The sequence below is a fragment of the Pinus tabuliformis genome, chromosome J (assembly GCF_031772625.1).
Source record: "Pinus tabuliformis cultivar Carrire ecotype Pingquan chromosome J, CPIR1, whole genome shotgun sequence".
NCBI lineage: Eukaryota > Viridiplantae > Streptophyta > Pinopsida > Pinales > Pinaceae > Pinus > Pinus tabuliformis.
Window position 1 is genome coordinate 34,504,857 of NC_142295.1, and position 144,179 is coordinate 34,649,035.

Consider the following 144,179-nt stretch of genomic DNA (forward strand, 5'->3'; position numbering starts at 1 on the left):
TCAGCACTGCTTCCTTATGCTGAGCTGCATCTACCTGCTCTTTCAAAGCCTTGGCCTCCTGCATCTTTTCCAGCCTCTACATGATGGCAACAGTGCGTGTCATCGCTTTAACTTCATTGTAGCGCTATTGCAGCTCCCATGCTTTTTTTCAAGCCTCTGCATAGTGGGGTCTTCTTGCAGGTTAGTGACCACCTCGAGCCACTGCTCGAAGAGTGTCATGCAATCCTTTATTGCATTGTCCACTGCTGCTATGGCATCTTTCACAGCTAAATCAGGTTGTTCTCTTATTTCTAGTGGAGTCGAAGGTTGGGCCTTCAATTGCAAATTTGTGATATTGAGGTTTAGTTCCAACTAGACCTTTGCCAATTCTGTGTGTGCGTTGCGTACTCTAGCAGCGAGTTTCTGAACCCACACATCTACTGGCTCAACCTCAGCAATGTCCAGTTTTGGGACAAATTTGCATGCCTCAGCCATGACCTTAGCCATGCGCTAACTCTTGTCCGCAAGGTCTTTCATGAGGTAAATGGCGAGTTTTGTTGTACAGCCATTTGGGCGTTGTTGATCTTCTGCTCATTGATTACCTATAACGCATGATGTTTGTGGGCCCGTAGTTCCGTGATCACGCCATCTTGCAAAAGGTGAAGTGCCTCACTGGGAAGCGCAGCCACGTTAAGTCCAACTCCCTTGAGGGTGCTGATAGTGGGCCTGTCAGCTTCTATCTCTGTAGTCAGTGCTTCATTCGACAAAACTATTGCTCAGGGATCCTGTGTACACAGCAGCCCTATGGCTTCAAAGGTGCCAGGTGCCAAATGGGTTGACGCCACACCATTCTATACCTGTGATGCCTGGATCTATAGCTCATGTAGAGCCATCTGGATAACACCCAAAGCCTACTATTGCCGCCTCTCAAACGGCTCCAAACTTTTCGCAGTGGCATCCCTCACCATATCACCTATGTCATTCAAGTCCCCCTCTGTTAGGGTGATCGAGTTCAAAGATGTCTTGCTAACCTTGGACTTCTTTTGTGGCCCTACTTTTTCTAGATCATTGTTGCACTTGGTGCGGAATGGAGTCATCTTTAGGCCCACTCCTCCCTGCTTTGTCTACTCGTCTTCTTCATCTATCTCCAGGGAAGGCGACTTCTGACTCTAGTCAGAGTCGCACTCCTCTTCCTCCACTTTCCCACCTGTCTGCTTCACGATAGCATTCTCTACATTGGCCTTATCCTTGACCTCCTTTTTTTTTCACGGCCAATTGTTCCATCTTCAGCTTGGCTTCTTCCTTCTTTCGCTTTGTGGTGGACTTGCTAAATACCGCTGTCAAGTCCATCGCAGTGCACCAATCTACTAGCTAGCGGTCGAGGACCATTGCAATCACGTCTTTTTTGGCCAAGTATGGCAGGTCATGCCACTTCTGTTCATGGTCCTTTCACACACGTATTGAGACATGGTGGAAGTCAGCCTTGAATTCCACGTACTCCTGTAGCTTATAAAAATTAGTTGGTGACAACCGCGGCTTGTGGTTGATGGCCATATGGATTCTCATCTCCATCAAGATCCAGAAGATCTTTCTATCCTTGATCCGCTGAGGATCCTTTGTAGCTCACAACGGGGGGGCTGTGCTACCACGCGGGTTGGCTGGAAAGTGACTGTTGTAGTCACAATTCACAATGTGATGCTTGACTTGAGACAAAATGGAGCGGGTGGCAGGCAATTAAGATGCGCTTTATGGGAAAGATTTGGGAAAATTTGTCACCAAGGGAGCATTAGTGATCTAGATTTTGGGGGAATATTCGAATTCAAATTCAAAAGGCACTATAAAATACAAAGGGCTGCCCCATAAACAACAATTGGTCATTTGCAAATTGAGCTATTGTGCGCCCTGAGTATCCCGAATCGAGACCTGTTTTCCCTATGCAGAGCATTGATTAAGGCCCTGAGTGAGTGATTGAGAGATTCCTAGATGAGCAAGATGGAAGAATCTAAGGAAGCTAGGGAAATTTCAAAGTTGACCACCGAAGAGGCCACGTAGGCCCAGACCGTGGAAGATTCCCTTGAAGGTGCTGGGATTTTTTTGGAAAGCCATAACTCTTCATGTACGCTGAGGCCAAATAAGATAAACAACCAATGATTCCGGTGCATGTGTCCCTGCGAAACCCGTTGCGCACCAGATTAACGATGGAGGAGAAAGGGAAAGCAGTTAACCTGGAAACTGATGAGGAGGAAGACCTTGAGGATTTCATAATTGAAGAAGATGAGGACGAACGCATGGAAGTATAAACCGAGGTTGTACACCCTCCAACCAAGCTGCCCGCATATATCCCCCCGCAGAAGGGGAAGTCAAAAGTGCCCAGGGACCTCTAAGAGAGCAAGAGCTCTCTACAAACTCCACTCCTCCCTGATGATATCATTTTTGAGGCCATGCACCTGGGACGGGTGCCAAGCTTCAATTTTGAAGATTGGGATCTCGCTAACGACGATAAATTCCCTCACCTAGAGACTGCACAGCTCATGAAGCCCAAGTAGAACACCACAGTGGGGGTTATAGAATTGGAGCCGCGAAAGTGGTTATGCTGAGTTGAAAAGGTAGGGTTATTAAACTTGCTCTCACTGCCGCACTACCACCATGCCACAGTGACAATATTTGTCATCAGGCAATTGGCCTGGTGCATGGTGGGTGTTTGCGGCTAGAGGAGCCCATCCGTATCACGGACCACTTAATCCACTGCATTACTTGGCTTCCATGTAAAGGGGAGGGCCCCATAGACATCTCAGAGGGGAAGAACATAGGTTTGGCCATCACAGAGGCCACAAAGAAGAAATACAAGATAGAGAAGAAGAAAAGGGGCTACACAATCTCTAGTATCAACAACAAAGCAGTCAAGGTGGCGACTCAGATACTGGCAGGTAAGTTCATGTAGAAGTGTTGCATGGACAAGGTACCTACACCGGTGGTGGCACTTACTGAACAGTGCACAGAAGGGGTCTGGTTCAACTGGTCCAAATTCTTGTGCAAAGAGTTCCTGGAGAATTGCCACAAGGCACATGAACAAGGAAAAACGTTCCACTGTGCATGGCTTCTACTGTCCATAGTGTTGGTGGCAAGGGAATTGCAGGAGGACAACTAATTCCCCACGATTGCAAGGGATCTTCCAGACACAAAAAATTACGCTTTGCTATGGGCCACTAAGGATGTGACCCGGATCTGTGATAGCAAGATATTTTGGGCGTTCATGGAGATGAACATTAGAATGGGGATTAACTGCAAGCCATGGTTATCACCCACTATCTACAATAGCTTGCAAAGTTTTGCAAAATTTAAAGCAAACTTTCACCACATATACCTCAGCACGAACAAGGACCCTGCAAAGAATTGGCGAGAGCTACCCTTGATAACTACAAATGACGTGATTTTCAATGTACTGGAGACGTGGCCACCATAATGGCATGCCCTAGACATCATTGTGGTGGAAAATTCTGTTGTGCAGAGGAAGAAAGAGGAGGCCAAACTGCACATGGCATAGTTGGAAGAAAAGAGAAGGCAAGAAGAAGTGGCAGAAAAAGCACAGGAGGCACAGGATGCTATGCAGATAGCAATAGAAAAAAAAAATGCCGCAGCAGTAGCAACATAGGAGGTAGCAAAGAAAGCGCGCCAGGGCCAGAAGTCACCTTTTCATGGGCAGGAGAAAGAGATGGAAACAGAGGAAGAGGAGGGTAGTGTAGACCCAAAAAGAGCATCAACATAGTTAAATCAACAGGGCCCAAGCGAGCAGACGGGGCCGTGAAAAAAGGTGAAAGCATCCAAGTTGTCAATCGACCAGATCACCCTTATTAAGGGTGATCTACATGATATAGGAGCGACAGTGCGTGACGTCACCATAGATGTTATAGACATTTTTGTGCCTTACAGCATTGAGCATGAAATGTCCATAATCTAAGGGATCCAAAGTCCCTAAACATGTTGTTCCTACCCCTAGAGGAACAAGGCTAACTAACCACAGCAATTCACAGAAGTTCTCCACCTGAAAACACTCAAAAACAAGCCAATTCTGGATCATGTCAACTGCTCCACTGAGCATCTGCGCTGAATGTCAACTACTCCACTGTCTACCTGCATTGAATGTCAACTCCAACAAAGGCTACCTGCGCTGAGTGAGTTTGGACAAGTGGCAGAGTCATTCCTCAAGGTGTCAATGCCCAGGAAGCTTCCAAAATGACACTTGGATCAGGGAATTCGACTGGTGATGAGTAAGAGGTTCCAAATCTCCAAGTGGAAGCAAGAACCTCCAAGTGGACTCAAGAACTGAGAGAGGGAGAGGACACTAGTCAGCTTCATACCAGCCTCAAGCTGACTCATCCTCTCTCCAAAAGATCTATATATAGATCTCTCCTCCATGGGAAGGGGGAGGCTGGAATTTTGTGAATGCAAAGAATTGCTGTTGGTTTGAGACTGGATCATTGGGTGCTTAATGCTTTGAAGGGAGCTGAAGAAGGAATTCCATTCTGCTGGGAAGGAGATGCTGGATTGGAGCCCTATGGGTTGTATCTCTTCCTGAACCCTGTTACTTATCAATAAAGCTATCTTGGTTTGCTCCTATATGCTGGTGTATTTGTATGATTGCATTAGTGTATTTGATTTACTTCTAATCCTGAATCATTTATGAATATGTATATTTGCCTTTGTGTTGTGTTCTTCTCTTGTCGCAAGTAGCTGTTCTCTTGTCACATGTAGCTGTTCTCTTGAGCAAGCGAGGAGGCAAGTAGCTGTGAACACCCAAAGAGAATAGGATCTAGATCGAGGGACAACCGGAAGACAGAGGTAAGTCTACCGATCTCCCCTCTTTCACATTTCATAAAGGAAGAAATCAAAGTAGCTGTATTCGTTTGTTGCTAAGGCACTGTCACACCTTAGGTGGATAGGATCGTCCTGCATAGGCATTTTTCCCCACAAAAAATTGGCGACTCCGCTGGGGAAGAACTTGTTTATTCATTTCATTTGTGTTTCCGTCATTTTGTTTACTTCATAGACTTGACAGTAACTATTGAACTGCATCTTTCCCGGATGCAAAGTAGAAAGTTGATGTTTTGATCCAGTTGCTGGACTTGTCTATGATATAAACTAGATCCAAAAATGATTTGATGATCCTTTGTGATAGTCTTTAGTACCCTCTCAAAGCATCCCTCTGTTTATACCTTTCTTGTGTTTCTGATTTGGCTTGAAACAGTTGATTTTTGAGCATTTTATGACCCAGAACCCAAGAGAAACGAGAGTTTCTCTTTCAGCGCAACTGCTGTGAAGGCAGTCTGCATTTCAACGCAGGTCCCGAAGGGGCTACCTACGCTGAATGTCAAGTCCTCAGTGTTGAGGTTGCGCTGAACCAGTTTGGCCTTGTGCAGCTGGGGTTCTCTGTTATCTGTTGCCCTGTTTTGATCTCTGTTTTTTGCAGCCTTTAACCAGCATAGGTACCAGTCTGATAAACCTTTTTCTTTGCTTAGATTCAGCCTCCTTTTGTACAAAAATATTGTGAATGTTTTTATGTGTTTGTAGCGTCATTTACAATCTTCCTTTGCATGAGTAAAGTAGTCATCCTGTAGCCTTTGATTCAGATCTGATTGATTGTGGTCTTAGAAGAGAGTTCATTGGCTGTTTGCAGATTGATTATAGATTTACTTTTGCTTAGTGGTTTGAATTTGTGTCTTTTAAGTGTCAAGACAAGTCTTTATTTCGAAAGTAGCAAAGTGATTGTAATCTCTTCTACCCTTGTTGATTTCGAAAGAGTGAACTTGTTTGTATTGACCATTTTAAAAGCAAATTCAAAGTTGTGCAAACAGCTTTCTTTGTAGGCATTTATACTAAGAAAGTGGAAAACAAACACCTGCATTGTGCATTTTGCATTTGATAGTTTGCATGTTGGATTTAGGGAAAGTGCATTAAAGTGTGCTGATTGCTCTTTGAGAAAAGATAGTATCTTTCTTTTCCCTTAGTAGCTAGGATTTTCAAAGTTGAAAAGATAATAAAGCTTGCTTATCATCTTAGACTGCATTTAGGAATTTGTATCATACATCTCGTGGTGAACCTTGAAAGGCAAACTTTAAAAAGATCAACCTAAAATAAACTGAATGAACCTAACAACGCTTTGTAACATAACGCACAACATAGAGGTCTAGGCTAGAGACGTGTTCCGGCGTCGTTAAGCCTAGTGACTGTCGATCTCGAAGAAGGTGGGTGATTCCTCCTGAGAGACGGTAGCACTAGTACGGATTTGTGCTCCCACGTACCGTCGCGTATATATTGGGAGACCCCTATAGGCATATATCTTTTATCCTTAGGAAGCCGTGTCGGTCGCCCTACTGATCGCAATGCAGTGAACACAGCATTCACGAAGATCGACCGCCCGTACCCTAAAAAGTATTCTGCGGTTTTGCGAAAAGTTTGGCACACCCTCTGCCTAGATCTCCAGAGCAGTTTCTTTTGGCCTTTTTCAGACTCTATAACAGAAAAAGTCCATCCGAGCATTTGTCACTTCGGGCTCGTTAAAACATCGAAGGAGACTAGAGTCATCTTTAGCTTTTTCTCGACCCTTTAAAAGTAAAAAAGCAAGTTGTGTCTAAAGCGTCTAATAAAATTCATTCAATTCGGAAACACCAATTTCCCCTTTTATATTTTGGTTGATCGAGTAATCCGCAATCGTGGAAGAAAGTCAATTGAAACCCCATCGTTCGCGGAGGCTTACGAGTCAACCGTCTTTGTCTCCGGAATCGAAAATAGTACGGACAAAGCGAACTCGTTTAACCGGTTCAAAATCTCCTATCAAAGTTAGAACAAGTGTTCCAACTACATCTGAGATTCCGGTTACTCCAAACATTTCTGGAAACCCTGCCTCTATAGAAGAAGTTCAATAGCCGCAGAAGGACAGTAATACTGATCCTAGTCTGGGGGCAAATACTTGCGTTACTGAACCAGTTCCATCTGTAACCGGTTTAGAGAGTCTTGCTCCCCAAACAACTGTCGCTGTCGATTCAACCCCTTCTTCGGCACCAGAAATATTTTACGGACCTGACGGTCTTCCTCTTCCACCGGGTTTGATTGCGATAGAGGAAATTGTAGAGGATCCGCAAGCAAATACTCCAACCCATTTTGGAGTCGGGGTCACTCTATTTCCTTCATCAGAAGTTAATCCGCCACAAGTGGAAGTTCCTGTAGAATCGCTAGGCAATCTATTAGATAGACTCAAAATGTCTGAACAACCGTCAACATCTAGGACTGTGTCGAACGACACAGCGACAGCAGAAGCCCCTGCCGTCACTCCAACAGTGTTTGTCGGCATACCATCTGTCCCGACTAGCTCACAACCGCTAGAAGGAGTCCACCAAGGGACTATTTCGACAGTGTGGTCTGTTCCAGTTTGTTCATCCGAAATAATATCCGGCAACTCTTATGTTGAGACTCGCCAGATTGATCCATTTGGAGGTCAATTTGGGCAATCCAGTCCACAAGGACAAACAATCCCCTTGAGTTCCGGATTGCTACCGTATGGGGGGCAGTATGCCCTTTCACTACCCCCTCCGGGAGGGTACCCATACGAGAGTTCACAACAGTATTCAGGTTATAATGGAATTACATCAAGTGGTTGGGTACCTATGCTACCTCAACAACCAAGGGTTGTATATTCTATGCAACAGTGTGTACCTATGACGAACATCCCAACCACATCGGCTATTGTAACAGTGTCACAAGTTCAAGCGATGCCTATTGCATGTCAACCTCAGATTTCTCAGGTTGTAATGCAACAGCCCCTTGACCCTGGATCACAACTGCAATCGCCGACTGGTGGGGCGACACAGGTCCAAACGGGTACAATTACCCCACACCTTGGTCCAACAGTTAGTATAGCGCAACAGAACATGGCTTCACAACCGTGGCTCGTGCAATACCAACAACCACAATTCCAGCAGGTGTACCAAGGCTCTGAACAATAGATATTTGCGAACAGTGGACAACCGTATATTCAAAACGGTCAAAACCAACCGCTTTACAGTGGTCAAGTCCACCAACCGTATCAGTCATACCAACATCAATTACATTATGCTGGTATGCAAAGACCCACTGCTCAAGCGATCCCATCATACCCTGGGTATGCTTCGCCTAACCTGAATCAACAGTTACCATTCGTGGCAACTTTAGAGTTACCCGATTTGCACCGGTTAACAAACGATCCGATTGCTTACGCCCCTTGGTGGCCAGCGATTCCTCACAAACTTCCATCTGACATTCCTAAATTCAATGGAAATCCAGGAGAAGACCCATCGAATCACGTGATGACTTTTCATTTGTGGTGTTCGTCGAACACCCTAAACGATGATTCGATAAGGCTTCGCCTTTTTCAGAGGACATTGACAGGTCCAGCGGCTAAATGGTATATTGAATTACCTAGAGCCTCTTTCGACAATTTCAGTTCCCTAGCCACGACTTTCTTAACCCATTTTCAATTACCGATAAGGTATGAAACGGGAACAGAAATATTAACCAACTTCAAACAGACAACTGCTACTCATATATCCGATCATATACATGAATGGCGTCATCGTCGTAGGATGGTTAAAACATACGTTCCCGATCAGTTGTTAGCTGAATGGTTTATAAAGTCGTTACTTCCTGCTATAACAGAAGATGTGGCAAAGGGGGGAGTCGTAACGGAGGAGCAAGTTATTGCTCGTGCACAATATCTAGACTTACTTTATACTCAGTCTGGCATGCTCTACGACAAAATACCTGACGCCCCTAGACCGGAATTTTCAATTCCTCCTCCTCCTAAATCCAATAGTGACTCTCATGCCGGCGATGGCGTGATTGGCATGGCAAACGCGAAATCGATAAAGGCTTCATCTAAGAAAGCCCGTAAGAATTCGGATCAAAATGCAAAAGAAGAAATTCTTGCTTCGGAAGTAAATGCCGTATCAGTAGATAAAGGCAAAGAAACCAATCAACCAGGAAGCAAGAAGAAGCAAAACAAAGGAAAGAAGAAGGAACAGGGTGAGTCATCTCCTGGAAAAACTTCTTCAAACCCTCCTGGGAAAGGGAAACAAATTTATCCATGTCAAATATGTGATGAAGAGGATCATTATACAAAGAATTGTCCATTCAAAGCTGAGTTGAAGAGGTTCGTTAAAAGTTCACAAACCTCAGCTGTGTTAACTGATCCATTTCCCAACCCAGGTCAAAATCTGGTTGATAGTGGAAATGCTTCCCCGTCGCAAGTGCTTATGTTGTCAGTTTCAAAACAGCAGATTGATGCTTTGATTTCGACAAGGAACAAAGATTACGGGAATCCGCAGCTGTCGAACGACAAAGGTAAAGATCAACCAAGTAATTCGACAACAACTTCATCAGAAGTTGTACCGCCCATCATTCCTGAATTAACAATAAAACCGCCAAAGGGAGTAGTACACAAGTCGACATTTAATCCTCGCGCCAGAGCGGCGCAACATTATAACATAGTGGAAAATTTGGCCCAATCCCCATCCGCTATGTCGACTCTTGAGGTACTACAAAATTGCCCATCCCAAAGGCAGGCTTTGTTATCGGCTATTGGTGGGGTTGATCCCAAGGATTCCAATCTTGTATCCTTTGATCAGAAAGGATACGATCCTCAATTACCAGCTCAACTAGCTTTCCTTATTCAAGTGAAAGCCCTCAAAAAAACTGTTCATCGAACAATTATTGATGAGGGGGCGTCTACATGTATTATGTCGATGAGTTGCTGGAAAACTTTAGGATCTCCAACCTTGTCACGATCTTCGACGACACTAAAAGCATTCGACGGAAGGACGTACACCCCGTACGGCATCCTAAATAACTTGAAGGTTGAACTAGGAGGAAAAACAGTGGAAATTGATGTTGAGGTCATCGATGGGAATCTTGACTATAACATCCTACTGGGAAGACCATGGATATATGCCATGGCAGCTGTTGTGTCGACTTATTTTAGGAAGATCGCATTCCCGTTTGAAGGAGGGATTACGGTCGTCGACCAACAGAACTTCCTCCCTAATGGTTCACAAGTTACAGGAAGCATTCCTATGATCCATGAGAGCAACCATTCGCTACAAGACATCGGAGTAGGCCTACTGAAAGACCCCACAATGATGGGAACTTTCGCGCTTCCACCTCCTATATATATAGGAAATATAGCGTTAGTAGCAACCTGCAACATGATATCTTCTACGAAGGTCGCAGGAGACGATGTCAACATGGATCATGCAATGGTTTTGCCCCCAAGCCCTATAGAAATATTGTAGCAATCAATGTTTCGGGCATGGGAGGCGAACCCAAATCAACGCTCGTCAAGCGTTTGGGTAGATAGGTCTAGAGAATATGGTACCCCATTAGATCCTTGGTCGAAAGTGCATGGGACTGACGAAGGAATCTTACAATCAATGTTGATTGAGGGGGCACCATGGAATGATCACCACCATCGTTCCCTTCTTCCGGAATATGAAGAAGATACTCAACAAGATCTTTATCACCCTTCAGTTTTTGAATTCCTATCAAATACTGTAAATACGGTGGATTTCGAGCGAAACTTATCCAATATCGAAGAGACTATAGTGTCACACGGAATCAGTCAAAAGTGCGGACACAACCGACCTTCCTAGAAGTCTAAGACATTCTAATGACAAACAAGACAAACTAGAACTATCCTTCTCTAAACATGCATTGTGATATGAGATATCAAGTGTTTCGTTCTTACCTTTGTCCAAACGCTGTTGTAGAAGTCCAAGCTTTGTTGACCTGGATGAGCTCCTCCTTTTCTCCAAAACCTGCAATCACCAACAGTCAAACAATTAAATAGCACCTGATTATAACATAAAACAAAGCATATTCAACATATAGACCAAGGAGTACATGAAATAACCCATAAACAACAAGTTATTGAGAAGAATGGACCAATTTGCATTAAAGGTAATCAAAAGGAACCATTACAACCTGAGCCTTGGTGTTGTGCAAGCTCCTTCCAGGGTCCACAAGAGTCTTCCTCTACTTTGACAAAGCTCACCCACTTCCAAATAGAACAAGCAAAGATGGCAATCTCTCCTCACAAGCTTCTAAATGGGAGTCCTAATTCCTGCAACATTTACCCTTAGAAATGTATAGCTTTCAACCTCTCCTCCTTCTGGCCCAATGCCTGTATTTATAGTGCTCAAGAGGAGGTTAATCAGGTCCACCATCAATGGGATAATCCCCTCTTTGGGTGGGATAGCTCCCTTATTGATGGGATAAGTTCCTCTTTGATAGGAGTGCATGAACCATCTGGAGGCGCCCAATACACGTCGAACAACCTTCTAGAATGCTCTAGAAATGACCACAAGTAACTTTTTAAAGATGAAACTTGCGCATTCTAACCTTTACAGGGGGACGCACCTGTCCCTTTACATACAGAGCGTCTTTGGACGCAGCTTTTGTGAACATTGGGAGCGTCCCCGCAGGTAAGGTTGAGAGAACCTGCGTCCCCAGAGATAAATACATTTATACAAGACTTTCTCTCTTTTTTGGAGTTTGACATGGAGAGCAGAGGCATAAGACTTGCCTAAGAGGGTAGCATGACTGTTGATTGAGCCATACTAACTGTAAATAGTCATGGTGACATTTTTTAGTGTAACAGATTGCCCCCTAAAGTGCGAAGCCTGGAATAGATTAGGGTTTGTAATATCTAGGAAGGGTGAAGTGCTTTATCATTTCAAGGATTATCCCATGGAGATCCTGGTCAGAACCTGCAATTTTCAACACAAAATACATGTATAAGATTATATCATCACTGAGGTAGGCATTCCCATACTCAGATCAAAACTTTAACTAACAGACTAACTACTCTGATACAGGAATGATCTTGCAGTACATCATAATCATAGACTTTTGTAGACACAGTATGGGCGCAGCCATCTGTTTATGATTAGTCTACTTAGATAATGAATACAAAACTCCTCGTAGCCTGGATGGTGGAAACTAGATCCAGGGTCTTCATTTCTACTTCTCGAATTGATACGATTCTAGCCATGCGAATAAATGAGTTGATGTCGAACATGGTAGAAACCACTTGATTACCAGTCAATGATGTAAACTGTTAACAAGCGTGAGAGATACCACCAGTAATGTCAATGGTTCTCAAAGTACCCAGTACAATCCATGAGATGTGAATGAATGAGTTGATGTCGAACATTTCACGGAATCCTTCGATCGAAAGTCAATGATGTAAACTGACGTCAAAGGCGAGAAACCTGCCATTGATGCATGCAGACTTCAAGGTACTGACGATTTCTAAGTCATCTCTCTAGATAATGTGCTGATGTCGATAGAAAGTGACCCGTTGCAGGCAAGCCCACAACACGAAATCATTGTTCAAGTTGAAGAAATATTGCTGTAAGGACTGACTCAGGGATGGTCAAATGGATGACAAGTATTTTGCAGATGAAAGTTTTGTTTGCAGACCTCTTGGACACATAACGACACGACAGATGGTTTGGTGCTTAATAACTCAAAGTTAATCCCCGGAACCCGGTTGAAGACTTTCAAAAGTGGTTTGATTGACTGTGAGGTAAAAGATTTCCCAACCCAGGTGAATGAAAAGTGTCGTGTCCAAGAGTGGTAATAAATTTTCTTCTGAGACAAAAGGTAACAAATAGGCTCATTCTTCTCTCTTTTCCCCCACCATTTCTGGCAAGTACCTCTTTATTTTTAACAAGCTTGAGGAGGATAACATATGCTTGATTATAAGCTCATCCTTCGGATGAGTCCAACCCAGTTTTGATTCGAACCCTAGGAAGGAGTGGTTCGTTCCTGTTTGTAATTGAACAGGTCCTTTACTGTGAAATGTTTAACGAGCCCAGTATAGGAGAAACTCGGCGTTTTTCAATTTTAGAGAGTCTGAAAAACTTAAGGAAACTCCAAGTTGAACTTTTTCGTAAATTTGTGTCCCTCAAGCCCGAAAAAGTATAAAATAATACCTGGGGGAACCGCTTGATCTTGCGACCAAGGAGTACTTTCATAATTAGTGCCACTGACCTGAAAAGTAAAAAGCCATCAAGGACACGTCGTTTTATTTCCAGTATCGAGTTTGAAACGACAAAAACCCGGCAACCTTTTCCTGTTTTTACGGTCAGAAAAGGGCTATAAGGGGACCGTCTTTTAATTCCATTTTAACGAGTGTAAAAGAAACGTTCGGCAATCTTTTCATGTTTTAGGAGTCTGAAAAGGGCTTAAAAGAGAACTCCAAGGTGTCACTTTTTCGTAAGTTTTAACGAGTTCGAAAAAATGATAAAAATGTACTCATGGCTTTCACTTTTTCGTATGTTTTAATGAGTTCGAAAAAATGATAAAAATGTACTCATAGTTTTCACTTTTTCGTATGTTTTAATGAGTTCGAAAAAATGATAAAAATGTACTCATATGGCCGACTTTCAATTTAATTTACGAGCAGGAAAAGACGGAAAGAACTCGGCATTTTCATTTGTTTTACGAGAATGAAAGATAGCAAAATAATCTCGGGATTTTCATGAGTTTAACGAGTCTTGAAAATAACTGAAATTGACTCGACATAGGTTTCATTTTTACAAAAGCTTGAAACAGAGAAAAAATATGCTTCAAAGTAGTTTCATTTTTACACAAGCTTGAAACAGAGATAAAACTGTGCTTGAAGCCCCCTAAGCATGATTGCTAGAGCGCATGCCCCTCAGCTTCATTTCATTCAACCAGTTGGATGAAATGAAGGTTCAAGACGAGATAATTTGAAAGACTCGACCTAAAACTATAAGAAAATTATGCAAAACACTGAAATAACTAACCTAAATACTTAACATTTATGAGATCTAGTCAATCTCTTGACTCAAGTAGAGGAGGATTTGTTTCATTTTTTAACGAGCTTGACACAGGAAAAGAACTATGCTCGGATCCGGTTTCATGTTTATGCAAGCTTGAAACGAAAAACTATGCTTGTTATAAGTTCACATGCCCCCAGCATAATGACGCAAAAATGAGGTACATGCCCCCCAAGCTTCATTTCATTCAATGAGGTGGATGGAATGAAGCTTTACTTTCAAGATCTTGGAAAGACTTGAAAAGGGAGTTGCTTCATTTTTTAACGAGCTTGACACAAGACAAGGAACTATGCTCTAAAATCCTTGATTCAATTTTTAATGAGCTTGACACAAGACAAGGAACTATGCTCATGACGACTCGCTACAATCTACCTACTTAACCTACCCTTGTTTCATTTTTTAACGAGCTTGACACAAGACAAGGAACTATGCTCAAGAAGTTCGCATGCCCCCAGTATAATGATGCAAAGTGAGGTACATGCCCCCCAAGCTTCATTGCATTCAACCAGATGAATGGAATGAAGGTTTACTTTCAATATTTAACTTGAAAAGGGAGTTGTTTCATTTTTAAGGAGGTTGACACAAGAAAAGAACTATCCTCATACCTGATTCATTTTTTAACGATGTTGACTCAGTAACAGGAACCGTCCTCATAATCCTACTTTCTACAATCTACCTACATATCCTAAAATCTACCTGATTCATTTTTTAATGAGGTTGACTCAGTAAAAGAACTATCCTCATACCTGATTCATTTTTTAACGAGGTTGACTCAGTAACAGGAACTATCCTCACTACAGCCTATTTCATTTTTTAACGAGGTTGATACAGGAAAAACTATCCTCGTACTCACTGATTCATTTTTTAACGAGGTCGACATAGTAAAAGGAACTTTCCTCGTACCATCCAGTTTCATTTTTTAACGAGGTTGAGAGAGGAACAAACTATCCTCGTACCATCCAATTTCATTTTTTAACGAGGTTGAGAGAGGAACAAACTATCCTCGTGGACACCTGTTTCATTTTTTAACGAGGTTGGCACAGGAAAAGGAACTGTCCTCGCACACACTGATTCATTTTTTAACGAGGTTGACACAGTAAAAGGAACTTTCCTCGTAACATCCACTGATCATGGCTTCCAACTGGAAGAAAGACATGTCAATGGACACACCTTGATCATGGCTTCCAAAAGGTCTTCATCAGAAGGAAGAATAGTTCTCTGGAAGGAACACATGTCAAGGGACTCAAAAGGGATAAGAACATCGTGTTCAAATAATCCCATAGAGTTTTCCATGTCAATTACCGGATCTAAATCATAGGAAGATGAGCAAACAGTGAGAGGCTCACTTACATCGGTAACTGAAAACATGGGACCGGTTGCCACATAATTAACCCGTGGCAGGGTAGATACCACTTTAGTATCAGGAACATTTAGGGCTGTCATATTATTGGTAGTTGAAACAAGACTAGGGAACGAAAGCTGGTCTACAGTCACAATACTGCCATTGTGAGGGAAAGACATCACGCGAAAGAGTGTCGATACGACAGCTTTCATTGCATAGACATAGTCTCGCCCAAGGAGTAAATTGAAATCCAAGGGACCTCGAACTACCATAAGATCAATACTGACAGTTTTACCTTCCAAGGTAATAGAAAACTTAGGAAGGATCCCTAAAGGTTCACTAATGGTTCTGTTAAAAGCTTTCAGATTCTGCGTAATAGGCGCAAGATGAGGGGAACCCAAAGCTTTCCAAACAGTTGAGGATAAAATACTGACAGAAGCACCTTCATCTACCTGAGTACGATGTATGTCCCTACTACCAGCCTTGACAATGATTTGGAAAGGGATGGAGGAAGGAAGACGAGGTTCTGTCAGTCTATTCCAATCAAAGGAAAAGACCTCAGTGCTTGGAGGGGGTTCTATAGAAACAGGTGAAATGCCCCCCGGCATAGAAGAATCTGATGTAACAAGAAGAACCTGAGCAGTATGAAGTTCACTTTCTAAAGGGAAAGTGGGATCGACTGAATGTGAAATTGAATCGACCACTTGATCAACTAACAGATCATCAACCTGAGTGACATGAGTTTCACTCTCCAATGGAAGAGTGTGATCGACTGTATTTGAATTTAGATCAATTACTCCGTCAGTTGACGGTAGGTTGGGAGAAAGTTTACGGTAACCAGTTGGAAATTCTTGTTGTGGAACAGTAAGTTTTTCCAATAATGTTGAGGCTTCATCCATGTGAGGGCAAATGTGAGTTTGATGACTCCCTTTGCATAACTTACAAGGAAACCTAACTTTACCCTTTTTCCCAGGAACCTGACTATCACTGGTTGACGGATCAACGGAAAGTTGATGAGATTTTTCTGACCATACTTCCAAGACCTTTGGAATACTAGGACAATTGACAAGGAAGTGGTCACCCTTACAAAGCCTGCAAGGGTATTTGGGTTTACGATGCATGTCGGAATTTTCTTCAACACAACTAACACTTACAACCATGGTTGGTTGGTTGACTTCTTTCTTATCTTGCTTCTTCTTCTTTTTCTTCTTCTTCCCTTTCTTCTTCTTCTTAACCTCCTGGTTACTAGCATCAAGGCTTTTACCAGGCGAAGAGGAAGAAATGGAGGAAGAAAAATTAGGCGAAGAAGGTAAAGGGTCAACAGAAGGTTGGTGATGTTGAGATGGTGAACTCTGTTGAGGTGAAGCATCCGGTTGAGATGGAATAATTGGAGTATTTTGGGCCAACGAAGTTGAAAATAACCATATCGGTAAACCTATTGTAAATCCAGGTAATGACAAAGTAGCCATATAAGGAGGACCAACATTTCCAAAGTAAGGAAAAGTACTAGGATTCTCATTAGGAGGGGTTCCTAGGTTGATAAATTCCGGAACATTTGCCATTATATTCAACTTCAGTGAATTTTATTAACAATTTTAAACTAAAATTAACAATTCACAATTTACACCTAACAATTAAAATTCACAATTCACACCTATGGTCTCTAAAAGTAAAAACAAACAAATTAACACGCGCTATCAAATCTAGGAGTCAAACCACACACAAACAGTAAGCTCTCCGGACCGAAAACACTAGTTGGTGATGAAGCCCAACCTCGCAGAATCCAGTACAGAAATAGTGGGTGGAACAGTTACCCCGACAACCTGCTTAATGAATAGACTGGACCAAGTTCCTCCACTTTAACCGTCTCGAGTGAAGTGAACCCCCCAGAAAATCCAAGTGAGTATAGCCGACGTCTGCTCCAGGTACAGTGGGACCTTCCCTCCACCGTCACCTTGGGTAGAACCCTAAAGATAATGGTCACTAAGGTTACCAACAGCAACAAATGCACCTGGGGGAATAGTCTACACTCCGACAGCACGCAAGGGCAGAGTATCAAGCTCAATCCCCTTGCCGGCTCCTTGACAATAATCCAAGGTTTACCGACAAGTGACCCCTGGCTCCTCGACAATGGTTAATCTGAGGTTTACCGTTTGTAATACGTGCGTGTCTGGCATCGTTCCCAACGAGGGAGGATTGATCCCCTCACTGGTTCGGACACGAGCTCGTGCTTCTCCTTTAAGAGGAGCTTTCCCAGAGTGTAAATGTAACAATTGGATTTGATTCTATCACAAGATCAACTACTTGTTTGGTTTTACTGTCTTGGAGAGTTAAGTACTCACCTACTCCAAGACACTAGCCTAAGCTATGTTGGTGTATCAGAGCCCTAGAAATGTAAAAATTACTAGATGAATTTTAATTAAGCGCTGTGTTATTAAGGCTGTTTTTACTCAAATGGGTAAATGGATACGAAACCAATGGTGTTATGACCCGACTCAACTGAATGCAATCGAATATGATAATGCAATCCTTTCAATTCGATGAATCCTAATTAAAGTAAGGAGAGAGTTTCTATTCACTTCCAACAATGCAAAAAATTGATCACTAAGAGAATATATGACAAATTCTCTAATGCACTAATTTTATCAAGAAAAACTAATGCAAATCAATTCCAAACCATTTTTTTATTTTTATTTTTGTGTAAATTCAAATCAAAGAAAGCTGATCTAAATCTACAATTGATTTTTCAGAATGTAAACTATGCAATTGTAATCTATGCACAATTCACTTGAAAAGTATGCAAATGTAATCTATGCACATTTTTCATTAATATTCTGAAAATGAGAATTCTAATTATGCAAATGTGATCTATGCAAGAGAATTCTCAAACACAAGATGATTCTAATGTGATCTAAGAACCAATCAAGTGCAAGTCGAGAAAATTGGGTGAGAGTTCCAAAGATCATAAAATAAAAACACTCAAAGGCGATTAACACTCATACACAATTTAGCCCCCCCCGGCGAATGAGGGGGAAATTTTTTTGCAAAAACAAAAGCAAAAAGATGCAAAATTGTGAAAGGACTGAGACAAACCTCCAAGTAATGACCAAAGGAAATCAAATCAAGAATTTCTCAAGAAAGAGACTCAAAACACCCAATTGATGAAAGCTTAGAGCAGGAATGCTAATGAAACAAGCTTAGGTGAAGATTTATGACAAGGGACTAATGAATCTGGGCAGTAAAAACTAAGAAAAAACAAAATCTAAGAGCAAAAATGCAAAAAATGGAATTTTCTCAAATTTTAACAGGGGACGCAGGCAACCCGTTAAGACAGGTGCGGGCCCGCACTGTGCACACAGCGACAGTGCGTCCAGGGACGCACTGTGCAATACTCAGAGGGTGCGTCCTACTGGAAAACTCAAGAAAAACCAAAATAAATCTAACCCTAAGCTAACCCACCCAAAAACAAAGTCACAGAGCCAAAAACCAGAAAATAAACCAATTTTCTCAGAGCAAAGTTCATACAAAGGAAAAGACTTTCACATTAATGGATTCCCCAGCGGAGTCGCCAATTTGTCACACGGAATCAGTCAAAAGTGCGGACACAACCGACCTTCCTAGAAGTCTAAGACATTCTAATGACAAACAAGACAAACTAGAACTATCCTTCTCTAAACATGCATTGTGATATGAGATATCAAGTGTTTCGTTCTTACCTTTGTCCAAATGCTGTTGTAGAAGTCCAAGCTTTGTTGACCTGGATGAGCTCCTCCTTTTCTCCAAAACCTGCAATCACCAACAGTCAAACAATTAAATAGCACCTGATTATAACATAAAACAAAGCATATTCAACATATAGACCAAGGAGTACATGAAATAACCCATAAACAACAAGTTATTGAGAAGAATGGACCAATTTGCATTAAAGGTAATCAAAAGGAACCATTACAACCTGAGCCTTGATGTTGTGCAAGCTCCTTCCAGGGTCCACAAGAGTCTTCCTCTACTTTGACAAAGCTCACCCACTTCCAAATAGAACAAGCAAAGATGGCAATCTCTCCTCACAAGCTTCTAAATGGGAGTCCTAATTCCTGCAGCATTTACCCTTAGAAATGTATAGCTTTCAACCTCTCCTCCTTCTGGCCCAATGCCTGTATTTATAGTGCTCAAGAGGAGGTTAATCAGCTCCACCATCAATGGGATAATCCCCTCTTTGGGTGGGATAACTCCCTTATTGATGGGATAAGTTCCTCTTTGATAGGAGTGCATGAACCATCTGGAGGCGCCCAATACACGTCGAACAACCTTCTAGAATGCTCTAGAAATGACCACAAGTAACTTTTTAAAGATGAAACTTGCACATTCTAACCTTTACAGGGGGACGCACCTGTCCCTTTACATACAGAGCGTATTTGGACGCAGCTTTTGTGAACATTGGGAGCGTCCCCGCAGGTAAGGTTGAGAGAACCTGCGTCCCCAGAGATAAATACATTTATACAAGACTTTCTCTCTTTTTTGGAGTTTGACATGGAGAGCAGAGGCATAAGACTTGCCTAAGAGGGTAGCATGACTGTTGATTGAGCCATACTAACTGTAAATAGGCATGGTGACATTTTTTAGTGTAACATATAGCCATAAATATCTCGACTAAAACAAATGTCGTAGAGAATATTTATGTCGGCAAAGGTTGTTCCCCTTCAGAACTGGAAATATATAACGCTCTTTTTCGCGAATTTAGAGATGTCTTTGCTTGGTCATATGATGAAATGCCAGGCATTGACTCGAGTATCGTTGAACATGAAATTAAAATGTATCCTGATGTCAAACCAGTAAGACAACGACTTCGGCAGGTGCACCCCAAGAAAGCTGCTGCCATTAAGGCGGAAGTTGAAAAACTTCTCCATGTTGGATTCATCTACCTGATTCCTCTAACCGATTGGGTCTCGAATATTGTCCCTGTTATGAAGAAACAAGGGACAATTAGAGTGTGTGTCGACTATAGGGATGTAAACCAAGCTTGTCCGAAGGACAACTACCCTACACCCTTCATCGACCAGATAATTGATGAATGCGCCGGATGTGAAATCTTTTCATTTATGGATGGATTTTCCGGGTATAATCAAATAAATATCCACCCACAGGACCAGTCAAAGACTGCATTTATTTGTCCGTGGGGCACATTCGCTTATCGAAAATTACCCTTTGGTTTAAAGAACGCAGGGGCGACGTTTCAGAGGGCAATGAATTATGCCTTCCATGACATCAAGAACATCGTTCAACCATATCTCGACGACCTTCCGGCTCATTCACGAAAGCGGGCTGATCACCCGTAGCATTTAAGAGCGATATTTCTACGTTGCCGACACTACAAGATAAGACTCAATCCGCACAAATGTGTGTTTTGCGTCGGTTCTGGTCGTTTACTTGTCTTTGTAGTCTCTAAAGATGGGATTCATCTCGATCCTTGCAAGGTTCAGGCAATCATTAATTTGCCTCCACCTTCAAATTTGCTTCAGATTCAGAAACTCCAAGGGAAAGCAAACTTTCTGAGGAGGTTCATTCCAAATTACGCAGAACTTGCTAAAGGTTATACTCGTCTTTTGAAAAAGGATGTACCTTTCGTCTGGGACCAGGTGGCGCAAGCTTCCTTTGATGCTCTGAAATATTGTCTAGTAAGAGCGTCATTAATGTATGCCCCGGACTATCAAAGAGATTTTAACCTGTATCTGTCTGCAGCGGATACGACCATTGCGATGGTTTTAGTTCAAGAAGTCGATGGAATTGAACATCCTATATATTATTTAAGTAAAAACTTGAATGATACAGAAAGTAAATATTCTTATGTTGAAAAGCTAGCACTCGCTGTTGTTCAAGCGATACAAAGATTTCGACATTATGTCCTCTTTCGGAAAACTACCATTTTATCAGATTGCAACCCCATGACTTATATACTGTCGCGACAGTTGCTGGGGGGCAAATATTCAAAATGGATAGCAATCCTTCAAGAGTTTGATATGGAATTTGTAAAATCCAAATCAAAGAAAGCTTTAGTTTTCGCAGAATTATTGTGCGATCTCCCATCGTCGTCCAACGATGAAACATCAGAAGAGTCAATCGTGGATGAAAGTTTGTTTCTGATATCTGCAAGCAATGAGTGGTATGGAGATATAATAATATATCTCCAAACCCAAAAATTCAGGCCTGACACCACTCACTCAGAACAAAAACGTATACGATACCAAGCAAAAGACTACATGATCGTCGGTGATACACTTTACCGTCGCGGTATCGATACAGTCCTGAGAAGGTGTCTCACCCATGAAGAGGCCGAAAAAGCCCTGAATGAATGTCATTCAGGCACGTGTGGGGGGCATCAATCTGGATATGCTACAACACAGAAAATCTTACGAGCAGGATACTTCTGTCCAACCATGTTCAAAGATTGCATAACCGCAGTCAGAAGTTGCCATGCTTGTCAAATTTTCGATAGCAAAACCAGAAGACCACCCGCACCTTTACAGCCAATAGTTGCTGTTGGGCCTTTCACCAAGTGGGGCATCGATTTCATGCAATGTAACCCCACCTCGACGGGGGGCATGGGTATATTATAGTCGCTGTTGACTATTTTACCAAATGGGCCGAGGCGATGCCTACATTAGATAACACTGGTGAAACAGCTGCCCTTTTCTTTTTCAATCATGTAGTCACCAGGTTCGGCGTACCATAGGCTATAGTTACAGATCATGGGTCGCATTTTTGCAATCACATGATGGTTGAATTAGCTGCCAAACTAGGGCTATCTCACGACAGCTCTACCCCGTACTATCCGCAAGCCAACGGACAAGTTGAAGCAATCAACAAGGTCCTGAAGCGTATGTTGCAAAGGATGATCGGGGTTCACAAAAGAAGGTGGCACCTAATCCTGTACTCAACTTTGTGGGCTTACTGAACATCGGTAAAGAACGCGACCGGGTTCACACCTTTTCAACTGGTGTATGGCCTGGAAGCAGTCTTGCCAGTCCAGTGTGAAATTTCATCGCTTAAACTCGCAATTGATCTCCTCCCCGGAACTTCGGAAGAAGAGGCTCGTTTCTTGGAATTAATCCAATTGGATGAAACCCGTCGTGATGCCGCTTTGGCTAACGAAGCCCATAAGAAACGAGTCAAGGCGCAGTTCGACAAAAATGTCAAACCCCGTGTCTTCTCAGAAGGTGACTTGGTCTTGCTTTATGACCAAGAATCCGATAAATTGGGAGCAGGTAAATTTAATTCCTTATGGATGGGCCCCTATATTGTTAAACGGGTGTTAGCAAAAGGAGCCTACGAGTTGATAGATTATGACGGAATCCCACTGGCGCAACCCCGTAATGGGTTGTACCTCAAGCGTTACTATGCTTAAATAGTAACCTATATGCTTTTGTTGTATTTTGTTTTCGCTAAAGTGTTTGTTTTGGTCGAATGATCCACCTTTTTATATTTATTGCAGATGTCAAACCTTCTGGAGACATGTGTTGGATATGCCGACGGAGCGAGTCGTAGTTCGCGGAATCTGTCCTCCGCAGCCTGGGCCATTTTTGATCCAAGCGGCGAGTTAGTAAGTTTCAGAGGTGTGTGTATTGGGCAATCAACGAATAACATCGCTGAGTATAGCGCGTTGATAGAACTACTCTCTGATGCCATCACCCGTGGCATACGCCGACTAATTGTCAGGCTAGACTCACAGCTCGTGATATTACAACTCAATGGTATATATTCCGTTCGCAATCCAGCTATTTATCACATGTTCCTAAGGGTTAAGATTTTGGAAAGACGATTTGATTCAATTCAATACCAGCATATTTCCAGAAACTTAAACACATTAACCGAATCATTAGCAAACTATGTGTTAGACAGACATTTGCGACATTTATAAAAAGAGACACATCATCAATCTTGTACATATGGATCATATAACTCAACCAAAATAAATCCCGAAAATCAAAATATACATAAGTTGTTTATCGTTCACACATAATGTTCTGTAACCAAGACAAAAATTGGTCATATGACCCAAAACTCAAAAATGCTAGGGGGGACCCTAGCCTAGTGATGCTCATGATAGCACGTCATGGCCTGTGCAATCATGCGCAAGAGACGAGTCCATCGTCTAGGCACACCAGTAGTATGGCGCTGCAGCTGTAAAGGTAGCTCATCAATCCTCACATCGGGAATGCCGAGAGTAAGGCTCTCAACCTACTCCTGCACAGCTGTAAGAATCTCTGCCACATCAAGGTCGCGGAGAATAACCCTCCCAGCAGTCTCCCCTGCTGGGGCGGCAACTGGCGCTTTCGGGCGAGCTGCTGGACGAACAGGACCAACATCTGCATGCACACATGAGTTTGAGTATAAGTCTTGATAGAATAAAGCACAGCAACATTATGAACAAGAACAGTAAACAGTAATATGGTCGAAGATTTTACCAATAGCGCCCCACTGTTCGCCGTCCGGCAGTACCAAGTCCGGGTCACCTCGGAAATCCATACCAACATATGGATACTCAGAATAGACCATCTCCTGGCACTCGAACCACCTGAAGAAGGTATCAGTGAAAGTAATCTGAGATTGACCAGCATGCCTAGACATGTGATCAACCCATCTCTGCATGCGTGGCTCGGTGGGAGAAGGCAAGTCGAGTGCGATATACTGAGGCTGCATCAGTGGTATTTTCTCCAAGGCAAAGGCAATCAGAATAGAACCATACCCAAAGTTCTTCAGCTTCCCATCCTTTACCTTGGTCAATTGACTTTTCATCTGAACAAGTACTGCATCACACCAGTTGAATACTTTCGGTTGGAGACACTCCAAGGCGTGCTGCACATAAGACCTGTTGGCAACATGTAGAGATGCACTACCGGCCATCCTACCAATAGTATACAGAATGGACCTGAGAGACCTGTCAGTGATCTCACGGATAACAACCTTGCCGTCTCTGCTCGGCTGGGAACCTTCCCTGCAATACTGGCGGACATAATCTCTCACGGAGTCATTCCCCCGGGCCGAACCTGACAAAGAAATGGGGGCACCCCGCCTTGACAACCCAGTCAAGAAGTAAATGTCCACTATGGTCAAGGGGATGGATTTTCCCCTAATCTGGAATACTTGGTTAATAGGATCCCAAGCATCAAGCATATACTGCAGTAAAGAGATCTGTGCTCTCATACTAGAGATACAGAAGAACTTCAGCAGGCCACAGTTCCGTAGCGCGTTCACCGTGACAGGGTCATGGAGGGCAATCATGTCCTCCTATTCATGTTCTCGTTCTCGCCATGTAAGGGACATTTTGCTCAAAGATCCCTGCAAAACAAACAAGAGGAAGAGTAAGTTCCTGAATTTGATGAGAAACTGGCAAAATTTCATCAAAAAACTGTGCATAGAACTGTTTTTCTGAGATCAGCGCAATTGGCAAGTGTCCTACCTGCGTTGAAGGTCAAACTGCCTTAAGGCAGCTTGACATTCAGTGCAGGTTTCGAATGGACTACCTGCGCTGATGTCAGAGCGCCCTAACAAAACCCCAGGGGCTCATGGGGGCAGGAAAACAGGCACAAAATGGAAAAAGGAAACCATGAAAAGAGAGAGCTAGGGTTTAGCTCCTACCTGGTCCAGACGGCGCCGAAAATTGTCTGCAGAATCTCCCGGAATCAGCTGGTGAAAATCAAGGGGGAAGAGGCACCTCCAGAGCTCCAACAAACTAAGTTCAAATGAAATGGTAAAATGAGAGGTAAAAACACCTTTTAATGGCTTTTTACGTAGTTCAAAGCGGAATATTAGGGTTATAATCTCATTTTCATGCAAATGTTATTCATTTCTAACTAAGTTTGATGCAGCAATTGAGAATGCAGTACTATCATTGAAAAGAGAAAAGCTAGTTATGGTAAAAAATCAGAATATTTGACCATATAAGATTCAAGCAGTTTTAGCATAAAGTTCATGCTCGTTAAAAAATAAACGCAAGATCCGAGCAGTTTTAACGCGGTCTTCATGCTCGTTAAAAAATAAATATAAGCAGTGAGCAATGTTTCCTCCAGTGTTTAAGCTCATTTTTAACTAAAAAATGAACCTATCCCGGTAAATAACCACTGTGATCGTAAATTTATCAGCCATAAAAGCCTTGGTCGTGTTTGCACCTACCACCTCCACTTTTCTTTTGGCCGATCGTTCACCCCCATATGATTGTTTACCCATTTTGAGGAACAGCTGCGAAGAGTGATTTCACCTAGCCATCCTTGTGACACTGCCGTGATTGGAAAATTCCAACCTGTACCTGGAATCTGCTGCTAACCCTGTTCATCACTCGTTCCTCAGAAGACGAGTCTTCTTTAAGCTCTTTACAATTGACTCGTAAAATATGAAAAGATTGCCGAGTCTTGGCCTTCCAGCTCGTTAAAGGACCGGAAGTGCTATCCCTCCTCTAGATTTTAATCTTTTTGGACCTGAGGGATTATTGCACAAAAAGATCGAGCGCTTGTTTTATTCGGCTCGTTAAAGATTATCGAAAACTCATCCCTTCTGTATTGTTTTATACTTTTTCGGACTTAAGGGATTAGATGACGAAAAAGGAATTTTGGAGTTGACTTTATGTACCTTTTCAGACTCTCTAAAAATGAAAAGGACCGAGTTATCCTTGTCGTTAGACTCGTTAAAATTATTTAATAGCGACAAACTTGTCTTTAGACGAGAACGAGTTTCCCTATCGCTAGGCTCGTTAAAACATAGCGATGGGCTTGCCTGAAGGGCAGGTTATAGAAAAAGCATATGTTATCCTCCTCAAGCTTGACAAAAATAAAGAGGTACTGGTCAGCAATGACTGGGGAAAAATTGGGAGAAAACTAAAGAAAACTTTGATGGTAGCAGGTCGCTCTTGAACATGACACTTTTCCTCCATATCACAATCGGGTTGGGTTGTCTCATTCACCGGTCACATCACCATGGTCTTGCCATACCATCCATATTTGGGGTAATGCTACTAATCCATCGCATCAGTGTCGCCATATGTTCAAGAGAAGTCGTTCAGAAAGAGTCAACTGGGTCCCATCCACTGCCATACATTATCCTTCATCCATTCATGACCGCCACCCTGAATCATATGTCACAGATCGTTTTCACCTCCATTAAAATCATTAGCTCCGTTCCGTGTCACTGATGTGGGATTCATTAAGGCCCTCCTGTGACGGATCGCTCCTTGTTGACATTAGCTCATTATCCAAGGAGTTGATCTAGGAACACCCCCTTCAGTACTTTGAAGCTTGCATGCCTCAATGGCAAGTTTCTCACTTCCGGCGACAGGTATACATCAATGACCTTTGACCAGAAGATTTTGCGTGGTGTTCGACGCCAAGTCCTTTATTCACACCACGTGAATTGTACTGCAGTACCTTGAGTATCATTATCATTATCGGTGATCCCTCTCACGCTTGTTAACGGTTTACGTCATTGACCGGTAATCAAGCGATGTCTTTCCATGTTCGACTTCAGCGCAATTCTCACATGGATCGACTTGTACTTAGAGTGAAGATCGAACGAGTTTGAAGACCCCGGATCTAGTTTCATCCATCTGGGCTGCGATATATATTCAGGAAAAATAAAGACATTTGACATGTACATCATTGCAGCAGATGATCATCCTACTCAAAGGATGATAATTTCGCCAAAATTATCAGTCTACCATCAGACGATCATTTGTTCTATGTACAAAAATGAATTTATAAAGCTGAGCATGGGAATGCCCGCCTCAGCTAGATCATGAAAGCAGTATGAATCATAATGTATTATATTGTATTTTATTACAGGTCTCCTCCCAGCAGAGGGATGAACTTCAGACCCTCCTGGATAAAGCGTTTCACCCGATAAACGACCTCATACTTTAGGGGGCAACTGTTATAGACATTTTTGTGCCTTACAGCATTGAGCATGAAATTTCCATAATCTAAGGGATCCAAAGTCCCTAAACATGTTTTTCCTACCCCTAGAGGAACAAGGCTAACTAACCACAGCAATTCACAGAAGTTCTCCACCTGAAAACACTCAAAAACAAGCCAATTCTGGATCATGTCAACTGCTCCACTGAGCATCTGTGCTGAATGTCAACTGCTCCACTATCTACCTGTGTTGAATGTCAACTCCAACAAAGGCTACCTGCGCTGAGCGAGTTTGGACAAGTGGCAGAGTCATTCCTCAAGGTGTCAATGCCCAGGAAGCTTCCAAAATGACACTTGGATCAGGGAATTCGACTGGTGATGAGTGAGAGGTTCCAAATCTCAAAGTGGAAGCAAGAACCTCCAAGTGGACTCAAGAACTGAGAGAGGGAGAGGACACTAGTCAGCTTCATACCAGCCTCAAGCTGACTCATCCTCTCTCCAAAAGATCTATATATAGATCTCTCCTCCATGGGAAGGGGGAGGCTGGAACTTTGTGAATGCAAAGAATTGCTGTTGGTTTGAGACTGGATCATTGGGTGCTTAATGCTTTGAAGGGAGCTGAAGAAGGAATTACATTCTGCTGGGAAGGAGATGCTGGATTGGAGCCCTATGGGTTGTATCTCTTCCTGAACCCTGTTACTTATCAATAAAGCTATCTTGGTTTGCTCCTATATGCTGGTGTATTTGTATGATTGCATTAGTGTATTTGATTTACTTCTAATCCTGAATCATTTATGAATATGTATATTTGCCTTTGTGTTGTGTTTTTCTCTTGTCGCAAGTAGCTGTTCTCTTGTCGCAAGTAGTTGTTCTCTTGTGATCTCATGGGAATCAAGTAGCTGTTCTCTTGAGAAAGCGAGGAGGAAAGTAGCTATGAACACCCAAAGAGAAGAGGATCTAGATCGAGGGACAACCGGAAGACAGAGGTAAGTCTACCGATCTCCCCTCTTTCATATTTCATAAAGGAAGAAATCAAAGTAGCTGTATTCGTTTGTTGCTAAGGCACTGTCACACCTTAGGTGGATAGGATCGTCCTGCATAGGCATTTTTCCCCACAACAATAGAGGCCCTCCAGAACTTCATGGAGGAGAATCAAATTGTGTTGGGGGGCCTCCGAGCATAGATTTAGGAGTTGCAGGTGCGCACTCCTTAGGCTGGTACTCTTTCGACCAGCCTCGCGGTAGGGGACAACTGTAGCTGAGAAAATGCTACGTGCTCTGACAACGAACACAATAGTGCTACAAGAAGGGGAATTGGTTACAGCCAATGAGGCCGACCGACCTACTATTAGTGCACTAAAATGGATAGGGATCAACATGGTTGCGCTCCCATGGGAGACACTTTATGTTTTGTAGGATGGGTTACTGCAGAACTGCGGGTTAGGGAGAGCCGCGTCTTGCAGGTGATGAGTGAGAAAAATATCAACATGGAGAAGTTGAGATTGTAGCGCGACGAGTTAATGTTGTAGAACCGACAGATGGTATAGGTACTAGAAGAAGCCTTCCAGATGGTCCCTGAGCTAGCCATCCCAACAAAAGCACCAGTAGAGGCACACATCCAAAGATTAGTAGCAGGGGTGCACAAGGCATGCGAAGAAATGGACAAGGTTTAGTTGGAGCTGAATCTTCAGATCGCGGAGCTACGGTTGAAGGCGCATCTATCCACTCCTCCAGAAGTAAGGGAACAGTGCACCAGTGCTAGTACATCAGGGACGGAGGAGATCAACAATACAATAAGGGACTGCACCAGAATTTTGGAAGAATCATTTGAGGTCCTCACCAATCTGCAGGAGGATCCTAACATCCAGCGCTTATACAAAGGCATGTGAGCTCCAACAGTAGTATGATAGTGTCAAAGGACTGCAAAGACAGTGGCCTCACTCAGAGGCTCGCGCGAATGCAATAGGCCAAAGCACTGAACGAGTAAGTGGATGCAGCACGACACAAAGAAGCAGTTTTGAAGGCACACGTTCAACCTTGGATTGATGAGGCCTTCGTAATCACAGCCACAATTGAAGTCAACCTCATATAAATGTAGGGGATGTAGGAACAAATGCATGGGAGCAGTTCCGTCACTGTGATCTCGGAGCAACGTGTACAAGAGATTCAACAGGAAATTGCTCAGTGCGTTGCCAATCTTATAGCCATCAGAGAAGAGTTGGAGGGACTCCATGTGAAAATCTCTGCATTGACAGAGTGACTTGAGGGAAAGTCACGATGTTTGTGTTGGGGCTCTGTTGGGCATGGAATCCCCCCCCCAAGGCATGTTTTGGGGCTTAAAGCCCAAACTTTGACTAAGTCTATTGTAAAGACTCCGCGAATTGTGGGCACGAAGCGCGAAGTTGTAATAGAGTCATAGGGTTGTCCACCCTTGTTTTTGTAATGTAATTTCGGTTTGAAAGATCCATCGATGGTCTGTGGACCATGGGATTGTATAAATAGAGTGAGGCTCTAAGTGTAAGAAAAAGGATAGAAATCTAATGGAAAGATGAATCTAAGTAATCGGTGAAGCATTGAGTCGAAGTGTAAGTCATGTCATTGGGTCATAGAGTAGGAGAAGGCTCTGTAGCTAAGTGCACAAAGGCCTAGTAGTCTGCAGCTGAGTACGTGGACCCCTGTAGCTATGTGCACAGGGAAGGTCGAGTCTGTAACCGTGGGAAGAATTAATAAAGGGGAAGTGTTACCATATTTTTGTGTATATTTTCTTGTTCTATGCATTATTGGGTATGAATAGGATGTTTACTGTTTATTTACGATGCAAACTCATATGGATGTGCTAAATAAGTAAATATAATATAAGGCATCTATTTATGCGAAGATAACTAACTGTTATAATAAGATAAGTAAGATCTCGAGTGTGACTTAGGGGAATAGTGCGGATCGTTGCTCCAATAGTGTGAAAGCCCCACAACCCCTAGTTAGGGTTGTGCGAAGGTGAATATATCAAGGCGTGAAATTCAAGGAAGTGCGTCGAGTAATCTGCGCGAAGGGACTCATAGTTGGACCAAATCAACCTGTCAGACATCTCAAGGGTGCAGAAACTTGGTCCAACACCCCCCCATACTACTTTAGGTGAGACCTCAGTCCATGCTCTGCGGACTGCTGCCAAAAGGGCTAGTAGTATAGGTATTTGTTTGGATAATTAACTCTAAACCTAGGCTAGGCCCCAACAAGCCAACAAATGGTTCCATTGCCAGGACCAGGATCTGCATAGAGATGTCTGATGTCGTATCACTCAAATCCAACTAAGAAAAAAATTGAAGGTTGGTTGGACAAAAGAATTTATGAGTTCACGTTGCAAGAGAACAAGAATTTGTGACTATCAAAGGAAAAGTGGTTAGACTGCTACTTGTACACAGAGATCCACAAAATTTTCTTCCCATCTTTCCCTATTGAGCTGTACGAGTGGATAGTGAAGCTAGAAGATAGCCAAGGAAGGTGGAAACTTGATAATCCTATTGTGTGGACCCCAGAGTTGGTGCGCAGATTGGAAGCATTAGAGGATAATATCATGTGCACTATTGATCTTTGGATCGATCAAATTATAGGAGGATTCATCACTGTGTTCATGGTAGATACTTCAGTCAGCTATAGTGAGGCAGAACACCACTTCCTCAAAGGACCGCGAGGTAATTACATTACGTCTCTAAACACTTGGATTAAAATGCTACTGTGTGAAAAGTGGATTATGTGAATACATTGATGTTTGGGGCTACATGAAGTGGAAGAATTTATAGAAATGAAGGAAGTACAAAACTAGAAACTAGCCCCTTGATTTCACCTCCGCGAGGGGGAGAGGGAGAGCTCGCGAAGGTCTCACCAAGAAGTGCAATCAATTTGATAAGGTAGAGTATTACGTGCATACCATCCCCACCCACACCACCACCAGTGTCACTGCCTGACCCCCATCTTCACCCATACCACCTCCGCCACCACCGCAATTCGATATGGCAAGCGCGATAAAGTTGCCAGTATTCAAGGGAATAGGAAATGAAGATCCATACCAGTTTTGGTTCATGATAATGGTTGTATGGGAAGAACAGGGAGTAACATATGATAATATAAAGAAAGCGATGCTATTCAGCACTCTGCAGGATCGCAAGCTGACCTGGTATATCAAGTATTCTAATGACAATCCAAATGAAGGGGTCGCGGATATCCAAATTGCGCTGAACAAAGAATTTAGCAGGCTAAAGTCAGAGGCATAGTTGATCATCGGATTCAAGGAGATCACAATGCTGGCATGCCAGACTCCTTGGGAGTTGGATCAGAGACTAAAGTGCACAAATCACAAAGCCAATATGACTTTGACAGATGGAAAACATCGTGAATGGTTTGTAGCATCGGTAACACTGCATTTAAGGAACACGTTGTCACAAAAAAGGCTAATGACTTAAGAAGAGGCCTTGGATATCGCAATGAGGCTACATGAAACCCTGATACAGGATACTAACCTGGGAGTTCAGCAAATCCACGCGTAGTGGAAAAACCTATGCCTTGAGATGCAAAGTCTGAAACAGGATAGGACAGCTTGCCCAGAGGTGTGCGAAGAGGTATGGTGTGTTAAATGTAAGGGTCAGGTTCATGACAAGGACCACTTGTTGTTGGGAAAAGTATCCAATACGGAATGACCCTATCCCACTCTAAGGGTGATAGTACCTCAGCAACAATCAAAGCAAAGCTATCTAAGATTTCTTCTTTATGAAAGTAAAATAGGGGAGAAAGAGATCCACTAACCGATGTCTTTCGCTAATGATTGATCCAATCTTCTCTCCTTGCTGCTTGCTCCCAGCTCCTTGCTCTTTTACTGGCCCAGCTACACCAAGATCCTGCAAAAAGGCAAGAGAGGGAAACTACAAGAAGCATACATTCATAATTGATTCAAGGATTAGAATAAACCAAATACACAAGTATAACAATACACCATTGAAACACATGCATATAGAAGAACCTCAAATGCTTTATTAATGGAAGAAGTAAAGTTCAGGAAGTGATACAACCATAAGAGGCCCAATCCAGCATCACCTTCCCAGCAGAAAGAAATCTCCTCTTCACCTCCTTCAAAGCAAATCACCCAATAGTTCTAAACTCAAACCAACAGCACTTCCTTACATTCACAAGATTCCAGCTCCCTTAGACCTCCTGAGAGAGATCTATATATAGGAGTTTTGGAGAAAGGATGAGTCAGCTTGAGGCTGGCATGAAGCTGACTAGTGTCCTCTCTCACTTCAGTTATTCTTCAGTTCTTGAGTCCACTTGGAGGTTCTTGCTTCCACTTGGAGATCTAGACCCTCTTACTCATCACCAGTCGAATTCCTTGATCCAAGTGTCATTTTGGAAGTTTCCTGGGCATTGACACCTTGAGGAATGACTGTGCCACATGTCCAAACTCGCCCAACGCAGGTAGCCTTCTTTGCAGTTGACATTCAGCGCAGGTAGACAGTGGAGCACTTGAAATTCAGCGCAGATGCTTAGTGGAGCAGTTGACATGATCCAGAATTGCCTTGTTTTTGAGTGTTTTCAGGTGGAGAACTTTTATTCAGTGCTGTGGTTTGCTGACCTTGTTCCTCTAGGGGTAGGAACAACATGTTTAGGGACTTTGGATCCCTTAAATTATGGACATTTCATGCTTCATGCTGTCAGGCACAAAAATGTCTATAACAGTTGCCCCCTAAAGTATGAGGTCGTTTATCGGGTGAAATGCTTTATCAGGAGGATCCGAAGTTCATTCAATCGCTGAGAGGTGACCTGTAATAAAATACAATACAATACATTATTTTTCATTCTGCTTTCATGATCTAGCTGAGGCGGGCATTCCCATGCTCAGCTTTATAAATTCATTTTGGTACATAGAACAGACGATCGTCTGATGGTAGACTGATAATTCTCTGCTGAAATTATCATCCTTTGAGTAGGATGATCATCTACTGAAATGATGTACATGTCAAATGTCTTTATATTTCCTGAATATTTATCGCAGCCCGGATGGATGAAACTAGATCCGGGGTCTTCAAACTCGTTCAATCTTCACTCTAAGTACAAGTCGATCCATGTGAGAATTGCGCTGAAGTCGAACATGGAAAGACATCGCTTGATTACCGGTCAATGATGTAAACCGTTAACAAGCGCGAGAGGAATCACCGATAATGACAATGACCCTCAAGGTACTGCAGTACAATTCACGTGGTGTGAATATAGGACTTGGCGTCGAACACCACGCAAAATCTTCTGGTCGAAGGTCATTGATGTATACCTGTCGCCGGAAGTGAGAAACTTGCCATTGAGGCATGCAAGCTTCAAAGTACTGGGGGGGGTGTTCCTAGATCAACTTCTTGGATAATGAGCTGAAGTCGACAAGAAGCGATCCGTCAAAGGAGGGCCTTAATGAATCCCACATCAGTGACACGGAACGGAGCTAATGATTTTAATGGAGGTGAAAACAGTCTGTGACATATGATTCAGGGTGGCGATCATGGATGGATGAAAGATGATGTATGGTAGTGGATGGGACACGGTTGACTCTTTCTGAACAACATCTCTTGAACATATAACGACACTGATGCGATGGATCGGTAGCATTACCCCAAATGTGGATGGTTTGGCGAGACAATGGTGATGAGACCGGTGAATGAAACAACCCAACCCGATGTGATACGGAGGAAAAGTGTCATGTTCAAGAGCGACTTGCTACCATTAAAGCTTTGAGGTTCTCCCAATTTTTCCCCAGTCATTTCTGACCAGTACCTCTTTATTTTTGTCAAGCTTGAGGAGGATAACATATGCTTGTTCTATAACCTACCCTTCGGGAAAGCCCATCGCTATGTTTTAACGAGCCTAGCGATAGGGAAACTCGTTCTCGTCTAAAGACAAGTTTGTCGCTATTTAATCATTTTAACGAGTCTAACGACAAGGAAAACTCGGTCCTTTTCATTTTTAGAGAGTCTGAAAAGGTACAGAATGTTAACTCCAAAATTCCTTTTTCGTCATCTAATCCCTTAAGTCCGAAAAAGTATAAAACAATACAGAAGGGATGAATTTTCGATAACTTTAACGAGCCGAATAAAACAAGCGCTCGACCTTTTTGTGCAATAATCCCTCAGGTCCAAAAAGATTAAAATATAGAGGAGGGATAGCTCTTCCGGTCACTTTAACGAGCTGGAAGGCCAAAACTCGGCAAACTTTTCATATTTTACGAGTCAGATGAAAAGAGCTTAAAGAAGACTCGTCTTTTGAGGAACGAGTGATAAACAGGGATAGCAACTGATTCCAGGTACAGGTTGGAATTTTCCAATCACGGCAGTGTCACAAGGATGGCTAGGTGAAATCACTCTTCGCAACTGTTCCTCAAAATGGGTAAACAATCATATGGGGGTGAACGATCGGCCAAATGAAAAGTGGAGGTGGCAGGTGCAAACACGACCAAGGCTTTTATGGCTGATAAATTTACGATCACAGTGGTTATTTACCGGGATAGGTTCATTTTTAATTTAAAAATGAGCTTAAACTCTGGAGGAAACATTGCTCATTGCTTTTATTTATTTTTTAACGAGCATGAAGACTGCATTAAAACTGCTCGGATCTTGCGTTTATTTTTTAACGAGCATGAACTTTATGCTAAAACTGCTCGATATACCAGTCATAAGATAAGAAATGTCCCCCGTGAGATCTCTATTTTTTAAGGAGTTTCATCTTCACTAAGCTTTACTCCATATCCTTTCTTTATGCAAGTTCGGAAATGGCTAACCCAAAAAATAGATAAATAACCGCTCTTAGCTTGCACTCCAAAAGGTTTGCATGCCCCCAGGTATAAAATACAATTTCAAGGCTGCCCCTACTTATCCATCAAAACATTTTTTTTAAAGGGTGAGGCTTGCCTCTTTCAGGTTACCCAAAGATTGTTCTGTTAATCTTTCAAACTGAACACTTCCTCGGCAATGTCTACCGAAATAGACAAGGGTGAATGACCTTTGTCAAACATGTAACTTTGACAAAAGAATCCTTTTCCAGAACAACCCCTCTTCCATCCACGGACGGGGTATGGACTAGTCATATTATCTCGCGGAAATTCTATCTCATACCCAAAGTTTCCTCTGCCCTAAGCAGACCAGGATGCATGCCCCCTGGGTTCCAGTCCCATCTTTCCGAATCACTCGCACTCATCGGGAAGGAGGACTAGGGGTGGAGACATTTCTTGATTGAATAGACCATTCAGGGTTGGTATGTGACTATTTGCAATGTGTGATCCCAAAAATGAAAGCTGGTCTACGAGCTTGACCATTCTTCCTTCGTGTGGAAAACACATTACTCTAAAGAGTGAGGAGACTACAACTCCCATGCAATATATATAGTCTCGTCCAAGGAGTAGGTTATAATCCAAGGGTCCTTGAACGACCATCATGTTCATTTGAACGGTCTTCCCTTTCAATGTAACAGGCACATTGGGGAGGATCCCTAATGGTCGACTGGTTTCTTTATTGAAACCCGAGAGATTTCTTATCTCAGGCAAAAGCGTCGGGGAACCCAGTGCTTTCCAAGCAACAGAGGAAAGGATACTCATAGATGCCCCTTCATCAATGATAGTTCCAGCCATTACCATTCTGTATATTTGGACAATGATTCTGAATGGTATACTGGCTGGCAACCGGGGTCTGCCTAGTTGGTTCCAATCAAAGGACACAACCAGGTTGCTTGGTGGTGGGACCGAATACACGGCCGGATATGACCCTGACGATGTTCCTTCCTGCGATAAAGGAATGGGCGCATTGCCCTGACGCTCGTCAAAGTCTGTGTTGATGAAAAGAATCTGGATGGTGTCATCCTTATTCTCTTCAGTGAGGGTGTCATTTGAAGGTGAATCTTCAGTGACGGTGTCATTTGAGGATGAAACCTCTGAAGGGAGAACCGGGTCAACTGCCGTTTCGACCTTTGGACTTTCGTCCGGTCTGGATTCAGTAGGTTCATTTTCAATGACTGACGCTTCAGCTGACCACTTGAGCGGGCCAGCTGTATTCTCAACCAACGAAGGACTTGGCACGAGTTTTTTGTATCCAGGAGGAAGTCTCAACGGTGAAACCGGGCGATCTTCCAAAACTCTCTTCGCTTCGTCTAAGAAGGGACAACGGTGGATAGCGTGATCGCCTTCACACAGTCTGCAGGGGGATCTTGCTCCCCCTCTTTGTCTTGAACCTTCACTTTCGCTGGTTGATGGTAAGCATTCAACATGGCTATCAGAGGTTGATGCTCCCGAACTGTGCAAACGAGGGGACCAGTCCCTTAGTATCCGGGGAATACAGGGACAATCTCTATGGAAGTGGTCTCCTCTACATATGACACATGGCGATTTAGGCCCGGTCCGTGCTGTGTGTGGATTTTTGTCAGATGTCTTTTGCTTGCCTCCAGTCGCCTTAGGCTCCTTCTTCTTCTTCTCTCTCTTCTTCTTCTCCTTCTTCTCCATGGGAGCTTGGCTTTTGCCGGCTCTACCTTGCGAAGATGAAGGATTGGAGGAAGAGTTATAGGAAGTAGAAGGCTAGTGGGTAGCTCTAGACTGATCTAACTGTTGACTCGACTGTTCAGGAACCATGGTGTTCTGAACTACATTTGTTGAGATTAGCCAAATTGGCAGGCCAATTGTCAGTCCTGGAAGCGACAATGTGGCCATGTGGGGCGCACCAACTTCTCCCCAAGAGGAGAAAGGACTAGGATTTCCATCATGGGGAATTCCTTGGTTGGTGTGTTCCATGTTCTCAACCTACAGATCAACGCAGGAATAGGAGGTGATTATGTTCCGTTTAAAATAAATTTTATAACGACGCTTTAGACACAACTTGCTTTTTCACTTTTTAAGAGTCGAGAAAAAGCTAAAGATGACTCTAGTCTCCTTCGATGTTTTAACGAGCCCGAAGTGACAAATGCTCGGATGGACTTTTTCAGTTATAGAGTTTGAAAAAGGCCAAAAGAAACTACTCTGGAGTTCTAGGCAGAGGGTGTGCCAAACTTTTCGCAAAACCACAGAATACGTTTTACGGTACGGGTGGTCGATCTTCGTGAATGCTGTGTTCACTGCATTGCGATCAGTAGGGCGGCCGACACGGCTTCCTATGGATAAAGGCTTTGTTCCTATAGGGGTCTCCCAATATATACGCGACGGTACGTGGGAGCACAAGTCCGTATTGATACTTATCTCTTCACCGTGGAGGAATCACCCAACCACTCAACGCTAAGATATCACGTTTAACGACGCCGGAACACATCTCTAGCTTAGACCTCTATGTGTTTGCGTGATGTTTCAATGCGTTGTTATGTAAATTCAATTTATTTTAAGGTTGATCTTGTTTAGCAGTTTGCCTTTATTGATCACCACGAGATGTATAATACAACTTCCTAAATGCAGTCTAAGATGATAAGCAAGCTTTTCAATCTTTCAACTTATGAAAATCTTAACTACTGAGGGAAAAGAAAGACATCATCTTTTCACACAGATCATAGAGCACACACTAATGCACTTTTTCCTAAATCAACATGCAAGCTGTCAAAATGCACATGCACAATGCAGGTATTTCTTTTCTCTTTCTTAATGTTGATGTATTACAAAAAGAAAGATGTTGTATAACTTTGAATTCAATTTCAAGTGAAAGCAAACAAGCTTTTGTTCAAAATCAAAAGACACCTTAAGATTTACTTGTTTCAACACTAGAAATACATAAATTCAAACCATATGATGAAAGCAAAAGCTCAATCAGCTATGAACAACAAACAAACTAACTCTTAAGATCAAAACGACACTTATCACAGGTCTAGATCTAAGAGGTCACAGCAAGACTAGTTCACTTTCGTTATGGGAAACTGCAAATGATATAAGAAATACACAAAGAACAAACACAGTTTCTTTATACAACCGAGGCGGAATAGTGGCAAAGAAAAGTGGCTTCAGATAGGTACATTGACTGATAACAGGCTGCACAAACAGGGATGAAAACAGGGCAACAAACAGCAGGGAACCCCAGTTGCACAAGGCAAAACTGGTTCAGCGCAGGTAGTACACTGTCAGTTTGACATTCAGCGCAGGTAGCCCCTTCGGGACCTGCGATGAAATGCAGACTACCTTCACAGTGCCTGCAATGAACAGAGAAACTCTCGTTTCTCTTGGTTTCCGGGTTACAGATTGCTCAAAAATCCACAGTTTTTGGCCAAATTAAAGCTATCAATCTAGTACACACTAAAGGGTAATTAGGAGGATGAAAAGCTATCACTAAGAGCTGTTCAGAGTCCTTGTGGATGAGCTCTTCAAATCATAAACATGCCCAGAAACTGAGCTAGAGTAGCTGCCCTCTACTTTGCATTTGAAAGATCCAAATGTAGTTCGATTCGGTACTCCCTGTGTTTATGAAATGAATAGCAAAAACACAAACAACCAACAAGATACGATCCCCAGCAGAGTCGCCAATTTGTTGTTGGGAAAAGTATCCAATACGGAATGACCCTATCCCACTCTAAGGGTGATAGTACCTCAAAAACAATCAAAGCAAAGCTATCTAAGATTTCTTCTTTATGAAAGTAAAATAGGGGAGAAAGAGATCCACTAACCGATGTCTTTCGCTAATGATTGATCCAATCTTCTCTTTTTGCTGCTTGCTCCCAGCTCCTTGCTCTTTTACTGGCCCAGCTACACCAAGATCCTGCAAAAAGGCAAGAGAGGGAAACTACAAGAAGCATACATTCATAATTGATTCAAGGATTAGAATAAACCAAATACACAAGTATAACAATACACCATTGAAACACATGCATATAGAAGAACCTCAAATGCTTTATTAATGGAAGAAGTAAAGTTCAGGAAGTGATACAACCATAAGAGGCCCAATCCAGCATCACCTTCACAGCAGAAAGAAATCTCCTCTTCACCTCCTTCAAAGCAAATCACCCAATAGTTCTAAACTCAAACCAACAGCACTTCCTTACATTCACAAGATTCCAGCCCCCTTAGACCTCCTGAGAGAGATCTATATATAGGAGTTTTGGAGAAAGGATGAGTCAGCTTGAGGCTGGCATGAAGCTGACTAGTGTCCTCTCTCACTTCAATTATTCTTCAATTCTTGAGTCCACTTGGAGGTTCTTGCTTCCACTTGGAGATCTAGACCCTCTTACTCATCACCAATCGAATTCCTTGATCCAAGTGTCATTTTGGAAGTTTCTTGGGCATTGACACCTTGAGGAATGACTGTGCCACATGTCCAAACTCACCCAGCGCAGGTAGCCTTCTTTGCAGTTGACATTCAGCGCAGGTAGACAGTGGAGCACTTGACATTCAGCGCAGATGCTCAGTGGAGCAGTTGACATGATCCAGAATTGCCTTGTTTTTGAGTGTTTTCAGGTGGAGAACTTTTATTCAGTGCTGTGGTTTGCTGACCTTGTTCCTCTAGGGGTAGGAACAACATGTTTAGGGACTTTGGATCCCTTAAATTATGGAAATTTCATGCTTCATGTTGTCAGGCACAAAAATGTCTATAACACCACTGACCAGTGTTCATGAATTACCTCGTAGGGGGAGGGTCGATGCCATTAAGACCGGAGGCATAAGCAGGACCTAGCGTGATGCTTACTTTGTGGTGCATAATTTGTCAAATATAACTGTCATCTATTGCAGAAGTACACGCAAAATTCACAGTAGTTTTTTTGTAATTTTTGTAGGTGAGTAGGAAATGATGAGCACACCTATAAAAGCTATGAGCTGATAATGGATAGGACTCCCACCTATAGAGTTCAGACTGAAACACGACCCCTTGACCAGAACACAGGGATGGAGTGAACTAGATTTTAGGGGCACGAGCGAGGCCGAGGTGGAGGAGGACCTAGAAGAGGTCGCTGATAGCTGATATGTTACAATTGCGAAGGGATAGGACATTATCCCCATGATTGTGTAAATCCAACACGGTTGTCATGTTTATATTGTACATTGTTTGACCATGAGATAGAGGATTTTCCCACACTGATAGCTAGGCCCATGACAAGGGAGCGCTCCAACCTCCCCTGACTCAGATTCTACAGATGATAAGGTCTGAGCCACACGAGGAAGACCCTAACGTGAACATTTTGCTCTGAAGTGGAATTATGATAGGGGATGATAAGGGCAAGTAGCCTGAAGATAGTACTTGGGTTTGCAAGGCCCCAATGAAAGAACCTGAGTTTGATTTGGAGCATGCTAAGGAAACCTTCATGGAACCTAGGAAGAGCTTAGCTGATGCCTCCACTTCAGGAAGCAGAGACAGACTAAAGCTGGAAATGGACCCATTGATGCTCACGACGTTCTTGGAAATATGCATTAAGCTACTATGTGAAAGCAAGGCTATAAAAGGATTGCAGGAAATCATTAATCGATGCATTGAGACCACGGTAGGAGAACCGCACTTAGTTCGGAAGATTGGAAATCATGTGATGAGGACGCGAATAGAAATGAGATTAACCGTGCAGATTGGAGAATATGAGATGGACCAAGTGATTCTGGACCTAGGATCGGACGCGAACGTTCTACTGAAGCAAACATGGGAGTGTATGGGGAGGCCTACACTACAATGGTCTCCTATCCAGCTGCAAATGGTGAACCACCAAAAGATAATACCTATGGGGAGATTACAGGGAACCACAGTGGATATTGAAGGAGCGAGTGTGCTAGCAGACTTCGAAGTCATAGAGATTGTTGATGATAGAAATCCCTACCCTGCACTATTAGGAATAAATTGGGCCACTAACATGAACAGGGTGATAAACCTGAAGGAGCGCAAGATGATTTTTGAGTAAAATCCCCTACGCGTAGCAGTACCTTTGGACCTTGCAGAAGGATTGCGCTACACAGAGCTAGTGCGCGACTATGAAAGCAACGATGACTTGGATTGCATCTACATGATAACCGTGTGAGAGCAAGAATGGGTAAATCCCACCACGGATGGGCAAATCTCATGGGAGTGTGAAAGCTCCTATACGTCGGATTCAGACAAAGAGATAGAGCGATGGCAGAATCAGTTACACGAGGTAACCATGCTAAACTGCAACATGATGATAAGATTGTTGGGCTACATTTCAATGAGATTAAGGTATTTTCCTACTTATGATGGGTTACGTGAGGTAGATTCTTTCCTAAATATATTTGAAAGGGAGGTGCCAGAACAGAAACGTTTCGAGGCTTTGACATGGGTACTACGCGCTACGTCTACGAGGTGGTGGGGTATGCACCAAGGACACTTTGAGGATTGGTGCGAATGTGGGAGAATGATGCACATGCATTTTGAAAAGCCTCAGATGTGATTAACTGACAAGATTTCCAGACGGAATGCTCCGTGCATGCACTTGTCTCTAGATGGATACAAGCATGTCTTAAAAAACCTGCGTAGATGCACACAGACTTCGCGTTAAGGGAAACAATCAATAAGCAGGTGTGGGTGAGGTAATTGCACGAATGACCCCTCCAGTTGGAACAACAAAGTATGGAAAGAATGAGCATGCAGAAGGTTATCCACGTAGAAGCCTTTAACGAAGTATGCGAAGTGATGAACAAGGTATATGATGCACAACAGACTGATTGGGACCTACGTGTACCAGCGGTTCTATGGGCTTTGTTACACTAAAATTTGTCACCATGACTATCTACAGTCAGTATGGCTCTATCAACTGTCATACTATCCTCCTTGGTAAGTCTCATACCTCTGCTCCTCATGTCAAACTCCAAGAAAGAGAGAAAGTCCTTAAAAAGTCAAATAACTCTGGTTACGCAGTTTCTCTTAGCCTTACCTGTGTGTACGCACCCCAAGTTCACAATACCTGCATACTTGGACGCTCTGTCTGTAAAGGGGTGGGTGCGTACTCCTGTAAAGGTCAAAAGGTGCAAGTTTCACTTCAAAAAAGTTACTTGTGGTCATTTATAGAGCATTCTAGAAGTTTGTTTGACGTGTATTGAGCGCCTCCAGATGGTTCATGTATCCCTATGAAAGAGGAACTTATCCCATCAAGAGGGGAGCTATCCCATTCAAAGAGGGGCTTATCCCATTGATGGTGGACCTGATTAACTTCCTCTAAAGCACTATAAATACAGGCATTGGGCCAGAGGGAGGAGAGGTTGAAAGCTGAACATTCCTAAGGGTAGATGCTGCTGGAATTAGGACTCCCTTATAGAGCTTGAGAGGAGAGATTCCCATCCTTTCTTAGCTTCATTTGGAAGTGGGTGAGCTGATCAAAGTAAAGGAGAACTCTTGCTGGACCCTGGGAGGGACCTGCACAACACCAAGGCTCAGGTTGTAATGGTTTCTTTTGTTTCCACTTAATACAATTAAACTCATTTTTCTCAACAGGTTGTTATACATGATTTGTTTCATATACTCCTTGGTCTGTATGATGAATATATTTTATTTTATGAGTTATTCAGGTGCTATGTAATCTTTTGCTTGTTAGTGAATGCAGGTTTCGAAGAGAAGGAGGAGCTCATCCGGATCGGCGAGGTTGGACTACTACAAAGCGTTGGACTAAAGGTATGTTATAAACACCTGATTACTTGTATTCTAAATGCATATTTAGAGAAAGGTAGTGTTTAATTGTCTTGTTTGTCACTAGAAAGCCTTAGCTTCTAGGGAGGTCGGTTTTGTCCACAAAATTGACTCTTTCCGCATGACAAAATGGCGACTCCACTGGGGAACTCCATTGATGTGAATGATTTTTCCTTTGTGTGAAACTTTGATTTGAGAAAAGTTGTTTGTTTTCTGATTTTTGGCTTTTTGATTGTGCATTTGGGTGGGATAGCTTAGGGTTAAATCAGATTTTAGTTTTTCTTGGTTTTGCTAGAAGTACCCAGCCTCTGCGTTGAGCACAGTGCGTACCTGTATGCACTGCAGCTTTGTACACAGAGCGTACACGCACCTGTGCAAACAGGTTTCCTGCGTACCCTGTCAAAATTGAGAGAATTTCAATTTTCTCCTTTTTGCCTCTTAGATTTTGTTTATAATTTGTTTTTACTACCCAAATCCACTGGTTACCTGCCAGAAGTCTTCATCTAAACTTGTTTCATCAGTGTCAAGAGTTTTAGTGAAATTCATAGAGGTTTTGCCCTAGGGTTTGATTTTTGCATTGGTCCTGTAGTGACTTTGGCTTTAGAAGTTGTAAAACCTTGGATATCCCTGGTTTTTTCAGTCTTCTTAGGAGTCGGACCTTTCATAGAATCTACCTTTGTGAGAAACCTTCCTTTGTGTTGTCTCTTTGCGGAACTTCGAAAAGTTTGCTGATTAAACTGTGAATTTCATTTTCGAGAAAAAGAACAAAAGATTTTGATTTTTGTTTTTGACTAGTTAATGATTCTGCATGAACTAGTCCTTGGTTAAATCATGACTGAGTAAAACATCCTGGAATCATACTTAGTAGGTTTTGGCCTCATTAGATTTGCTTTTAGGTGATTTTCTCTTAGATTTGCTTTTAGGAAAACTTGTTTTGATTGTCATAGATTTTTAAAATTTGATTTTTGATTTTTATATGCTTTGTTAAGTAGGAAAAAATCCAAAAAATCTCTTTTGAAGAAAAGTTTGCTTTAGTAGCATTTGAGTCTTTGAAAAGAAAAGGAATTTTCGTGAAGTAATTAGTGGTCATGTGTTGTATGCTTTGGAAAAGATAAAGAGATTGTTTCTTTGATTTTCATTGCCAAGAAAGTTGTCTTTATATCAATTTTGCATTCTCCAACTCTCTTAGCTAGGGAATTCATTGAAAAAGAAAATTAGTATAAATCATCCTAAGTGCATATTTTTAGTGGATTTGAGTCGAGTCTACACACCATCAGTTTCAGCTCCGCTACCTTTTGTCCTAAAGAAAAGCCATAAAAATTAACGCTTAAAGTAAAATCAACTTAGTAACTTTTTATTTACTAGGGCTCTGAAACACCAATATAGATCAGGCTAGTGTCTTGGATTAGGAGAGTAATTAACTCTCCAAGACAGCAAAACCAAACAAGTAGCTTATCTTGTGGTAGGATAAATCCAACTGTTTCATTTGTACTCTGGGAAAGCTCCTCTTAAAGGAGAAGCACGAGACCGTGTCCGAACCAGTGAGGGGATCAATCCTCCTTCATTGGGAAAGACGCCAGATACGCACGTACTACAAATGGTAAACCTCGGATTATTGTCGAGGAGCCTGGGGTCACTTGTCGGTAAACCTTGGATTATTGTCAAGGAGCCGGCAAGGGGATTGAGCTTGTTACTCTGCCCTTGCGTGCTATCGGGTCGTAGACTATTCCCCCAGGTATACTTGTTGTTGTTGGTAACCTTAGTGACCATTATCTTTAGGATTCTACCCGAGGTGATGGTGGAGGGAAGATCCCACTGTACCTGGAGCAGACGTCGGCTAGACTCACTTGGATTTTCCGGGGGGTTCACTTCACTCGAGACGGTTAAAGTGGAGGAACTTGTGCCAGTCTATTCATTAAGCAGGTTGCCGGGGTAACTGTTCCACCCACCACTTCTGTACTGAATTCGGCGATGTTGGGTTTCATCACCAACTAGTGTTTTCGGTCTGGAAGGCTACTGTTTGTGTATGGTTTGACGCCCTAGATTCTTTAGGCGTGTGATTCGAATTTGTTTGGTTCTTTAGAGACTTTAGGCGGTTTGCTTTGAGATTTTACTTTGTTTGCGTGTGCAGTAGTTAAAAGTTTTTAACTGTGGTTGAATTACCGAGACAGTCCCGTAGACTTTGGGGCCAGTCTCCTGAGATTGTTACCGTGGCCGATTTGTTGAGGAAGTCCCGTAGACTTCGAGGCGAACCTCCTGAAGACGTCCCGGGTTATTACGAAGGTTTGAAAGTCCTTGTAACTCCTAGTGGCAGTAAAGTAGGTTCACCTGAAGAAGGAGAGTCGTCGTTGGTAGTCCATCCAGATTACCAAGGTCTAGAAACAGGTTATAATCCTGAAGCTGTTGCAGTTTCCGAGCTTGTTGGTAGTTTTTCATCTACTAGTGATATAGGCGAAGAACCTGAAATATCTGAACCTGTTACTCCAACTTCTAGTGTTCCTAATTCACCTAGGGTAGAAAGAGTCATCACCGAAAATCTTCCTTCTGGTTTGATAGCTATTGAAGAACTTGCTCCAGAAGAAGAAATAGGCGTCCCTATCCCTGAAGATCAACCTACTATTGATCTAAGGGAGCGTGAATCCATTTTTCACAGTCCTCCTAGAAGTACTACTTGGTATCTTTCGTTAACCAATTATTTGGACAACTCAGGGTCAAGTTTTTCTCCACCTCGTACTCCTTATCCACTCGGAGGTATTTATACTCCTGTAAATATGTCTGGTCAGTCATCCGTGTTCACTCAATCTCCTGAATCTTTCTTGTATGGCGGTCCTTCTGTTCCCTCTGGGTATCAGTCACTTTCTGGTACTTTTGCGGGAGCATCTCCTCAACCCATTGAACATGGGTTATTAACTGGAAACAATGGTAATAAACCGTTGGGTGTAGGAGATATTTATATGATGTCAGGTTCAATTCCCGGTTCTCAACCTCAAGGTGGCCAGTTACCGCCTGGGGGGCAGCCTCAATTAACGCCTGGGGGGCAACCTCAAGGTACACAAATTGCATCTGGGGGGCAACCTCAAGGACAGTATGTACCCATAGTGCAATACATTCCTCAAGGTCAACACCAGCCTCAATATGTACTCCAAGGTCAACCTCAGTATCCATTTATACCTCAAGGTCAACCCCAGTATCAGTACTTACCTCAAGGGTATCTACCTCAAGGTTAGTACTCGAGTCAAGGTTATCAACCACCCCAAGGTCAATCGTATATTTAAGGTACGGGAAATGTACCTTTCAATTATCAATCCTACCCTCAATCCAGTTATGGATCTCAATATCCTCAACCTGTCATGGGTCAATACCCCGGAATGAACATAGTGTGGGATCCATCGCAAGTTCAACAGGTATTGCAGCCAAGTGTACAGTTGTCATCTCAAGCTGGACAACCCTTAGTTTCTGGTTCACCCCAACAACCAGTCCAGTCTAATGTTCAAACTTCTGTACCTTCGGTAGTTACTCAGTCGCCCATTGCACCTAGTACTCCATCTCAAACGACTGCTGCAACTACCGCAACATCTGTTCCATCCACCACACTTACTTCTGGAGTATCGACAGCTCTGGTTTCTACTGTCTCTGCCACTACTCCTCAGACATCTTTACCATTGTCTGGATCCACGATTCAAACTACGGTTCAGATGCCTGTAGGACAGCCTAGTTTAAGTACGGTTGTCACTAGTCAACCACAATTCGCTTATCAACCGTACCAGGGACAGTACCAATACGGGCCTGCTGTCCAACAACCAGTTTACCAGTATCAACCGTATCCTAGGTACACTTATCAACAACCTCAGCAACCCTAGTACGGTCTAGTTAATCCTGGTTTTCCGAGAGGATACAATATCCCGAATGCGATTCCTATTCCAAGTTATCCTGGATATCCTCCTCCTAGGACTGGTCTTGTGACCCAGAGTTTTAGGGATCCTAATCGGCAATTACCGTTTATCGCAACTTTGGATTTACCAGACTTGACGCGCCTAACGAACGATCCGATCAATTATCTTCCGTTTTGGCCGCCAATGCCGAATAAGTTTCCCAGTGACATTCCCAAGTTCGAGGGTAAGTCTGGAGAGGACCCGTCGAATCATGTGATGACTTACCACCTCTGGTGTGCCTCTAATTCCATCTCGGATGATTCGATCTGCTTACGTCTTTTCCAGCGTACTCTCATTGGTCTCGCGGCCAAGTGGTACATTGAGTTACGACGGGCCTCTTTTTATAATTTTAGCCAGTTAGCTACCTCGTTCTTAACTCATTTTCAGTTGCCGGTCAGATATGATAATGGCACGGAGTTACTAACTTCATTAAAACAATCGACATCCACTTATATTTCCGATCATATTCATGAATGGAGACGTCGAAGGCAATTAGTGAAAGTTTTTATCCCGGACCAAATCTTAGCTGAATGGTTTGTTAAATCATTATTACCGAAGATTACTGAAGACATAGCTAAGGCCGGAGTAGTTACTGAGGAGCAAGTGATTGCTCAAGCGCAGTACCTTGACTTAGTTTACACTTAGTCAGGTACGTTACACGAAAAGATCCCAGATCTTCCAAAGTCAAATCAAATCGTTGTTGCTCCTCCGGGATCTCATGCTGCTGATGGCATGATTGGTACGGTGAATACTAAAAGCAAGAATAAGTCTTCAAAGAATTCTTCACCCATTATAACCTTACCAGACTCCCCGACAGGAGAATCTTCTGCTGAAGTTTCCGCTGATATTCACGCTGTAGAGTCATCTACGGCTAAATCAAAAAACGGTGGGAAGAAGAAAGGCAAGAAGAAGAATAAAGCAGACAAAACTCCAAAGGAGAAAACAAAAAAGTCGGAAACCAATGACGGAAAGCGCAAACCTTGATATCCTTGTCTTATTTGTGAAGAGGATCATTTTACAAGAGATTGCCCTCATCGGGCCGAGGTTGTGAAAATCGTCAAGGGTTCCCCAACTCCTGTTGTTTTGAAAGATCCATTTCCAAAGTAGGAGAGTAAGATGATAGGTTCTTCCTCGAGTGCCAGTGAAGAACCCATATTAATGATGTCTCATGTAAGGATTGCGACTCGATCGCAAGATTATGGTAGTAAAAGTCCTATTGATGGCAAAGAAGCAGAATCTTCTCATTCTAATCCATCAACCTCAGCTCCCGGTTCCGATCCACTACAGATCGAGAAGCCTAACCCGGACTTAGTAATCAAACCGCCCGCCAAGGGTGTACTTCGAAGGTCTGCTTTCAATCCACATGCGAGAGCGGCCCAGAATTACAACATTGTTGAGGATTTAGCTGTTTCACCCTCAGCAATGTCGGCTTTGGAAGTGCTGCAATCATGCCCAGCACAACGCAAATTACTTTTGTCGGCTATAGGAGCTGTTGATGTTCAGGACCCGAACCTAATAATCTTTGATCTAGAAAATAGTACACCGCGTTTACCTCATCAAATGGCTTTCCAGATACCAGTGATAGTCAAAAACAGGCCTATTCATCGGACTGTAATTGATGAGGGAGCTTCCACGTGTATTATGTCGATACAGTGCTGGAGATCGCTTGGTTCTCCTTCACTAAATCAATCCTCGACCATTCTTAAGGCCTTTGATGGCCGTGGGTTCCATCCGTTTGGCATTCTATAGGATTTGCCTATAGGGGTTTAGGGAAAAACCGTTAGTCTAGATGTGGAGGTGGTTGATGCCCCTCTAGACTACAACCTTCTCTTGGGTCGAAGTTGGTCTTACGCTATGACAGCGGTCATTTCATCGGTCTTCAGAGTAATAAAGTTTCCACATAATGGCAAGATCGTAACCGTAGACCATCTGGCTTACTTTTCATCCGACCCGGCCTCTTCAGAGAGTATCCAGCATGTCGGTAAAACGACTATCCCTTATAAGGATGTTGGAGTAGGATTAGTTAAAGATGTCGGTTTACTGGGAACTTTTCCTTTTCCTCCAATCAACGCCGTGTCTTCATTTGCATCTATTCATATGATTACATCAAACACCATTGTTTATGATGATCCTTGGATCGTTCCTTCTGAATCTGAGATAGACTCATTTGGTGATGCAATGCCTTTGAGTCCATATGAAATTTCCTATGAAGCCGTGCAGTCTTTTACCGACCCGAGTTCAACCAAAATTGACCAAATGAATGTGGTCCGTGAGGAATCACTTTTCACGTCAACCTCGGAATTAATAGCGTTTCCCGAAGTTGTGTCATCTGACGAACAAATTTGCGAAGTCCTGTGCGTAGATGATTTACCATGGGAAGATCTCCATCATAGATCTTCATTTTTACCTTAGGATGATCGTTTTGAAAATGATTTCTCATCAATCTTTACAGCTGAATATGTCAAAGAAGCTCAGAGTCCAATGAAACATCCTGATTCAGAGCTGAATTTGGGAAACATTTCTCGCACTATTCCCATTGACATTTCAGTCAAGCCCGGAATTGTTGAGCACATTCATATAGGTGCCTCGTGTTCAGATGACGAAATTCAGACATACAAGGCTCTATTTCAAGAATTCCGCGACGTGTTTGCCTAGTCCTATGAGGAAATGCCAGGAATTGATCCCGCGATTGTTGTCCACGAGATCAAGACTTACTCGGATGCTAAATCCGTCCGGCAACGTTTGCGTCAGATTCACCCACGAAAAGCGGCTGCAATTAAAGCAGAAGTTGAGAAGCTGTTGAAAGCAGGTTTCATTTATCTGATCCCGTTAACGGATTGGGTATCGAATATTGTTCCGGTTAACAAAAAACAGGGAACAATAAGAATATGTATCGACTATAGGGATATTAATCGTGCTTGTCCCAAGGACAACTACCCAACACCCTATATCGATCAAATAATTGATGATTGTGCCGGCAGTGAAATATTTTCCTTTATGGACGGTTTTTCCGGTTACAACCAAATCAATATTCTACCTGCCAATCAACCAAAAACGGCTTTCATTTGTCCATGGGGGACATTTGCTTATTGAAAATTACCTTTTGGGCTTAAGAATGCCAGAGCCACTTTTCAAAGGGCGATGTCTTATGCATTACATGACATCAAACACATTGTGCAACCGTATCTCGATGACTTGCCCACTCACTCCTTACATCGAGCTGATCACCTTGTCCATTTACAAGCAATCTTTATGAGGTGTAGGCATTATCGGATTCAGTTGAACCCACACAAATGTGTCTTCTGTATAGAAGTGGGACGATTGCTGGGATTTGTAGTTTCAAAAGCCGGCATCCGCGTCGATCCCTCGAAGGTAGAATCTATCATCCAATTGCCTCCTCCTTTGAGTCTTCGCCAACTCCAAAGTTTACAGGGGAAGCAAACTTTTTATGCCGATTCATTCCTAACTACGCCTAGATTACAAAGGGTTTTACCCGGTTGTTGAAACAGAACGCTCAATTCTCTTGGGATGAGATCGCTCAGAAATCTTTTGATGCACTCAAGCACGCGTTAACCCATGCACCGTTGCTGCATCCTCCCAACTACAACCAGGATTACTTTTTGTACCTCACCGCCGCTCATTCCACCATTGGAATGGTCTTAGTACAGGAAGACGAATTCGGAATGGAATATGTGATATATTACCTTAGTCGGACCTTAAATCCAACTGAGCTCAAGTATTCACATGTGGAGAAATTGGCATTGGCAGCCGTTCAAGCTGTCCAACGTTTTCGTCACTACATTCTACTCCGTAAAACTACAGTTATTTCGGATTGCAACCCTATGATCTACATTTTGACTAAACAATTTCTAGGGGGCAAGTACTCCAAATGGATTGTTATCCTGTAGGAGTTCGACTTGGAATTTGAAAAATCTAAGTCTAAGAAATCTTTAGTTTTTTCCGAGTTAATGTGTGACTTCCCGCGTGCTGACACAGAAACTGTGGCAGAGGAACCCATTGCGGACGAATCTTTGTTTCTCATCAGCACTTTAGATCCGTGGTATGGGGATATAATCGTCTATCTCCAGACCCAATCCTTTCGGCCCGAAGTTTCAAAGTCGGAACGTCATAAAATTCGATTCCAGTCCCAACAATACAAAATTATTGGAGATACTCTTTATCGTCGTGGGGCGGACTTGGTTTTTCGCCGTTGCTTAACTCACGAGGAAGCTAAAAGGGTTTTGAATGACTGTCACTCTGGAGCGTGTGGCGGTCATATGTCTGGGTATGCCACAGCCCAAAAGATATTGCGCGCTGGCTACTTCTGGCTGTCCTTATTAAAGACTGTATTATTGCGGTCCGGAAATGCGACAACTGTCAAGTGTTTGATCGCAAGATGCGCGCTCCACCTGCTCCTCTCCACCCTATAATTGCCGTTGGTCCTTTTTCCAAATGGGGTGTCGATTTTATTACATGTAACCCTCACTCGGTCGGGGGGCATGCGTATATCATCCTTGCGGTTGATTATTTTACTAAGTGGGCCGAGGCGATGCCTACATTCAAGGCAGACGGCAAGACAGCTGCAATTTTCGTATTCAATCACATTATTGATAGGTTTGGTGTCCCACAAGCAATAATCACTGACCATGGGCGCCATTTTCGAAACGTTATTATGACAGAACTTACAGGCCAGCTTGGTTTGCGTCATGATAGCTCAACTCCTTATTATCCACAAGCGAATGGTCTGGTTGAGTCCATCAACAAAGTTTTAGTTATCATGATCCGACGAATCATTGGTATTCATTGGTCAAATTGGCACAACATGTTATTTTCCGCGCTTTGGGCGTACCGAACCTCAGTGAAAACATCAACAGGGTTCACTCCTTTCCAACTAGTTTATGGTTTGGAAGCTGTGCTGCCCATTGAATGCGAAATCTCGTCACTTCAAATGGCTGTCGAATTACTTCCAGCTACTTCCGAAGAGGAGAAGCGTTTATTATACTTAGCTCAATTAGATGAGACTCGACGTGACGCTGCATTGGCAATCGAGACTCACGCAAAACGTATGAAAGCTCAGTATGATCGAAATGTGACCCCTCAAAATTTTTCGGAAGGAGACCTAGTGCTATTATATGATCAAGCTAATGATAAATTAGGTGCTGGAAAATTCGTTCCTATGTGGCATGGGCCCTACATTGTCAAGCGAAAGCTAGCAAAAGGGGCCTATGAGCTGGTAGATTTTGACGGGGACTCTTTGGGTAAACCCAAAAATGGACTTTACCTAAAGAGGTATTATGCTTAAATGATGGGTGTGGAGATTTTAGTTAGGTTAGGTTTTTCTTTCTAGCTAGTGTGTTTGTCAGTTTAGACAGTGTGCTTAGCTTAGAAAGTGTGTTTTTCATCGTTATTCTGCTTATCTTGGTTTTACGCTTGATGTTTGCAGATGTCGATGCCTCTCCAAACATACATCGGATTTGCTGATGGTGCTTGTCGTAGTACACGGAATATCTCTTCCGCAGCTTGGGTTATTTATTCGCCCTCTGACGAGTTAGTTTCTATGCATGGGGTGAGCCTCGGTCAAACAACAAACAACATTGCAGAATACAGTGCAGTGATTGAGTTATTGTCTGAATCTATCTCGTTTGGGATTCGGAGTTTGATAGTGAGGTTAGATTCTGAACTCGTTGTATTACAGCTTAATAGAGTGTATGCCATTAGAAATCCAGTGTTATTAAGGTTATTTTTGAGAGTGCGTCTCTTGGAACGTGAATTTGATTACATTGAATATCAGCATATTCCAAGGTCTTTAAATACATTAGTAGATGCAATTACTTCTCAAATGTTAGACAGACATTTGCGATAATCATACATGTAAATTTAAAAACATTTAATCACACATGTTTAACAAGATAAGCCGGTAATAATGATATATATAGATAGGAGTGTGTCAAAAATACATCGTCTTCGATCATAGGTTGCAAAACACCTTATGATCGGCAAAAATGATAAGTACAAAAAACCAAAATGTCACATGTGTCTACAAAAACGACCATCCAATCACTGGTGATGATCTCTATACGACACCACTACACGGGCTACCCTACACAAGAACCTTCTAAAAGGTCCTGGGACTCCGACTACATAGCGCTGAAGCCTGATAGGAATATCATGTATAGTAGTCTCTGGTATATCTGCCGTCAGACGCTCTAGGTCTTGTTCCAACTCAGCTAAGGTCTCTATAGCCTCATCCTGTGGGACCGGTGCCGGTGCAAGTGGTTGTCTCCTCTCAAAAGGCCGGAGATTGGCTGGACGCCATGGGCCTACATCTGCATTTTGAAAATTGTCACTGTCAGTTTTGAGACGATATAAAAACAAAAAAAAGTAGATAATTTAAAAACTTGTGAAAAATGAAGTACCTGTGTCATCCCATTGTTCTCCCGGTGGAAGAACCATGTCCGGATCTCCACGAAAAATCAACTCCGGCATAAGGAAAATCCTGTATCGAGAAGATCTGGTCCTCCAACCAGTGAAAATACTCCGGTCTAAATCAAAAAACCTCCGTGCCCTCGTCAGGATGACGGGCCATAACCGCAACCCATCGCGTCAACTTAGGCTCTCGGGGAGGCCCAACCTCAACAGTGAGCTGCTGTGGGATCAACATCGGAACCCTCTCTAGGGAAAAACTCACAACTAAAGGCCCATAACCAAAAGTCTTCAGCTGTCCATTTTTGGTCCTAGTCAGTTGGCCCTTTAAGTTGGCCAACACAGCATCGCACCAGTTGAAAATGGTGCCCCGATAGCAATCAATCGCCATCCGCATCTGGGATCCAGTGGCAATGTGCAATGCGGCAGCCCCGCAAATTCTAGTAACTGTAAAGGCAATTACCATAAGTTCAGGTCGGGATATCTTTTTGATCTCTATCCCCTTCTCCTGGTTCTGATTATTGCACCACTCTAGTCGGAGACTAGCAATGGACTGGCCACCCGGCCTAGTCCCGGACAGAGTCAATTGTTCGCCCCTCTTGGGCAAACCAGTGAGAAAGTAAATATCTGAGGGCTCTATCTCGAGCTGGTGCCCTCCAATGTAAAAGCACTATTCCTGAATGTTCCACCTTTCAACCAGCCACTCTAGAAAGCGCACCTGGGCCCTCATGCCAGGTATGGCCCAGTATTTGTAAAGGCCGCATGCCTTCACAACATCAATGGAAGGTTGGTGATTAATGGTGGCCAAATCAACATCTTCTTGTTCTCTCTCGCGCCAATCAAGCATGGTGGGAAATCTACACACCATAAAACATCTGTTAGAGTCCATAAAATTAAATTTTTTTGGTCCATTTTGGAGAAATGGGGGTTTGAAAATCCTCTCCGCGGTGTACGCAGCCCACCTTTAGAGACAGAGCGAATGTATGAAGGTTCTCTTAAGGCAAGCTGCGTACGCCCGGCATTTTCCCAACTGAGAAAATGTCGGGGTACGCAGGTCACCAGTGGAGCACCTGCGTACCCCGAAAAGCGGACCTTGAAACCCCAAAACCTCCAAAAAATGAAACTAGGGCCTAAAAGCAAATTCTAAACGGATGGAAATGAAGAGGAGGATGTTGTAGAATACCTGATGAGATGGCGTTCGATTTCGACGGTCGGTTTCTCCGCAATGTCCACGGGAAGTTTCTTGCCAAAAGCCCTTTTTCTCTCCTCAACAGTAAAATGGTAAAAGCCCTTTTTATAGGTTTTTTGAGTAAATAAATGTTAAATTTGTTTATTTTCCACCGTGAAAAGGTATTTTTCAAAGTATTTTTATCTATCTTAAACAGGTATGAGTAATGTGTTGGTTTTTGTGCAGGATAAAAGGATTTTCAAGGAAAATTGTCATTTTTTCACAAACAAAAACATCAGAGTCATCTTTTAAGCCCTTTTCTGACTCCTAAAACATGAAAAGATTGTCGAGCGTTTCTTTTACACTCGTTAAAACGGAAATAAAAGACAGTCCCCTTATAGCCCTTTTCTGACCGTAAAAAAAGGAAAAGATTGCCGGATTTTTGTCGTTTCAAATTTGATACTGGAAATAAAACGACGTGTCCTTGATCGCTTTTTACTTTTCAGGTCAAAGACATTAATCATGAAAGTACTCCTTGGTCGCAAGATCAAGCGGTTCTCTCAAGTATTATTTTATACTTTTTCGGGCTTGGGAGACACAAATTTATGAAAAAGTTCAACCTTGGAGTCTTCTTAAGTTTTTCAGACTCTCTAAAATTGAAAAACGCCAAGTTTCTCCTATACTGGACTCGTTAAAATTTCACAGTAAAGGACCTGTTCAATTACAAACAGGAACGGACCACTCCTTCTTAGGGTTCGAATCTAAACTAAGTTGGACTCATCCGAAGGATGAGCTTATAATCAAGCATATGTTATCCTCCTCAAGCTTGTAAAAAATAAAGAGGTACTTGCCAGAAATGGTGGGGGAAAAAAGAGAAAAATGAGCCTATTTGTTACCCTTTGTCTCAGAAGAAGCCTTATCACCACTCTTGAACATGACACTTTTCATTCACCTGGGTTGGGAAATCCTTTGCCTAACAGTTGATCAAACCACATTGAAAATCTTCAAACCGGTTCCGGGTATTAACTATTGGGTCAATTGTCACCAAGCCATCTACGTGTCGTTATGTGTTCAAGAGGTCACTGCAAATAAACCATTCATCTGCAAAATACCCGTCATCCATCTTGACCATCCCTGAGTCAGTCCTTACAGCTACATTTCTTCAACTTGATCTATTATTTCGTTTTGTGGACTTGCCTGCAACGGGTCGCTTTCTATCGACATCAGCACATTATCTAGAGAGATGACCTAGAAATCGTCATTACCTTGAAATCTGCATTCATCAATGGCAGTTTTCTCGCCTTTGACGACGGTTTACATCATTGACTTTCGATCGAAGGATTCCATGAAATGTTCGACATCAACTCATTCATTCACATCTCATGGATTGTACTGGGTACTTTGAGAACCATTGACATCACTGGTGGTCTCTCTCACACTTGTTAACAGTTTACATCATCGACTGGTAATCAAGTGGTTTCTACCATGTTCGACATCAACTCATTTATTCGCATGGATAGAATCATACATTTTCGGGAAGTGGAAATGAAGACCCTGGATCTAGCTTCCACCATCCAGGCTGTGAGGAGTTTTGTATTCATTGTACAGTAGACTAATCATAAACAAATGGCTGCGTCCATACTGTGTCTACATGAGTCTATGATTATGATGTACTGCGAAATCATTCCTGTATCAGAGCAGTAGTTAGTTTGTTAGTTAAAGTTTTTGATCTGAGTATGGGAATGCCTACCTCAGCGATGATGTGATCTCATACATGTATTTTGTGTTGAATACTTGCAGGTTCCAACCAGGCTCTCCACAAGATAATCCTTGAAATGATAAAGTACTTCACCCTTCCTAGATGATATGACACCCTAATCTACTATAGGCTTTGCACTTTAGGGGGCGATCTGTTACACTAAAATTTGTCACCATGACTATCTACAGTCAGTATGGCTCTATCAACTGTCATACTATCCTCCTTGGCAAGTCTCATACCTCTGCTCCTCATGTCAAACTCCAAGAAAGAGAGAAAGTCCTTAAAAAGTCAAATAACTCTGGTTACGCAGTTTCTCTTAGCCTTACCTACGTGTACGCACCCCAAGTACACAATACCTGCGTACTTGTACGCTATGTTTGTAAAGGGGTGGGTGCGTACTCCTATAAAGGTCAAAAGGCGCAAGTTTCACTTCAAAAAAGTTACATGTGGTCATTTCTAGAGCATTCTAGAAGTTTGTTTGACGTGTATTGAGCGCCTCCAGATGGTTCATGTATCCCTATGAAAGAGGAACTTATCCCATCAAGAGGGGAGCTATCCCATTCAAAGAGGGGCTTATCCCATTGATGGTGGACCTGATTAACTTCCTCTAAAGCACTATAAATACAGGCATTGGGCTAGAGGGAGGAGAGGTTGAAAGCTGAACATTCCTAAGGGTAGATGCTGCCGGAATTAGGACTCCCTTATAGAGCTTGAGAGGAGAGATTCCCATCCTTTCTTAGCTTCATTTGGAAGTGGGTGAGCTGATCAAAGTAAAGGAGAACTCTTGCTGGACCCTGGGAGGGACCTGCACAACACCAAGGCTCAGGTTGCAATGGTTTCTTTTGTTTCCACTTAATACAATTAAACTCATTTTTCTCAACAGGTTGTTATACATGATTTGTTTCATATACTCCTTGGTCTGTATGATGAATATGTTTTATTTTATGAGTTATTCAGGTGCTATGTAATCTTTTACTTGTTAGTGAATGCAGGTTTCGAAGAGAAGGAAGAGCTCATCCGGATCGGCGAGGCTGGACTACTACAAAGCGTTGGACTAAAGGTATGTTATAAACACCTGATTACTTGTATTCTAAATGCATATTTAGAGAAAGTAGTGTTTAATTGTCTTGTTTGTCACTAGAAAGCCTTAGCTTCTAGGGAGGTCGGTTTTGTCCGCAAAATTGACTCTTTCCGCATGACAGGCTTATAGGACAACGTACAAGAAACTGACGGAGCATATGCCTTTGAGGTTGGAATATGGAGTGAACGTTGTAATCCCCATAGAGTATAAGATGGCTAGTCCAGGCATAACAACACTAGTAGATATGATGGCTTGCGGAGCCTTGGAAGAAGGGAGCGTGTAGCTGAATGGAGCAGAATGCTTGGGACCTGAGGAAGAAGTCCGACAAGGTGATCTTAGGCTCCAAGAACTTTTGAAGGAAATGGTGCGATTAAGGGAGAAAAGTGCTCTAGTTGAAGCAGAATTCAAGAAGCTGGAGGATGAAATAAAGGAGGATTTTCTCGATAAGAAAAATAGGGTGCGCACGATTACACTGATGAATTTGGGGACTACCGCCGAGAATTGATCAGCCTGATGTCTTGGATTGGAATGCATATTACTAAAGGGATCACCCATGGTGGCGCATTGGAGATGTTAAAGTGCACAACAAAGCTAGCAATAATAAAAGTTGGATGTTTTATAGGAAAAGTGATGGAAGACCAGTTGAAACCCTATACAGGTGGTGCGGCCACCTGACTATCCATGGGAAGTACAGTCTTAGCACTCTAGGCAGTTGAAAGGAGGTGTGGGACTATAAACTACTTCGCCCGGGAGCTGCGCGATGTTGGGGTTGCACACAGGAGAAAAGTGTCACAAGGTCCGCGACCATGCAAGGGGGGCTATGCTGCTGCGTGGGTTGGCTGGAAGTGACCGTTGTAGTCACTATTCACGATGTGATGCTTGACTTGAGACCAAATGGAGTGGATAGAAGGCAATTAAGATGCACTTTATGGGAAAGATTTGGGAAAATCTGCAATCAAGGGAGCATTAATGATACGGATTTGGGGGGAACAGTCAAATTCAAATTCAAAAGGCACTATAAAATACAAAGGGCTACCCCACAAACAAAACTTGGTCATTTGTGAATTGAGCTATTGTGCGCCTTGAGTATCTTGAATCGAGACTTGTTTGCCCTATGTAGATCGTTGATTGAGCCCCTGAGTGAGCGATTGAGATATTCCTAGACGAGAAAGATGGCAACATCTGAGGAAGCTAGGGAAATTGCAGAGATGACCATCGAAGAGGCTGTGTAGGCCCTGACCGTGGAAGATGGCCCTAAAGGCACTTGGATTATTGTGGAAATCCCTAAATTGATGTGCACACCGAGGCTGAAGAAAGATAAACAACCAATGATTCTAGTGCATGTGTCCCCATGAAACCCGTTGCGCACCAGATTAACGATGGAGGAGAAAGGGAAAGTAGTTAACCTGGAAACCAATGAGGAGGAAGACCTTGAGGATTTCATAATTGAAGAAGATGAGGACGAAGGCATGGAAGTATAAACCGAGGCTATGCACCCTCCAACCCATTTGCCTGCGTATATTCCCCTACAGAAGGGGAAGAAAAAAGTGCCCAAGGACCTTGACGAGAGCAAGAGCTCTCTACATACTTCACTCCTCCCTGATGATATCATTTTTGAGGGCACGCACCTAGGACAGGTGGCGAGCTTGAAGTTTGAAGATTTGGATCTTGTTGACCACGATAAATTCCCTCACCTAGGGACCACATAGCTCATAAAGCCCAAGCAGAACACCGTGGCGGGTTATAGAATTTGAGTCGCAAAAGTGGTTAAACGGAGTTGAAATGGCAGGGTTATTAAACCTGCTCTAGGTGTCGCACTACCACCGCACCCCAGTGACAATCTTCATCATCACGCAGTTGCTCTGCCTGGTGCATGGTGGGTGTTTGTGGCTGGAGGATCCCATCCCCATCACAGACCACTTAATCCACTACATTACCCTACTTCCATGTAAAGGAGAGGACCCCGCAGACATCTCGAAGGGGAAGAGCACTGATTTGGCCATCACGGAGGCCATGAAGAAGAAATACAAAATAGAGAAGAAGAAAAGGGGCTACGCAATCTCCAATATCAACAATAAAGTAGTCAGGGTGGCGACTCAGATACTGGCAGGTAAGGTCATGCGGAAGTGTCGCACAGACGAGATAACCCCCTCCATTGGTGGCACTCGCTGAACATTGCGCAGAAGGGGTCCAGTTTAACTGGTCTGAATTCTTATGCAAAGAGTTCCTAGAGAATTGTCGTGAGGCATAGGAACAAGGAAAAATGTTCCACTATGCATGGCTTATGCTGTCCATAGTGCTGGTGGTAGGGGAATTGTTGGAGGATAGCCAATTCTCCACGATTGCAAGGGATCTTCCAGAGGTTGTGAAGTATGCTTCACTGTGGGCCACTAGGGACGTGACCCGAATCCGCGACAACAAGATATTCAGGGTGCTCATGTAGATGAACATTATAATGGGGATTAACCATAAGCCGCAATTATCACCCATTATTTACAATAGCCTGCAAAGTTTTGCAGGCTATTAGAGTGAGCTACCCTTCATAGCCATAGATGACGTGATTTTCAATGTACTGGAGACATGGCCACTGGAATGGCATGCCCCAGACATCACCGCAGTGGAAAAGTATGCTACACAAAGGAAGAAAGAGGAGGCCAAACTACGCATGGCAATGTTGGCAGAAAAGAGAAGGCAAGAAGTAGCAGCAGCAAAAGCGTAGGAGGTGCGGGATGCTACGCAGATAGCATTAGAACAGTAAAAGGCTGTAGCACTAGCAGCATAGGAGGCAGTAGAGAAGACACGCGAGGGCCATAAGTCACCTTCGAACGGGCAGGAGAAAGAGATGGAAACAGAGGAAGAGGAGGGTGGCGCAGACCCACAAACAGCTTCAACACAATTAAAGCGCCAGTGCCCAAGCGAGCAGACGGGGCTGCACAAAAAGGTGAAAGCATCCAAACTATCGATCGACTAGATCACCCTTACTGAGGGTGATCTGCATGATATAGGAGAGATGGTGTGCAACGTCACCACAGAGGCCCTCCAGAACTTTGTGGAGGAGAATCAGATTGTGTTGGGGGCCCTTTGAGCGTAGATTGAAGAGTTGTAGGTGCGCACTCCTCAATTTGGTACTCTTTCAACTAGCCTTGCAGTAGGGATAGTTGCAGTTGAGCAAATTCTACGCGCTCGGACAACCAATACAATAGTGCTTCCAGAACGGGCACTGGTTACAGCCAATTAGGCCAACCGACCTATGGTTAGTGCACTAAAACGAATAGGGATTAGCATGGCTGCACTCCCATGGGAGATGTTCTATGTTCTACAGGATGGGTTACTGCAGAACTGTGGGCTAGGGAGAGCTGCATGTTGCAGGTGCTGAGCGAGCAGAAGATAAACATAGAGCATTTGAGCTTGTAGCATGATGAGGTCGTGTTGCAGAACCGGTAGATGGCATAGGTACTGGAAGAAGCCTGCCAAATGATCCCTGAGCTGGCCATCCCAGCAGAAGCACCAGCAGAGGTGGGCATCCAAAAATTAACATCAGGGGTGCACGAGAAGAAATGGCCAAGGTTCAGTCGAAGCTAAATCTTTGGATCGCGGAGCTGCGGTTGAAGGCACAGTTTTCCACTCCTCCAAAAGTAAGGGAATAGCACACTAGTGCTAGTACATCGGGGATGGAGGAGATCAGCAGTACAATAAGGGACTGCACCAGAATGTTGGAAGAATCATTCGAGGTCCTCACCAATCTGCAGGAGTGTGATGTAGGAAATGTTCCCTCTGTGGACAGAGGAAACCCCTCTAGCCCTAGAGTGGGTCTAGTCATAACAAGAAAAAATAACATCTAATTTCCTTAAACAGTCATTATTGAAAGAGCCTACCTCAAACTGGTGTTCGATGAAGCTTTCACTACACTGCTTCAGTTATCGTTTCCATCTCCTTGATGAGCAATTCACCTAAAACAACACAAGAGAACAATAGAACACATGATAGAATACAACAATGATCTATTTACTTATAGAGTCAAGGAACCATAAGCTATCAAGTATATTTTACACAAGACATAGGAAATCACCATTGATTGTATTAAAATGAATAAAAGCAAAGCTTACAACCAAGCCTTGACGCCGCAAGCTTTCTCGGAGGGTCTAGCCGGCATGTTTCTTCAAGCATTCACTCTCAAAAAGGGTCTCCAAAGTAGATGATGACTCTCTCTCCCACTCACAACCACTAATACAAGGCTAAGGCAATCCACAACCAATTGCTAAAATATTAGCAATTCGCACTGCAAACTATCAAACTCACACCAAAGCTAGCTGATTTTCTCAATCCCAAAAACTAGCTGATCATAGATATAGGGAGTGCTCTTATAAGAGGAAGAGCCTCCATAAAATGAGGGAGAGGGAGATTATCCTCAAGGGAGGTTTCTCAAAAGGTGGAACAACCATTGCATAGGATGAAAGGCAAACTCCCTTGACCCAACAACCAGTTGTAGAATCACCTAGAAGCATTTTGTTTGAACTAATTCGCCATATCTGGATCATCGCAACTCATACACTAGGGCTCAGTGACGATGTCGCAAGGAAGCAGTGTGTTCAGAGCCATCATTGCAAGAAGGATCTTGATGACTTGCATTGAGCCCTAAATTTTGACTGTCACAGGAAACAGATGTACCCCTACGACGATGTCGCAACATTATAGTTCATTACAGAGAATTGTCGCAGGCGGAATGAGGTTTACTTGAGACAATGCAGAAACATAGGTAAAAGGGCCAATCTTTAGGATTAAAGGGCACTCGTTTAATATTCTTGAATGAATGGGAAGATGTGGACATATTTATTTGATGTATGACATAACAGAGATCTCGCTTAGGGACTCACTGTATCCGAGATCAGGGGATATGAGGTCAGTGACAAATCACTGTGTAACAGATGCCCCCTAAAGCATGAAGGCCGAGAGAGTGGGAGGGGTGAAATGCTTTACGAAATCATAACCAAACTGGAACACCATCGCTGAGAACCTGTAGGCGCAAGTACAAATGATATCTCTAACAATGAAATACATGTAGTCTAGGCATGGGCGCAGCCATCCATAAGACATATAAAACTTGGTCTGTGGTATGGACGCAACCACCCAGTCAATAAGACCATACAAAGATAGAGGTATGGTCGCAGCCATCCAGAAAGACTCAGGTATGGATGCAGCCATCCAATCAAAGAGTCATGTATGTAATCACGAACCAATCCACGCAACCTGAACTTATGTAATCTTAGTTCAGGGTCTTGAATCCCAACCGATCATAGTACAATTTCTAATATGCAAATAGATGTGCTAAAGTTGAGCATAATAGAAAATCACTTGATTACTGACCAATGATGTAAACTATTAACAAGCGCGAGAGAGACCGTACAATCCACAAAGTGTGAAAAATGAATCACCCGATCGAAGACCAATAACGTAAGCCTATCGTTGAGCGAAAAGAACTTACCATTGAGGTATGCAAGCTCCGAGGTACCGAAAGGAATCTCTAGATCGACTTCCTAGATAATGAGTTGGTGTCGACAGGAAGTGACCCGTCACAGGAGGGCCATAATGTTTCCCACATAAACGACATGAGACAAGGAACAAGATGAAGATGGATGAAACAGAGAATCAGAGGAGGAAGTAAGGGCACAAACTGTAGAAGGATTAAACTCTTGAACATATCAGCAACACGACTCCGGAAGGTAGCAGAATTTTGGTACCAAGGGATCGGAGGTCTGATGGAGACAACAAGGATCAAATGGATTGAGGAAAAATGACAAACACAAACCCCAGAAGGCCAATGACGATGTGAGGATGCCCCAAACCCAGTGAGAAGCAAAAGTGTCGATGTCCAAGAGTGACTAGCTGCCATAGGTAACCAATGGAAGATTTCCAAATTTTCCCCCACCATTGCTGGCGAGTACCCCAATTATTTTTGAAAAAGAAGCTTGATGGGGATAGCATATGTTTGCGATATAAGTTTTTCCTTTGGACAAATCCAACCTAGTGAAACTTTAACGAGCCCAAGGGAGGAGAAGCTCGGGTCTCATCATGGTGATGAGTCCAATGTCGTCAGGGTTTAATGAGTCTGACATAGGTAAAACTCGGAGTCGTTTTCATATTTAGAGAGTTTGAAAAAGATACAGAAAAGAAAACTCCAGGGGGGTCCCTTTTCATAAGTTTGTGTCTCTCAAGCCCGAAAAGGTAGAAAACAATACTTGAGAGAACCACTTGACCATTTCGATCAAGGAGTACTTTTCGTAAATAATGTTTCCAGTCTGAAAAAGTAGAAAACTTACTAGAGACATGACATTTCATAACCAAAAATGAGCTTGAAGCGACAAAATCCCAACCATCTTTTCGTTTTTAAATGGTCAGAAAAGAGCTGAAAGAAAACTGCCATTTTTATCCTCTTTAACGAGTCAAAAAGGGAAAAATACTCATCAATCTTTCCATCTTTTACGAGTCAAAAAAGAGCTTGAAGAGGAATCGTGGGAAATTTTGCAGTATGTACTAAGCATGCATTAACTAGCACTCATATCCGTCACACCTGTTCCTGCACAGAAACCCAAGCATAAGACCTATTCGACAAAAGTACACGTTAAATATTAGAAAAACCTAGGTTAAAAACCCTAAAACCATAAGGAAATCCCATAAAATATAGGAAAACCCAAAACCTATAGTTAAAAACCTAAAATTTCAAAAAATGGTTATATAAGGGCTATGGTAAAAAAAATATTTACATTGCTTTGAGTTTTTAACCTTGGTAATTTTTTAACAACGCGTACTTGTGCAAATTGGAGGTCGATTTTTATAGCTGGGGCCTTCCATTCCGCACCATTCTTTCGTCAAGTGAGTATCTCACCTCTGCCATTGTGTTTTCATTGCTTTCAGTTCTAATTTCATGCATTTTTGCTGAGTTTGGAAGGATTTTCCATTCCAAGAAATTGCCTCGGTCGTTGCAGAAGTCCCCCGCGGGGTCGCAACGACCAAAAATTTATAACATGCCAAAATCGGCATCGTCGCAGGAAACACATGTACCCCTCCGATGATCCAAGAAAAGGTGAACTGTCAAATTTGACCGTCGCAACTATTTTAGAAACAACTGCAACGAGTGCAACAAACATAAAATTTTAATTTCTACACCATTTTAGAAGATGAAAGTGACTCAAACAAGTTCTAATCAGTTGATATTTGCATATGCAGGGTGCAAAATGGTGTTTCCATGGCAATAACGCACACACAATTCCGATGACAAAAGTGGTGCAACATGCAGGTTCTCTGAAACTATGGATTACTTAAATTCTTCCTCACGCCCCTTTTACGAGCGCAATTAGACTTGCTAGAATTCTTGATTTGCTCATGGAACCCGACAAAGGATAAGTTTATAATCCGAGTGCAAGAGGTCGAGTTTGACGTGACAGACATATATTTCCTCATTGGCTTATCTCGACAAGGAGAGAGACCCCGCATGGGCAGTGTGTGGGTCCTCTAAGAGTCTCTAGATATGTTGATTGCACGAGCATGCCCGGGGGCATGGAAATCACCCACTAGCGGGAAGTTATAGATCCCAACAGTGAATGACTTGTCACTGTGTGTTCTATTGTTTACGATCACGAGAGCAACAGGCTCTCAGGATCAGCACGAGGTGACTAAAACCCAACTGATGTTGGCTTTAGATTGCCTTAACCTGACCATGTATGACTAGGCTGAGGCAGTGTATCTAAATATGAAGAGACAGTTGACCAAGTGCTAGCGAGGGGAGACAAAGCAATTCAGATATGGGTCCATTCTGGTATCACTCATGTTGGAGCGGGTACAAATACTTCAGCTGCAAGATATGGAAGTCTCGTTGCTAGGACCATGACAAACCAGGATCACTAGGTGGGCCCTGGTGATGCCACGAGGAGGTGGCGGCCAGCCAGTATCATGGGGTCTTGTCTTCATGGAGTGGCTGCATCGTCAGTAGGTATTTGTTGAGGACTGGCCCTATGTAGGTACAGATTTCATAGGAGATCCAAATATGCTGCTTCCACCCGGGGAGCAGTGAGACGAGAGAGGTAACACACTTGGATAGACCACTACATTGTTAAATTTCAGTTTTCATTTTATATTGTTTTCTGAATTTTAAATGTGTATGTCATAATAATTATGTTCAATTTTGCAGATGTTAGACCTAAGAGACCAGTGGGTCTCACCCCTACAGCCCAGAGGGGAGAGAATAGAGAGCTGGCTCTGCCACCTCCAAGTGGTGATGTAGAGGAGGAGATAGCCTAGAACTTAGAGGGCTTGACCGAGGGGATCCCAGACTATAGAGGGTTCAAGGAGATCCCGCGACAATACCAGTGACACACCGCAAGTGTGTCGAATAGGGTTTGCAGGCTACTCAGACGAGTAGTTTGAGCAGTGGTTTGCTACAAAGAGTAGAACCCACCACAGTAGTCGCCTAGGTTTCCTTGTTTGATGTTTTGAGAGACATGTGTCCTAGATGTAACTTGAACATATACATTATTTTTTGAGCACCTCGGTGCACCACACGATATATAGCTATCTATATTTTATTTATTGCGTCTGAGTACTTGCATATAATGTTTTTTATTATAAATTGCATAAATATCTGTCTAATACATGATTTTCCAATGCATCAGTTAACGTGTTTAGCCTTCTAGGAATGTGTTGATATGTAATAAAATCAAAATGTCTCTCTAGTAAGTGAACACACAAATACAATCTTAAAATTTGAGGGTTTCTAATGGAATAACGCCCATTAAGTTGAAGAACAACAAGTTGAGAGTCGAGATTCACAATTAATGCACAAATATTGAGGTTAACAGCCTCAGCCAATAATTCAATGACGGTGCTATATTCAGCGACATTCTTCGTGGTACACCCTAGACAAACACCTTGAAGGTATACTAACTCACCGTGAGGATCGTAGATCACCCATGCCACAGAGGAAAGATTTCGTGTACCGCGATAGGAACCATCAGCGAAACTGATATAAGGTGCATCAGACATCTGCATAAGAAGTAAAAAGACACAATAAGTGACAATAACATCTACACACCAAGACACACATGCACACACTAAAAACACACATATGTACACAGCAGATGCACAAAAACTCATGCATAATATTTTTTTCAGATAAAGCCCGTTTCAGGGCTTATCAAGAGGATTTCCTTTGTAATCAATTAGCTCATAGGCCCTTTTCTACAAAACACATTTCACAATATAAGGCCCATGCCACATTGGTTTGAATTTTCTGCCCCCAGCTTATCATTTTCTTGATCGTACAACAAGGCTAAATCTCCCTCAATAAAAGAACGAGGAGTAACAGTCTGATCGAAGTGAGTTTTCACTCTCTTCTTCTGTGATTTAATGACTAAAGAGGTGAGTCGACGGGTCTCGTCTAGCCACTCTAGATAAAGAAGGCATTCTTCTACAGGAGTAGTATTTGGGATCAAATCGACAGCTAACTTGAGAGAAGGTATCTCGCATTCAATCGGAAGGGTAGCCTCCAGACCATAAATGAGTTGAAATGGTGTGAATCCGGTGGCATCCTTCACTGAGGTACGGTAGGCCCATAAGGAAAAAAACAACATCAGATGCCAATTAGACTTGTGAATTTCAATGGTAAGCTGAAGCATCATAACCAACACCTTGTTGACGGCTTCAACTTGGCCATTGGCCTGAGGGTAATAAGGCATCGAACTATCATGAAACAAGCCTAACTAGGTCGTTAACTCAGTCATCATGTGATTGCAGAAATGAGAATTGTGATCAGTGATAATAGGTTGAGGGACTCCCAATAAAGTAATCACATGATCAAATAAGAACTGGGCAGTTGTCTTACTGTCATTGGACAATATAGGCATCGCTTTAGCCCATTTTGTAAAATAATCAACGGCAACGATAATATACCCATGCCCCCTGGTCGAGCGAGGGTTACAGGTCTGGGCAGTAGCATAACCAGATATGTGACCACCACAGGCACTAGAGTGGCAGTCATTCAAGACTCATTCAACTTCCTTGAACGTCAAACAATGATGGAGAACTGAATCAACACCAATATGGTACAAGGTATCCCCCACAATACGATAAGGCTGAGAATGGTGATGAATATGTTGTTGAGCATCCTTAGACAAATCAGGATAGAGGGAAGACATCTTGAGGTAGACAATAATGTCACTGTACCAAGGATCGAGGGTATTGATCAAGCAAAGGGTATCGTCTGGAATGTGATCCTCTAACTGAGAGGGAGCGGTAGCGAATGGTAACGAGCAAATCAATTCAGTGAAGACAAGGGACTTCTTGGACTTGGCAGTAGTAAACTCCAAATAGAATTCTTGAAGGATAACAATCCATTTTGAGTACTTGCCCCTCAGCAATTGATGTGACAAGATGTACGTCATCGGGTTGCAATCGAAAATCACAGTCATCGTTCACAACAAAATATAGTGACAAAAATGTTGGACAGCGTGAACTGCTACCAAGGCGAGTTTCTCAACATAAGCATATCAATTTTCGGTGTCAAGGAGGTTGCGGCTAAGATAATAGATAACGTGCTTGGAACCATCGTCGTCGTCTTGAACCAAAACCATGCCAATAGTGGTGTCTGCAGTAGCAAGATAAAGCGTATAGTCACAATGGTAATCAAGTGGACGCAATAAGGGAGAAGAAACAAGGAGTGCCTTGATTTTATCGAATGACTCTTGGGCATTGTCATCCCAAACAAAGGGAGTGTCATGTTTTAGGAGTTGCATATAGCCTTTAGGAATCTCGACGTAGTTAGGAATAAAATGACGTAGGAAATTGGCTTTGCTCTACAAGCTCTGCAATTGTTGCAAAGAAGCAGGAGGAGGGAGATTCAGTATAGCTTCAACTTTGAGGGGATCTAGACGAATGCCCTATTTAGAGATGACAAACCCAAGGAGTCTTTTGGATTCGACGCAGAAGACACACTTACATGGATTCAGATGAATACAGTAATGTCGACAGTGAAGAAAAATCTCACGGAGGTGGTTCAGATGGTTAGATCGTTTAGCTGAATGAGCCAGGAGGTCATCTAGATATGGTTGAACAATGTGATGGATGTCATGAAATGCGTAGGACATTGCTCACTAGAAGGTAGCACTGGCATTTTTAAGGTCAAAAGGAATCTTCTTGTAAGCAAAGGTACCCCATAGGTAGATGAAGGTAGTTTTGTGTTGATCGGCAGGCAAAATATTAATCTGGTTGTAACCAGAAAAGCCATCCATAAACGAGTAGATTTCACTCCCAACACAATCATCGATGACTTGGTCAATAAAGGGCATAAGATAATTATCCTTTCGACATGCACGGTTGATGTCATGGTAATCAACACAAACCCTAATAGTGCCCTACTTTTTGGTCACAGGGACAATATTAGAGACCCAATCAGACAGTGGGATAGGGTAAATAAACCCTACCTTGAGAAGTTTTTCAACTTCTCCCTTAATAGCCACAACTTTTCTCCTGTGCACAGGGTGTAAACGTTGTCGAATAGGCTTGGCACTAGGATATGTAGGGATCTCGTGTACCACGATACTAGGGTCAATACCGGGCATTTCTTCATATGACCAAGCGAAAATGTCATGAAATTCTCTGAACAGATCGGTATAAAGCTGAATCTCCTCTAGAGTACAGGTAACTCCAATGTGGATATTCTCAACAATCCTTGGTTTGACAGAGATGTCGATGGGCATAGTTTACGTAATATTCCCCATATTTCCTTTAGATAATACTTCATGAATCTGAATAGGCATCTAAAGTGGCTGAGAGGGGATATAGGAAGCACACTTCTCTAGATAGGTAATCATGGCCCCATGGCTTGGGAGAAATGACGAGCGATGGTGATGATCGAACCAAGGAGGCTCCTCAAAAGACATAGTCTCTAAAATTGCTTCGTTGGAAGGAAATATTTCCTTTAACGGATCCGAAGAAACACTATCTCCGAGCCAAGGGGATTGTACATACATGTCAAGAGGCCTACTTGATGGAGCAGGACCAGAGGATGAAGCCGATGTGAAAACGATTTCAACATAGTTGAGCTCGGTAGGACTCAACGGCATGATGTCACCCCAGGAGCCTACCTGATCGACGAGAGGGACTACCCAAGGATCAGGATGGATAGAAATCATGTTAATGGGGGCGACGTTAGGAGGTGGGAGTGAAAATACACCCATAAGGGTAGGATCTTTGAAAAGTCCAGCACCCACACTTTCATAGGGGACGGAGGTATGCTCCACAAATGGAATGTTGCCATCTGAAGAAGAAGAGGCGAAGAAGGATAGTTGATCAACCATGACAATTTTCCCTTGGTGGGGAAAACAAAGGACATGGAATAGAGATGAGGCCACAGTGCACATGGCATATGTCCAACTTTGACCTAATAGAAGGTTGTAAGTCAAATTTGCGTCAACAACTTCAACTTCAACCTCTACTATCTTCCCCTCTAGAGTGATGGGAAAACGTGGGAGGATACCGAAAGGATGGGAATCTCTTCCATCGAAGGCTTCCAAAGTATTAGGAGATTGACTCAATGTCGGGGAACCGATGGCCTTCCAACAAGCAACAGACATGATGCAAGTGGAGGCGCCCTCATCAATAACAGTACGATGAATATTCTTTGAGTTAATGATGACTTGAATGAGGAAAGCAATTTGATGAGGAAATCGTGGTACATGATTGTCAAGATCGAAAGTGATTAAATCTGAATCAGCCAGGTCAATGCCACCAATGGCTGATAGCAAAGACTTCCTTTGGGAGGGACAACTCTAGAGGACTTCCAAAGTGGACATAGCCGAAGGGGCTTGGGCTAAGTCCTCAACAATGCTATAGTGATGTGCAACACGAGCATTAGGGTTGCAAAAAGATTTCTGGAGCACTCCCTTGGTAGGAGGGCGAATGACTGACTTAGTGCTAGGTTGTTCAATATGGAGAGGGCCAGCATTGGACAAAGGAACACTTGAAGGGACTTCAGGGTCCTTTCCGGTAGGTGGAGGATATTCTTTCAATCGTGTACTTATATGAATGGGAATAGTACCAGCCATGAAAACTTGAGAGCTAAAAGTGGAAGAGGACTGAGCTTGATTGATCACAATTTGGGTTTGTTGAGAGGGAAAAGGTTCCTTAAGCACAGCAGGAGTTCCAGGGATCCCCTTAAGCAAATGACTAACCTTAGACTGTCTAGGACAGTCTTTAGTGTAGTGATCCTCATCACAGATGAGACAAGGGTACTTGGGTTTGCGTTTGGTACCATCATCGGTGGGAGGCTTAGGAGGGTCCTGCTTCTGTGGATCAGCTTTATTTTGCCTTTTCCCTTTTTCTTACCTTTCGAAGCTTTATTTGCCATGGTGGACTGGATGGCATTGACTTTGGAAGTTTTACCAGTATTAGATGGGGCCTGAGAAGCATTTTCACTTGGAGCAGTAGATTTTTGCTTCGCAGGGGTCACTCAAGACTTTCGGGTGGATGAAGTAACGAAACCAATGACACCATCTGATCTGAATTTGAAACTACTTGAAATTTGTTTGCAAGGTATTCAATTCAGAAATAAACATGCTTAAAAGACTTCCATGTCTTGCAGAAAGGAAACACATGAAATTTTCAGCTGTTTATGACCCATCTAAGCATAGCAGAATTATTTCCTTTTACTGTTTAACACATTAAAACGAATTTGTTCTGCAAAATAAACCAACCACATATGAAAAAGAAGTTGATAAAGCAGTTCACCCCCTCCAATGCTACGTCTGCTGGGTCCAAAGCCCCCAAATGGGCTTGTCCTTGTTTTTATAAAATGCTCAAATTGAAAATACAGCTGAATAGAAGCATCTACAGGAGAAATAGATGGTAGAAATGGATTCAAAACACTTGAATCCTTCAGGATTGACTATTGGATCACCTCCAATGGATACCTGCAACCCTGTACAGTCTTCCCAATACTGGCCCCTAGTGGCTCCTAGAACTTTCACGGCTTCAAAACATATGCAAATGACCTCTGATGGCTGTAATACCTGCACCAATGGCTTCAGAAGGTCGAAAATGCCCAAAATCAAAAAAAAAATTCGTCCAAAACCGACTTTCCTAGCCAAAGTTATGGCCATTTACTCCTGACTGCCAGTTTGGCCTAACAAAACCCCAGTTAACTTTAGTTACGGCCAGTTAGGCCCGCCAAATTTGGCGCTCCGCCAAATCCACCGCCAACTGAACTGCTGTTACAATAAATGTCTACCTCGGATTGCGTGCTGACCGTTTGGGTTGGCGGTTAGTGCTTAGCTCTTGGTTCCGGGTCGAGGTCATATGGAGTTGGGGGCTGCCGCTTAGGGGCTAGCCCCCTTCATTTTCTCGCTCAACAACTTTTAGAATTTAAAATAATATTGCTCCGCCCTTTGATCAAGTTCACCCTCGGTGGCGCGTTGGTAAGCCGTTGTAATGATCGGGCAGAGGTCGCGGGTTCAAACCCGGCCCATGCCCAAAATTTTTAACATGCGCACAAAACAGTTTTGCTGACGTCATCTGGGGCCACGTGGCGCCCTCCCGGCCTGCCACGTGGTGCCTGTGATTGGCTGCTGTAAGGGAATATTCCCTGGAATATTCCAAGGAATATTTTGCGGAATATTCTTTTTTTAATTTTTTTTAAAAAAATTCAATTTTTCTAATGTTTTGGGCAAAATATTCTTTTGGCCATATCTTCCTCATACGGCGACCATTTTTCAAACCGTTTGCGGCACCGGAATCGGGAGGACGAGCAATTTCCAGTCGTTTAGCTTTGAACCAGTTCTGAGCACTTTGAATTTTGAGCACTTTTACGACACTTAGGACATGAACACTTGATCACGCCTCCCCATTGGGAAGCTTTTGGACCCTAAAAGCATTCAACTACCTGTTAAAGAGGTGAGGGTACAACTCCATCACTCTGTCCACCTCCATCCACTTTGCCTTGTTCGGTTTGCTGCCTTTGAAACCAACCTGAACATAATCTACACTGCCCCTCCTTGAAGTGCGTGTCCTTCTGGCAAGGATTGTATCTTCTTTCAGGTCATCTAAGAATTCTAGCGAGAAATCTTCTATAGATGGCAGCTGAATAGCATTTTCATGATCAGCAGTCAAAGGAGGTTCATACAAACGTAAGTTCTCCACATTGACAACAGAATACATTTGCATGTAGGAAGGCAAATCTAATTGAAAAGCATTATTTCCAACCTTCTTGAGGATTTTGAATGGACCATAACGAATAGGCTTCAGCTTTTTACCTTCTCCTTGCATCCTTTCCTTACTAATGTACAGCCATACCTCATCCCCTTCTTGAAACTTGTGATCGACTCTATGCTTGTCGTGTCTTTCCTTGTACTTGCCTTGACTCTTCTCAAGCTGTTCTTGAATTTGCTGATGTATTTGTTGAATTCTTTCAATGAATGAACGAGCTTTGTCATTATCACTATGTCCCTCAATGGCAACGTCTTTCTCAAGAATGAAATCAAGAGGTGATTTTGGCAAGTAACCAAAACAAGCTTCAAACGGTGAGGTGTTTGTGGAAAAGTGCTTGGCACGGTTGTAGGCATGTTGTATGTAGTGTAAATGTTCATCCCAAAGCTTGGGATGCTTGCTGCAATAACCTCTCAAGAGGTGCACAATGGTTCTGTTCACAACTTCGGTTTGTCCATCTGTTTGCGGATGGAAAGCAGTGCTTTTCTTCAACTTTGTGTCCATCATCTCCCATAGGTTGGACCAAAAATTCCCCACAAATCTGGAATCCCTGTCACTAATAATGGAAGTAGGCAAACCAAAGTGAATCCATACATGATGAAAAAATAATTCAGCAGTTATAGTTTTCTTAGAAGGCATAAGTATACACATTTTGCTGAAACGATCAACTACTACATATAAATAATCATGCTGCTTTCTAGATTTTGGCAAACCTCCTACAAAATCCATAGAGATGCTTTCCCATGGTCTAGAAGGTACTGGCAAAGGAGTATACAAACCAAGCTTCCTATTGCTAGGCTTGCTTGTAGCACATAATGAACAACCTCTTATGAACCTTGAAACAGAATCTACCATGCGAGGCCAATACCAATACCTCTGTAGATGTGCAACTATTTTGCTCACACCAAAATGGCCAGCAATAAGAGAAGAATGAGCTTCTCTTATGACATTTATCCTCTCCCCCTATGGTATACACAACTTGCCCAAATGAAACAGCAAATTGTTATGCATGTGATAATCATTTTCCTCTACATGATTCCCTTTACTCAAGTTAGCATACACATCTTTAAAGTCAGCATCAGATGCATATTGTTCTATGTAACTATCATGTACAATGGAATCATTCTTAAGTAAAGTAACAGCACCAATAATAGGCCTTGAAAGCATATCAGCAACCTTATTCAAAGTACCTTTCTTGTATCTTATTACCAAATGGAACTGTTGCAAGAAACCCATCCATCTGAAGTGTCGTGACTGTTGTAACTTGCTTTGTGATTGCAAGTACTGTAAGGGCTAATGGTTGGTATGTATAACAGTTTCTTTGCCCATCAAATAGTGTTTCCACTTTTTGACACTTTGTACCAACGCATACAACTCCTTATCATATGTAGGATAATTTACAACTGCACCATTAAAAGTTTCAGAATGAAATACAATAGGCTTACCATGCTGTAGAAGAACTGCACCCATAGCATAATCACTAGCATCAGTTTGTATCTCAAATGTCTATCTCAAATCCGGTAATGCAAGGACTGGAGCTGAACTAATCTTCTCTTTCAAAGATTCGAAAGCTTTTTGCTACTTGCCTCCCCATTGGAAAGCATACTTCACACTTGTCACTGCATGCATAGGAGCTGCTATAGAAGAGAAGTTAGAGATGAACTTCCTCCAATATTGAGTTGCACCCAAAAAACTTCTTACCTCTGTTATGGATTTGGGAGTAGGCCACTTCACAATAGCCTCAATCTTAGCAGGATCAATTCTCAAAGCACCTCCTCCTACTATGTGTCCCAAATAAACCAAAGAATTCTTTCCAAATTCACACTTTGACATTTTAAGAAATAACTGATTCTTCTTCAAAACATCAAGTAATTTTCTAACATGCATGACATGATCTTCTCTAGACTTGCTGAAAATTAAGATGTCATCTAAGTAGACAATAATGAAATCATCAAGAAAAGGATGCAAGACATCATCCATTACCCGCATGAAAGTTGCAGGTGCATTGCACAAACCAAATGGCATCACAAGCCACTCAAAGAGTCCTTGTTTGGTTTTAAAGGCTGTCTTCCATATGTCACTTTCTTCAATTCTTACTTGATGATATCCACTACGCAAGTCTAACTTAGTGAAATATCGAGCATCTTTCAGCTGGTCTAGCAAATCATCTATCCTTGGGAGTGGGTAACGATTCTTTACCGTTATCTTGTTCAAGGCCCTGAAATCAACACACATACGCCAAGTGCCATCTTTCTTTGGAATCAATACAATCGGTGACCCACATGGCAAAGTACTTGGCCTTATGAAACCCTTGTCCAACAAGTCCTTGATTTGCTTCTTGATTTCAGCATTCTCCATAATAGACATGCGGTACATGCCTATGTTTGGAAGAGGACAATCTGGATGCAAATGGATTTCATGTTGAATCTCCCTCTTAGGAGGCAAACCTGATGGCTCCTGAAACATCTCATGATATGCATCAACTACATCATACAGATCTGATTTAAGTTTTGGATCACAATTGTCAAATGACTCATGATTCACATCAACCTTGGGCTTAATCATAAGAAGAACAAAATTCTTACTTGAATTGACCATCCTTTTTACCTGTCCTGCATTCACCATCGCTATATTTGTCTTCTTGCGATGAGCTCTAACAATGAACTCCTTGCCATCTTTGAACAGATGATATTTGTTTTCATGGCGATGAAAGATAGCTTTCCTGTCAAACAAGTAAGGACTTCCCAAAACAATTCCTGCTATATCAAAAGGTACCACATCAAGTTCAACTGTGTCAATAAAATGTGCAGTAATTGCAAAGCGCAATGTGCACTTTCTTGAAACTTGTAAATTTGCATCCTTGCAAATCCATCCAAGTGGATATGGCTTCGGATGTGGAATGGTCTCAAGTTTAAGCTGCTTGACCAAGTCCTCTGATATAAGGTTTGCTTGTGACCCACTATCAAAAAGTGTGTCAATCTTAGTATGTTTTGAAATCACCCTCACATGAAACAGTTCAATTCTTTCTTCCTCGTTAGGAGCTTGTACATGGCAGTTTGAGGTACTAGTGCTGGCTTGAGTTTCAATTTCTTTTCCCTTCAAGTTTTTCAAACCCATGGCTGTAATTTTGGTTTCATCACCTGAATCTTCCCCTAAATCTTGTGGTGTAGATGTAGCAGCAGCAGTTTTCTGTTTCCCTTTGGATTTGTTAGATTGAGGTCTTTTTTCAGGATGTAATTTCCAACAGTTTTTCTCCTCATGGCCTGGTTTAGAATAGTGTTTGCAGATCACTTTCTCACTCTCCTGTTTGATAGATGCATTCTTTTTTCCTTTTCCCTTGGAGGTTTTCTCTTTGCTTTTCCCCTTGGGGGGATTGTTTCTACCCTCTTCAAATGTGTTTTTTCCCCTTGCCTCTAAATGGGTAGCTTGGACACAAACCTCATCCAGGCTAGTAGGGTTAAACATCAAGATGGTGTGTCTAAGGTAGCTATGCAAGCCACCAATGTATTTCAGCAAGGTTTCTTGGGTCTGTAAATCTACCCCTAACAAGAGAGCTCTTCTCCTGAATTCTTGGGTGTAGTCTTGGACACTCTGACCCTTAAGTTGTCTGAAATTTTGCCAATTCATAATGGCCTTCTGCATGTGAGCAAGAGGATAAAACTGTTTTTTAATGGCTAACAGAAATTCAGGCCATGTTAAGGTAACCTTACCAAATTTCTTGATCTCCTCTTTAGTCTTGGCCTCCCACCAGACCAAGGTTGCTCCTTCCATTCTCAAAGAAGCCAACTGAACCTTTGTGGCATCATCATGCATATTCTGGATCCTCAAGTAAACTTCCAACTGCCTAATCCAGTTATCAAGCTTTTCTGCATTCACTTCACCATTAAACGTAGTTAATTCGAATTTTACATCAAGCTTCAAAAAAGGACTTTTTCTAGAGGATCTATGCTTATGAACAGAAGAAGACGAAGATGAAGAGGAAGAAGGTGAAGATGGGGGTGGTGGATCACCATTTCCTCCATGTCCTTTATTGGAATGATCATCATCCTTCTTACCTCCTGAAGAGCCCTCTCCTTCATGTGGATGTTTGGACCCTTCTCCAGCCAATTTCTCATTTCTTTCTTGGTGCAATATACTCACCATTTCAGTGAGATCCAAGAAAGCCTTTCTGAAGACTCTTTCTTCCTCTCTTGGATCTGTCTCTATAGGAATTTCTCCTTCATGTTCAGACATCCTTGAAGCTTCTGCTGAGACTCTTGAGGGTGAAATTGAAGTTGGAGGTGATGGCTCTCTGGCCTTCCTTGACTGAGGATTCTCTCGTTCTCTAGTCAACTGTCCTTCCCCTCTTTTAAGTTTCAACCTGGTAAGCATCAATACTTGCAAGAAAATTAGAAGATCTTTGCACAAAAACAGTCAAAAGACAACTACACCAGAGATTGACTGAAAAGAGCATTTATCTACTTTGCAATTGTATAACAAGAGCATTTCGAAGGCTTCCTGGCTCATTTCAGGCTCTGTCTATAGCTTATTTGACTGATTTTGATACAAAGAAGCAACAGTCTAGCTCTGATACCAACTTGATCTGAATTTGAAACTACTTGAAATTTGTTTGCAAGGTATTCAATTCAGAAATAAACATGTTTAAAAGACTTCCATGTCTTGCAGAAAGGAAACACATGAAATTTTCAGCTGTTTATGACCCATCTAAGCATAGCAGAATTATTTCCTTTTACTGTTTAACACATTAAAACTAATTTGTTCTGCAAAATAAACCAACCACATATGCAAAAGAAGTTGATAAAGCAGTTCACCCCCTCCACGGCTACATCTGCTGGGTCCAAAGCCCCCAAATGGGCTTGTCCTTGTTTTTATAAAATGCTCAAATTGAAAATACAACTGAATAGAAGCATCTACAGGAGAAATAGATGGTAGAAATGGATTCATAACACTTGAATCCTTCAGGATTGACTATTGGATCACCTCCAATGGATACCTGCAACCCTGTACAGTCTTCCCAATACTGGCCCCTAGTGGCTCCTAGAACTTTCACGGCTTCAAAACATATGCAAATGACCTCTGATGGCTGTAAGACCTACACCAATGGCTTCAGAAGGTCGAAAATACCCAAAATCAAAAAAACATTCGTCCAAAACCGACTTTCCTAGCCAAAGTTATGGCCATTTACTCCTGACTGCCAGTTTGGCCTAACAAAACCCCAATTAACTTTAGTTATGGCCAGTTAGGCCCGCCAAATATGGCGGGACCGCCAAATTTGGCGCTCCGCCAAATCCTCCACCAACTGAACTGCTGTTACAATAAATTTCTGCCTCGGATTGCGTGCTAACCGTTTGGGCTGGCGATTAGTGCTTAGCTCCTGGTTCCGGGTCGAGGTCATATGGAGTTGGGGGGCTGGCCGCTTAGGGGCTGGCCCCCTTCATTTTCCCGCTCAGCAACTTTTAGAATTTAAAATAATATTTCTCCGCCCTTTGATCAAGTCCACCCTTGGTGGCACGTTGGTAAGCCGTTGTAATGACCGGGCAGAGGTCGCGGGTTCAAACCCGGCCCATGCCCAAAATTTTTAGCATGCGCACAAAACAGTTTTGCTGACGTCATCTGGGGCCACGTGGCGGCCTGTGATTGGCTGCTGTAAGGGAATATTCCCTGGAATATTCTACAGAATATTCCTTTTTTTTTTTTTTTTTTTTTTTTAAATTCAAATTTTCTAATGTTTTGGGCAAAATATTCTTTTGGCCATATCTTCCTCATACGGCGACCGTTTTTCAAACCGTTTGCGGCGCTGAAATCGGGAGGATGAGAACTTTCCAGTCATTCAGCTTTGAACTAGTTCTGATCACTTTGAATTTTGAGCACTTTTACGACACTTAGGACATGAATACCTGATCACCATCGATGGATGGCATTGACGGAGCCTTAGTAGTTCCGGGTTGCAGAGCATCAGGCAAGTAATCATACAGCGTACCGATTAGGAATAAACCAAATCAAGATACTGAGCATGCATGATAGCTTGCTCCTTAGTAACACATGCCCCCATGGCAATATCGTGGGCTATCGGACCGACAAATGAGGTTGTAAACTAGTCAGTCAGAAGCTAATCAGGGATCCATAACTTAATCAAATGACACCGCCTTCTCCATTCATGAAAATGATAGGAAATGTGTGTTTTCGTGTCTTGTTTCAATGATGTAAGGAGGTGTGTGCCTGTTTCGTAATGAATAGGTAACTGAAAGTGAGTAAGAAAATCGATTGCAAGAGAATTGAAATCCTGGAAAGTTCCACGAGCAAGCTCAATATACCATTTCACATCTGAACTAGTGAGAGTTCATTGGAAGAAATGGAGGCAGATATAATCATCAAGCCATGAGTTAGAGGAACACCAGAGGTGATAAGTCATGACATGCCCTTGAGGGTCCTCTACAGATTTACCATCAAATTTAGGACAATCACCAGGAATTTTGGTCAGAACTGGTGGCCAATACGGATTATGAAGGATCAGATCATTCGTGAGCTTGGACACATTAGGCAGTTCCAAGGTTGTCAGGAAAGGTAATTGAGGATTGAAGGACATCATAGGCTTCTGATAAGAGCCAACATTAGGGTTCCATCTAGCCCCTTGTTTCCCCCATAGATTTTGGCCAGAAGGATTTTTCTCATAAGGGTTTTATTTGTAAGGGTTCTGTCCATAGGGATTATAAGTATAACTGGATAGTTAACCCAGGTTTTTACCACTAGAAACCCATTGGTTACCAGCTTGACCAACATGAAAATTTTGATAGGGATTAACCTGTGGTTGCTAATAATTTTGATACGGGGTAGCCTAAGGTTTCCCTTAGGGTTGTTGAAGTGCTTGGATACCATATTGCGGCTAAGCTCCAAACTGCGCCTAAGGCCCAGGACACATTTGATAAATAGGTTGGGCTTGAAAATCAACTTGAGTTTGGAGACCAAGTTGGGTCTAGAGTCTAGTTTGAGTCTGGAAACTGGGTGGGGCTTGAGAAACAATGAGTGCTTGAGTGCCTGATTGACTAGGAGATGGATTGATTTGACCATATGGATGTCCTTGTTGAAATTTAGGTTGACCCAACCAGCCAGAAGGCTGGCCTTGTTGATATTGAGGTTGACCTATTTGCCCAGAAGGTTGAGCTTGCTGGGTAACAGATTGACCTTGCTGAAGTGGAGGCTAGCCTGTTTGGCCAGAGGGTTAAGCTGGCTGGATAGTAGGTTGGCCTTGCTAGATCTGAGGTTGGCCTACTTGTCTAGATGGTGGGCCTAGCTGGACAGTAGGTTGGCCTTGCTAGATCTAAGGTTGGCCTACTTGTCCATAGGGTGGACCTTCCTGAGCAATGGGTTGGCCTGGTTGGAATTGACGCTGATCAAATTGACTAGAAGTTTTCCCTAGGTAGGTAAAAGAGGAACCCGTGAGGGCCGAAGGTTGTCCCTGTAAGGGTTGTCCTTGTAGTTCAACAAGTTTCCCTTGATACAGTTTCCCTTGATACGACTACCCTTGATATGGTTGCCCTTGATACGGCTGCCCTTGATATGGTTTCCCTTGATACAGTTGCCCTTGATATGGCTGCCCTTGGTACGGCGGTCCTTGGAAAGCGGAAGGCTACTCTTGACCACCATGGTAGGTAGTACGAGCCCAGGAAACAGATAACGGAATGGAAACCTCAACCATAGGCTAAGGGGGGAGAGACCCAATATGATAAATATGGGTCCCTCGAGGATCATAATAATGTAACGGATTATGCGGATCCAGATTTTGAAGAGAGAACATGTATTTCTCATATGACCACCCTGCCGGAATGGAACCGGAAGAGAGTGGAATACTACCTGTGGGGTTTACGACTCTAGACGTCGAGACTGAAGGACCACCACTAGTGGGATCAACTGAGAGCCCAGTAACAGTGGTAACCACAGAGGACGCAATAATGACACTGAAAGTATGAGCTGTAGAGGCCACACAGACAGTAGATATGGACAGAATAGATGTAACGAACACATTGTGAATCTGAGGTATGAAAGGCTCTGAGGTCGGGGCTATAGTACGAGACCACACAGAACTCGGATTAAGAGACATGGAACTCATGATGTCAGATAAGGCGCAATACCGTAGGGGCAATGTCACTCCAAGACTCGAGTGAAAGGGGGAACTCTCTGTGGGAAGAGGAATTTTTCCACTTGACACAAGGTTCTCTTCATCGGTAACAGGGGTCATCTCATCCATGTCGAAAGAGGACATTGCAGATGAAACACCAGGGGGAGTAATTGGGAAATCCTCCTCTGAAGGTTCCCAAATAGGATTCCAATTGATATCGTAAGATTCCCCTCCTGGAGCTCGAGAGTCAAGAGGTTGAATACTGAGGATAATAGGAATGGTATCACTAACCATCGATACCTCAGAAGCGACACGGGATGCAACGTCTTGGTCGCTTGGTACAGGGGACAAGATCGGTGATTCTGCCAGGATGACTTAACTCAAGATCCCGAAAATAGAGATAATCGAGTAGGGTCACAACTCGACGTGAACCAAAAACACAGTCAAGATTAATAGGGAAAATGTGAGCGTGGTCAAATAAATTTTATGACATAGGAACAAAAATTGACCTTTTCATATTTAAAGAGTCAAGAAAAAGGACAAAAGATGACTCTAGTCACCTTTGAATATTTAATGAGCCTGAAATGACAAGTGCTCAGATGATCCTTTTCTTTTAAGGAGTCGAAAAGTAGCAAAAGTGACTACTCTGGAGTATTAGACAAGAGGTTTACCAAAAAAACCACAAAATTGCATATACACCTTGGTGATCAAATGAAAGAGAAATGACCAAGGACTTTCTGTACGGCAGTCAATCTTCCTAAATGCTGTGTTCGGTGCATTACGGTTCGTAAGGCAGCAGACTCGGCTTCCTATGGATGATAGGATGATAACCTAGTGGGGTCTCCCGATATATACTCGATGATACGGGGAGCACAAGTCTGTACTAGCAGCTATTGAATCGCAGAAGGAGGAATCACCCAACCTTAGCAAAAACAATAGTGACTAGGTTTAATGATGCCGAAGCACGTCTCTAGCATAGACCTCTAGATAAATGTGCATTAAGTTCCAATGCGTTGTTAGGTTCATTCAATAGATTTTAAGAGTTAATCTTGGATTAAGTTTCAGTTTTCAGGCCCTACTGAATGTACTTCAACAATTCCTAGGATGCAGCTACAATGAGTAAAGCACCATTCATTTCGATGAACAACTACCTAAAGGAGGGTAAAGAGTTCATTTCCAAGCAATCGCAAACCAAGACAAGCAAATGCAAGCACTAAGAAACACAATGCATCAATACACCTATCTCACAACTACTAATGAAAGATTTAAACTTTGCTTCCCAATTTATTAATCATGAAAATTCAGTAATGCAAATGCACTTTCACTTTCGTATGCTATATGAATGCAATATTTTTTATTTTTGGAATTTTAATGACAAACAAGCAAGTGTAAACTTGATTGATCCAAACAAATGTGATCTATGTTTGATAGTGTGGAAATCAAATCAATATTAGGAATTGGTTCAATAACCAAACACTAAATACCAATCGGAAGAAAAGAAGCGATAAAACAACCTCAAACAAATCAATCAGCTGGTTGTGGACGAATCTTGGATGAATGAGTAACCCAAACAAACGAATTCTTGACGAAACCTTTAATAGAGCTAGGTCACACGGTCTGAAAACACAAGATTCACTAAATAAAACCAAGGAGAAAGTTCCTTAACCCAAATACAACCAAAACAAGTTGATAAGAGACAAGAGACAGCAGGGGACAAGTAGCATTGTTTGATTTAGGAGGTAAAGTTGTAAAAACAACTTGTACAGGAATCGTTGCAAGGCTATAACTAGCAACCTAAGATGAAAGGCAAAGTGTCGCAAGCCCAAAGCTAGCAACTAGGCGATGTCATCACAGGTGTACACCTATCTTCTGCGACGGTCTGATTTTAGGTTTCAGCGCAACTGTAAGACGAGATATTTGCGATGTCCAGGTTTACCAAAGAGGACAGGTGCGACGTCGTTGCAGCTGTTAACCTATAAATAATGACGATCTCAATTAAGAGAAAAAAAACACAGTAAAAACACCTGAAGGACACTAGACTAATCTCTCAGACAGTGAGAGGGACTACCAAATTGACCCAGGTAACCCAGAAGACTGATGGCTCAGCCCCAAAATCAAGACTGAACAAGAGACAACATACAAAGGACTCTCCAGTATGGTCGCCAACTTGTGATGTAGGGAATTTTCCCTCTGTGGACAGAGGCAACCCCTCTAGCCCTAGAGTGGGTCTAGTCACAGCAAGACAAAATAACAGCTAATTTCCTTAGGCAGTCATTGTTGAAAGAGCCTACCTTAAACTAGTGTTCGATGAAGCTTTCGTTGCGCTGCTTCAGCTATCGTTTCCTTCTTGATGAGCAATTCACTTGAAACAACACAAGAGAACAATAGAACATGTGACAAAATACAACAATGATCTATTTACTTATAGAGTCAAGGAACCATAAGCTATCAAGTATATTTTAGACAAAACATAGGAAATCACCATTGATTGTATTAAAATGAATAAAAGCAAAGCTTACAACCAAGCCTTGACGTTGCAAGCCTTGTCGGAGGGTCTAGCCGGCATGTTTCTTCAAGCATTCACTCTCAAAAGGGTCTTCCAAGTAGATGATGACTCTCTCTCCCACTCACAAGCACTAATACAAGGCTAAGGCAATCCACAACCAATTGCTAAACTATCAGCAATTCACACTGCAAACTATCAAACTCACACCAAAGCTAGCTAATTTGATCAATCCTAGAAACTAGTTGATCATAACAATAGGGAGTGCTTTTATAAGAGGAGGAGCCTCCATAAAATGAGAGAGAGGGAGCTTATCCTTAAGGGAGGTTTCTCAAAAGGTGGAACCACCATCCTAGAGGAGGAAAGGTGAACTCCCTTGACCCAACAACCAGTTGTAGAATCACCCAGAAGCATTCTGTTTGAACTAATTCACCATATTTAGATAGCCGCAAGTCATACACTATGGCTCAGCAATGATGTCACAAGGAAGCAGTGTATTCAGAGCCATCGTCGTAAGAAGGATCTTGATGACTTGTGCTGAGCCCTAAATTTTGACCGTTGTAGGAAACATATGTACCCCTACGATGACGTCGCGACGTTATAGTTCATTACAAAGAATTTTCGCAAGCCACATGAGGTTTACTTGCAATGATGCAAAAACATAGGTAAAAGGGTCAATATTCAGGATTAAATGGAACTCATTTAATCTTCTTGAATGAATGGGAGGATGTGGACATATTTATTTGATGTATGACACAACAGAGATGTCGCTCAGGGACTGACTGTATCCAAGATCAGGAGATATGAGGTCAGTGACAAATTACTGTGTAACAAGGAGGATCCTAAAATCCAGTGCTTAGAGAAAGAGGCATGTGTTCGGCACGGAATCCCCCCAAAGGCAAGTTTTGGGGCTTAAAGTCCAAGTTTTGACCCAATATTATTGTAAAGACTCCGCGAATTGCGGGTGTAGAGCACGAAATATGTGATAGAGTCACATGGTTGTCCACCCTAGTTTTGTAAGGTAAAGTCGGCCTGCCCATGGTCTATAGACCATGGGATTATATAAATGGAGCGAGGCTCTAAGTTGTAAAGAATTAATATATAGATAGAAGTAGTAGAAGATTTGAGAGTAAAGTCTAGTTTTGGGTCGTAGAGTAGGAGAAGGCTCCGAAGCTGACTGCAAAGAGGCCTAGTAGTCCGCAGTTGAGTGCGCAGACCCTTGCAGTTGAGTGCGCAGGGCAGAGTCAAGTCTGTAACCAAGGAAGGAATTAATAAAGAGAAGTTTGATTATAATTCTGTGTATCTGTTCTTGGGTTAATACTTGATTGATATATCTTGCAATTATACTATTTATTTACTGCGCGCATCTGTATGAATATTTTATGTTGTTAAATATAACGTAAAGCACTCAACTAACTAACATTGGAAAATACAAGTAAGATCTTGCGTAAGAACATAGAGCGCGGCATTCAGCCCCTGAGTGAGGGCTGCGCGAAGGCAGTATATCAAGCTGCGAGGTACGACAAAGTGTGCGTAGCAAAGTGCGTGCAGGGTCGAACTGCGGACCGCTTGACTCATCATAAATCTCTAAGGTGTGGAAATCTAGTTCTAGCACCCTCCCATACTACTTCAGGTGAGACCTCAGTCCACGCTCTGTAGACTATTGCCGAAAGGGCCAGTAGTACCGGGATTTGTTTGGCTAATTAACTCTGAACCTGGGTTAGGCCCCAACAAGCTAGCAAATGGTTGTGTCACCGAGACCGGGATCTGCATAAGAGATGTCTGATGTTGTGTCACTAGAACCCGACAAAGAAAGAAATTGAAGAGTGGTTGGATAGAAATATTCATGAGTTCGCAGCATAGGAAAACATCAATCCGCGAGTATCGAAGGAACAGTGATTAGAGCACTACTTATTTATGGAAATTCACAAAATTTTCTTTGCATCCTTCCCCTATGATGAGCTCATAAATGGGCAATTATATGGGCTCATTTTACCTCCTAACCTAGTCAAATCAACCATTCTCTTAGCTCATTACATGATTTTCTGATTATATTTATGCTTATAGAGTGAGTTCAGTTAGTTATGATGCCATGAGGTCTAATATGTGTTTAATGCAGATTATTGATGATTTTTGTGGTCAAAGTCAAGGATCTAGTGGAAACATGGCAGCAATAACTTGAAGTGGAAAAATTAGAGGACTTATAGGAGGGAATCCCCCTCATTTAATACTCCTCACTTCGAACTTCCATTCATTCAGCTTGGAGTACAAGCAGCCAAGTCATGCATTAACAGGCAACCAAGCAAAGTGGAGGATAACTGATGTTTATCTCGAGTTTTTGGAGCCAAGCCTCCTTGATTTTGAGGAAACTATTGGGAGCTTCATTTGTATAAGTAGAGAGGCCTAAGGCCTCACTAGGGAGTTGGTCAAATTTTTGTTGAATTCTTGCTACAGTTTGCCTATGTAAACTCTGCTCAACTTTGAGCTTATTATTTTGACAGTTCATGTAATCTTGCTTTTGTTTTGGAAATAAAGATGGAATCCTTTTTGAGCTAGCACTAAGTTACCTTAGAGGGCTGAAGCTCTTGGGTTAGGGCCCAATCCAAGCATCCAAGCTCCTCTTTACTTGCATTTATATGTTTCATTTCAGTTTGTAGATTAGGTTGCTCTTAGATGCATTTCTTTTATGGTTAAGAATAGGTTTTTTTTATGATTCAGTAGTTTGTTTCCATTTATGTTTTCTATAGCAAGATAAGTAGTGATAAAGAAAAGATCCAAAATGCTAGCAGTAGTGCCTTGGCCTCTCTTCCTCCCTTTGGGACAATGATCTGAGGCAAAGACCCTCTTGCTGCCCCAAAAACATAGATTTTCCTCCTTCATAGGAATTCTAGTGTTTGCAGCTTTATAGTTGGTTCATAGTCTATTTTGCTTTGCTTCAAAACTTCTTCATAATGCTAATTTCCTTATTTTCAATAGTCTTCTTTCATGCTTTTCTTTCATGCAATGGTTATCAACATTTCATTTCATAGATCATAGCTTATTTTGATGCAAAAACTTTGTTTTTTAGATGCACTTATTTCCTTGCTTGCTTAATCTTATTAGTTGACTATAAGTTGTTTATGCATTAGATATCCTCTAGCAGTAGTCCAGCCCATTAGCCATTCCATCATCCATCTGATCCATGCCCAATAGGTCGCCCAAGTCTCCCTTCAATTCTGCCTTAGTTTCCTACATTTTCGATAGACTTTCCTCTCTTTCCTTGAGCAAATCCAATCATCTTTCTCTCTCCTAATGATTCTTGGTAGACCCTAGGTGCCCTAACACTTCATTCCAACTTTCATCTACCTTCTCCACCCACTCTCACACCTTCAAAATAGTGAAAATTGTTCTCGGCCTCCTCCTGTAGGCCTCCTGTAGATTCCCTGTGTCCTCTTGTAGATTTTCCTGTACGCTTTCTTTTGAAGGCTGAGTTTGGGAAAAGCCTCCAAAAGGCCACCTGAGACCTCCTAGGACCCATCCACACCATCCTACATCCTATCAAGTCCAAAAACCACCCTCCGTCGCCACCTATTCACTGCCACATCACAAACAAATAAATTACATACATGACAAATTCACATAAAAATCCAAAAAGATGTTTTTCGCTCATTTACTTTTAAAAATAGCTCAAGTAGATGTTGTTTACTTCCTTGAGTAGATGATGGCATTCTTTTCATGGTTTTCATAATGTTTTCTGCAAAAGTAGGATTAGTGGTTAACTAGGATTTCCTTGGTTTGCTTTACATTTCAAGTCTTCCTTTCTGCAAGTAGAATATCATCAGTAGAGTAATCTCTTTTTCCTTCCATCACATATAAAGCTTCTTCTGGAATCCATACAAGTTGGCTTGAATGTCTAGTGATCTTGCATCGGCTGATCAAGTGACAACTTGCAATAAGAACTAGTACTTGTGCATACAGCACCGTCGCTTCCAAGTTTGTTATGAACTACCAGGTTGATAAGAGTAAAGTAGGCAGCCCAAGAGTTGTAGCATTATTGCTACAATACTGGTGCTCACCACTTTTTGGCACCATTGCCGAGGAAGCGTCAGAGTATTCTGTGATTACTACTTTCTTCTATTTTCTCTTGCAAAATTCTGCTAATAGTTTATTTCAGCAAAAGTAGAATAGACATTTCCTTTCAGTTCTACTTTTCTTTTGCTTTCCCTTTCAATTCTACAATTTCCATTTCAGCAAAAGTAGAATAGTCATTTCCTTTCTTTCAGTCTTGAATTTCCTTGCTTTCCTCTTCAATTCTATAAATTTCATTTCAGCAAGCTCATTTTAGTTAGTTGCAATTTGTTTGTTCAATCAATTTTAGTTTTGCAAGTACTATTAGTGTGGAGAAAAAGAAACAAAAACCAACCAAAAAGATTTCCTTTCATGCCTCGTAGGAATAGAGATAATTCAGGTAAATTTTTTCCCAACACCCCCACTGCTCCACATAGCCAACCTTCTCTCTTCTTTGGTGGCTGCGATCAAGAAGAACCCTTATGTGAACAGCCTGACATATTTGAAGAACCTATAGCGAAAGAAGAAGAAGAAGAAAAAATTCCTTTAGAGCCAATGGCTAAACACAAAAATGCTAGCGGGAATGGAGAAAGAATAGAGGGTACCTTTCCCATACGGGAGACCAATGGGGACACCAAAATGAAGAATATTAGCCCTTCCACCCTACCTCATTTCCATGGTATGACTACAGAAGATCCTGACACCTTCTTGTTTCAGTTTGTTGTTATATGTCAAACCTATGACTATGCAGAAGATGAGAAAAAGTTGAAACTGTTCCCTTCTACTCTCAAGGATGCAGCATTGCGCTGGTTCATGGGATTACCTGGCAATAGTATCACAACTTGGGCTCAGATGCAGCAAGCCTTTAACAACAAGTATCGATACTATTGTAGGTCAAAAGATAATAAAGAATAAATTTTGCAAGTGATTATAGGAAGTGATGAGTCCATGGAAGATTATGAGGAGAGGTTCTAGCTCAGTTACAAAAGGGTCAGGTGTACACTTGACCCTGAGTCTCTAAAGATGGTTCTGCTCAGGGGAATTTAGGAAGATCTTTTAGACACCCTCCATCTACTGGCCCGGGAACACATTTACCAAATATCATATAAAGACATACAGATTGTTTTTAGAAACCATTCTAGACTAGCCAGAAAGAAAGGTAGGGGGAGTCAACCCATAGCCAGTACCTCTTCCTCTAACTCATCCATCAAAGAAGAAATTGGAAACATGTTGGAAGACTTCAAGAGTGAGATGCTGCAGACTCTTGCCATGCAAATGGATACCTTACATATCAAAAGGAAACAAGAGGAAGAAGATAGGGCTTTGGCCATCTTTTGCCCTAGATGCACTAGGAGGCATCCTAGGAATGAATGCCCATTGAACTCTATAGAGGTTTTTTCAGTTTGTGAAGAAAACCATTCCACAGATAAGTGCCCTTCCTTACCTGGACTTAAAGTTTTATATCAATGGGTTAAGGGAGTCACTGAACAACTCTATTACATAAACCAAAGAAGGCTGCATGGACCGAGACCATACCAGCAGGGGATGCAAGGGACATCCCAGGCATACTACCACCACATCCAAGTCACCTCCATACCTTCTTGGGGTCCCCCTTCTCATCCTTCCTGGACCATGCCTCCTCCTTGGTCCTTCACATCTCAATATCATGCTCAACCAGCTAACCATTCATTTCAATCCTATGCTCAACCATCACCTCAATGGAATGCACCTCATTAGGGGTGGAGGCCCCAACACAACTCTCTCCCCACTCATTTGCCTCAACCACCTGTCCAACCAAAATCATTACCTCCTGCTCCTCCAAAGCAACCCCAAATGCCTACCCAACCGAATTCGAACCCGAACAACAGATAGGCTCAACAAGTGTATAGTGGGGAACCATCATGCCCAACTTATGCTGTGGGGATTCAAGAGATCAACCTGTGATCTAGGAAATTTCTCCCAGATAGTCAACCTCCACCTAGGGAGGTTGAGGAAGATAAAGAGGAAAGTGAACCGAAAGCAATTCCACCCTTTCCTGAGAGACTATCCGTGACAGTCCAGCCTACCCCCGAAGAAACTGAACTCCTGGGGGAATTGAAACATCTATGTGTAAAGATACCACTTCTCCAAGCCATAAAGTATGTGCCTATCTACAATAGGTTGATTAAAGAGAAGTGCTTTAGGCATCCAAGAAGTCGCAAGAGAGATGCCCCAACCATCAATGTCATAGGGCAATTGTCCGACCTGATGTTGGGGCAGGTAATCTATCCAAAATATCTAGACCCTAGAAGCCCAGTAGTTGATGTCCACATCAATGGAACCATGATTCCACATACTTTGATTGATCTAGGAGCTACCATTAATGTGATGACAAACGACACAATGCTCAAACTCAAACTTCAGGGCTCCTTAAGGAAGACCACAACCATGCTATAGTTAGCAGATCGCTTGTGAAGTAGGAAAGTGTTCCCTCTGTGGACAAAGGCAACCCCTCTAGCCCTAGAGTGGGTCTAGTCACAACAAAGACAAAACAACAATTATTTCCCTTAAATAGTCATCATTGGAGGCATACCTCAAACCGGTGGTTGATGAAGTTCTGTTGCGCTGATCCAGCTTCTGTTTCTTTTTCCTCAATGAGAAATCAACCTAAAACACCACAAGAAAACAACAGAGCATGTAACCGAGAACAACAATGATCTATTTACTTATATGGTCAAGAAATCATAAGTTACCAAGTAAATTGTACACAAGATATAGGAAATCATCATTTATTGTATTAAAATGAATTGAGAGCAAAGCTTACAACCAAGTCTTGATGTCGCAAGCCTTCTCGGAGGGTCCAGCCAGTGTGTTTCTTCAAGCATTCACTCTCAAGAATAGGTCTCCCAAATAGACAATATCTCTCTCTCACTCACAAGCTCTAATACAAGGTTAAGGCACTCCACAACCTCTTACCAAACTATTAGCAATCCCACACTTGTCACACTCACACCAAAGATATCTACTTAGTTTCAAAGCAAACTCAAAAGAACTAACCAGCACTGCCCAACTAAAGAACTAGCAGATCATAGCAATGGTGAGTGATTTTATAGGAGAAGGAGTCTCCATGAAATGAGGGAGAGGGAGCTTATCCTTAAGGGAGGTTGCACAAGAGGCGGAACCACCATCCCAGAGGAGGAAAAGTGACCCAAACTAACCCAACAACCAGCTCTAGAAACACCCAGAAGGCCGACTATTTGAACAAATTCACCAAATCTGGGTTGTCGCAAGTCATGAACTAAGGATCAACGACGACATCGCAAGGAGGCAATGCATTCAGATGAATCATCACTGTAAATAGCTGGGAGCTTCACGCCGAGCCCTAAAATCGCATTGTCACAGGAAACACATGTACACCGGCAACAGTGTCGTGATGAGACAGTTCATGACAAGGGATCGTCACACCTTTTAATGTCTTATTAGCGATGATGCAGAAACTTAGGAAAAAGGGTCAGTTCTTCAGCATCAGAGAGCATTGTTTAATCTTTTTGCATAAGTGGGAAGATATGGACATGTGTATTTGATACATGACATAGTAGAGGGAATAAGATGAGGACAGTGACAAATTACTATGTAACAGATGCCCCCTAAAGCATGAAGCCTGAGAGAGTGGGAGGGGTGAAATGCTTTATGAAACCATGACCGAACTGGAACACCACCTTGAAGAACCTGAAGGCGCAAGTACAACTAATATCTCTGATAGTGAAATACATGTAGTCAAGGCATGGGCACATCCATCCAAAAGACATATGAAACTTGGTCTATGGTATGGATGCAGCCACCCAGTTGATAAGACCATATATAATGATAAAGGTATGGTCGCAGCCATCCTTGAAGACTCAGGTATGGTCATAGCCATCCAATCAAAGAGTCATTTATGTAATCATGAACCAATCCACGCAACCCAAACATATGTAATTTTAGTTAGGGGTCTTGAAACCCTAACCGATCTTAGTACAAATTCTAGCATGTGAACAGACGTGCTGAAGTCGAGCATGATAGAAAGTCACTTGATTACCGGTCAATAATGAAAACCGTTAACAAGCATGAGAGAAACCATCAATAATGCCAATGGATCTCAAGGTATGGCCACTACAATCCACTAAGTGTGAAGAATGGGCTGACGTCAAACACTCATGGAATCACCCAATCGAAGACCAATGATGAAAGTCTATCGACAGGTGCGAAGAACTTGCCATTGAGGCATGCAAGCTCCAAGGTACCGAAAGGGATCTCTAGATCAATCTCCTGGATAATGAGCTAGTGTCGATAGGAGATGATCCATCGCAGGAGGGCCATAATGTTTCCCCCATCAATGACGTGAGATAAGGAACATATGGTAGATGGTGAAGCAGAGCATCAGAGGAGGAGGTAAGGGTGCGAACTATAGAAGGATTATACTCTTGAACATATCGGCGACACGACTTTGGAATGCGGCAGCATTTTAGTACCAAGGGATCGGAGGTCTGACGGAGACAACATGGATCAGATGGAATGAGGAAAAATGGCAACCCAAAACCCTGGAAGGCCAATGACGATGTGAGGGTATCCCAACCCAACGAGAAGCAAAAGTGTCGATGTTCAAGAGTGACTAGCAACCATAGGTAATCAATGATGAGTTCCAAATTTTCCCCCACCATTGCTGGCGAGTACCCCAATTATTTTTGAAAAACAAGCTTGAAGGGGATAGCATATGCTTGTGATATAAGTTTGACCTTCGGATGAAACCAACCTAGTAATAGTTTAACGAGCCCGAGGGAGGAGAAGCTCGAGTCTCGTCATGGTGACGAGTCCATTTTCGTCAGGGTTTAACGAGTCTAACATAGGTAAAACTCAGAGTCTTTTTCATGTTTAGAGAGTTTGAAAAAGACATGGGAAAGAAAACTCCAGGGGGTCCTTTTTCGTAAATTTGTGTCCCTCGAGCCCAAAAAAGTATAAAACAATACTTGAGAGAACCGCTTGACCATTACAATCAAGGAGTACTTTTCGTAATTAGTGGCTCCGATCCGAAAAAGTAAAAAAGTGATCGAAGACACGTCATTTCATAACCAGTATCAAACTCGAAATGGCAAAAGTCCGACGATCTTTTCATATTTACACGGTAAAAAAAGAGTTGAAAGTGGACCGCCTTTTATTCCATTTAATGAGTTAAAAGGGAAAACTCAACAATCTTTTCATTTTTTACAAGTCAGAAAAAGAGCTTAAAGGTGGCTCATCCTAGAGGAACGAGTGGTATAAAGGGTAGCAGCTGGTTCTGGCAATGGTGGAACTGCTCAAAACATGTAATGGTCAAGAGGTTGGCTAATAAAACCACTCATCGTTGCGGTTCCTCAAGGAAGGACAAACAACCAAGTGAAAGCATATGATCGACTAAAGAGATGGTGGTGATGGAATGAAACAACCAGAGCTCATCTAACAAACATTAGCAGATAAAAACGGCAATCACGAGATGTAAATCAGGTATGGGTTCATGTTTACACAAGCTTGAACCATGGAGAACTCTGCTTGGATTTGGTTTCATGTTTACACAAGCTTGAAATGAAAAACTATGCTTGTTATAAGTTCGCATGCCCCCAACATAATGATGCAAATCGAGGTGCGTGCCCCCAAGCTTCATTGCATTCAACGAGGTGGATGGAATGAAGGTTCACTTTCGAGATCTGGGAAAGACTCAACTTGGAATTTATGAGATCTTAATCAAAGACTCGATTTGGAAAAGGGAGTTGTTTCATTTTTTAATGAGGTTGACACAGTAAAAGAACTATCCTCATAATCCTTGTTTCATTTTTTAACAAGGTTGACACAAAAAAATAACACTCCTCAGAACTCCTTGATTCATTTTTTAACGAGCTTGACACAAGATTGGGAACTATGCTCATCACTCCTTGTTTCATTTTTTAACGAGGTTGACACAGGAACAAACTATCCTCGTACTCCTGTTCATGGGCCATATGAGAACATGGCTCCCAAGGGGTCTTCTCGGGATGGAAGAAACATGCTCTGGGAGAAACACATGTCATTAGACACCAATGATAGATCAGGTTCCAATGCCCCCTTTACATGATGTACGAGACCATCTACATGATCATCAGCAGAGGCGGAGACGGAACAGGTAACCACATAATTGACTTGTGGTAAGGAAGGTACTGCTTGCGAATGAGAACCAATGGGGGATGATGGTGGTACAGAAGGCATCGGGTGACTAAAGAATGATAATTGATCAATAGTCACCATTATTCCCTTGTGTGGAAAACAAACCACATGGAAAAGTGAAGAAACAAGAGCTCCCATGGAATAAATATAATCACAGCCAAGGAGAAGACTGAAATCTAAAGGACCTTGGACAACCATCATGTCTATATACATGGTTTTGCCTCCCAAAGTAACATGGAACTTCAGAAGGATCCCTAAAGGTTGACCGGTTCCTTCGTCAAATGCCAACAGATTCTATGTGACTTGCACAAGCTATGGGGATCCCAAAGCTTGCCAAGTAGTGAAAGGCATGAGGCTAACCGACGCACCCTCATCCAAGACAGTGCTAGGTACTACCTTATCATAGGTGTTATGGACATATTTGGGCACTACAACCCGAAACTCATATGTCCATAAAACAATGGCTCTTTAACCCCTAAAAGTGTTGTTTCATACCCTGAAGGATCATGGTCAACTGATTACATCATTTCCCAAAAGTTCCACCTGAAAAACAACTCAGAACTGGCCAAAACTGGACCATACTAACTGCTCCATGGTCAAGGTGCAATGCATACTGGCTGCTACACTAGCCAGGTGCAATGCATACTAAAAGATCCTTCTGTGGGGTGTGATGAGTGAGAATAGACAAATGGCAGAGACAGTTTTCAAAGTGGATGATCATGGAATCTTCCAGAAACTTCTCATATGACACTTGCCTCTATGAATTCGCCCAAGAATGAGTAAGAGATCAATGAAGTCTCCAAGTGGAACCAAGAACTATCAGTGGAATGAGACTAATCGAAAACCTAGAGCTGACTCACACCCTTGCAAGACATCTATAAATGGATCCCTCATCTGAGAGATCTGGAGGCTAAAATTTTGTAATTTGCAAGGAAGTGTTGTCGATTTATCTGTGAGAAGAGACATTGTATTGTTGGGTGATCTTGCTTTTCATGAGGTGAAGATGGCTTCTATGCTGGGAGGAAGATGCTAGATCAAACAACTAGGTTGTAATCCTCTCTTCTACTATTAATAAAGTTCTTTGATATTTCCTCCATATAATTATGTGTTTGTGAATCTTATTGTTTATGAATGCAATTGTATGGTCAATGTGTTTCTGATTCTGCATTGTTTATGATGTTTTAGATAGAGATGCTTTGATGGTTTTCGATTACTTCGACTCTACAGGTACTCTTTAAAGTGGGACAAGTAGGAGAGGAGTGGCAAATTCTATCAAGGGAAAGAGAAATCAAGCAAGGATCCAAGTGGAAGATCTAGGTTGGTCCTATTTTATTCCATCTTATCTATTACACTTAAAGGAAATCTCGAATTGCTTTGATTGTTTGTTTCTAAGATAACTACCCATCTTAGTGGGACTAGTAGTTTGAATCGAAACTAGTTTTCCTAGAAACAAAATGGTGACTCCGCTGGGGATCAGATAGTTTGTTTGTTTGTTATTTTTGTTTGCTTTATAAACTACAGACAGAGACTGAAGTTAGCCAACTAGCCTTCGAACTGCCTTTGCTATGCAATTGCGAAGTAGATGAATGTTGCTTCAGTCAATCTCTGGGTTGGTTTATGAATTGAACATCTGACTTACAAGCATTCTAAGCGCCCTTGTGGTAGCTCATAACCTCATAATATCATACCCCTATAATTTCTTTTTACTATCCATCATAGCTCAGCTGAAATAACTGAACTTAGCTACAAATTTTGAGCAAAAACCAAACTCAGTTTCGCTCCCTAGTCCATCGCACTATCTGTAACTGGCAGCCTGTATGCATCACACCTCCTGTGTGTTGTAGGTGAGATGCATCCCTATTTCCCTTAAGGACAGGTGCAATGATTGAGTGGCACTGTTTTTTCTCTTTGAAAATTGGTTTTTCTTCCTTGTTTTCAGCTCTATTCAGTAGTTTTGCTGCTCATGATGAGTATCTCATTGCTTAAGCCTCCTTCCTTCACATTATTCAGCTTCCATTGATTAGGATTTGAAAATATTTTTATGTATTTTTCCATCATTTATTGTCCTCCTTTGTCGAAAGTAGCTTAATCGAACTATCTTTTTTGATGCAAAAAGTGTTCTAACTGTCATTTTGAGTAAAAAAGAAGTGTGTCATAAAGTCTTCCTCCTCTAGATAGTCGATTGTACTTTTTTCATTGTATTTGATTTGGATTGTTAATATTTGAAGTGTCAAAAGTAGTTTTCCATTCGAAACTGAAAGTGTCGTTTTAGTCTTCCTTTCGTTTTGAAAAGAAATTGTCAAAATGTCACTTTGAAGAAAAAAGTTTAGATCTGTACTTAGTTTTCCTTTTGAGCATTCTCACATTAAGGAAGCAAAAAACAAATACATGAATTTTCTCTATGTTGAAAGAATTGTACTCTTATTTCCTTAGTAGCTAGGATTTTCATTGCTAAAACAAAATAAACGACTATCTATCATTTTAGATTGCATATTTAGGAATTTTACATCTACATCACGCGGTGAACCTTGAAAGACAAAGTTCTAAGCAAGATCAACTCTAAAATAAATCTCAATGAACATAAAAATGCTTTGGAACCTAACACAACACATCTAGAAGTCTAGGCTGGAGACGTGTTCTGACATCATAAAACCTGGTAACTATCGTTTTCATCGAAGGTTGGGTGATTCCTCCTCTTTGATACGCCAAGTGCCAGTACGGACTTGTGCTCCCCATACCATCGAGTATATATTGGGAGACCACAATAGGATGATATCCTTTATCCTTAGGAAGCTATGTCTACCGCCCTATCAATTGTAATGCACTGAATACAGCATTCAGGAAGATTGACTGTCGTACATAAAGTCCTTGGTAATTTCTCTTTAATTTACCACCAAGGTGTATATTGTAGTTTTGCGATTGGTTTGGTAATCCATCTGTCTAGATTTCCAGAGTAGTCACTTACGTTCCTTTTTCACTCCTTAAAAGAAAAGATCCATCTGAGCACTTGTCACTCCAGGCTCATTACAAATCGAAGGTTGAGATAATGGAGTCCACCAATCAAGGAATCCCTCTTGGGGGGAATCCTAGTCATTTCTCCTCTTGGGGAGATATTGGTGCTCCGTACATGGCTACATTGTCCCTTCTAGCAATCACAATCAGCCTGCCAATATGGCTATTCTCGACCTCTATCGTTCAAAACACCATAATTCCTCAGCAATCAAATCATCAACCAGATGATAATGAAGTGGTCCCTTCACCTTCTACTTCGCTTGTTTCTTCCTCCCCTTCTTCCTCTTCGCTTGGTGAAACTAGTGATACTAAAAACCAAGTAGCTGAGAAGAATAAGAATGGGAATGAGAAGAAGAAGAAGAAGCCAGTTAAGCAAGGGGGCAACAATGAATCATGTGGTGAAAATTCTCACATTAAATCTCCTAGATATCCTTGTCTAATTTGCAAAGCAAACCATTTTCATCAAGATTATCCTTACATTCCGTGAATCTTGAGAGAATGGTCTCCCCGTTTGCACCATCTGGTGTCATCAACCTCTCGTAATCAGGTTCATAGCACACCGTCAACTAGTGAAAATGAAATTCCTGAATAGGAAATAAAGGTCGAAAATCCATGTCTAATATGTGAGGGAGACCATCACCTTCCTCGTTGTCCTTTTCTAGATGAGGCCAAGAGAATCTTGCATAATCGTCCTACTTCACTGCAGTGACTTCCGCCTCGATACAGAAACTCTTACCAAATCCATTGCTAGTTGAAAACCTGACTGACATAACTCAATTGTCAGTCGAAACGCCTATCATTGAAAGTAAACCTTCTGAGTCCATACCAGACCAAAGTCAACAGGTCGATATGGCAATTGACCCAGTCTTGCCTTCAAAAGGACCACCTTCGGATGATACAATTGCCAAAGAGAATGAAAACGACACTATTCAAATTCTTTTTGTCGATACAGAGTCTGGTGAACTTGGGGGCAATCCACCCATTCCTTTACAATGGGAGGAAAGCCCCCCAGTTCATGAGGTTTATCCAGTAGTTTATCCGGTACCTCCTCTGAGCAGTCTAGTCGTTTTCTTTGATTGGAATCAACTAGCAAGACCCTGCCTTCCATCTAATGTACCATTCCGGATCATAGTACAAGTTTACAAAATGATCATGTCTGGAATTATCATAGATGAAGGGGCTCCAATGAGTATCCTTTCCTCAACAGCTTGGAAAGCACTTGGTTCGCCATCGTTTCTGCCTGAAACATAAAATTTGTTAGGCTTCAACAAAGGAGCCAGTTGACCATTAGGGATCCTTTCGAAGTTGTCGATAACTTTGAAAAGGAAAACCATTCACTTGAATGTGATGGTAGTCCAAGTGCCACTAGGTTACAATCTACTCCTTGGATGTGACTATATATATAGCATGGAAGCTATTGTTTCCACACTCTTTCGAGTGATGTGTTTTCCACATGAAGGAAAATTGGTGCAATTTGTCGACCAACTTTCATTTCCCGGTTCAAACATAGCTATGAATCAACCATCATCCCTAAATGGTCTCTTTGCATCAACAATGTCTCTCCAACCTTCATTCCATCCACCTAATTACCACGAGTAGTTCAGTGAATGTAATGAAGTCTAGGGGGCATGCACCCTGTCTACTTCGGTAGGTGAACCCAGATGAAAAGAGAGATTTCCTTGAAGGTTATATGATTGGACTGAAAAACCATTTCCTTGTAGGTTATGTGATCAGTCTGAAACAGCTATTTCCTTGTAAGTTATGTGATTGGAAGCTCACACCATTCACCTTCGTCTATTTCGATGTACAAAGCCAAGGAAGTGTTTTTTGTCTACCATTGACAGAAAAAATCCTGCCTAACCATAGGGACTTCCATATGGTGACCTAGGATCTCTCCTTTTCTTAAATACCTGGGGGAATGCAAACCTTTGTATGCAAGTGAAAAACGACCAATTTCATTTCTTAGCTTTTTAGCTTTTTAGTGTTAACTTCTTGGGTTAGGTGACTGGTCTGACCACCATTCACCTTTGTCTGCGGCGTGCAAATGAAGCAAAGGAAAGTTTTGCCTTGGCAGAGGACAAAACCATCCTACCTAACCTCAGTAGTTCCTTAGCTTTAGTGTAGTTAGCTTTGTAGTTTGGTCGTTTCTAGATTAACATAAAAAGGCAATGAGCACATGTTATAGTAGAGTTCAAGCTCATTAAAAAATAAACCTACCAATGAGAGACATCTTTAAAATGACTGGCATGAGCAATGTTTCTGCAAGGTTCAAGCTCATTAAAAAATAAACCTGCCTATGAGCATAGTTTCTCCCAGTTCAAGCTCATTAAAAAATGAATCCACCCTCCGTAAATAACCTTTGTGATTGCCCTGCCATTATCCTTTTGAACCTTAGTTGTGTTCCTACCATCACCTCCATTCTTTTGGCCGATCATTTGATTCCACTTGATTGTTTACCCTTTTGAGGAACATCTGCGATGAGTGGTCCTATTAGCCACCCACTTCACACTACCATGTTTTGAGAAGTTCCAAACTTACCTGGAACCAGTTGCTACCCGAAAACACCACTCGTTCCTAAAAAACGAGTCCCTTTTAAACTCCTTTTAGACTTGTTAAATATAAAAAGATTGTTGAGCTATTGGCATTTCCAACTCATTAAAGTAAGGGGAAGCACCATCCCTCCTATATATTTTAATATTTTTGGACCTGAGGGATTATCAAACAAAAAGATCAAGTGCTTTTATTTTTCAACTCGCTAAAGCAATCGAAAAGTCATCCCTTTCGTATTATTTTATACTTTTTCACACTTAAGGGATTATGCTACGAAAAATGATTATTGGAGTTTCCTTTTCATCCCTTTTCAAACTCTCTAAACATAAAAAGGACCGAGTTATCTTTGTCATTAAACTCATTAAAAAAATAGCGACAAACTTATCCGCCCAGACAAGAACAAGTCTCATTGATGCTAGGCTCACTAAAACATAGCGATAGGTTTGCCTGAAGGGAAAATTATAGAACAAGCATATGTTATCCTCCTCAAGTTTGACAAAAATAAAGAGGTATTGGTTAGCAATGACTGGGGAAAAAGGGAAGAAAACTTGAAGAATTTTATTGGTAGCAGGTTGCTCTTGAACATGACACTTTCACTCCATCACCATGATTGAGTTGGGTTGGGTTATTCCATTCACCGGTCATATCACCATTGGTCCTCCATACCATCCATCTTTTGGGGTTAACGCTACCAATCCATATCAGTTTCATCGACATGTTCAGGAGAAGTCATTCAGAGAATTCACCATCCAGCAAACGCCTCATCCACTGCAATACCTTCACCCTTCATTTTTCATGACCACCATTCCTGAACCTTATATCACCAGATCGTTTTCACCTCCAGGAGATCTTTTTGTTCCATTTCGTGTCGTAGATGTGGGATACATTAATGCCCTCCTATAGTGAGTCACTTATTAATTATCCAATAATTTGTCTTAGAAGCAACCCTTTCAGTACTTTGAATCTTGCATGCCTTAATGGAAAGTTTCTCACTTCCGACGACAGGTTTACACCAATAGCCTTTGACCAAAATATTTTGTGTGGTGTTTGACATCAGATCATATATTCACACCACATGAATTTTACTGTAGTACCTTGAGGTTCATTATCATTATCGGTGATTCCTCTCGCCCCTATTAACAGCTTACATTATTGGCTAGTAATCAGGCGATGTCTTTCCATGTTTGACTTTAGAACATCTTTTCACATGGATCGACTTGTACATTGGGTGAAGATTGAACGAGTTTGAAGACCTCATATCTAGTTTCATCCATCCAGGCTGCGATATATTCAAGAAAATAAAGACATCAATTATACATAGAAGCTACACAGATAATCATCTAAGCCAGGGAAGATGACTCTTCATGCGAAGAATCACCAATCTGCAATAGCGGACGATTGTCTGTCCTATGTACATGAAAATGAATTTATAAAGCTGAGCATGGGAATGCCCACCTCAGCTAGATCATGAAAATAATATGATGATGATGTATTTTATTGTATCTTATATATGTCACCTTCCAGTTTGAATACCTCGGATCCTCATGATAAAGCATTTCACCCGACATCAAAAGATTTACGACCTCATGCTTTAGGGGGAAACTGTTATAGACATATTTGGGCACTGCAACCCCAAACTCATATGTCCATAAACCAAGGGCTCTTTAACCCCTAAAAGTGTTGTTTCATACCCTAAAGGATCATGGTCAACTGATTACATCATTTCCCAGAAGTTCCACCTGAAAAACCACTTAGAACTGGCCAAAACTGGACCATACTAACTGCTCCATGGTCAAGGTGCAATGCATACTGGCTACTACACTAGCCAGGTGTAATGCATACTGAAAGAGCCTTCTATGGGGTTCAATGAATGAGAATAGACAAATGGCAGAGATAGTTTGCTAAGTGGATGATCATGGAATCTTCCAGAAACTTCTCATATGACACTTGCCTCTTTAAATTCACCCAGGGATGAGTAAGAGATTAATGAAATATCCAAGTGGAACCAAGAACTATTAATGGAATGACACTAATAAAAAACCTAGAGCTGACTCACACCCTTGCAAGACATCTATAAATGGATCCCTCATCTAAGAGATCTGGAGGCTGAAATTTTGTAATTTGTAAGGAAGTGTCATTGGTTTATCTATGAGAAGAGACAATGTATTGCTGGATGATCTTGCTTTTCATGAGGTGAAGAGGGCTTCTATGTTGGGAGGACGATGTTGGATCAGACAGATGGGTTGTAATCCTCTCTTCTACTATTAATAATGTTCTTTGAGTTTTCCTCCATATAATCATGTGCTTGTGAATCTTATTGTTTATGAATGCAATTGTATGGCCAATGTGTTTCTAATTCTGCATTGTTTATGATGTTTTAGATAGAGATGCTTTGATGGTTTTCTATTACTTCGACTCTACAGGTACTCTTTAAAGTGGTACAAGTAGGAGAGGAGTGGAAAATTCTATCAAGGGAAAGAGAAATCAAGCAAGGATCCAAGCGGAAGATCCAGGTTGGTCCTCTTTTCTTCCCTCTTATCTATTACACTTAAAGGAAATCTAAAATTGCTTTAATTGTTTGTTTCTAAGATAGCTACCCATCTTAGTGGGACTAGCAGTTTGAAGCGACACTAGCTTTCCTAGAAACAATAGGCATGTACTGTAATCTGGAAAGGCACATAGGATGGAAGGCGGAAAGCAGTCAAGTGACTCTAGTCGAAAGAAACGACCGAACTACTTGGTGGGGGTATCATATGATTGCCCCCATGCTCTATAGGAACCGAAGAAGGACTATCTTGATCAGCGGGGATAAGAGGGTCGTTCTTGGACTCAGGAGAATCTGACGAGACAAGAAGAACATGAGCATGATGCTCTTTCGAAACAGAGTGATCAATAGGTGGTGAACCCAAGTTGACACTCTCTCTAACCAATCGTTTGTCTGGAATAGGATTAGCATAGCCAGGCTCGAAAAGAGGAGGATGGACAAGAGAAGAATCTAAGTCAATCTCTTTGTCAATGGGGAGAGGGTCAGAAGAGAGCCTCTGATAACCAATGAGCAGTCGAGGTGAAGAAGCTATAAGACTTTCCAAAAAAATGGAAGCTTTATCCATGATCGGACAAAGGTGAAGGAGATGGTTTCCTTCACATAGCCTACAGGGGAATTGAATCTTCCCTTTCTTCTTACTGCTACGATTTGATAGGGTAGCATCATCATGAGCTTCAGAGGATGATGAGGGATGAGTCGGATTGTGAGATCATACTTCTAAGACCCTAGGAATGCCAGGAAAATCACGAAGAAGATGGTCACCCTTACACAATTTACAAGGAAACTTAACCTTCCACGGAGGAGTAGAAGGTGGTACGTCTTGAGATGTACTCCGGGAAATAGTTGCATAGGTGGCCTCGTTCTTATCGGACTTCTTCTTTTCTTCATCATCTTCTTCTTCTTCTTCTTAGTCTCTTGGTTACTAGATGTGGAACTTTCACTAAGCGAAGTAGGAGAGGAGGATGAAGAAACAGGGGAAGAAGGCGCAGGCTTAACCTTGGAATCATCGTGTCATGATGCAGATGAAGGAGATGGTGGAACAGGAGTCATGAAACTTAGGACCACCGAGGTTGAGAACAACCAAATGGGCAAACCAATGGTTAGCCTAGGCAAAGACAATGTTGCCATGTATGGAGCGTTGGCATTTCCAAAAGAAGGAAATGGACCAGGGTTCCCATCTAGGGGAAGACCTTGGTCGGTAGACTCAGGGAATGTTGCCATTGAGAACAAGACTGAAAAACACTTGTATTGTAACCAAGAACTTGAACTATTACCAGGAATATTTCGTGGGCAATAAATTTTATGACACGGGAACAAAACTGGACCTTTTCATGTTTCAAGAGTCGAGAAAAGGATGAAAAGGTGACTCTATCTCTTTCAAGGTTTAATGAGCCTGAAAGGACAAGTGCTCAGATGGACCTTTTCTTTTAAGTAGTCGAAAAGGAATGAAAGTGACTACTCTGGAGAACTAGGCAAAAGGTTAACTAGACAAACCGTAAAACTGCATATACACCTTGGTGATCAAATGGAAGAGAAATGAACAAGGACTTTCCATATGGCAGTCAATCTTCTCGAATGATGTGTTCGGTGTGTAATAGTTCGTAAGGTGGTAGACACGGCTTCCTATGGGTGTAGGATGATAACCTAGTGGGGTCTCCAGATATATACTTGACGATACTGGGAGCACAAGTCCGTACTAGGCAGCTATTCAGTCACAGAAGAAGGAATCACCCAACCTTAAGCGAAAGCAATAGTGACTAGGTTTAATGACGTCGGAGCATGTCTCTAGCCTAGACCTCTAAATAATGTGTGTTAAGTTCCAATGTGTTGTTAACTTCATTCAGCTAATTTTAGAGTTTATCTTGAATTAAGTTGTAGATTTCAAGCCCTACCATATGTATATCAAAAACCCTAGGATGCAACTAGAATGAGTAAATCATCTTTCATTTTGATGAACACCTACTTAAAGGAGGGTAGAAAGTTCATTCCCAAGAAAACACATTGCATCAATACACTAATCTCACGATGCATCGATACTACTAATGAAAGATTTAGAGTTCGTTTTTCAATTTCTCAAACATGAAAATTTGAAATGCACATATACTTTCACTTTCGTATATCAAATGAATGCAATCCCTTAATTTTTTTTGTTTTGAATTTAAAAAGACAAACAAGCAAGTGTGAATTGATCAATCCAAACAATTGTGATCTATGCTTGGTAGTGAATAAATCAAATCAATATCAAAAATTTGTTCAATAATCGACACTAAAAATCAACCAGCAAGAAAACAAGCAAGGAAAAAGCCTCAAGCAAATTAATAAGACGATTGTGGACGAACCTTGGACAGATAAGTAACCCAAGCAAACGGTTTCTCGATGAAACCTCTAAATAGCTAGGTCACACGGTTTAAAAACACAAGACTTACTCAATGAAACCAAAGAGACAGTACCTTAACCAAAAGCAATCAAAACAAGCTGATAGGAGAGAGGAAACAATGAGGGATAAACAAGACTGGTGGATTCAAGAGGTAAAGTTGTAAAAACAACTTTACAGGAATCATCGTAGGTGTTACACTGACAACTAGAGATGTCGTTGCAGGTGTCACACTGACAACTAGATACATTGTCGCAGGTGTTACACTGACAACTAGATACTAGTCGCTAAAGTACGCCTATTTTCAGAGACGGTCCGATTTTAGGAGTCGTCGCGGGTATTAAACTAGCAACCCGAGACGAAAGCCAAATAGTCGTTGGTACAAAGCTAGAACATCAATGAAATCATCGCAACTGTTAGGCTATCTTCAGCGAGGATATTACTTAAGCAAAAGACAAAGTAAAATCACCTAAATGACACCAGATTATCTTTCCAAGCAGTAAGGGGAATTCCTAGATTGACCTAGGTAACCCAAAAAATTGATATATTAACACCGAAATTCAAGAGACATGAAATCAAAAGACAAATCAAGGGTAAACAAGAAGAAAACATACAAAGGACTCCCTAGTGGAGTCGCCAACTTGTGAATTAGGAAAGTGTTCCCTCTGCGAACAGAGGCAACCCCTCTAGCCTTAGAGTGGGTCTAGTCACAACAAAGACAAAACAACAATCGATTCCCTTAAATAGTCATCATTGGAGACCTACCTCAAGCCGGTGGTTGATGAAGTTCCGTTGCGCTACTCCAGCTTCTGTTTCTTTCTCCTCAATGAGCAATCAACCTGAAACACCATAAGAAAACAACAGAGCACGTAACTGAGAACAACAATGATCTATTTACGTATAAGGTTAAAAAATCATAAGTTACCAAGTAAATTGTACACAAGTTATAGGAAATCATCATTGATTGTATTAAAATGAATCGAGAGCAAAGCTTACAACCTATTCTTGACGTCGCAAGCCTTCTCGGAGGGTCTAGCCAGTATGTTTCTTCAAGCATTCACTCTCAAGAATAGGTCTCCCAAATAGACAATATCTCTCTCTCACTCACAAGCTCTAATACAAGGTTAAGTCACTCCACAACCTCTTACCAAACTATTAGCAATCCCACACTTGTCACACTCACACCAAAGCTATCTACTTAGTTTCAAAGCAAACTCAAAAGAACCAGCCAGCACTGCCCAACTAAAGAACTAGTAGATCATAGCAATGGTGAGTGATTTTATAGGAGAAGGAGTCTCCATGAAATGAGGGAGAGGGAGCTTATCCTTAAGGGAGGTTGCTCAAGACGCGGAACCACCATCCCAGAGGAGGAAAAGTGACCCAAACTAACCCAACAACCAGCTCTAAAAACACCCAGAAGGCCAATTGTTTGAAGAAATTCACCAAATCTGGGTCATCGCAAGTTATGAACTAAGGATTAGCGATGACATCGCAAGGAGGCAATGCGTTCAGATGAATCGTCACTTTAAATAGCTGGAAGCTTCGTGCCGAGCCCTAAAATCACACCGTCGTGGGAAACATGTGTACACCAGTGACGGTGTCACGACGAGACAGTTCATGACAAGGGATCGTTGCACCTTTTAATTTCTTATTAGCGACAATGTAGAAACTTAGGAAAAAGAGTCAGTTCTTCAGCATTAGAGAGAACTGTTTAATATTTTTGCATAAGTTGGAAGATATGGACATGTGTATTTGATACATGACACAGTATAGGGACTGAGATGAGGACAGTGACAAATTACTGTGTAACATCTCTCCACCATGACCCTTGAGGGGATTGTGGAAGATGTGATGGTCTCCATTGATTCTTGGGATTACCCTACTGATTTCTTAGTTCTTTAGCCCAAGGCAAAGCTCAATGGGTATCCTCTCATTCTGGGAAGACCCTGGTTGGCTACCACCGATCCCTACATCAGCTGTCAAGATGGGAACATGACCATAAAGAATGAGCATATGTACAAGCAATTAATCCTATATCCTCCTACCCAACCTTCATTAGGACATGATCTACCTCTCTGGTTGGAGGAGGAAGATGAGGATGATGTTTATTCTACACCGCTTTGTACATTAGAAATCACCATAGGAGGAAAACAACAAGATGAGGATGATATGATTGAAAATATGATCCAAAATCCACCTCCCAGTGTATTGCCTTTAGTGGACATAGTAAGAAAAACCCAAAACAACCCCTCAATTGATCTCTATGCAGCTGACTACACTTCTCTCTATGTTAAGAATGTAGAGTTCGATCCAGAAAGAACCTTGAAAATCAATCCATCCCTATCCACTTCCCAGGAGAAGGAATTGTGTAGCCTGCTGAGAAAGCACTTAGATGCCTTTGCCTGGAGTTATAAGGAGATGAAGGGAGTGCACCCCTCAGTTTGTAATCTTCATATATACATCAAGGAAGGTTGCAAGCCAGTCAGGTAGCCTCAAAGGAGGATGAACCCAACACTTAAAGATATTGTTAAAGAAGAACTGCAGAAATTGCTTGATGCAGGGTTCATCTATCCCATCTCTGACAGTGAATGGGTCTCTCCTTTGGTGCTAGTGCCAAAGAAAAATGGTAAGTGGAGAATCTGTGTCGACTATCGAGAATTGAACAAAGCCACTAAGAAGGACCTTTTCCTTTTACCTTTCATAGATCAAGTGTTAGACGGTCTGGCAGGGAAAAAGTTTTTCTCTTTCCTAGATGGGTTTAGCGGGTACAATCAGATTCAAATCATCCCATAAGACCAAAATAAGACCACTTTCACTTTTCCTTGGGGTACCTTTGCATACCGGGTCCTTCCTTTTGGTTTTTGTAATGCTCCAACCACTTTCCAAAGAGCAGTACTGAGTATATTCTCCGAATTAGTTCATGATGCGGTAGAGATATACATCGATGACTTTACTCCTTATGGCTCTGATTTCTAGGAAGCTTTATCTAACCTAGGAAAAGTTCTAGATAAGTGTATTGAGATGAACCTGTCCCTCAGTCTAGAAAAATGTGAATTTTTTATGACTGAAGAAACCGTGCTAGGGCATGCAATTTCTTAACAAGGATTGCAGGTGGACCCCAACAAAATTTCCATCATCCAAAGGGTCCCACCTCCTCAATATGTGAGAGATGTCAGAAGTTTCCTAGGCTTAGCTGGGTATTACCAAAGATTCATTAAATATTTTAGCAAGCTAGCCTCTCTGTTGTTTGGTCTTTTGGGTAAAGATGTCGAATTCATATGGTCAGGAAACTGTCAAGAAGCCCTAGATACCTTGAAAAGAAAACTTGTGACTGCCCCAATTTTGAGAGGCCCAAACTGGGCCCTACCTTTCCACATTCACACAAATGCCTTGAACAAAGCAATAGGAGCAGCCTTGAGACAAGTTGATGAAAAGTTACCTTATGCCATATAATTTATAAGCAAAAAATTGTCAAAGGCAGAGTTGAACTATATGGTAACCAAGAAGGAACTACTAGCTGTTGTACATTCCTTAAACAAATTTAGACATTATATCACAGGCTATCAAACCTTTGTGCACACTGATCATGCTACAATTAGATATTTAATGAACAAAGCAGATGTGAATGTTTTCATTATTAGATGGCTTCTTTTACTGCAGTAGTTTGATTTGACCATTGTTGATAAGCCTAGTAAATAAAATGTTTTTGCTAACTTTTTTTCCAGGATAAATTTGCCTACAGATGAAGAAGGAATGGTGGATGATCAAATGCCAGATGAACACTTGTTTGCTATCTCAGTACTCTCTCCTTGGTTTGCTGATATAGCAAACTACTTAGTTTCAGCACAGTTCCCACCACACTTATCCTCAAAAGAGAAGAGCAAGATAGTAAAGAAAAGCACCCCTTTCACCTGGATTGGGGGGAATCTCTTCAAACTTGGCCCAGATTATATCTTGAGAAGATGTGTCAGGGAGGAGGAAATTTTTGACATCCTCCTGACCTATCATGATGGGCCTTGTGGAGGTCATTTTGCAGCAAAAAGAACTGCCTTCAAGATACTGCAAGCAGGCTACTATTGACCCACTCTTCATCAGGTTGTGAGGAGATTTTTGGGTTGTGTTATATTCTTTCCACGACTAACCAACGTAGTGAACTGGGGGGTTAGAGGGGGGGCAGATCCCCCCCTTCGATGCACCGATTGTGTAGCGGGGGGGTCACAAGGGGGTTTGAGGGGGGTGGGTAGCCCCCCTCTATGGGGTCTGGGGCAGCACCCTGGGAAAAGTTTTTTTGGACCCTATATTAGGTTGGGCGACAGTACCTATGGTTTTTGGTCCATGGTTTTGGACGTGATGGTTTTCGGTCCATGGTTTTGGACGCGATGGTTTTTGGTCCATGGTATTGGATGCTTCGGCATGTATAAATATGTATTGTAACATTGAAAGGAATATAATGAAAAATCAAGCTGGTAGTCCCGATTTTGGGATCCAGGGAAAAATATTTGTGTATATATGTTTTATGTGTTATGTTCTCGCATTTTTTATTTTTCTGTGTTTTAGAATTCGTATGCAGGTAATTTTTGTATGGGGTTAAAACCTACATTTCGTATCAGAGCTGCTTTGGCTTCAAGGGGATGCCTTTAGTGCTGAGGGGTTTCGCTAGGGCTTGTGGTAGACCCTGTTCAATGGGAGATCTGCGAGATCAATTTTGGTGGTGAAAGAAGATGGTGAGCAATGGAAAGATAGAGATTGAGAAATTTAATGGTCAGAGTTTTGAGTTGTGGAAACTCAATATGGAGGATCTGTTGGTGGATAAAGATCAGTGGACCACGGTAGATCTGGGTACTAAACCAACGGGAGTGATTGATGAAGAATGGAAGAATTTGGATCAGAAGGCAAAGAGCACAATACGATTGTGTGTCTCAGATTCAGTATTGCTGAATGTATCAGGGTAAGCTACGGTGAAGGCTTTGTGGGACAAGTTAGGGAATTTGTACCAATCTAAGTCTCTAGTGAATAAACTGTTGCTGCGGAAAAAGCTGTATAACCTAAGGATGAAAGATGGAGACTCGGTGACATAGCATCTGAACGCATTTAATAATGTGGTAAGTCAGTTAGCATCTATTGATATTAAAATTTCAGATGAAGATAAGTGCATCAGCTTGTTATGTTCTCTACCAGATTCGTGGGATAGTCTAGTTACTGCAATAGGTAGCAATGCAACCACCTTGCAGTTTGATGAAATAGTCTCATCCTTGCTAACGGAGGATATGAGACAGAAAAATATGGAGAGCCAGAATGGTGATGCCTTGTCTGTATGAGGACAGTCCCAAAATAGAAACAAAAATAAGTCATCGAGTGGGAGATCTAAATCTAGAGGGAGATCTAAGTCTCTAGGAAAACTTGTAAAGGTGGTGTGCTAGAAATGCGGAAAAGAAGGGCACTACAAAAGGGACTATAAATATAAAGCTCCTGATAAAGGAAAGGGATCTGATGATGCTCTTTTTGTGGAGGTGAAAACCACCTCAGATGAAGGTGGGGATGTGTACTTGGCTTCTTCAAGTACACATGTGAATCATGAGGCATGGTTGATTGACTCAGGTGCATCCTTTCACTTCACTCCCCATAGAGAGTGGTTCTGCAAGTATGAGAAATACGATGGTGGTGATGTCTTCTTAGGGGATGATAGGAAGGCTAGAATCATTAGTCATGGAAAAGTAAAGTTGAAGTTACAAGGTGGCAGGGTTAGAACACTTTCGAGTGTTCTGCATATTCCTGCATTGACCAGAAATCTAATTTCTGTAAGAAAGCTAGATGATGTAGGTGCAAAAATAGTGTTCGAGATGGATACCTGCAAAATGGTTCGGGGAGCAATGGTATCGATGCGAGGAGTTTGAATTGGAACTCTGTACAAGCTGCAGATAGCACTGTTATTGATGGGGGCAACAGTTCTGTGGTTCCTGAAAGTGGAGCAGAAATTCTAGTGGTCTCTGGAGAGAAGACCATGTTGTGGCATCAAAGGCTTGGATATATTGGAGAGAAGGGCCTTCGAATACTTCATGGTAAAGGTATGGTAGAAGGTATGAGTAATAGCCCTCTGGATTTTGATTTCTATGAAAATTGTGTATATGGGAAGTAGAATCGGGTGAGTTTCCCCTATGATAGTAAGAGGGCGAAACAGATATTAGAACTTGTGCACAGTGATGTGTTTGGACCTATGAAGGTTCCATCACTGGGTAAGTCTATGTACTATGTATCATTTATAGATGAATTCTCAAGGAATACATGGATATATTTCCTTAAGAAGAAATTTGAAGTCTTTGACATGTTTAAAGAATTTAAGGCTCTAGTGGAAAACCAAACAGAGAAGAAGATAAAGGTGGCGAGGACAGATAACGGTGGAGAGTTTTGTAGTAAGGAATTTGAAGAATTCTGTAAGAAGTGTGGTATAGCACGACAGAAGACTACTCCATATACACCTCAGCAAAATGGAGTTGCAAAAATAATGAACAAGAAATTGATGGAAAGGGCAAGAAGCATTCTCAGTGGTGCCAGGTTAGGACAGGAATTCTGGGCAGAGGCGGTGGAGACAACATGTTACCTAGTCAAATAGATCAACTTCATCAGCGTTGGAGGATAAGACTCCATAATGGGTATGGACTGGTAAGAAACCCTCTCTTTCACATCTGAGGGTATTTGGATGTGATGCATATGTATATGTTCCAAAGGAGAAACAAACCAATTTAGATAGTAAATCTAAAAAGTGTAGATAGTAAATCTAAAAAGTGTATCTTTATTGGGTATAAGGATGGTTTAAAGGGTTATAAGCTTTGGAACCCAGCAACAAGGAAGGTTGTGTACAACCGAGATGTGGTGTTCAGAGAGGTGAAAGATGTTATTAAACATGAAGTCCAACCAAAGGAACCTGAGAAGATAGAGTTTGAGCTAAAGGAGGAAGAATCAGACTCTACAATAGAGGAGGAATCAGAAGATGAAGAGCCAAAAACTCCGGTGTAAGAAGATCAATTCAAGAAAGAAGGCAGCCAGAAAGGTATAGTCCATCTTCTTTCTGTTCAAATTTTGCTTTATCTATTAATGATGATGATCCTAGAACTGTGAAGGAAGTAGTAGATTTATAGGATGGAAAACTCTAGAAAGAGGCCATGGTTGATGAAATGGCGTATTTGCACAAAAATGAGGCTTGGGATCTGGTGGAGTTGCCAGCTGGAAGGAAACCCATTGGAAGAAAATGGGTGTTCAAGAAGAAGACAAATGAAAAAGGAAAGGTGGAGAAATACAAAGCTCGGTTGGTAGCAAAAGGTTATTCCTAGGTGCCGGGAATTGATTTTGGTGATATTTTTTCTCCTGTTTCCAAGGTAACTTCTATTAGGTTACTTTTATCTGTTACTGCTGCTTTTGATTTTGAGGTAGAATAGATGGATGTGAAGACAGAATTTCTTCATGGGGATCTGGAAGAGGAGATCTACATGAAGCAACCTAAAGGCTTTGCAGTGAAGGGTAAGAAAGAAATGGTATGCAAGTTAAATAAGTCTCTGTATGGGTTAAAACAGTCACCAAGGATGTGGTATAAGAAATTTGATACATTTATACGGGGACTTAGCTTCACTAGAAGCAAAGCAGATCACTATGTGTATTTTAAATTAATTGGTGACCGTGTTATTTATCTGGTCTTGTATGTGGATGATATGTTGCTGTTTGGAAATGACAAGGAAATTATCCAGGATTTGAAGACCCAATTATCCTCCAAATTTGCCATGAAAGATCTTGGTGCTGCAAACTATATTTTGGGCATGGAAATTAAAAGAGATCGAGTAAAGAGGAAGCTCTAGTTAAACCAGAGGAAGTATGTCGAGACAATACTGCAGAGGTTTAATATGCAGGATAGTAAATCGATGAAGGTTCCTATTCCTGTAGGTGTAAAGTTATCTACTAAATAGTGTCCCAAGACACAAGAAGAGGAAGAGGATATGTCCCATGTTCCATATGCAAGTGTAGTTGGTAGCCTAATGTATGCAATTGTCTGTACTAGACCAGACATTGCACATGCAGTGGGAGTATTGAGCAGGTTTATGTCAAAACCAGAGAAGGAGCATTGGACAGCAGTGAAGCGGGTTTTCAAGTATTTGCGTGGCACTAGTGATTATGGTTTGTGCTACCAAGGAAGACTAGGATTGGATAGAGTTTTGGATATTCGTTGCTTTATTGATGCATATTGGGCTAGATATCTGGATCAGAGAATATCTACAAGTGGGTATGTGTTTAACCTATTTGGAGGTGTAGTGAGTTGAATGAGTAAGAAACAATCTGTAGAGGCACTATCAACTATAGAAGCAGAATACATGGCAGCCACTCATGCAAGTAGGGAAGCAGTTTGGTTGTGGAGATTGTGTTCAAGTATGGGATTAGTACAGGGAGCTATAAGGATATACTGTGATAGCCAAAGTGCAATTTTCTTGGCAAAGAACCCTGCTTATCATTCGAAGACAAAGCAAATTGATGTTTAGTATCACTTTATGAGGGATATGATAGAAGACGAAAAGGTGTTGTTGGTAAAGGTGGACACTTTGAAGAATACTGCAGATGCATTGACAAAATCTGTCAGCTTTGAGAAGTTTTCCTAGTGTAGAGAAACAATGGGCATTTCAGGGTTGGAAAAATGACTAAGCTCTCCTGTGGCCCCCTGTGGAAAGAAAAAAACAAGTGGGAGAATGTTGGGTTGTGTTATATTATTTCCACGATTAACCTACGTAGTGAATCGGGGGGTTAGAAGGGGGTGGAGCCCCCCCTTTGTTGCACCGATTGTGCAGCGGGGGGGTCACAGGGGGGGTAGCAGCCCCCCCTATTCGGGGGGTTTGAGGGGGGTAGGAAGCCCCCCTCTACGGGGTGCCCTAGGAAAAAAAATTTTGGACCCTATATTAGGTTGGGCGAACCTACCTATCGTTTTCAGTCCATGGTTTTGGACGTGATGGTTTTCGGTCCATGGTTTTGGATGCGATGGTTTTCAGTCCATGGTATTGGATGCTTCGGCATGTATAAATATGTATTGTAACATTGAAAGGATTATAATGAAAAATCAAGTTGGTAGTCCTGGTTTTGGGATCCAGAGGAAAATCTCTATGTATATGTGTTTTATGTATTATGCTCTCACATTGTTTATTTTTCTATGTTTTAGAATTCATATGCAGGTAATTTCTGTTCGGGGTTAAAACCTACAGAGATATACCAGCTAGTGTGATCGGTGTCAAAGGATGGGGAAACCTACTCCAAAGGATGAAATGCCCATGCAACCTCAAGTGACCTTTGAGCCATTTGGGAAGTGGGGCATGGACTTTGTGGGGCCTATCATCCCTCCTTCAAAACAGAAGCAATACATCATTGTGTGCACCGACTACCTGAAAAAGTGGGCAGAGACAAAATAAATCGAAGCAGCGATAGAGGAAAAAGTAGCTAAGTTTTAGAGGGAAAACATATTCTACAAGTTCGAGTATCCAAAAGAGTTGGTTACAAATCAAGGCATCTAGTTCACTTCCAATTTGATTGAAGACCTACTCACACATCATAAAATCAAGCACAGGACTTCCACCCCTTACCATCCACAAGCCAATGGGCAGGTGGAAGTCACTGACAGAGCTTTAGAAGGGATCCTAACTAAGGTAGTGAGCAGTAGTAGAAAAGACTGAGTGGACAGATTAGTTAAGGCCACCTGGGCCTACAACACAACATGGAAGACCACTACAGGGTTCACACCCCATGAGCTGGTCTATGGGAAGAAGGCTTTGTTGTCAATAGAATTTGAATTCAATACCGTGAGGATGGCAGCTTAGCTAGACCTAGACCTTAGCCATGCACAGAAAGAAAGATTACTCTAGCTTAATGGATTGGATGAACACAGAATGTAGGCCCTTCTCCACACAGAGGTAGTTCAGCTTCAGAGAAATATATGGCATGAAAAAAACATCAAAGAGACAATTTCAAGAGGGAGATTGGGCACTACTCTATGATTCAAGATATAAATATTTCAAGGGCAAGCTGAGGACAAGATGGCTAGGACCCTACATTGCGGAGAAATGCAATAACATTGGTTCAGCGCTGATCAGAACCATTGATGATGAAGCCATCCCCATGCTTGTCAATGGACACCGGTTGAAAATCTACAAGAAACCCCTCTCCAAGCAATATTTCATTGAAGGATTTAATAAGTCAGTGATGGTAGTGGATCATGTCTTAGCCTCCACTTCACCCAATCACTGAAGAAAAAGAGAAAAAAAATAACAAAAAATAATAAGGACTCAAGTGAAAACCTCCATGAGGTGCTTGAGTCCCATCATTGGGTTGGAAACCTCTCCTGAGGCAACCCAGTGGTGTCAAAAAAAGAGAAGAAAGAAAATAAGATCCCTAGGTGAAAACCTCCCTTGGAGGTGCCCAGGGCAGGCAACTAGGGTGAAAACCTCCCTGAGGCACCCTGGTTGTTTTCAAAAAAAAAAAAAAGAGAAGAAGAAAAAGAAAAATGAATTTCCAGTTGTATTGTAGGTTTACAAGAGGACTATAGGAAGTAGCATCAGGTGCCAAGGGAGCTCTGAAACCAATACTAGCACCTATCCTACCTTCCCTCACCTTTCTCCATCATTCTTGACATTCTTTTCACCTCACTGTGCTTCTTTTCCGAAAACTGTGTTTTCTACAGGAGGCTCCTGTAGAAATTACAAAGAGCCAGAAATGGATTTTAAAGGCAATTTGAGGAACAGGGAAGCTTCATAAAGGATTTATAAATCCTCCTGTAGTCTTCAAACCTCTCTTCCATCATTTATATACCTACATCATATCACAAGCACCATTCTTCTCCCTACACAGAAAAAACAAAATTTTAGGAAAAGAAAAAAAACAAAAAATAATAGAAAATAACAATACCATTCACCTCACCTGAAGCCTAACCATTACCTCTCCATCTCTATCTGAATTTTTGGCATCATCCTCACAACTCGAAGCACAGAAAAAAATAAAATTTCAAAGGGAGAAGCAGCTACAGGAGCTCCTGTAGGAATTCCTGTAGCAGCTGATCCCATTAAAATCTAGCATTAGCAGCATGAGGGTGAAAATCTGAAGGTTGAAGTAGACACCTGAAGATCAGATCCAGCTAGAAAGGAACCTGCACACAAGACAACCATATATCAGTGAGTAGACAAGCATGCATAGAAAGAAATAAGGGCATGCAACAGAAGGAAAGGCCATAGCATCTCACAACAAACGCATTTGGATCCCAGGTAAGTGACTAACCTGCTCCTCTGTTTGCATTGGTATAATGAGAGAGAATGCAACAACAACGAGATGGTTGAGGCTGGTTGGGGTTGAGGTGGCCAGTTAACTTGGTCACCTTCACCCAGTTGACTTCACTCATCTGAAGATGTCACCACACGTGCGCTTAGTCAAACTCAAGAGAGATGTCGAGGACAAGTAGTGGAGGCGGTGGGAACTCTGATGCAATCATGAGGGGTGATTACAAGGAAAGTGAAATGATGACAAGGTAGGTGGGGACCAATGGTCTGAATGGGGCCAACATACACTTGGCCAACTCACCCTCCATCAACGGAAATATCCATAAAAAGACATAAGTACTCCTCGCCGAAGCACTCTCACCACCTTTCTCCTTCATTCTCTCCTCGAAACTCCACTCATGCTACCTTCCCGTGCCCCTATAAGCATTGTACCCATCGTTCTCCACTAATCTTTCCAATATCCCTGCTCTCAGTGTTCTAGAGGAGCACTTACAGGTTCTACAAGAGAACCTACATGAATCCTACAAGAGGGCTGGCAGTGTTCTACAGGAGGGCCAGTAAGCTGTTTTGGAGAGGAAAAACACGGTTTTAACACAATTCTTAGGCTGCAGAGGTAGGTTCTTGGCACACCTCCATTGAATATCAAAATATTCTAACAGTGGCTTAGTTTTTGAGGAGAAAATATAACTTTTGGGTGGAGGAATTTCATAAAAGAATTGCTGCTTATTTCTTAAAATAAAAAAAACATAGTCTCTGTCTCTCTGTTTCTCTTGAAAAAACATTTGTTCTCCCCATTTCCATAATTGGTTTTCCAAGGAAGCATAGACCAAATGACAGGAGGTTTCATGAGGAAGGAGCCAACCAATTCCTTCAGGCTCCATGCACACCCCCAAGTAGTGGACATATTCACAAGAGCCAATTGGATGAACTTTTTTGAGAAATTCCGAGGGTTTTATGAGGAAGTTGCTCAGGAATTTTCCCACTCTTTGGTCCCTCACTCTAGAACACATGCCACTGTCACTTTTAGAGGCCTTTCCATGGAGTTAAACCTTGAATTTATCAGTAGGGTCACTACCCTTCCTCTTGGGTTTCTTTGGAGTAAAGATGAAAAACTAATTGGCCAAGCTGCCAAGAAGAACTTCTTCCAAAACAATGAAACCCCTATAGAAGATAAGAATGGCATAAGAATGGCTAGCATACCATACCCTTGGGATGAAGTTAGCTATTAGATAATCAAGTATATTTCCTTTGAGGGGAGGTGTAGCATTGTCTATGGTTACCACTTTAGAATCATGCATGAATTAAGGTATGGCATGGACACTCCAGCTCCTCAAAGCTCAGCATCCCTTACTTCCTCCTGTGGTCCCTCATTGACTCTAGTACTAAATTAAAAGCAAGAAATATAGACCAACTAGCGTGCCATCAATTAATCAAAATTTTAGTGGAAGAAGCCCTCCATACATTTACAATCCCCATAGCATGGGAAATTTTCCGAAACGTGACTGATGAAGATGACATAAAGGTCCTGACCTATGATATTAGCCCCACTGGTAGTGAGGAGGAAGAGTAGCAAGAGGGGGAGGGAGAAGAAATTGGTGATTTAGAGGAACAAGAAGGGAAGAAGAAAGAAACCAAAAGAGAGAAGGAGAAAACAGAGAAAACAGAGACAGAAACAAAGACAGAAGGAGGAAAAGGGGCAAAATAGATAGAAGTGTCTCCTGAAACCCTAGAAAGAGAGGCAACAGCTGCTCTCACTGCCCTCATCACCCCAATTAAACCAAAACAAAAGATGAAGAGGTAAACCTGAATGTATTTCAGGGCTAGGAAGAGCACAAGGATCAAAACAGGGAAACCCCGGTCTTCTTCTAAAGTGCCTATTGGTATTGAAGATTCACCCCCTGCCCAAGGAAAAGAATCCCCTTCCAAGGCACCTATTACTTATGAAAGGGGGACTCCTAGATATCCCACATGGAAAGAAAAAGTAGAACTACAGGACTCAAAAATATTTCTACAGGAGACCCTGTCAAAACTACAGGAGACCGAAAAACTTGAAAAAAGGGTAGAAAGACAGCCATAGGGGAAGGAGGAAGCAACAGAGGCCCAAGAACCTGACCCCTAGCCTAGTCTTGGCTCTTACTACAATCTTCTTGAGGGGGGAAGAATCATTCCAAAAAAATTTGCAATTCCACTATTCTTTGAGTTGGAGAAAGAAAGAATAAGGACCCATAGGTTGATGCAAATAGCCAAATCCAAAGGAGTTGAGGATATTGGCCACATGGAGGACAAACTCAGAGAAATGGGCAGAGAGTTAAGTGTTGTTATACACAGAGAAGAAATCACAAGAAGTCACTTGGAAAATGAAAATGAATTGCTAAGAAGACAACTGCAAGAGTAAGAGACCCAACTGGCATGCAAGGCCAGCTGATCCATGAAAGCATTGCAATGTAGGACATCAACAAATCCTATGGCCTATATCTCAGGGACCAATGGATGCAATTTCAGATCAAGACTTTGGCACAAACAAGCACAATGCCTTTCCAATATTGTAGGTAGTTTATGGACCTGTGTGACCAAAGCACATCAGAGGATAAGGCAAAGATGGCAGAATTATATTTGCATAACATGGCCGTCACAGACATGAATGTGTGGGACCCCAATGCTAGGCTAGGGGACCTGCAACTAATGGCCATGGCCTCATGGATGAACCATAAAAAATTAAGGGCAGCAGAAATAAGAAGTTGATGATAAAGGAGCAGAATGAGCCTTTAATGATCAAAGCTAAGCCATCAGACCCCATGGCACTCATCAACACACATAACCTACTTGCATATAATCCTCAAATTTCCCCTAGATATATCAATGATCAGGCTCAAGCCATTGCACATTTTGAGGATATGGAAAGGTTACTTGGGGATGACTGTGTGCATGCTTGTATGAGGAGATGGAACACCTTACCACATAGTCTACAGATCAGGGAGTATCACTCCCCAATGAGGATGAAAGAGGCATTAAGGAGAGTGCCAATGTATAAGCGCTCCATGCAGAGGCTGCAGGTCAATTGGATTGGCCTCAAATTGAGTCCCCCACTGCTGCTAGGAATGCTAGAAGGCAGAAAAGAAGAAGAAGAGCAACAATAGTGGGAAGAGGTAGACAGAAAGGTAGGATTCTATGAAAAAGAGGAGGAGACCACATCAGAAGCATGGGATGCTAGGGAGGCCACAAGGGCCATCAAATATGAGGAGATGGACTAAGTTACTCAGAGGATGAGCAACACTTTCAGGAAGGGGGTGATGATGAGCCTCATAAATGGGTAATTATATGGGCTCATTTTACCTCCTAACCTAGTAAAATCAACCATTCTCTTAGCTTATTGCATGATTTTCTGATTATATTTATGCTTATAGAGTGAGTTGAGTTAGTTATGATGCCATGAGGTCTAATATGTGTTTAATGAAGATTATTGATGATTTTTGTGGTCAAAGTCAAGGATCCAGTGGACAAATGGCAGCAATAACTCAAAGTGGAAAAAGGGGAGGACTTATAGGATGGACCCCCCTCATTTATTACTCCTCACTTTGAACTTCCCTTCATTCAACACGGAGTACAAGCAGCCAAGTCATGCATTAGCGGGCAGCTGAGCAAAGTGGAGGATAACTGATGTTTATCTCGAGTTTTGGGAGCCAAGCCTCCCTGATTTTGAGGAAGCTATTGGGAGCTTCATTTTTATAAGTAGAGAGGCCTAGGGCCTCATTAGGGATTTGGTCAATTTTTTGTTGAATTTTGGCTGCAATTTTGCCCATGTAAACTCTGCTCAACTTCGAGCTTATTATTTTGACAATTCATGTAATCTTCCTATTGTTTTGGAAATAAAGATGGAATCCTTTTTGCGCTAGCACTGAGTTACCTTAGAGGGCTGAATCTCTTGGGTTAGGGCCCAATCCAAACAGCCAAGCTCCTCTTTACTTGTATTTATATGTTTCATTTCAGTTTGTATATCAGGTTACTGTCAGATGCATTTCTTTTATGGTTAAGAATAGGTTGCTTTTGATGATTCAGTAGTTTGTTTCCATTTGTGTTTTCTATAGCAGGATAAGCAGTGATAAAGAAAATATCCAGAAGGCTAGCAGTAGTGCCTTGGCCTCTCTTCCTCCCTTTGGGACAATGATCTAAGGCAAAGACCCTCTTGCTGCCCCAAAAACACAGATTTTCCTCCTTCATAGGACTTCTAGTGTTTGCAACTTTATAGTTGGTTCATAGTCTAGTTTGCTTTGCTTCAGAACTTCTTCATCATGCTTATTTCCTTATTTTCAACAGTCTTCTTTCATGTTTTTCTTTCATGCAATGGTTATTAGCATTTCCTTTCATAGATCATAGCTTATTTTGATGCAAAAAATATGGTTTTTAGATGCACTTATTTCCTTGCTTGCTTAATCTAATTGGTTGACTGTCAGTTTTTTATGTAGCAGATATCCTCTAGAAGCATTCCAGCCCATCAACCATTCCATCATCCATATGATCCATGCCCTACAGGTCACCCAAGTCTGCCCTCAATTCTGCCTTAGTTTCCTGCATTTTCCATAGAATTTCCTCTCTCTCCTTGAGTAAATCCAATCATATTTCTCTCTCCTAATGATTCTTGGTGGACCCTAGGTTCCCTAACACTTCATTCCAACCTTCATATACCTTTTCCACCCACTGTCACACCTTCAAAATAGTGAAAACTGCTCTCGTCCTCTTCCTGTAGATTTCCTGTGTCCTCCTGTAGATTTTCCTGTAGGCTTTCTTTTGAAGGTTGAGTTTGGGAAAAGCTTCTAGAAGGCCACCTGAGACCTCTGAGGACCCATCCAGACCATCCTACATCCTCTCAAGTCCCAAAACTTCCCTCCATCGCCACCTATTCACTACCACATCACAAACAAATAAATTACATGCATGACAAATTCACATAAAAATGCAAAAATATGTTTTTTTCTCATTTACTTTCAGAAATAGCTTAGATAGATGTTGTTTACTTCCTTGAGTATATGATGGCATTCTTTTCATGGTTTTCGTAGTGTTTTCTGCAAAAGTAGGATTAGTGGTTAACTAGGATTTCCTTGGTTTGCTTTACATTTCAAGTCTTCCTTTCTGCAAGTAGAATAGCATCAGTAGAGTAATCTCTTTTTCCTTCCATCACATATAAATCTTCTTCTAGAATCCATAGAGGTTGGCTTGAGCTCCTATTGATCTTGCTCTGGCTGACCAAGTGACATCCTGCAATAAGAACTAGTACTTGTGCATACAGCACCATCGCTTCCAAGTTTGTTACGAACTACCGGGTTGATAAGAGTAAAGTAGGCAGCCTAGGAGTTGTAGCATTATTGTTGCAATACTGGTGCTCACGATCCTCTGAGTTGTATGAGCGAATCGCGAAGCTAGTAAACAGTCAGGGAAGGTGTAGACTCGACAAACCTATTCTGTGGACTCTAGAGTTGGTGCGTAGACTGGAAACATCAGAAGATAAGATTGTGTGCATTGTGGACCATTGGCTCAATCGAAATATAGGAGGGTTTCTCACCGAGTTCGCGGTAGATACGTCAGTCAGCTACAGCGAGGCAGAACAAATCTTCCTCAAAGGATCGAGAGGTAAGTACATTAAATCTTTGAACAATTGGATTAAAATGCTACTTTGTGAAAAGTCAGTTATGCGAATAAATTAATGTTTGGGGCTACGTCAAGTGGGAGGATCTACAGAAATGAAGGTAGCGAAGAATTAGAGACTAGTCCCTTGATTTCACCTCTATGGGAGGGCGAAAAGGAGCTCGTGAAAGTTTCACCAAGAAGTGTGATCAGTCTAATAAGATAGAAAATTCCGTGCATACCACCCCCACCTACACCTCCACCAGTTTCACCAACCTCACCCCCATCTTCGCCCACACCACCTTCGCCACCATCACAGTTCAATATAGCCAGTGTGATAAAGATATTGGTGTTTAAAGGAGTAGGGAATGAAGACCTAGACCAATTTTAGTTCGTGGTAAAGGCGGTATGGGAAGCATAAGGAGTCATAGATGATAATATAAAGAAGGCAACACTAGTCAACACTTTGTAAGATCGTGCACTGACGTGGTACATTAAGTATTCCAATGACAATCCAAATGCAGGAATCACGGATATCCAAGCTGCACTAAACAGAGAATTTAGCAGGCCAAAATGAGAGACAAAGTCGATCATTGGGTTTAAGGAAATCGTGATGCTTCCAAGTGAGTCCCCCTGGGAGCTGGATCAGAGACTGAAGGGTAAAATACATGAAGCTAATATGACCTTGACAGATGCACAACACCATGCGTGGTTTGTAGCATCACTAAAGCTGCATCTAAGGAACGCGTTGTCACAACAGAAGCTAACCACTCAGGTCAAGGCCTTGGAGATGGCAATGAGACTGCACAAAACTCTGATACAAGATCCTAACCTGGGAGTTCAACAGATCCACACACAGTTGCAGAACTTATGCCTTGAGATGCAAAGTTTGAAACAAGACAGGACAACTCGCCCAGAAGCGTGCGAGGAGGTATGGTGCATAAAGTGCAAAGGCCAGGGACATGATAAGGACCATTGTCCAGTATTCACAAACTACCTAGCGGGAAGAGGGCCAATGCCATTGAGACTAGAGGCACAAGTAGGACCAAGCGAGGCACCTGCATTATGTTGTGCGATTTGTTAGATAGGATGGAAGCATGCTACAGTTAACTGCCATTTATTACAGAAGTATACGTAGACATCCCAACAGTTGTTCTGTAATTTCTGCAGGTCAATAGGCCATGATGAGCATAAATATAGAAGTTATGAATTGATGATGGATCAGACTCCTACCTATAGGGTTCAGACTGAAACGTGAGCCCTCAATCAAAATGCAGGAATGGCGCGCATTGGATTTTAGGGGCGCGGACGAGGTCAAGGTGGAATGGGACCAGGAAGGGGTTGCAGACAACTAATCTATTACAATTGTGGTGGGCCAGGGCATTATGCCCGTGATTGTACAAATTCGACAAGAGCATCATGTTTATATTGTACCCAGTTTGATCATGAGACAGAGGACCACCCCACACTGATAGCGAGGTTGCGCGATAAAGGAGCACTCTAACCTTCCCCGACTCAGAACCTACAAATGATGAGGTCAGAGCCATGAGAAGAGGACCCTAATGTAAACATCATACTCTAAAGTGATATCACAATAGGAGATAACAAGGGCAAGCAGCCCGAAGAAAGTACCTGGGTTCGCAAGGCTCTAACCAAGGAACCAAAGTTCAATTTGGGGTGAGCGAAGGAGACATTCATGGAAGCTAAGAAGAGCTTCACGGAGGCCTCCACTTTAGGTAGTAAAGACAAATTGGAACCAAATATGGACCCATCAATGCTCACTACCTTTCTGGATACATGTATGAAGCTGCTACTCGAGAGCAAAGCAGTGAAGGGGCTGCAAGAACTCATCACTAGATGTGCTGGACCAGGTGAACCACGCGTAGTCGAGAAACTCAAGAAGCACACAACACGAATAGGAAGGGAGATGAGATTGATTGTGCAAATCAAAGAATTTGAAATGGATCAAGTAATTTTGGATCTAGGATCGGATGCAAATGTCCTACCAAAGTAGACATGGGTGCACATGGACAGGCCCATGTTGCAATGGTCTCCTATTCAATTGTGAATAGAAAACCAACAAAAGATCCTACCAATGGGAAAATTGCAGGGAATAACAGTAGATATCGAAGGTGCGAGCGCGCTTGTGGATTTCGAAGTAATAGAGATTGTTGATGACAACAATCCCTATCCCGCATTACTGGGAATAGATTGGGCCACTGATATGAATGGAGTGATAAATGTAAAGAAGCGCAAGATGATTTTTGAGAAAAGGTCATTGCGTGTAGTGGTACCTATAGACCCTACGGAAGGATCACACTACACAGAGCCGGTGCGTGACTGCGACAATGATGATGATCTAGACTGTATTTAGAAGATAACCGCGTGTGAGTAGGACTAGGTGAATCCAACAGTGGATGGCAGGATTTAATGGGACCGCGAAAGCTCCTGCACTTCATATTCAAACGAGGAAATAGAAAGATGGCAGAACCGGTTACATGAGGTAACCATGCTCAACTGCAACATGATGATAAGGTCACTACACTGTATAGCAACAGAAGTAAGAGATCTGCCAATGTATGACAGATTGAGCAAGGTAGATGATTTGCTGAACAAATTTGAACAAGAAGTACCAGAACGACAACTGTTTGACGCTCTGAAATGGGCACTGCGCGCTATACCCGCAAGGTGGTGGGGTACGCACCAGTAGAATTTTGAGGACTGGCGGGAATGAAAAATGATAATGTGCCTACGGTTTGGGAAACCTCAGATATGGCTAACAGAAAAATGTCACAAATGGGACGATCCACGTGCACAACTTGCGAAATGGACCAAGGTCTATGGAGAAGAGCCACAACCTGAGTGGGTGCATCTGTTTTGTCATACCCTAGATATCATACCCATGAATTGGTATACTGAGATGGAGCTCCGTCATGGCACGAGTGAATGGGATGTCTTGCGTGAAGGATTCCTATTAACCTTCACATTTGAGGATCATTGGTGGGATATTGTTGATGATGCGCTACAAGCAATAAAAGCATCTATCTTCAAAATACCCTAGGAGCCAATGGAAGTGCCTCAGCCGGAATGGGAAACCTAGTTGAACTGCACACTGGAGTGTTACAATGTAAATATTGAGGAGAATGATGAGGATCCAAGAAAAATTAACATTCCAAAAACTGAAGGTTGTCGCAAGGTTTTAGGACCATCGATCGAAGATCCTGTCATCACCGCGCCACTAAAAATAGAATAGGTAAATACTGGGATGGAGGCTGAACTAAAATATGCAACACTAGGTGATTATCGGGATGATGCTACAATGGATAAGGCCACTGATCTACTCCACAAGTACCAAGACTTATTCCCTATTAGGGCCTAAATCTACCTCAGGCTGAGAAAGGTAGAATCTAAGGTAACATCAAACCATGCTTAACCTGGTAGCTAGCCCTACCAGGTCGAGAGAGGGCTCTCTCCTTGTCAACCTCAGGAAAATATAGCAAATGAGGCTTGAGATGACTAATGTAAAAACTAATTTTAGGCTAGGTATATGCTCAGAGGAGTTTGATTGAATTTAATGTTGGTTTGTTGGCTCAAATGTGAAAGGCAAATTTGGGTTCAGGGAATGGACACAGTCTTGTAGATGGTGTCTGTGGGGCGAGGTAGGAAAATGGTTTAGTACTTTGAAATAAGTGAGATGGAGAGTCTTAATACTAGTGAGGATTTGGAGAGGGCATGAAAGTCTCAGGGATCCTCTTCAAACAGTTGAAAACATGAATAACTAAACAAAACCCTAGGTAGAGCACTGCAACATCAATGAATTCTACCTTTATCCTTGTTCCATTTAGTTAAGCTAAATAGAAAGAGATGATGGCATACATAAACACATGTAAACTTGCATTACAAGAGGAAAAACAATACCAAATCAATTTGCCACAAGAATCCCACAAAATGTTGCAAACCCTGGTCTATTCCTTTGCCAAACTACAGAGATGAATGTACAATAATGCTCAAAGCATTCACAAGAGTCCAACCATTACAAATGACTGAAAAACTACTAGATATAGGCAAAAAACAACTCATGCTAGGCTTTAGGGGTCGCATTCATGAGTTTAGGAGTTGTTTCAACAAGATCTAAACTAAAAACTGAAAAGTAGACAGTGGAACAGCTTGCCTCTGAAACCTAGGAAACTGATTCATTCAGTTCAAAACTACCTTTTCATGATGTATCTACCTCCGTGAGTGAATTTTTAACATTTTTACATCAAATTCCATCAAGTTACATTAATTTACATCAAGATTTTGACCATGAGAGAGAGAAAAGTCAAACTGAGAAAAAATTAGGCAAAAAACAGAGTTTTTTGGGCAAAAAAGTCAATTTTCCATCCTGTGCACCGCGCCTCTATCCCTGTGTGTCACACCTTTTTGCAGCTGATTTTGGATGCCTTCTCGTGCACCAAATTTTCTCCAAGTGGGCTTGTTGGAAAGATCTGTCTATATAATTTCCAAAACAAGTGGAATTTCTAAATTTGTTGTCCATTTTCTCCTCCAAAAATGATTTCTCCCAACACTGCATCCTATGTGGCCAAAAAGGGGCAGAAAGGGCATTTTTGAGGTGTTTTTGACCCTTTTGGAAGCTCAAAACTTGACAAAATTTCTTGGCCATGTGTGGGAATTCATATTTTTTCCTGAGGAATCCAAAAATGATGAGTTTTCCTCCAAATGAAGTCCCTAGCCAAAGCGCGCACCAGGTGGCGCGGTGCACCAGGCAAAAAAATCTGTGTTTTTCTCCAAAAATTCAAAATTGACAAAAAGTGTGCCAAATTTCTTGAAATTTGGGCTGATCATCCCGCATCAAGTGCTATGTTGGGCTAAGGAAGCCTCAGCCAAAATCTTGAGCTTGTCTTGCTCTTTCCTCTTCCTCAAAGCTTTCCTTGACTTGGCCTTCAAAGTCCTAATTCTCGCTTTGCAAACTTTGTTTCTCGCCAAATAGTGAAAAGCCATGTACCACAACATGTCCTTCTCCTTGTTAGCCTTGTCCGGCAGCCTCTCCAAGTGCATGTTCATCTTCTCCAACCAAGAATCCTTGTCATTCTCTATCTCTTGTTCAATGGAAGTCAAAGTGACATGGTCCTCTTAGTCATTTTGCTTCTTTAGTTTCAACATTTATAGCTCCATTAGGCTTTGCTTATCCTCCAACTGTTTGTTTTCTTTCTTGTTTGTCATCTATATCATCCTCGTGCATCTTCTCTTTTCCTTTGCTTTGCTATTTATCATAGTCATATTCACTGTCCCTTTCCATTGTTTTCCCTTGGTTTTGAAAAATGTGATTATATATGAATGGTTTGTGGATTATAGTATGGAATAGGATGGAGGAATGGAATGAGCAGAGTGTATGGGGAAGGGAGTGTGGAAATTTATGTATGAACAGGGTTTAGGGATGTGAGTAGGGTTTAGGGAGTGAGTAGGATAAGTGTGTAGGGTTTAGGGAGTGAGTAGGATAAGTGTGTAGGGTTTGGTGATGTCAGTAGGGCTTGTAGGGTTTGGGGATATTAGGAATTAGGTATTAGGGTTTAGAGATGCCAATTAGGGTGTGGGAGTAGTGGGATTAGGTATTAGGGTTTTTAGTTTTGGGGATAGGGGAATAGATGAATGTGAATGAAAGAGGGAAGGGGGAAATTATATGAGTGAAATGTAGTGAAGGGGAATGTAACTGATGCAAGGGGAGAAAACAACAACAATGACAACTTTGAAACCCTAGACAGTTTTTTGAATGTCACTATGCATCAAACTAGGGTTTTCCTTTTCACCTATTTACAAACCATGAATGATGATCAAAACTTTTGCAATGGCACTATGGAATGCTTCAATTACTTATTGAATGAATATTACACAAATTTGGAGCTTGGAAAAATGATTTGAGTGAAATTTAGGCTAAGTAGGCAGGTGTGCCGCGCCACTACCCAGGTGCGCTGCGCTTAACAGGTGTGTTGTGCTAGTTGACAGGTGCGTAGCGCTTTTTGTAGGACACTTTTGGAGGCCTTACTAGTGTCCAAATTGGGCACGAGATAGCTTGTTGGAAATATTATTGAGTCTACTTTCCAACAAAACTTGAATTTTTCAATTTGGAGTTCATTGTCTCTGTCAAAAGTCAAATATCCCAAGACTGGTCAAAATGTGCAAAATGAGGCTGCCTAAAGGAAGAGTGTTGTTTCAGTCAACTTTTGAAGGCCTTCGTCAACCCCAAATTGAGATCATGATAGCTCATTGGAAAGATATTTGTATCTAGTTATCATTTTACTCATCAACCAAGTCATTTGGCCAACCAAGCTAGGATAAATCTTGATTTTCCCAATGTCACTTCAGATATGCATCAATTCTCCTGAGGAAACTATATTTTTGACATTTCTCTAAAACCATGACACTTGTGTAAAAAGTGAAGAAGGTTTTTCTTCCCTGGCCTATTTTGGACAAAAACCTCTCTCAGTGTTCACAAATGCATATTTTCTTGCTCAAAAACATCATTGGAGTAAAACCTATCCCGATGTGTGGAACAAAGGATTTGTCGAAATGAAGTGAAATGAAGGGGATAAGGGGCTTCTAAATTCTTGAGAAAATTTTGGGAAGTAGGGAGGGATGTTGGGAAGTAGAGGAAAGTGGAATTTCATAGATTAAGTGAGGGGAAGGGGTCCAAAAGGGAAAAACACAGGCCTAGCCTAGAAAATTGTGAAATTGTAGCAAGAAACTAGGGTTGGTGCGAAAATGAGGAATTTGAGGGATATCAATGATGGGAAGTGTTTAATAAGGTAAATTAAGGATATGGGAAGGTGTATGAATTTTAGGATACAAGTTTTGTTGATGATTTGACCATCCAAGATAAATTACCTTCATAACCCTAGGAGAGGGAAATGAACCTTACCTAGGCACAACTGAAGCATGAGCAAGGTGTAAAATGACCCATTGGAACCTGACATGATGATGTAAACCCTCCGAATGATGGTACAATCAGTTGAATGGTGACATGGACTAAAATTTGGACAAATTTTAAAGGAGTGAAAACAAACCCTAGACCTAATACCTAGTGACCAAATTTTGCTTAAAGACTCACTGAAATGACAAAATTTGACCTTGACACCTTAAAATCACTTTGTAAGAGCATTTTGGATCACTAGAGGAAGGTTTCAAATATTGACACTAACATTACCGACCAAGATTACGGACTTAAAGGGGATCATTGGCGACTTAAGGATGATGAAGATCACCCTGAAACCCGACACAAAGCCAATTAAGCAGAGGCCTTACTGCTTGAATCCGAAGTATAAGGAAAAGGTCCGCGTAGAACTAGACAAAATGCTTGCAACTAGAATTATTGAGTCGGTGGAAGAATCTGACTGGGTAAGCCCTAATTTAGTGTTGGAGAAAAAGCAGAAGGGCGAGATAAGAATATGCGTGGACCTCAGGAAGTTGAATGACACTTGTGTACCCGACCCCCTTTATAGATGAAGTATTAGAAAATGTTGGCGGACAAGAATCATACTCTTTCACAGATGGGTTCTCAGGGTACCACCAGATCAAAATCGCACCAGAGGACAGGAGCAAGATGACCTTCGCAACGGAATGGGGCTGCTTTCAATACACCATTATGCCCTTTGGGTTGAAGAACACACCATCCATCGTTTTGCACATCGTTGTTGCCACATTCAAAGAATACATCCACAAGTTCCTGGAAGTCTATCTGAATGATTGGACTGTCTTTGGATTGGTTAAGCACCATATAGCAAGCTTATGCTTGATGTTGGATACTTGCCGACCATGCCAAATTGTGTTGAACCTTAAGAAGTGCACATTCCTTGTTCCCTTTGGGAACTTGTGGGGAAATGTGGTCTGCAAACAGGGACTGATGGTGGAACTTGTGAAGATCACAATGATTCTAAACTTGGAATCACTATGAAGTGTTAAACAGCTGCATGCTACCTTGGGACACATAGGGTACTATAGGAAGTTCATCAAAATCTATGCCCAAATCACCGCGCTGATGGAGAAATTATTGAAAAAGGATGCCACATTTTACTAGAATGATGATTGCATGAAGAGCTTGGATGTCCTAAAAGGGAAATTGGCCTCCGCTCCAATCCTGGTCTTCCCAAAATGGGATGTGGAGTTTCATGTCCATGTTGATGCATCATCTGTCGCGCTGGGAGCAGTGATCACACAAGAGGGTGGAGAAGGCTTGGATCACCCTATCGCCTTTGCAAGTCGTAGATTGTCCAAAGTCAAGAAGAACTATTCCACAAATGAGCACGAGGGGTTAGCGATGGTGTATGTGCTCCTTAAATACCGTCACTCTTTTCTAGGAGGACATTTCAAAATGTATACAGACCATTCTGCGCTAAAGTACTTGGTCAATAAGCCTATGTTGGGGGGGTCCATATGTAGGTGGCTCTTATTGTTCCAAGAATATGACTTTGAGGTCATGGTAAAACTTGGGCACCTGAACGCAGGACTGGATCACTTGTCACGTATTGAGACAGGTGAGGAACCTACTAGTTTGGAGGACAGATTACCTGATGAACAACTCTTTGTTGAATGTGTCACGGACAGGAACTTCGAAGATATAATCCACTTTCTGACAATAGAGACAGCGCCGAAGGAATACTCTGTTCAATAAAAGAAGGAATTGGTGATGCGCGCAATAGACATTTTTGTCATCGAGGGGCACTTATATAAAATGGGAAATGGTGAGATATTGTGAAGATACATACCTAAATTTGAATGAAGTCAGATCCTCACGGAAGCACATGGGAGCGTTGCAAGAGGACACTATGCAGGACGAGCGACCGCACAAAAGATTCTTCGGGCAGGGTTGTGGTGGCCAACCCTTCACCAAGATTCAAAGCACACTGTAAGGCCTGTGATATATGTCAAAGGACTAGAAAACCATCACAGAGGGACAAGATGTCATTAAACCCACAAATAACATTGCAGCCATTCAAGAAATGGGCAATCGACTTTGTGGGACCTATCAAGCCTTAGGGAAAAACAGGTACACATTACATCATCACCGTGATGGAGTACCTAACACGCCGGGTGGAAGCACAACCGGTCAAAGACTGCACGACCGCTATGGCTGCGAAGTTTGTGTTTGAAAATGTGTTGACCTAATTTGGCTATCCAAAAATCTTAATGAGTGATCGCGGAAGACATTTCCTGAATGAAACCATCAGCATGCTCACATAAGAGTTCCAAGTGTATCATCAGAAAAGTACACCGTATCACCCACAAGCCAATGGGACACTAGAAGCATTCAAAAAAATATTGGAAACTGTGGTAACCAAAGTGTGCAATGTGCAGTGAAGCGATTAGGACCTGCGCGTACCCACAGTACTATGGGCTTATAAGACAACGTGTAAGAAACCAACGGGACAAACACCTTTTCAGTTAGTTTATGGCGTGGAAGCTGTAATGTCGATGGAATATATTGTACCTAGTCTACGCATAGTAGCGCTCAGAAGGATGTTGGACCATGAAGCTCTGGAGGAAAGGCTCGTGCAATTGGAAGAACTTGAGAAGGAACGATTCTTGGTTGGTTTTCATCAGCAAGTACAAAAGCAGCGTGAAAAGGCATGGGACGATCGCCATATTAAGTTACGCACATTCAAGATAAATGACTCAGTACTGTTGTATGACGGTAAGTTTGAAAAATTTCTGGGAAAATTCAGAATGCATTGGTTGGGACAATACATGGTTAAGGAGGTCACAGATGACGGTGTGGTCCAGTTAGTCAAACTAAATGGAGAACCATTCCCAGGAAAAGTGAATGGCAGCCGCTTGAAGCCCTACATGGGTGGGTCGGCTATCTAACTAATTGATAGAAGCACATTCCTCATGCTCCAAGGAGTTGGACAAAGGCGTGGGACTATAAAAATATGTTGGTACACATGCATGGAAATAGTTCAACACAGAAGTCTCAGAAGAGCGCATGCAGCAAGTCCAAGAAACAGTAGCTCAGAGTGCTGTTGAACTCCGCATAGTTAAAGAACAGCTGGCGGGACTCTATACACAGATCACCATGCCAATAGAGTGACTCGAGGGCAAGTCACGATGTCTGTGTTGGGGGCTTGTTAGGCATGGAATCCCCCCCAAGGCAGGTTTTGGGTCTTAAAGTCAAATTTTTGACCCAATATTATTGTAAAGACTTCGTGAATTGCGGGCGCAGAGTGTGAAATATATGATAGAGTCACAGGGTTGTCCACCCTAGTTTTGTAAGGTAAAGTCGGCCTGCCTATGGTCTGTAGACCATGGGATTGCATAAATAGAGCGAGGCTCTAAGTTGTAAAGAAGTAATAGATAGAGAGAAGTAGTAGAAGATCTGAGAGTAAAGTCTAATTTTGGGTCGTAGAGTAGGAGAAGGCTCTGCAGATGAGTGTGCAGAGGCCTAGTAGTCCGCAGTTGAGTGCATGGTGAGTGCATAGGGTGGAGTCAAGTATGTAACCAAGGAAGGAATTAATAAAGAGAAGTTTGATTATAATTATGTGTATCTGTTCTTGAGTTAATACTTCATTGATATATCTTCCAATTATGCTGTTTATTTATTGCGCGCATCTGTATAAATAGTTTATGATGTTAAATATAACATAAAGCACTCAACTAACTAACATTGGAAAATACAAGTAAGATCTTGGGAAAGAACATAGAGCGCGGAATTCAACCCCTGAGTAAGTGTTGCGCGAAGGAAATATATCAGGCTGCGAGGTACGGGAAAGTGCACATAGCGAAGTGCGTGTAGGGTTGAACCGTGGACCACTTGAACTCATCAGACATCTCCATGGTGCGGAAACCTAGTTCTAGCACCCTCCCATACTACTTTGGGTGAGACCTCAGTCCGTGCTCCACGGATTGTTGCCAAAAGGGCCAATAGTACTAGGTATTGTTTGGCTAATTAACCTTGAACCTGGGTCAGGCCCCAACAAGCCAACAACATGTGAGCTCCAGCAATAGTATGATAGCATCAAAGGGACTACGTAGATGGTGGCCCTCACCCAGAGGCTCGCGCAAATGCAACAAGCCAAAGCGCTAAAAGAGAAAGTGGACGCAGCGTGACACAAAGAAGTAGTTTTGAAGGCGTGCGTTTGGCATTGGATCGATGAGGCCTTCATAATCACAGCCACAATTGAAGGAAACCTCACACAAATGTAGGGGACGCAGGAACAAATGTAGGGGAGCAGTTCTGACACCGCGGTCTTGGAGCAATGTGTACAGGAGATTCAGCAGGTAGCCACTCAGTGCGTTTCCAACCTTGCAGTCGTTAGAGAAGAGTTGGAGGGACTCCACGCGAAGATCTCCGCACTGATAGAGTGAGTCAAGGGTGAGTCACGATGTTTGTGTTGGGGGCCTGCTGGGCATGGAATCCCCCCCCCCAAGGCATGTTTTGGGGCTTAAAGCCCAACTTTTGAATAAGTCTATTGTAAAGACCCCGCGAATTGTGGGCGGTGGAGTTCGAAGTCATAATAGAGTCATAGGGTTGGCCGCCCTTGTTTTTGTAATGTAATGTTAGTTTGAAAGATCCACCCATGGTCCACGGACCATGGGATTATATAAATAGAGTGAGTCTCTAAGTATAAGAAAAAGGATAGAAATCTAATGGAAAGAAGAATATAAGGAATCGATGAAGCATTAAGTCGAAGTGTAAGTCGTGTCGTTGGTTTGTAGAGTAGGAGAAGGCTCTGCAGCTGAGTGCGTAGAGGTCTAGTAGTCTGCAGCTGAGTGTGCAGACCCCTCTAGCTGATTGCATAGGGCAATTTGAGTCTATAACCATGGGAAGAATTAATAAAAGAGAAGTGTTACCATATTTCTGTGTATATTTTCCTGTTTTATGCATTATTGGGTATGAATAGCAAGTTTACTATTTATTTACAGCGTGAACTCATATGAATGTGTTGAATAAGTAAATATAATATAAGGCATCTGTTTACAAAAATATAACTAACTGTTATAAGAAGATAAGTAAGATCTCGGGTGTGACATAGGGTAATAATGAAAATCGCTACTCCAGTAGCGTGAAAGCCCCACAGCCCCTGGTTAGGGCTGCACGAAAGCGAATATATCAAGGCGCAAAAGCCAAGGAAGTGCGCAAAGGGACTCATAGTTGGACCAAATCAACCCCTCAAACATCTCAAGGGTGTGGAAACCTGGTTCCAGCACCCCCCCATACTAATTTGGTTGAGACCTTAGTTCGTACTCCATAAACTGTTGTCGAAAGAGCCAGTAGTACAGGGATTTGTTTGGTTAATTAACTCTAAAACTGGGTCAGGCCCCAACAAGCCAATAATTTTCCACCTTCGTTTTTCACCTAAGTAGAGGAATGTACTCAGGTAGCTTAGAAATGGGATCAGACCCCTCAACCTCAACATCCTCTGTTTCCACCATAATATCCTCATTATCCATGGGGATTTCTTCGACCTCTTATTCCAGCTTTAGGTCAACCTCCTTGCCCTTTTCCTATGCGATGGACTTATCCTTCTACGGGTGCTTTCTAGGTGATGCGCGCACCGGCTGTGGTGTCGCGGCCTGCTTGCCTTTCTTTTTCTTTGGACCCTCCTTGGTCGGGGTAGGCCTTAGCCTGGGTGACCATGGTGACTTAGGTACTTCAACTGGTGCTTTCACAGTTACAACCTTTGAGGTAGCTCCCTTGGATACCATGGCTACCCCTAGAATAGCTCCTTTGGATGTCATTGCTTACCCAACATTTACAGTCTCAGTCGACATCGACATGATGCTATTCAACAACTCTTGTGTCTCCTTTGGCAACTTCTCAAACGCTGAACTCGCTATCAAAGCTTCAAAGTTTTCACGATTCATGCACACCTGAGAGCTCAACACCTCAATTCTCAAAATGCCAAGTGTTTTCCGTTGGGCAACCCTTTGTAATTTATAGCAATTTTGAATTCAAATCTGACCATTCCCCCCCATAATTGGTTCATTAATGCTAGATTGGCAGCATATTTTCAAAGATCTGGTCCATAAATTCCTACTTAACTGCCACCCCCCCACCCCCACTCCATTTGGTAATTTTTTCATCATCAAATCATGAACAGTGACTTTAACGATCACTTTCCAGTTGTCTTGCATGGTTTTTCCTTTGGAAACACAGCTCCCTGCATGCTTCTGTGGGCTCTGTAACATTTCTTCGTTCCGCACAATTCCCCAATCACACAGCTCTCCGACCCGGGTAGTTTATTTTACAGTCCCGTGCTTCCTTTCAACTGCCTAGAGCTCTAAGACTGTGCTTCCCTCATATAGTCACCTAGCTGGATCACTGGTGTATGGATTCAATCAGCTACCATTCACCTTCCCTGTGAAGGGTTCTCCATTCAATTTGACCAGTTGAACTGCTTCACCATCGTAATCTCCTTGATGACATACGGCCCTAGCTAGTGCATCCTAAATTTCCCTAGAAATTTATCAAATTTTTTTTCATATAACAAGACCAAATCATTTACCTTGAAGGTGCACAGTTTGATGTGTCTATCGTGCCATGCCTTTTCGTGCTCCTTTTGAACTTGTTGATGAAATCTAGCTAGAAATCGGTCCTCCTCAAGCCTCACTAGTTGTGCGAGCCTCTCTTCTAGGGCTCCATAATCCACCATTCTTGTGAATGCCACTATGCGCAGACTAGGTACAATGTATTCCATTGGCATCACAACTTCTATGCCATACACGAGTCTGAAAGGCATTTTTCCAATCAGCTTCTTGCAAGTCGTTCTATAGGCCCATAGCATTGCGGGTATGTGCACATCCTAGTCATTTCTCTAAGCATTCCAAACCTTTTTCATCATTCTCCCTAGTATCTTATTGAACGCTTCCACAAACCCATTAGCCTGTGGATGATAAGGAGTACTTTTTTGATGATACACTTGGAATTCCTCTATCAACACGCTGATTGTTTCATTAAGAAAGTGTGTACCGTGATCGCTCATCAAAATATTTGGACACCCGAATCTCGTCAGGACATACTCAAAAATAAATTTTCTTATTGTCACACCTATGCAGTCCTTCACAGGTTGTGCCTCTACCCATCTGGTCAAATACTCAGTTGCAGTGATGATGTACCGCACACCCGTCTTCTTTCTTGGAGGTTGAATTGGTCCCACAAAGTCAATTGCCCATTTTTCTAATGGTTGTAATGTCACCTGCAGTATCAGAGGCATCTCATCCCTCTATGATGACCTGCTAGTCCTTTGACATGCATCACATGCCCTACAATATGCTTTTGAATCCTTATGCAGGGTCGGCCACCACAACCCAACACATAGAATCTTCTGCGTTGTTGCTTTCCCTGCATAATGTCCTCCCACGGCTCCTCCATGAGCCTCAATGAGGATGCTTCTTCGTTCAAATTTAGGCACATAACATCACAATATTTCATCTGATCCCATTTTGTACAAGTGCCCTGCAATGATAGAAAAGTCTGTTGCGCACACTACCAGTTCCTTCTTTTGTTGACTTGTATAACCTTCCAGAGCTGTTCCTATTGTCAGGAAGTGGATAATATCTTCAAAGTTACTATCCATGATGCGCACTACAAAGAGTTGTGCACCAGATAGTCCTTCCTCTAAATTAGTAGGTTCCTCTCCAGTTTCAATGCACGAGAGATGATCAGGTCCCACATTCAGTCATCCTGGCTTCACAATAATGTCGAAGATTTACTCCTGGAACAACAACATCAACCTACATATTTTTCTCCCCAACACAAGTTGGTGACCAGGTACATCAACGTGGAATGATCTGTATACATCTTAAGGTGTCCACCCAACAAATAGTGCCTGAACTTCTGGAGCGCATACACCATAGCTAATCCTTTGCGCTCTGTTGTGGAATAATTTTTATCCACTTTAGATAGCTTCCTATTGGTGAATGCTATAGGGTGATCCAGTTCTCCCTTACTGGCTTGTGTCAGTATGGCTCCCAACACAATACATGATGCATCCACGTGCACATGAAATTCCTTCTTCCAATCTAGGAAGACTAGGATTGGCACGGTGACCATTTTCTCTTTCATCACATCCAAGCTCTTCTGACATTCATCATTCCAGTAGATCATAGCATCCTTTTTCAACAATTTCTCCCTAGGCGCGTGATCTGGGCATAGATCTTGATGAACTTCCTATAGTATCCGGTATGACCAAGAGTGTCGCACAACTGTTTCACACTCCTCGGTGCCTCCAAGTTGATTATCACCGAGATCTTCGTGGGGTCTACCATCAATCCTTGTCTGCATACCACATGACCCAGAAAGATCTTAAAAGGGACACAAAAAAACACTTCTTCAGATTGAGCGTGATCTAGTATCTCCTACATGTATCTAGCATCAAGCGCAGACTTGCCACATGACACTTGAGCAATCCAAACACTGTCCAATCGTCAAACTATACCTCCAAAATTTTATGAATGAAGTCTTTGAATGCCGCAATGACTACCTGTGAAAATATTGTTGGTGCATTGTTCAGCCCAAAAGGCATTACAGTGTATTGAAAACATCCCCATTCAGTCGTGAAGGTTGTCTTGCTTCTATCCTCAGGTGCGGTTTTGATTTGATGGTACCCAAAGAACCCATCAGTGAAAGAGTATGCTTCTTGGCCACCTACATTATCCAGGACCTCGTCGGTGAACGGGGTCGGGAAAGGATCATTCACACAAGCGTCATTCAATTTCCTGAGATCTACACATATCCTTATTTCTTCCTTTCATTTCTTTCCCTGAAATACTATTGGGCTTACCCAATCAGATTCTTCCACCGGTTCAATAATACCTACCACGGGCATCTTATCTAACTCAATGTAGACCCTTTCCTTATACTTCAAGTTGAGGCGGTATGGTTTTTGTTCCACAGGTTTCGTGTTCAGCTTTAGGGTGATATTCATGACACTCAGGTCTCCTATTATCCCTTTCAGATCCAAAAACTTCATGGGAATAAGTCCTAATATTCACAGAGCAATTCAGCAACCTTCTTTACTGTTGCATCGTCCCAATAGTCCCCAATATTAACAAACTTCGGTTCTACCTCCATGCCAATGTTCACCTACCTGGTCTTAAGCAGTTGAATTATGTATCAGTCCTCTAGTTGTGGTCCTTCAACTCCACGATGATATCCTGTCTCTGGGATATTAATCTTTCTCGGGTCTTCATCTTCTTCTTCCACTGTTACATTGTAACATTCCAATGCGTGGCTCAACTAGGTAGTCCAATCAGGTTGAATCAAGTCTAGAGGATCCTGCGATATCCTAAAGATGGTTGTCTTAACCTCCTACAATGCTTCATCAATGGACTCAAATCCATCCTCAAAACTGAACGTCATCAGAAATCCTTGGCATAAAATATCCCATTATTTAGTTCCATGATGGAGTTCTGTCTCCAAGTACCAATTCATTAGTATAACCTCCAAAGTATGACAAAATAGATGGACCCACTCCTGCTGAGGCTTTGCTCCGTATGCTTTAGTCCATTTGGCCAAATGATCACATGAATCATTCCTCTTGTCATAATTTTCTGTTAGAAGTACCTTCGGATGGCCAAAGCGTATCCTCATCATCCTCCTATATTCGCGTCAATCATCGAAACTACCCTTGTGCATGCCCCACCATATTGCAAGTGTAGCGTTCAGTGCCTAATCTAATGCCTAGAAGTGATGCTTCTTGGGCACTTCCCTTTCGAATGCATCCAAAAGCAATCAATGTCAGTTAGCCCATCATAGCGAGGTAGATTCCTTACCTCTGATGATGGGCAGCACAATGACTTGGTCATCAGATTACAATGCAATGTAGATACTTCATGCAACTGATTCTGCCAGTGCTCTAGTTCTTTGTATGAATCTGATGTGTAGCAACTCTCGTGGTCCCATGAAATACGTCCATCTACTATTGGATTCACCCTATCCTGGTCTCACGTTGTTATCTTATAAATTTGGTCCAAATCCTCATCACTTTCGTAATCGTGGACCAGTTCTATATAGCTTGGTCCTTCTGCAGGATCCAGTGGTACCACTACGATTTTTTTTCAAATATCATCTTTCTCTTCTTCAGGTTGATTACCCATTCATGTCAATGGCCCAATCAATCCCAAGGGGCATAGGGTAGGGATTACTATCACCCACAAACTCTATTACTTCAAAATACGCCAGTGCGCTCGCACCTTTGATGTCAACTGTTACCCCTTGCAACCTCACCTTTGGGATGATTTTTTGTTTATTCGCCATCCTTAACTGGATCAGAGACCACTAGAGCATAGGTCTCCCCATCCTTTCCCATGTTTTTTTTGGCAAAACATTCGTGCCAGACCCGAGATCCAAGATAACTTGGTCCATTTCGTATTCCCCTATCTGCGCGGTGAGTCTCATCTCACGTCCAGTCCTCTCCTTATGCTTACCAAGCTTTCTGACTACACGCATTTCACCAGTAATGTTTTCCTTGTCGGTGCACCAGTTGATTAGTTCCTACAGTCCCTTTACAACCTTACTTTCATGGAGTAGTTTCATGCAGGTCTCCAAGAACGTGGTAATCATGGATGTGTCCATTTCTTCAACCGGTTTCTTCTGACTTCCTGAGGTAGAGGCCTCAACAAAGATTTTCTTTGCTTCCATAAATGTTTCTTTTGTGCACTCCAGATCAAACCCAGTATGATTTTTTGGTGCTTTGCAGACCCACTCATCTTCTGCAGGCTTCTTCCCTTTATCCTCACCAGTCGTCCTTCCACTCCATAGCATACTGTTTACCTTAGGGTTTTCCTAGCGAGGCTCATCCCTCATCATCTATAGGTTCTGAGCGGGCTGCGGAAGCTGTGCCCCCTTCTTGAGAATCTTAGCCAATAATATAGGGCAATCCTTAGTTGCATGGTCAAACTGAGTATAGCAGCGGCATGACAGTCACGTTAGATTTGGGCAGTCTCTCGCATAGTTTCCTGGTCCTCCACAATTGTAACAAATAAGATGCCCTCAGCCTCTACCAAGCCCTCCTCCACCTCGGCCTCGGTTGCGCCGCTAATACTCTCCTCGCGCTCCCTTAGCGCCTTGGTCTAGAGGCTGTGTTTCTCCCTGCACCCTTTATGCAGGTGTCCTATCCATCATTAATTCATAACTATGGAAATTGCGCTAGTCATGACCTACTGACTGACAGAATTTGCAGAAGAGCTGTTGTGGTGCCTGTATGAATTTCTGCAGCAAATGGAAATTGTCGGTGGCATGTTTCCTAGCTACCTGGCATATAACACACAATAGCGCGGGCCCTATACTTAGCCCTACCATAGCCTATAGCCTTAGATTCATTGGTCCCCCTACTTCAACATAGTTCACAAAGACTCAGTGATCCTTGTCATGCCCCTGACCTTTGCATTTCAGGCACCAGACTTCTTCGTGCGCATCTGGCTGAGCTATTCTGTCTTCTTCAGACTTTGCATTTCAAGGCAAAGGTTCTGCAACTACACATGAATCTGCTAAACCCCCAGATTGGCATCCTACATTGGTGTCTTATGTAGTCTCATCGCGATTTATAGAGTTTCTTCCTGGGTCCCAATATTCTATTATGATAGCGCAACCCTTAGGTGGGGCAGGAGCGAGGCCACAAACCATTCACGATGCTAACCATCAGTTAGCTTCATGTTGGCTTCGCGGATCGTAAACTTCAATCTTTGATCCAAATCCCAGGGTGTCTCCCCAGGATTCATCATGATCTCCTTGAATCCCACAATGGATTGCGCTTGAGACTTAGGTCTTCTGAATTCCCTATTCAGCATAGTCTGGATATTTGCCAATGTAGACGTCTAGTTATTAGTACTATACTTAGTGTACCATGTTAGTGTGCAGTCTTGCAAGGCACTGCTTTCTTCATTTGATCGTCCGTGATACCCTGAGCTTCCCATACAGCCTTCATGAAGAACCAAAACTGGTCCGGATCTTCATTTCCTATGCCCTTGAATATAGGTAGCTTTACGAAGTTCACCATGTTGAACAATGGTGGAGGTGGTGGTCGTGCGTGTTGGCATTATGATACAAGTGTTGTCCTTTATGGCAACTCACTCAGATGAAAGATCAAAGTATTGTAGGTTAACAGTACCGAATTACAGTTTAGGTTACATAGAATGACGAAAGAAAGGTATACGCAAGTTCACCTTAACCAACCCACGTATACATGCAGGTTCATTGAACAAAAGGAGTGTATATGTACACATGCACTTTCACAGAAAGAAAATCGCATATATCTTGGGAAAACAAGTTTTTGGTTCCAATGTATTTTTTTGGTCCAAGGTATCTGACCCAAGGTATTTGGTCTGTGGTATTGGTCCGAGGTATTTGGTCCAAGGTATTGGTCCTGAGTGGTTTTGGTCCGTGGTATTGAGAAAGGCCTAAAACTATATAAGGAGGAGAAGATCATTAGGCCAAGTGAAGCAAGCAATGAATATATGATGAAGTGTGAGATCAAGTATGTAGGTTACAGGTTTCTAATTTGAACTAAGGATGCACCTATATGGTTGATGAAGGTTGATGGATTGGGATCATGAAGACTTGAATGTATTATCATTATGTGGTTTGATCTTGAACATCCTAGATCTGAATAGTAATGTATGTTTTTATTATGTAAATGTGATGATCTGGGTATGAATGAAGTCTAAAATAGCTGTGATGCTTTAAGTTAGCATTTCCATATCTGTACGTAGGTTAGCTTTCGTAAATCAACGTATACATGTTGATTGAGCATACAGAAGCAACATATACATCACATAATGGAATTTGCATATCTGTACGTTGGTTTCCCTTGGTAAAAGAGCGTATACACGCTGGTTTGGCTTATGGATGTAGCATATATCTTCTGAAGTGTGATCTATAAGGGTTATGTTTGTTGAAGCATTGTTCCGGGTTCTGTATTATGTTCTGGTGATTGTTTTTTTTGTGACAGTATTCTGCATATTCAGATGGGTTGATTGTGATTAGATTTAGTATTAATGGATGAAATCTAATGGTGGATCAAGATCATAATGATTTATCATTATTAGATCTGATAATGAATGGGCTAGATCTGATCACTAACACATGTTTTATCCTCTATGTGTGATTATGCCTGAAGTCTGGAAGTGCAGCAAAGTGTCTGCAGATCTACACGCTGGTTTGCTTTAGGGACACTGTGTATACACGCATTTTGGCTTCTGCCAAATAGCGTATACAATCTGAAGCATGGTTTTAAGATGACAACTAATTCTGAATGATAATGTAATTCAGATCTGTGTACTGATTACAATGATCTATTTGTTACAGTTGATTGGTTAAAGTATGAATGAATGATTCAGTTGTGTCAAAGGTTCAGTAATTTGATTGAGTGTGGTTGATTCAAATTGAGTTTTAGTGATTGTTTGATGCAGATATAGTTGATGGATGTATTGCAGTGGTGATTGATTTTGAGCTTCAATGTTGTTGATGGGTCCAGTATGAAAATTGGATGAAATGTGGCCTTCAAATTATGATTTTGTGTTCCAGGAGTATCCAGTCTGAAAATTTATGAAACGTGGTACCTGGAGGAAGACAGAAGGTTGTAGCCTTCTGTAGGTCAGCGCCTACATGCTAGTAAACATATCGGCTAGTACAAGAGCTAGGGGGTTGTAGCTCCCTTCCAGTAGAAGCTGGAGAACGAGAGAAGGTTGCAGCCTTCTACAGGTAGAAGCCTGTGTATTGGTACGAGTCTACATCAGTACAATGTTGTAAACAGATTTTCTTATTATTAAAAGAAGACAAAGATGACAACAATAGGTGGTTTTTACCCACATTGGGTTTCCACCTTACATCTTGGTGTTCATGTGTGTTTCTTATATGTGATGGTTCTTTCTGTTATTAAATGCACATGGTTACTTTTTAATGTTTAATAAAGTACTGATGCTCAGATTAAAGGTCAACATATGATGAATTAACTAAATCACTAGTTTACTGGATATACGTTTGTTTCCTTAAACACAGTTGCATGCATATGCGAGTTACCTTCATTGGAGTAGCGTATATTAAATTGAGTATGAAAAGAAAAGGTTTATTTACTTGACTAATTCTGATTCACCCCCCCCCCCCTCAGTATTATTTCCAACAATTGGTAGTAGATCAAGTCCTTCGGTAGAAGCTTGATCGCTTGAAGGAGATCTGTAGAACAATGGGAAAGAAGCTAAAGAAGAAAGTGCCTCAGAAGAAGAAGAAATCTCAAAGGAACTATGACATTGGGAGAATCGATTGGGGATTATGTGGAAGCAACTCTTCAGATTCAGAATCACCTTTGAATGAAGATGAACAAGCAAAATAACTATCAGGTATGAATTTGCTATCCTCTGATGATACATTTCTCCATCCATTTAAAGATGATGAAAGTGATAGCGAAACAACTGAATTTGCTCTTATGGGTGAGGAAGAAAGATATCAAATAGAGGCAGAATTTAAAAGGCTTACGGACAAAATTAGAGATCAACAAGATCTTTTTGACAAAAGGGAGTGTTCCTTCAAAGAAGAAGCTACAAAACTAAAAGCTCAACTAGAGGAAGGAAACAAATTAAGGAAGCAATTCAAGGAAAAGAAATATCAATGTCAAAAGCTGCAGGATGAAGTGACATCATTAAGAAATGAAGTAAATGGAAGGAGCACAACAATCAAGAAACTCAAAGATAGATCCAATTACTATGAAAGTTTTGAAGCTAAGATCCTCTCGCTAGAAGAAGATCTTGAAAAATCAAATAATAGGAATCAAGAACTACTCCAAGCTCTTGAAAAACAAGAAAATGAAGTTCTTGAATTAAGGCAACAGATGGAAGAAGGAAGAAAAGCTGAAGAAATCATGAAGAAGTAGTATCTTGAAAAGGAAGAGCAACATCAGGTTGAGGTAAATATACTAAAAGGTAAATTAGAAGAAAAGGATAAGCTCTTACGATTTCAAGATAGTACTAAGATCTTGGATGATATTCTTAGTAGTCAAAGGTCTGCTACCATCAAAGCTGGTCTTGGTTTTCATGAATCTGTTGAAGGTGAATCTAGCTCTCAAAGCAAGACAAGGAACTCTAATGCAAAATCTAAAATGCTTAACAAGGAAATGAGAGGTCAATTCCATCAACAACCAAGGAAAGAAATCTTCAAAGAAAATCTTTCACTCCTAAATATGCAAGTGATAGTCGGTCATTTCCCCAAATGAATAATGCTGAATGATTTATATGTCATAATCTTGGACATGTTGTAGCGAGATGCGGAAGGAGAATGGTTCAAGACCATCACACAAAAATATCATCAGCTTCTAGGTACTTTAAGGGATATTGTTTTTCTTACAATATGTTTGGTCACAAAGCCATTGACTGCTATAGAAGAAATATGAAACATGTAAGATGTTATGCATGTAACAAGATTGGACATATAGCAAAGGAATGCATGATAAAATATTGGGCACCATACCAAAAGGAGAAAACATCATCACACTTGAAGATATGGAAGAAGAAGGAAGTACAGTCAGAAAAATGTGGCATGGAACAATGTACAAGCATGACAGACTCAGGAGAAGCTGAAAGTATGAAACTTCAATGTTCTAAATATCATACGCAAGTTTCATGAAGACAAGTCACGTATATACGTGAGTTCATAGTTGCACAGTCGTGTATATGTAGCTTGAGAAAAATGCTATGGGGCAGTCTCAGAAAAAATGATGTGATATGATTCAGACAATTAACAGTTATCTCTTCTATCGTAGATGACTATAGTCTGTGGATATTATTTAGAAGTGTTTTGATCCTAACAAGTTGTTGATAACTTTATGTATATCTAATTGATGATGATGACTCGATACTTCTTATTGATATATGCCATGATCAAATCTGACAGTGAATAGGTGGAACAGGTTCAGGGGAAGAACATGCTATGCTTCTAACAAAGCATTGTTGGCATTATGTTTAGTAGTCTTTTCTATGATGATGATGCTTATGTGGCTAAAGTGTTTAAATTGATACATCTTGCTATGTGACGGTTATAAGTTTCCCATCACATATGATACTTATATTGATTGGGGTTACGTAGTTGTTATTTAGATCAGATCTATGGATGATTGTGGATGACTTTTTGATGATGTATATATATATGTTGCTTACATGATGATGAGCCACTCATTTCTTCTATACTGCAGCCATCATGCCTTCAAAGATGCATAAAGTTCATATGGTGCAGTTATGATACAAGATTCCTATAGATCTTGGCTCTCACATGGTTGAGGATTGTCATTGTTGATGATATCAAGAAATCTTGACAAATGACCATGAGCTCATGGTTTTCTAGATACATATTGATATATCTTTGATGGATACATGGATGATTACTTAAGTTGCATATTGTTGGTTGGCCAAGAGAATGGTGTTATTGCAGACATAGTTATTTGAAGACATGGATTTTCGAAGACATGGCTTACTTGACCACATAATGATAATGAGATCTTATCTATGATGATAGGTTGATACTCACATATGTTGATTATCATGGTTGATACTTATCAGATATGGGATGTTCCCTCGTGATGATACATGGTTGATATATTGAAGGTCCTTGTGGAAAGATCATGCAAGTTCTTGATGATGATGTGA